At 36.2% G+C, this 103,011-nt stretch overlaps 9 protein-coding genes across 14 annotated transcripts; 2 read left to right on the top strand and 7 right to left on the bottom strand.

Annotated features, from left to right (window-relative positions):
* Positions 1–4,047: 4,047 nt before the first annotated feature.
* On the bottom strand, positions 4,048–5,352 carry LOC140763621 (peroxidase 44-like). Its single transcript, XM_073101898.1, has 2 exons — positions 5,142–5,352; positions 4,048–5,039 (listed from the first exon to the last, which is right to left on the bottom strand). The coding sequence occupies exons 1-2, from the start codon at positions 5,349–5,351 to the stop codon at positions 4,278–4,280; spliced, it is 972 nt and encodes a 323-aa protein (XP_072957999.1). The 5' UTR covers position 5,352; the 3' UTR covers positions 4,048–4,277.
* A 4,166-nt stretch (positions 5,353–9,518) lies between these two features.
* On the bottom strand, positions 9,519–14,490 carry LOC140763117 (uncharacterized). Its single transcript, XM_073101173.1, has 2 exons — positions 14,162–14,490; positions 9,519–9,962 (listed from the first exon to the last, which is right to left on the bottom strand). The coding sequence occupies exons 1-2, from the start codon at positions 14,387–14,389 to the stop codon at positions 9,705–9,707; spliced, it is 486 nt and encodes a 161-aa protein (XP_072957274.1). The 5' UTR covers positions 14,390–14,490; the 3' UTR covers positions 9,519–9,704.
* Positions 14,491–21,044: 6,554 nt separating this feature from the next.
* On the bottom strand, positions 21,045–23,031 carry LOC140763894 (UNC93-like protein 1). The gene is made up of 2 exons (XM_073102270.1): positions 21,685–23,031; positions 21,045–21,490 (listed from the first exon to the last, which is right to left on the bottom strand). Exons 1-2 carry the CDS (start codon positions 22,869–22,871, stop codon positions 21,253–21,255), a joined length of 1,425 nt encoding a protein of 474 aa, XP_072958371.1. The 5' UTR covers positions 22,872–23,031; the 3' UTR covers positions 21,045–21,252.
* Positions 23,032–28,007: 4,976 nt separating this feature from the next.
* Positions 28,008–28,913, bottom strand: LOC140762999 (pectinesterase inhibitor 9-like). Its single transcript, XM_073101013.1, has one exon. The coding sequence runs from the start codon at positions 28,866–28,868 to the stop codon at positions 28,272–28,274; it is 597 nt and encodes a 198-aa protein (XP_072957114.1). The 5' UTR covers positions 28,869–28,913; the 3' UTR covers positions 28,008–28,271.
* A 4,530-nt stretch (positions 28,914–33,443) lies between these two features.
* On the bottom strand, positions 33,444–41,050 carry LOC140762482 (protein GRAVITROPIC IN THE LIGHT 1-like). Of its 4 annotated transcripts, none has more exons than XM_073100307.1 (4): positions 40,661–41,050; positions 40,132–40,206; positions 37,576–37,642; positions 33,444–35,062 (listed from the first exon to the last, which is right to left on the bottom strand). In XM_073100307.1, the coding sequence occupies exon 4, from the start codon at positions 34,996–34,998 to the stop codon at positions 33,733–33,735; it is 1,266 nt and encodes a 421-aa protein (XP_072956408.1). In that variant the 5' UTR covers positions 34,999–35,062; positions 37,576–37,642; positions 40,132–40,206; positions 40,661–41,050; the 3' UTR covers positions 33,444–33,732. The 4 variants fall into 4 exon arrangements, with proteins under 4 accessions (XP_072956408.1, XP_072956409.1, XP_072956406.1 ...); XM_073100308.1 differs by lacking the exon at positions 37,576–37,642 and adding an exon at positions 39,557–39,597; XM_073100305.1 differs by lacking the exon at positions 37,576–37,642 and having other exon boundaries at positions 40,140–40,206.
* A 1,690-nt stretch (positions 41,051–42,740) lies between these two features.
* LOC140762537 (pentatricopeptide repeat-containing protein At4g25270, chloroplastic) lies at positions 42,741–44,859 on the top strand. Its single transcript, XM_073100409.1, has one exon. The coding sequence runs from the start codon at positions 43,269–43,271 to the stop codon at positions 44,844–44,846; it is 1,578 nt and encodes a 525-aa protein (XP_072956510.1). The 5' UTR covers positions 42,741–43,268; the 3' UTR covers positions 44,847–44,859.
* Positions 44,860–44,991: 132 nt separating this feature from the next.
* On the bottom strand, positions 44,992–58,127 carry LOC140762538 (UMP-CMP kinase 2-like). 3 transcript variants are annotated; one of them, XM_073100412.1, is made up of 12 exons: positions 57,850–58,127; positions 56,371–56,436; positions 53,930–54,010; positions 52,708–52,744; positions 52,514–52,558; positions 52,334–52,385; positions 50,967–51,084; positions 50,098–50,254; positions 49,201–49,281; positions 48,997–49,104; positions 47,024–47,090; positions 44,992–45,223 (listed from the first exon to the last, which is right to left on the bottom strand). In XM_073100412.1, coding segments are annotated over exons 3-12 (687 nt in total). In that variant the 5' UTR covers positions 53,932–54,010; positions 56,371–56,436; positions 57,850–58,127; the 3' UTR covers positions 44,992–45,203. The 3 variants fall into 3 exon arrangements, with proteins under 3 accessions (XP_072956513.1, XP_072956512.1, XP_072956511.1); XM_073100411.1 differs by lacking the exons at positions 52,708–52,744; positions 53,930–54,010 and having other exon boundaries at positions 57,850–58,124; XM_073100410.1 differs by lacking the exons at positions 52,708–52,744; positions 53,930–54,010; positions 56,371–56,436; positions 57,850–58,127 and adding an exon at positions 54,629–56,343.
* Positions 58,128–66,450: 8,323 nt separating this feature from the next.
* On the bottom strand, positions 66,451–73,560 carry LOC140762480 (uncharacterized). The gene is made up of 4 exons (XM_073100302.1): positions 72,267–73,560; positions 70,763–72,181; positions 68,604–68,727; positions 66,451–67,052 (listed from the first exon to the last, which is right to left on the bottom strand). The coding sequence occupies exons 1-4, from the start codon at positions 73,224–73,226 to the stop codon at positions 66,841–66,843; spliced, it is 2,715 nt and encodes a 904-aa protein (XP_072956403.1). The 5' UTR covers positions 73,227–73,560; the 3' UTR covers positions 66,451–66,840.
* A 21,268-nt stretch (positions 73,561–94,828) lies between these two features.
* Positions 94,829–97,688, top strand: LOC140763966 (non-specific lipid transfer protein GPI-anchored 9-like). The gene is made up of 3 exons (XM_073102365.1): positions 94,829–95,227; positions 96,302–96,331; positions 97,396–97,688. Exons 1-3 carry the CDS (start codon positions 94,912–94,914, stop codon positions 97,494–97,496), a joined length of 447 nt encoding a protein of 148 aa, XP_072958466.1. The 5' UTR covers positions 94,829–94,911; the 3' UTR covers positions 97,497–97,688.
* Positions 97,689–103,011: the final 5,323 nt, after the last annotated feature.

Consider the following 103,011-nt stretch of genomic DNA (forward strand, 5'->3'; position numbering starts at 1 on the left):
GACACCTCTTTCTATGCTTTTCTATTCTCGTCTTTCTTCTAAACTAGTCCTCAACTTTATTGTTAATACTAATATAAGAAAAGATTGCAGTAGAAGGGTTAGCTTTTCTGGATGGGCCTTTGGATTAGTTAGGACGGCGGACGCAAAGATTCGTTTAGTCTTAGGAGGGAAAATTTATAATTACATCCAGCGGTTTGGTCTAATGTTAATTTATTAGTTTATATTTTAAACTTAAGCACTAACCTCACTCATGATTTGAACAAAGTTAAAAAAGAAAAGTTATTCTTGTAGAAATATTTTAGTTCGTGCATAATGAATATTTATTGATGAATTATGACTCTTTTAAATATATTTTACAACAAAATATTTATTTATCTATATTTTAGTCGAACTTGGTATAAGATAAATCACTTAATAAGTAATATATAAAATTTTATCACGGTTAGAAGAGTGTGGTAAAGTTACGCACATTTTCTAAGCATAATTTTTAACATAATTAACGTACTAATTTATAATTAGTAATTAAATATAAATTCTTATATAAATTTATTTAAGGTAATTATTATATGTTACAAATAAACAATAAAATTGAGTAAAGTTATATATGTATCTAATTTATATTTAAGCGGTGTGTATAAAGTTATGCTTAAAAGATTTTATCCACAAGGCCAATGAAATATCAATACTTTTGGACAAAATAATCTATCATTTGTAATTTGGTCTGAATAATAAACAATAAAGGGAGTTAAATGATTAAGTTTGAAATATAAGAAGGTTAGTTAGTATTCTTTTTTTTTTATACAAGGAAAGTTCGTAGATTGATTCATATTATTAGTTTCAATCAAATGGTTATAACTCAATACAAGAGAAAGAAAACGGAAATAGGATAAAACCTTAAGAAAGTCATTCACTTAGTTGTATTATAGATCGAACTATAATAAACGCGAAGTATCATATATCCAGAACGATCACTCAAGCATTATAAGAAAAGAGGAGATGTAGCAATGCTTTACAAACAAGCCTCCCACTTGGCCAACTGCGATTTTACTACAAATATAACGATATGAGTTTTGAAAGATTGAGCACTCAGTAAAGGAGCAAGCCCAAGTAGGATTCCAAGCTCACCTGAGCCAAACGGAATCTAGTGATCATAACAAAATCACTTGATGACTCCATGTGATAACTTTACCAAATGCATCCACAAAATTGAGAAACTAATTTCCCAAAGCACAGGATGACGATGACAAAACAAAAAAGTGAGGTAATGCGAGGGTGGTCAAGCAAGGGCGACTACGGCTGAGGGCCGAGACAATGGAAGGCAACATCCATGGCAGCCGTCGCGGACAGCGGCGACGTGGAAGTAGGGCACGTGAGGTCCACTGTAGCTAGTGGCGCTAGCGTCACAGAGGGTCAAGGAGCATATTGAGGCAATATCCATGGCCCCCGAGGAGAGGATAGCAGCGTCAACTATAGTGGAGTTGCTAGGCAAATGGCTGATGATGGACGACATTTTCAAGGGGGAGGAGAGAGACATCAATAGTCAATGCACTATGGTGTCGGGAGGAGGAACACTAGACTTTTAGGGGGAGAGAAGAAGAAAGAGGGGAAAGGAGGAAGAAAAGGTGCTCCCCTCCCCTAGCCACGACTAGGGGAGGAAAGAGGAAAGCCTCACTAGCGATGGAGAGGGAGAAGACCCTACTAGGAGGGAGAGAAAGAGTCTCTGTGCCAACCCTAGACTAGGACTGTCATAGAGAAAGGAAAGCCTCGCCGTCGATGGCGAGGGAGAAACCCCCTCTAGGAGGGAGAAACCCCCTCTAGGAGGGAGAAAACTTGTTTTTGCGCCAAACCCTAAGAAGGTTTGTTAGAGTCGAACTAAACTATAGGTAGCAAATACTTATTCTAGGTGTTTTGAGATTGTGAATAAAATAGGTTGATCTAGAACCTAGAGTGATAATTCTTAAAAGGATTTCTTTTCTGCATAATTCTAATAGGAAAATTTTCAAATAACACAATTAATCATATATTCTTTAAACTATGGCTATTATCATTGAAATTAATCATATATTCTTAAACTAGCCTAAACCTTTTGCTTATCTTTCACTTTTATTGGCAAAAAGAGTCAAATCTAGACACATCTTCTGCCACTAGGTATCACTTGGTGATGAATGTATTTTCCGAACCCATTAAAGTTAATCGGAATATCTAAAATATATGAACAACCCTTCTTTTCGATAGGAGCGAGTAAAGAAGAAGAAGAGGAAAGTTTTTTAATTTATTTTTCCTACAGTAATTGGGACTTCATCTTAGGTTCCGTTGCATTTTGATTTAGATTCTCTTCTAGTATGATATTGGGTGACTTAAAGGATAAAAAATTTCCTTGGTGATTGAATTCTAGAAGTAGATGAATCGAAGCCAATGAAATGACACTTCTATAGCGTCCAATGATTCCAATATCAGTTACATGATATTATGATGCTGTAAGGCTAATTCTAACTACTATTGTTGGATGTGTGATAAATATATAACATTAATACATACAGTTGTAATTAGGGCTGTCAAAATAATCAAGCCGGCTTGAGGTTGGCTTCATATGGCTTGATCAAACTCTACTCGAAAATGAGTTGAGTCGAACTTGAACTTTAAAATAGGCTCCAAAATAATTTCAAACTAAGCTTGATCATGAGCTAGCTTAATCAAATAAGCTCAATGAGATTTAAAAAGACTCAAAATAATTATGATATATATAATGAGTAATATTTTCTGATATATTATAAGATTTATTATGTACTATGATATTACAGAGATTAGTGAAATTTTTATTCTAGTAGTTTATATTTTTGAATTAGCTTTATTTTAAGTTTGATCTAAGCCTAAATCAATCTTCGTTTAATTCGAGCTCGATCAAGTAGCTCAAAATATAGCGATTAAGACTTAAAATTGTTTATCGATCCGCTCATTTAGGCTTGAGTTAAAATTACCTTAAACATTGGCTTAAATTGAAATAAGCTTGATCAGAACTAAGCTCGATCAAGCTAAGTTGGATTACACCCCTAGTTGTACTATAACTTATCAATTGTTTAATATTATATATTATTTTATATTTTCTATAGCTATTCTGATGTCTCCAACTACATCTTTGACATTTCTATGAGGGCATGTGTTTGCATGATAACTTTGAATAATTCTTCTTCTTCTTCTTTTTCTGGTAAGAGTGTAATTAATTCTTAATAAGATGGTATGTGGGTCTTCCCACAATTAAAAATATTTCTAGATCCACAAACCTTCTAATTAATGTATTTAACTCGAGATTCTAGTGTTTAAAATTTTAGAACATTTAAGTCCTAAATCCTCATGTGCCATGCTTAGCTTCATTAAAAATAATCCTTTTATTTAGTGGCAGACTGGCCGAATTGGGTGCAGCACTGCCTATTGGTATGTAAACCTCAAGAGTTAACACTAAGTCAAAACAGACAGCATGAAATTAGAACTCAGATATAGCATATTAATCATTATTGTTACTAATTAATTCTCATTTTCTCTAGTTAATTATTCCTTGTCATATTATATATATATATGGGAAATTGTATTTTATTCCTCCTATGGTTAGGTCTAATTTTGTCTCGCCCCTATATTTTTATATATATTATTTTAGCTTATTATGGATATTTATTCAACGAATTTTTTTTAATTTTTTTCACCATATTTAACTAGATTAATTTGAAAATACTTATTGAAGGTAAAATTATAAAGAATTGAATAACTTTTTAACACATCTAAATACCAATCAAATGAGATAACAAAGATATGATAGAAATATATATCCGTTCAATATTTTATTAATATTTTTGTTACTTAAGATTTAATCATTATTATTTTAGATGTATTGAAAATTTTATTAATCATCTACAACTTTATATGTAATAAGTATCTTCAAATTAGATCCACGATGTATTCAAATATGATGAAAAAATAACTGCTGTAATTTAGTTTAGATCAAAAAAGGTTAAAGAACACAAATAAAACTACTAATGATATGTATTGCAGTAAGCCAGCATTGAGGCCAGTCTGGTGCACCGTGGACATCGTTGTTCTCATGAAGCAGTCGTATACAAAACTCCAAGTCAACGTCGACAGCAACTGGAACAACTAACGAAATATTCATCGAGGAATCCCAAACGCAGTAAACAGAAAGAAGTCAAACTCTTGCCGAAGTTATTGAGCAATGAGATCACGAGAAGAACACTTGATGAACAAATCGTGTAAATTAAACCCTCCATCTATGATTTCAAAGACGGTTTGTTGAACTTGCTACAAATTTTTCTTATCTCTCCTGCACTCCCAACGAGCACTTCCACACTCCCCATCCTCACCAATGCATCTGCAAACTTCTCCATGAATCCACTCGAATCCGAACCCAAGTCCGCGACGATCGCCGACGTCGAATTATCCAACGCCAGCTCCTGATCTATCTGCATCACTCCTCTGTTCATCAAGATCTGGTTATAGTAACTGTTATCCACCACAAACGATGTGTTCTGATCCAAGAAGGCAGTTGGGTCCTTCTTCAGTGGCCTTGGCCTGCGGCCGCATGACTTCCTCAGCTTGGCCGCTAGTGCCGGGTCCAACATCGGGTCGCCGTTGAGCCGGTGCCGGAAGAAGGTGCAGTGCGCGACGCCGACGGTGTGCCCGCCGAGGAGGACCGCCATGTCCTCGAGGGTGAACCCTTTCTTTGTAAAGAATTGGAGGGCTTGGGAGATGGAAAGGGAGGGCCCGGGGAGGTTGACGTCGTTAGGGTTGGAGACAAGTCCGTCGCGCCGCCCTGTGGGGACGTCGTAGCTCGGCCCGCCGGCTAGGGCGACCGCGTCTCGCGTCGCCAGGGTGATGATGTCGGCACATGAGACGGTGGATGGACACAGGGCTTCGATGTTCGACTTTGCCTCGTCGACGATCTCGAATCCGCGGACTGTCAGGTTAGGTCCGGCGGATCTCTCCGACTTCTTCTTCTTCGTTGGTGCTATAAGGATGGAAGCATCGCAACCCTATATACATATATATGGATGTATACAGAGAATTAATAATACCATTATAACTTAGCATATGCATGCATGCTAAAATGTGGTACTTTAGAGAATATCTCTTACCCTAACGAAGCAGTCGTGGAAGTGCATGCGAAGAAAGGCGGCGGCGACCGAGGGATCGACGGCGAAGTACTTCGCCACCACGGCTTGCACAGTAGATTCAGCTTGTGGGCAAGAGGAAGCGTAGAAACCAACTTGGAGATCAGCAAAGGAGAAGCAAAGGGAGGAGAGGAGAGTGACGAAGAAGAGGATGCTCATCTTGAGTTGATGCATGGGTCAATAGCTCTCACTAGTAGTTGGTTTAATGCATTCAAAATATGGCCATATATATATATATATATATATATATAGAGAGAGAGAGAGAGAGAGAGTCTAATGCAATGCATTCAGAATATGCCCAATTTAATAAGATCGATTGCTTAGGGACACCCAAACCGCGTGATTGTTTTTTTACAAGTAGTAGTAGAAAGTCAAGGGAAATAATGTACGTATAGGGTAGTTTGACTTTGGTGCCAATTGCCAGACAAGGGCATGTGAGCAAATCCGGGAAGGCTAATTCTAACTAGTATTGTTAGGATGTGTGGTAAATTTTGTTAGGCTGTTAGGCTAAGATTTAAGCCGTGTGCTTGAAGCCATCGCGTTGGTTATCAAATTATTAAATAATTTTTTTATACTAATTATTTAGAGTTAGAATATTTTTAACCTTCTTAGTTCGAACACCACAGTTGCTAACTATTTGAACACCCAAACCCAAGAGTGTAGCCCATCCAATGATGTTTGAATGGTGAGCCAACGCTATTCAAATACTCGACTTGTGTTAGAGTTAATTTGAATTTTAGTTTATCGCTAAATATGTGGAAGGCAACCATTTGGAATATTAACATTTCTATCTTTTCATACCTCATCTCTCTCAACCTTTTTCTTCGATCTAAGACCGATGCTATTCCCTTCCTTCTCAACTGCCGATCCCTCTTATGCAATAGGGTCGACCATCTTCACCCTTCTCCCTCAAACCCTAACCACCGACTATTTCTTCTCTCTTTATCCGTTGATCCCCCTTCTTCTCTAGAGTCACCAATCTTCTGATCCCCCTTCTTCCTTTCTAAATCACAGATCTCTCACATACTATCATCATCTACATTATCCGTTCCGTTCTCATTATATAATTCTCACAATCTCTATTAATTGTACCACCAAATCGTCCTCTTTATCACATCAAATAAATTACCTTAGCCCGATTCACAACAAAATTCCAACCAAAAAATACTTATACAATACGAGCTTCTCTAACCACCCAAGCTCAACCCCTTAGCTTTTTAGAGTTACTTAGACTAATAAGCTCGAGTGCACCAAATTCACCTTACGGAGCAAAACACAACTTTAATAGCAATATAAGATCGATCTATCTTTAGCCATTAGTTGGAGTCATAACAAAAGGTTGTAGCAAGCTCCTACCTCCTGATCACTTAAGAGGATTCATTGCCCTTCGATGTTGTGGTTAACCAACTAAAACTAGCACAATAAAAAACAATGGCGTTGAATCAAATACAGTATTCAATTCCACGTCCGAGCTTTTTTTAAAAAGAAGAAGAAGAAGAAGAAGAAGAAGAAGAAGAAGAAGAAGAAGAAGAAGAAGAAGAAGAAGAAGAAGAAGAAGAAGAAGATATAAGCTGTAACTCCTGCCATGAACATGGTGGAATTGCTTCGAGAGCAATTAATCTTTGTGTCTGAGCTGTACAGCGTGTTGTGAGGCAAGAAAGGAGGAAATGGAGGAATGCATGGCAAACTATGCATGAAAACTATATATATTATACCACAACTAGTAATACCTTCTGGTGTAGCAGTTTGACTTGGGAGGCTAAGAGCCCAGTTAATAAACTTGAATCACCTCAATATATCTTGCAAAAATTCCATATATACATAGCTACTTAATGTATGTGTTCAGGTATACAATTGTCAACAATTTGTGGGTGATTCCATCAGCACTATATGAATTTATTATAACAAAAAAAAAAATTATAGATGTGAACATATGCAGCAATTAAATTTCCTGATTGTGTTGATAAGTGACAATTTTGAACTTATATAAAAGTCATTTTAGGTTCTAAGCTAAGATGCTATTCCGTAGAGGAAAAATCAAAGAAAGAAAATTTGGGGCACCTTGCTTGGCCATTCTTCTAAGGTGTTGATTATCCAAACTAAAGGGGGACAATAATAGAACATGGTTATGTAAGGGTGAAAATGAATCACATAGTGTTTAATTCATATTTGGATCTATATGTTTTTGTCTGGATACGGATATTAGATGGATAGTAAAATTTAAAATTCCTAATTAGATTAATATGAATAATTTTCGGATACGAACTGGATAATTTTTAGATAAACGATCGGATCTTAAACTAATACATATTAAATTTTAAACGAATTATGACCTTTCTTTTGAATACAATTAACACAAAATATTAAGAGTTAAAAAATATATTTTCTTACATATCAAATATATATAAAATTAGCAAAATCATTCTCTATAAATAATATAGCACACATCATTAGTAACAATATCAATATTCACCATTCAAAAGAGTAAACTAAAAAATCGTAAACTATTCAAACAATATGTGCGTAAATGGGATATCTAATATCCATATTTATACCCAACCCATATTTATATATGTATCTAATTTTCTTTTTTAAAAAAATCTACTTATATCTGAATTAGTATCAAGATATTTTTTAAAAATTTTACCCATATCTGAATCATATCCAGATCGAATCGACCTTTTTCTCCCCTAAGGCTATGCCACGTAGATGCTAGGCTGATAAATAAAGGAGTAGGCCAAGCTTGGCTTGGATTCAGCTCAAATTCATTTTGAATATAAATGAGCTAAGTTTTTTTTTTTCGAAAGAAGGTCCGTGGATCGATTTCATTGATTCAAACGGGGGTACAAATGGCATCCAGTGCCTCACTCATCTATAGGTCCAAGGATCTAGAGCGAATGGTATGATGTGCCACAAGATGGGCCTGATGGTTATTTCTCCTACTTGTGAACCCTAGCCTTATCTAGGGGGCCTTGGCGAGCAGATGCTTACAATCAGGGACAATATGGTGGATTACCCAGTTAGGGTTGGCCACCTAGTCATTGATCCATTTAATCGATAGCTAACTATCACTAAAGAGCCATATGTCGTCTCTTGGAGGGAGCATGGAGAGTTCGGTCAATCCAACCAGAATAGCTCAAGCTTCTCCTATTAATGGACTTGAGCATAGGTTAAGAAAATTAGATTTTGCATAGGGAGGTGAGTGTGGGTTGAAAGGGATGAAGATTCCTAAACCTCCCCGCAGAACAAGTTTTGCCAAGTTGCATCAACCCAGCCGGCACAGCTGACTACATTGTCAAGATCAAGAGGAATAGGAGATTCGTAGCCCTGTTCTCGGAGCTTTCGAGGTTTGCCGAGGGACGTCGGAGCAGCTGACTAGCACTACATACCACTTCTCTGGGGAGCACGTCCTTGCTATTGAACACCTTTTGGCATCAACTTTTCAAATGCTCCAAAGCATAGAGAAGCAAAAGAACAAGTCGTCTGCTGTCAAGCACGCCAAGTGGCAGCAAAACAGAAGTTGGTCTATAGACTTGCTCAAACTAAATTTTTGGCTCGAATAAATTTTTTGAATTGAGTTTGAGCGCAAACTGACTAACTCAAGCTCAAAATTATTTTATATATATATATAATATAATTTATATATCTTCGTAATAAGTTTCGGCTCGTTTAAGGGCTTAAACTAAGATCGGTCTTAACGGAGCTGACTCTTTTAAAACTCAATATCGGCTCGAATGTTGATGAGCCAAGCTTAAACTAAATATTTTAGGCTCAAAATTCATTTCAGGTCACTAAACAAAAGAGAGACTCGCTCAGGCTCGCTTACACCCCTAGTTCATGTAGAAATGACATTCGATCTAAGCAAATATAAGCAAAGCCAATTTACAAATTTTCGTGTTATTTCCTGTGACATGATATATCCAACTCTAAAAAATTAAATCCCAGATCTTTCCTTCTCTATTGCATAGCAACTTTATAGAAAATAAGTCAGATTAGGGACTCCCCTTAAACTGGTCTAAAAACTCCTAAATTGATTTAGTAATCAAATATTTTTTTTATCCTTTTTTATATCTAATCAAATTTACTCTTCAAAAAATCTTGACTAAAAAATAAGACCAAGGAGCCTAGTCTCAAGGCCAGAGTTTTGCATACAATAATAAACTTAGACAATTAGATGGAAGAACATCAACAGAAGAATTTGTGTACAAATATGTGCTATAGGTTCAGAAAGTTCTGCGACCATTTCTAATAAAGAAATCACGCAATTGCAGGGGATGTATAAAGATAACAAGAAAGATGAAAAAGAGCATTAGGCATATGACTGGAAATCTCAAAGAAGTAGATTTTAAGAAGCATATCACTGATCCATATGGAAATGCGACATCTATCTTTGCTATTCTTGAGAAAGCACCAAAATGTTCAAGATAAGATTCCTCAGGGAAAGACCATCAGAAAGATGACAATGTTATGGTCAGGATAAACATATTCAAGATAAAATAAACAGTTCCCATCGTTCTAAAGAGTCATTCAACTTAAAGTTGCACTCTTTCTCTTGGATGATTTTTTTGTCTTATTTTTCGCATGTACCAAAGAGTTTGTGGTCTCAGGCACCGATGAAGGATTGCTAGCTTGCTTAGCACACTTGGAATCTTCAGGAGTTGAGTAAAAGAATTTCTTTGCAGAACCAATGTGAGAGCAGGACAACTTTAGCATCTGACGGCCTGTCATCCATTTTAGCATGATCTTCATATGGGTTTTGCTATTTAAGCCATCAATACCAGCATCCTGTTCAGTATTTTGATACAAGCCAGAACTATAAGTTAGGTCTTCTACAAAACTTATGTTCCTAAATTCAACAAATAAAAAGAGAATAGATCTTAAATGCAAATAATCCTAATAGATAGGAACTCAAAACACTATAGGTGTATTAAAAGGCGGTCACAGATGGCGTGAAATCATCCCACCTCCTTTCACCTAGCGCCTAGGTGGAAGATAGTCAAACATATTTAATATGCAAAAATAAAAATAATCATATATGCTTATATACTATATTCTAAATAACATGAACAATTAACAACCATAATAATAAGTTCATAATCATAATAAATAATAGGATCAAAATTATCAAAATCATAACAAGCTCAGAATCATAATAAATAACATGATCATTATCATAACCATAACATTAAAAGAAAAAAGTTAAGAAAAATAGTCTGTCAGTGGGAAGAAGTTGGTCAGAGTGAGAGAGAGCGGGAGAGTTATTTGAGAGAGGGAGAGCGGAGAAAGATCAATGTCGTCCAATGTCATCTGCCACCTGCTGCTGTCCACAATCATTTGTCATCGTCTACTGCTGTTCACTACTGTCGATCATGGAAGGGAGAGGGTGACCGAGAGAGGAGATAGGTTTAGGGTTCAGGAGATCGCCCGAGAGCAACAGTGGAGAGTCAAAATGTTTTTAGATATAATGGTTAATAATCAAACCCGATCTCCTAATCTAACACAATAAGACGATCCAACCAGCTTCATTAAGTTGGTGGGCCGAGCTGCCAACCCTCCAGAGCAAGCTGACTGACCCTCCTAGCAATTTTCAGTGCTTAGGTGACCCAACAAGGCACCCACCCGCCTTCCTTCGGCGCCATTCGGCTTAGCAGGGCAGCTGTCATTGTGGCTGCCAAAAAGGCCATTGAACACTATTCCTGATTTCCTTCCAAAATAAAATGGGATATCATTTTGTGGGCTGACTCAAACTTCATGTAGTAGTATGCTCCTAACAACTAATGGTGGTCATGCTCCCCACAAATATTTCAACAAGCAGGTTAATACATTTGTATCACTAAGCATAGACTCAGAAAAATAAAGAAAGATTTCTCGTATGGCTATATTTCTAAAACAGTTGGTTACCTTTTCAAAAAGATGATAACCAACTGCGGCAACCAATTAGAATCATGGACTAGATATATTCTAACAACTACAAGTAGCCATGCAGAAGCTCCTCCACAAAGCATTAATTAGGGCATGCTATTTCAAACTAGCTATAGAATATAGATACACAAATAAGTATTACTTTGGAATTTTTACCTTATACCCAACATGTTCACTAAATTATTTTAGCCTCCAACTATATCGTAAAACTACCATTGCAAATTGATATATATTAATGAAAGAAATAACTCAAAATTCCTGAGGAGAAACATATGGAAACATATTACGAATTTATGATAAATACTTAATAATCTCATAGTAAAGGTTCTATAATTAAATCTAAAAACACATGGGTTTGGTAAACAAGTTGACAGTTAAGAGTAACATGGAAAATGACATCTACAGTTTAAGTTAAAGAATACTGTGATCAAAGTTTCGATCAATTGAACTCTCTTCACAAGTCAAGGTGGGATAGCTCATGGACCATCAGTAAAAGATAAAAGAGACTAACAAAGGTTTCGCATGCTCATTTGAGTGTTTCTCCAATGGATGTAAAAAGAAGTGGGGTGACTTACAAACAAACTGTGCTTTCACAATTGCAGCATAACTTTTAGTGTAGGAGCAGGACTAAATAAGAATGAAGCAGCACATTCGACCAGATGTGTATAAAGGGAAAGCAGAAATTGTTTCAAAAAATAGAGTTTAATAACTTCCTGCATGATATTGTTTAACAAGTTTCACTACAAATTGATACAGGAACTATGGAACAATAGAGAACATCATAGACTGTAAAGAGACATGCATCTTCTAAACATGGCAAAAGCTGACCAGAATCATAGATACTATATATGAGAGGCTCCTATGGGTACTTCATATGGTCTGACATTACATGCTGATATATAATATAAAGTAATAGACTGATGTTGAAGGATTACATAAGCAATTAATAGAAAATCAATGCTCTGATTATTTATCTTGTGGATGTTAAAAAGTTTGCATGTTTATTGGTTCTTTATTTAGTTGTTCCTCTTCCCACTTCTGATGTACTAAAGTCCTCTACTTATCTAGCTATTCCCGGTGCCCTAGATTTCTAGAAAAAATGAGAAAAAATATATATGGAGAAAGGCAAGCCTCGAACCAGGATAAACGAAGATTAAGTTATATTTAAATTTTAGGGTTAATTACATCTTGACCCCTCAACTATAGTTCGGTATTAGTTCCACCCTCGTAAGAAAAAAGGTGGACATATACACCTCTTGAATTACCTAAGCATATCACTAAGGCTTTCATTAGAAACTCTAATAAAATTAATATTAAAAATTGACTAACTAAATAGATGGATGAAAATGCCCTCATCTTCCTTCCATTTCCTTTGTTAGTGGCTTTTTTGGTAACTTCTCTAAATATCAAACCATAAGCCAATCTTCTCTAATTCTTTTAAAATCCACTTCTAATCGCATTCTGCATCTCATTCCCCAATTCTCCTCTTCGATAAGAGAAGAGATGATATAAGGAAGGGGAAAGAGAAGAAGGGAGAAAAGGGGAGAGAGAAAAAAAAAAGGAGAGGGAAAAAATAGTATGGGCATTTTTATCTATCTAACTAGTTAGTCAATTTTTTAACGTTATTTCTAACAAATTTCTAGTATAGGGGCTTAGTTATATAATTAGGTAATTATGGGGGTTATTTATCAAAAAAAATTTCTTGATGGGATGATAGTGATAAATTGTGATAGTTGAGAGGATCAAAATATAATTAACCCTAAACTTTAAACTATGAGGTCTTACAAGATAAATAAAAAATATTGCCAATAACTGTATTAAGAGATCTATTTAGTTAACGACATATAAATTCTATTCACAATCTCATGCTCCATAATTTAGTAACTAAAACGATCATTAGTGTCCTGAGAAATACAAGAATCCATGTGAAAGTACACTCCCTTTTCCTCTTCTTATGGAATGGTAGTTAATCCACGTGCTACAAAGACATACAATAAAATATTCACAATATAATGGAGTGCAAGAATATTCCAATCGCTGAAGGACTGTTTACTAGTCATATCTAACAATTGATGCTAATTAATAGCTCAATATTCCTACTTCAGTGTCTATTTGGATGGTAAAAGAAACTACCTAGAAATATTTAAGGGACTGGCTTGGCTGATCAAGGAAATTGAGAAGGAATAAAGAGGAGAAAGAGGGAGAATATGTGAGTAGCAGGAAATATCACTTGTTACAAGCTATCCATTGGGCTCGATTATATAGAAAGCTGCCTGAGCTGTGATCTCTTCTCTCTTAAAAACTTGCTAAAGAAGTTGGTCGATTCCTCCTGATCTTTTCTTGTTTTCCTTTTCTATTTCATGCATCTTGAAAATGTACTAAAACTCAATGGATGTATAATATGAACATCGGAACAGCTCATACAGAACTATGCATATCCTACAGATATCTGCAAAACTGATGATTGGGAGAGACTTTACTAACGGTGAACTCTAACAATTAATCCTCAAGAGAAAAGGACTTTAAACCCAACAAGGTTTAGAGAGATCCATTTTTAGTGAAAACAAATATATAGAAGGCAACAAAGCAGTAGAAATGAAATTGTCACACAAGATGACACTGGATACAGTGATTGAAGTAGTATTAATAAACCAATACAATCACCGTAACAAATGAATGTATTGACACAAATACATGTGCCTGTAATAAGGTAATCAGAAATCTTCTCCTTTAAATGATCAACCTGTTATTATCAAAGTTAATACTGAAAACATTCACCATTTGGTGGTAAATTAGCATAGATATAGGGTGAAAGATATATGTCAAAACAAAATGGCGATATCTAGCTTGTCAGACAATTCATCAAACAGCTTAGCGTCACCACGCCAACTAACAAATAAAGCGCAAACTAGAAGGACCCACTTCCTCTTTCGCACAGAAACATCCATTTTTCGATTCCAGTCAAGGGCATTCATCCATTCAAACCATTCCCAACCCAAACACCACACAGTACCAATTGAAACAGAGAGAAAAGAAGAGTGCCCACATGAGCTATTTCATACCTTAGCGTAGTTCCAAGTATTGGAGACGGAGAGGGGACCGTGGTCTTTAAATATCTGGTGGAGTCCTTTCGCAATGGTAGTGGCCTCCTCCTTCGGCACCTTGGGGTTTATCCTGCGGAGGTCCGGGCTCCGCTTCCTCGAGAAGGACCGCACCAGCATCAGCATCCTCCCGGCCGCCGTTGCAGCGCCGCCGCCGCCGCCGTTGCTGCCGAGTCCGCGGAATAGCATATCCACCGGCTGAATATGTTATTCGCTCCTTAATCCTAGAGAACCTTCCCCCTCTGATGGAATCGAGTATCAGAGTTGATTGTTTGGTTACTTCCAGGGTGCAGTATTTTGGCGAGCTCGGAAGGGTGGCGACAGTAATCGGGTCGGATCTTGACCCGTTTAACTTTGTCTTATTGCGGATTCATATTGGATCTTAATCACCACTCCAATTTCGAATCCGCAACCAGAAACCCTTTAAAAGTACAAAACAAAAATAATTTTCCATAGATTTGCTTTCAGAGTACAAAATGCTCCGCTCGAATCGAAGATAAAATATTAAACAAATCCAGCATAAATCTTCATCTCAAGTACAACCATAATCTAAGAACTAAAGTTTTACCTAGTTTGTAAGCGAATTGATACTTTAATTGACTCTTTTTTTTTAAATATGAGTAAATTTAATAATGTGATTGTTCATCGCTAAAAAAGACTTGATCGACTCCATTGAGAATATTGACCAGCAATAGCGAGTCAATCCAATCCAATGATTGGGAATGCTTTTGTCACACAAAAAAAGGAGAGCTTTACAAATACTCATTGCTTTAGCGTAAATGATAGAGCTAAAGTAACCATAACAAACCAGTGTGATAATTGGAGTGTATTTAGCTTGTCGAACTACGAAATCTACCTCACCTAACTTATATTGACTCACAAATGAGCCATCTGTTTTAACTTCCAACCACCTAAGGGGTGGTGGTTCTAATGGACGAGATGAGAGGAGGTGATAGGTATCATGCGTCCGACAAAATATTTCTCAACATATTCAGAGGTAAATTTAGTGATTGGATCCAAATCTTTTCAATATCCTCATGTTGGTTATTGTAGCTGACGTTGTTTTATAATTTTCAAATTTGCTGAAGAATAACAATAATCAGAGCATGTAGCCAAGCTCTAGGTTTTTTTGGCAATCCGTCACTATTCTGAAGCCAATGTCCATCTTCTTATGTGTTCGAAAACATAAGAAACACTGACAAGTAGTTCCTCACAAACTCTTACAGAGTGGAAGCTACCTAATAATGGGAAAAAAATGTGAGAAATAGGCTTTGCCTCAAGATTGAATAGAGAACAGCTAGTATTACTAATTAGACTAATATTAACTATGTGTTGCTTAGACAGTAGTTAGCATAACTTCGAGTAGAAAATCTTTATTTTTGAAGAAATCTCAAGGGCCCAATATTTTCTTCCACCTATCCTAATCCGAGTGGGGCCCAGTAGGATTGTGCAAATAGTTATAACTGGTTTTAGAGGTAGTGATCCTAGAGGGGTGAAGTTTCAAAATCTAGATTTTTCCTCGTATCCCTCAAAGAGATGAAGGTATTAAGAACACCATCAATTAGCCTAAGGCCAAAACATTACATGATGAGCTCAACATCCCATTGGTACCCAAATGAGATCGTGAAACATTTCTAACCCGCCATGTGCCTCCTACGTGAGGTTGCCCTCATATGACATTCACATAAAGGCCAAAAGGGCTAGCAACATATATAATCAATATCGAATAAAACCACAAATAATAGAAAGGAAAGAGAAGGGTTGACGAGTCACAACAAATTCATACATAATACAATAATACAAATAGGTTTCCCAAAAAAGAGTACATACTAAAAAGATTATACAATAAGAGGGAAAACATAAGCCCCTCACAAAGTAGTACAACATAAGAAAATAAGATAGGTCTAACACCTTACTAAATGAAACTACTACAGTGTTCTCATTATGATGATAGTCAATCTGTAACATATGTCAACTATAAATAAGTCTATCCCTTAGTAAGTAATATTATCACTAGAAGAATACTATGAATATAAATACACCAAATAGAAAAGGTGCATGAATATCTAAATAATTGATTATCATGATAGAAAAATAAGTCATGCATATACATATATTGGTTAGCATGATCTGGCCCAACACATGCGAACTCTATTTACTACCATTATGACTACTCAACACGCTTAACACTAGGTCTACTGACCATTACCCATACTTGTTCGACATAAACACCCCAAGGGTGGGTAGATCATAGCCATAGAATTGTCTACCCATTATCTGATGAACAGTTGACCAATTGTTCATCACCATAGATTAAGGACCTAAGTTGTATGTCCTTTAGCATGAGTCAGTATTATGTCTTAATATTACTCATCAAAGCTTTTAACTCAATATCATTGTACAACATGTGTCAAAATCATGAGTTGCTACTCAAGGACTTTCTTACCCTATGTTTTTGGATACCACTAGGTCTATGTCATCCTATATTTTAATCTCTAACTTAAATATTCTAAAAAAATTAGTCCTCATTAATGGACAATATAATCACTCATCACCCGGCAAATAGCATACTTGATTGTTTGAGATCCATAGATTGAAACATCAAGCATAGCCTTACTATATAATATATAATATAATTTCTCTATCTCTTACCCTGACTAAGGAGATGTCAAATACTATTGAGACATAAATGTTACACCTTAATGGTAGTGCGTATGTACTAGTGGCATAGTATTATACAACACAAGTAAGCATAATAAAAAATATCATCATTATGAAGCAATATGTGCTACTATACATAAGAGTGCTAAGGGATATGCTAGCAATCATGATAAAAAGTAATTTATCAACCAGCAAGTTAAATCAACATATACAACTATAATGTTTAGGTTATAATGTCATGTGGAACTATTTTAGATATAGATTAACACATCACATCAAGCAATAGTAGCAAAAATAAGATAGTTCACTTGCTTGGAAATGCTAAACCTTCCCTAATAGCGAGTTGTTTCACTCTAATCCCAGTATATAATGGAATGAGCGTTGGTCCTGCAAAGCTCTGCGATAAAATACCAAGTCAAAACCCGCATTCTAATATTTAAAAAAAAGAATAAAAAAAAGACCCAGCTCAACCTTCGGATTGGTTGTGCCCACTTTGTTTTTGAGATTACTTTGACCCTAGTCCTTAGAAGTAATTGAGGATGATTTGAATAAACGAGGAGCTCTTGCTTGGGCCTAGCCAAGCTAGCCCAACCACATGAGCTCGGGCTAGGCCAAGCTTGACTAGCCCAAAATAGGGCTCGGTCTCGACAGCCTAGCACATACACTAGCCTAGCTTGATCAAGCTCGCATTTAGTTAGAATGGAGGAGGTCAATCCCTCTTCCCTCTATTGCGCACACCACCGCAAGGGAAAAGAACTCATCGATGGCCAAACATCGTCAGACCACCACATAGGAGAGAAGAAATGTCAAGATTGTCGCCATGAAGACCCCCAAACAGGCTCCAACGAGCAGCAACTAATGAACAACGAGATAAGAAAAGAGAAGGGCTTGATTAAGATGGCCTTAATGTTAGGAAGGGTTTAAATGTTGCAATAACGCGCAGTGGGTTGCCGTGATTGGCTAAGGCTCACAACGAGATCTCGGGCGCTTAGTAGGGCACCCACCATTGAGGCCACCTAAGTCTTGCCAAAGAAGGGGGAGGGTTCTTATCGTAGGCTGTTACCTTAAAACACTCGCCAACCTCAAGGATCATTAATCCTTGTCACTACTAGTTGATTAAAAAAAAAAAGCTCTCACAACACTGACGATGGGATGACCCTTCGCGTTGAGGCTATGACAATAGAAAGAGAGAAGAAGGAAGGGAAAACCTCATCACAAGGTGTGGCGAAATCACTAGCAAGGGTGGAGGGGATGAGGAGAAAAGTAACGTTGGCTCCAGCCATGGCAGCAAAGGCTCTAATCGATGAAATAGGGATGCTCGAGTAAAACAAATGCCATTGCTGACATACATGTAGGGAGGAAAAAAAAAATTGGGAAAAGAGAATTGGGCAAAAAAAAGTTACTGGGTATATAGATGGAAAACTTTAGTAAGAGTGTCCCTATAATACATATTCACAAAGATAAACCATTTGTCAATAGGAATAGAGGAGATCCACAAATATCTCTAAATATTAGTCGTCCTACTATTCAAATGAATATTATAATAAAGTTTGCAATCAAGCTCTCACAAACATTTTATTTTCTAACTAGATTTGGTATTAGACCCTAATGGGTCATAGATACTGAGCATGGCCCCACAAGGTTGCAAAATTAGGGATTGGTCTACGCTTTGTCCAAGTCTAAACCTAAATATTCTTTAGGCCGAGCTTGGGTCCAAAGGGCTTGGCTTGTGCTCTAGCTCTCTGACCCACCACCCATTAGAGATTGATCGAAGTTTGTTTGTATATATTGATTTGTTTGCTCATAGTAGAGAAATACATTTCTATTTAAATTTTAAATTTCTAAAAGTTTTTTGTTTTGAAAGAAAGTCCGTAGACTAGTGATGCATTCCATTTAGCAAATATAATTCGATCCAACGAAAGAAAAGAAAAGTAAGATGACAACCCTTTTACAAATCCTTCACTTGCCTTACAAACAGCCTAAACCACAAAAAAGCACAGTATTAAGTTTAGCATAATACAAGCTATCTTGCAAATAAATAGAGATAATAGGACAATAATCCTAGAAACAAGCCTCCTACTTAATTAATAGCACCACAAAGAGAAGCATCAAGAAGCTTAAAAGGGTAGCGCATGCAAAATTAATTCAACGTCCTATGGCTTTATCAACACCATAGTAAACCTGAAATGAAAACCAGCAACACTAGCAATAAGAACTACAATAGAAAAATAATAAAGAGATGATACTGGCTAAGCCAAAACATCAAACAGTGCAAAGACAACCTCTCACCAAGAGAGAACCCACAATGAGCAAGCTTTACAAAAATAAAGAACAACAACCCCTAACAGACAAAGCAATGCTTGACAAAAGGGAGACCATCCCAACCACCAAGCGTTAGGAAAACCACATCAAGGTTGGTGGCTTCAATAAGCGTAGGGAAGGAGGAGTGAAGGCGACAGTGACAGAGGTTGTGGCATCTATTGGTGGAGAGAGGAGAGTAGTGGTGGTGTCGACGATGACAATAGTGAAGGTTGAGTCTAGTGAGGCGGGAAAAGGTTGGCCACCATGGGCTCCGTCGGCTGAAGGAGGGAGGTGATCTTGCACACGGGCTTTGGCTCTAGGGGAGGGCAGCACTAATGATGCCGACGACGAAGGCCAACCGAGAGCAAAAGAGGGAGGAAAAGAGGAGAGCAAGGACGGGAGGGGGAGGAGGGAAACATTGGCTACCAGCTGAGGGCATGTATGAGTAAAAAAAGAGGGAGGAGGAAGAAGAAAATGAAGAAAACGACTCCCTTCCTCCTAGTTGAATGGCCATGGGAGGAGAGGACGGAGATCTAAAGAAGGTCGGCGGAGGAGACACACACGAAAGGAAAAGGGAAGGAGAAAAATGTCTGACTTTTCAAGTGCTGACAGAGGAAAGAGTCGCCTAGTCAAAATGCTAAAGGAGGGGAGAGAAAGAAAATGCCAGTGATAGCCGGTGGAGAAAAGGTTGAGGAAGAAGACTTCGATAACATTCGACGAAGGAAAAACTCCTCCCCTCTGCCTAACCTTAAGGTTAGGCGAGGGGGGAGGGAGAAAACGTCAGTGACGACCGACCGGAAAAGATTTTGGTAAAGAAGAAAAAGAGGGGAGGAGATCGCCAAACCCTAGCAGATAACTGCTAGGGCCGACGCTCTCTCACATGGCCAAATTTCTAAAAGTATATATCAGTGAAAAGTGTCAATTCATGAGAAGAAAGAAAGTACTGGGAAGAATACCTAAAAATTAGATCATCATTAAATCACTTTGAGATGTTGATAACAAGGTCAAAATTTTAACAAAATTTGCAATCTGAGGCTGACAGTATGCTCCATCAGCCCGCCAAAATTATGGACATGATCTGAACTGGGTCAGATCCAAAAATAGTCCACAATTGGATTGAGTTGGCTTTGCCAAGGCCAAGCCCAAACCCAAATATTCTTTAGGCCGAGCTTGGCCCCAAGTCCATTAGCAACCTTAATTGACCCTAGACCAGACCCAAATACCAAATTTACGATAATACATAAGCCGAATAAATGATAAAGATAGAAAATCAACTCAAATAAATTTAACCGTAACTAGATTTAGACTCATTAGCACCTAAAGACCAACGACTCTCTGATCTGAACTGTCATTAGCTGTTTATTTCCTGCATCAGTTCGGAAATGGCATCCAAAAAATCAAATGAAATAGGTCCAGTTTATCCTTTCACGTATCTCTAAATTTAGATGTTCCGTAAACCATACACTTGTAAGTTTCTACCCTCTGAACTTTATCCATCTTTATTCACCTTTATTCTTTTGTATTTAGATGACAATTAGCTCACTCCATTGAAGTCTCTGGTCTTATTTTTCGTTGTCTATTAAAGGACCAGAGATCTGAAAGAGATTTCATTTCCTACTATTAGTAGTTTTTCACTTCCTATACCCTACAATGGGCATTTTCTTCTTCTACGTGCCTTTGTGCTTTGCAGTTGTAGAACTCTGTATGCTTTCCATGTACTTGTGGGGGGGATCAATTTAAGGTACAACACAGATCGATTTTTTTTTTGGTTCGATCTGACACAAATTATGGAGGCACAAAATAGTACCCAGATGTCCTAGTAGGTGTTTCTTAATGCTTTGGAGTAATTAACAACATGAACAATGCATAGTTGCAAATCCAATTTGGAAACAGAAGTTGTACGTAGTTCACTTTTTATAATAGAACAGAAGAATTACAAGGCTTGGCAGATGAAACCAACAAGTTAAACAGTACATTATTAACACCCAAAAGACCAAAAATCCTGCTATACCAATCATCCAAGAGTATTGTCTCCTAGATTTAATATTTTGACAGGAGAAGAAGGGATGAGAAAAGTACAATGGCAGCTTTCATCCGGTCTTTCCTACCCCATTACCTTGCTCATCCATGGCAACCTTGCTCTCTCCATCCTCAGACGAATCCTCATCCCTCACAGCCAACACCACCAACACCACTAGCAATGGATAGCTTATGGTAGTAAGAGACCAGTTCACAATCAACTGTGATAACAGAGGAGTTCCTCGGGTGTCGACTTGCCATGCCACCGCTGCGCCGGCACTCTGCACACCCTTGTAGAATCCACTATACCTGTCATAAAAGTACTACAAAAGTTTAGCATAAATCCAATTATATGAGAAGAGTTACAGATTAGTTTTACATACTGTATGTTAAATACCCATATGACATTTGATACAAAGATTTGCAGAGGAAGCATCTGATGTGGTAATGGTACTAACTAGAATTCAATTGAAACTTAACAAGAATTTCTAAGGTTATATTACCGGCTGAGCGTCTCAGAATCGTCGGCTAACGCACCGATGACCCAGTAGCACAAACTTTGGAACATGGCATCAAGCAATCCATAGCTGAAGTAGAGAACAAATGGCCCTGCATACTCTCTCCCATCCTTGAAATCTAATTCATTCAATGACTTCCCGCCGGTGTACCGCAACTGGTTCGCGAGCCCGCCGGCCCAAATTGCCGTTCCGAGCACCGCCACCACTCCGATCCCGAAGTAACCCCTCCTCCTCCTACTCTTGAAGCTAAAATCTAGCAAGTATCCAATCCCCATAGACCCTAACATTTGTGCTCCCCAGTAGAAGACATTGTTCAATCCTTTTGTTCTTAGATTGAAGAGCAAACCGTTCACATTGTTGAATTGGTAGCTGTAGAAGAAGTTGCTCGCCCACGCCGCCGGCACGATGAGCAGCATCTTCCAGTTTGCGAAGAGCTTCAGGATTTCGACGGCCTCGGTACGGGGGTTGGAGTAGGCGACGGCGGTGGCGCGGGTGCCGTCGTCGCGGACGACGCGGGACGGGGGAAGGATGGCGAGGGAGAGGAGGGCGCCGGCGCCCATGAAGCACATGAAGGCGATGTAGGTGCCGTCGTTGACGGACACGGCGTCGGTGCGGTGGTAATTGAGGATGAAGGGGATGAGGCCGCCGACGACGCCGCCCATGTTGAAGATGGTCCAGAAGAGGGAGATGTAGGAGCCCTTGCGGCGGGGCGGGGGGTAGGAGGTCATGATGGCGCCCTGGCCGGCCCAGAGGAGGCCAGCGCCGACTCCGAGGACGGCCCCGGAGAAGACGACGAATGGCTGATGGGGGTAGTGATTGTAGTAGAGGAAGGAGCCAGCATAGAGTGCATAGGTGGAGCAGCCGGCGAGGAGGGTGAGGCGGGGGCCGAGGAGGTTGTAGATGCCACCACCAAGTATGCCGAAGACGGCGAAGGTGGTGTAGAGGGCCGTGTTGGCGTTGTTGGCTGCGGCGTGGTCAACCTGGCCACCACCACCCATGCCGGAGAGGGCGTTGAACATGCCAGGGCAGCAGAAGCAGACCAAACCAATGAGACAAACTTGGACGAACGGAGAATTATAGCGAAGAGAAGAAGGAGGAGAAGGTGTTTGATTCGGGTCTCGATTGCCAATAGCAACATCTCTACCCGCGTCTCCTTCGGATCCCAAACCCATTTTCTGCAGTTGGGTTTTGCGGCTTGGGGGAGAAGAGACGAAGGAAAGAGATTGGGAGATGGAATTCTACCGAGGATTCTGAGTGGGGGATGGGATTTGTGAGCTGGAAGCAGGGGGTTGCCAGGGAGCCCTTTTAATCGATCAATCTTCCTATGATTAGAGGATGCATTTATTAGTCTGAAACCGTAGTTAAAAACAGAGAACGCACGTGTCTTTATATTCGGAGCACAAGAGCTAATTATAGGTTAAGAAAGTTATATAGATTAGTGCAACTGAGTCAATTATTTAATAAAGAACAGATCATAACAAATTCAAATTATATATATATATATATATAGAGTACTCTAAACCTTCATCCAATATTGACTCTAACGATCTTAGTGATGAATGAGTGTGCATAGTGTAGTGATAGGGATTTCATATTTAAGGATCTTATACTTTAAAATTGTTTATAGATAAATTAAACTATTAGTGATCTCCTAAATTATCACTATTTTTTATATAATTAAGAGAGTGTATGTGAAAATTAATAATAGTTTAGGAATCTGAATAAAATGATTTGCTATAGTAGTTCAGATTTTTTCAATAAACATGCTACAACCAAACAGCATCAAGAAACACTGAGAGAAAATTGTTGAGATAGTTTCCAAACTCACTTATTCATCCAATAAATTTAATTAAAGAAATAGAATTCAGTCACAAAATAAGTCTGCAGGGCACTTATTAGAGAGTATATATTCCTCAATAGAGGGGTTAGAATGAGAAGGGTTCTCATAGTCCTGGGAGTATCTTTTGCTGAGGGAATCTCAGAAAGACTCACAAGAAAAGGGAAACAATCAAGCAAGTAGAGACAAGATGGAAAGATATAGTAGAGAATCGTCCTCCAAAGTCATTGCTTTCTGTGGCCCATCATCCGCAGTGCTTGACTTTGAAACCTATCAAATTTTAGGATTAACACCCCCAAGCCTTCTATATTTTCCATCAAAGCAACTCATGGGTGGAGTGGGGATTGGAAGATTGGTAGATCTCAAATGACCCCCTTTTGTGTCCTTCTTGAAAGCTTTCTCCAATTTTGGATTCCTCTTTCATCATTTATTAATTGCTTAATTGGATATTTTTTCAAATAGTAATCTATACTACGCAACCTAACCAAAATTTTAAAGTATAAAATCTAGAATTTAATGTTTCCTTAGTTACTGAGGTTATCACTATAGCCGAGTAATTGAATCCTATTAATCTAATACACAGATCTTAGTTTAGTATTATTATTATTTTTTCTTTGTAAGTTGGCTTTCAAATTAAATAAGCTCTTCTGATGCATTATTTGTGATCCAATTGGCATCACAAACTGGTCTAAGTTGTTCCTTTCCAGGGACAGTTTCAAAGAACGAAAAGGATGCCATTTGTTGGTTTCAGGCTAACTGACACAATGCATCTTGTCCTTCTCTTCGTTGCCTTTAGTTTCCACAAGAATAGGATCTGCTATCCTGCTTGGGATTTTAAGAAAAGGATTTTAAGGAATAAAAGATTAATGATGCATATTTAACGAATTTAATACTATCTATTATGATCCTACAGTCTTACTATTTTAACTTTTGGGATGATTTGGCCAACATATACACAAAATTGATGCATTGAAGGCTAAATGAATATCTGATCTACAGACTTTCTTTCAATTAAATATGGTTAATTCTTATGCAATTTTCATTTATTAGCTATCTAATTGGCCGACTGATTTCTTTCTCAAACTAAGTAATTAATGTCAATATTATGTATATAAGAAAAGGGAATAAAGGTAAAGTTATCATCTAGGTTCTTGTGTCTTCTGGTGTCCAATAAACCTCATTAAATTCTTATTTTTCTTAACAAAGAAAGAAGATCCGTTCAATCATCGACAGCTAGGGGTATAAACTGAGCCGAGCTTCTCTAATCAAATTTGAATTGAAATTAATTTTAAATTTAATTATAAAATTTTCGATCCAATTTTAATCTTAAGCCAAGCTCAAACGTATAGAAGCGGATGAATAATATAGTAATATTATGAGTCTTTAGATATTGTGAGCATATTGTAACTCTATTTGTTTTGCTTAGTTGTTCATTTAGACTTTTGTTACTACTATGTTATTGCCCTTATCTCTTAACTCGATACTCTCAACTCTCAATAAAAGAAATCCTTAGCTCTTAGAAAGAATCCTTTTAGAAGGCTATCAACTAAGCAGTCGTTATCTAAAGATATCGTTGTCTTGATTTGTTTCTAAGACTTGCTTGCCACGGCCGGCAAACTACATATAAATTAACTTTGGAGGTTCGCTTTCTCAATGATGAATGAAGACTTTTAGTAATTAGTGGGATTAGCCTAAATGTGTGATTTGATCATTAGATTCCTCTTGTTTTTTTTTTCTAAGATTCTATTGGAAATAAATCTGTCTCATTTGCGGGCGACCGAGATGCATAAATAAAAGGTTTTTGTTACATAATTGCTGCTGAAAACTTTGAAAATATCATAGTGTTTTTTTAAATTTAAGTTTGATTTTAATTATGATTAATTAGATTTAACTAATATTTTGAATAATTTTTTAAGAGTAATTATAATATTTTAAAAGTTTTCTATGATAATTATGTAAAAATAACCCCAGCAAGCTCACTTCGATAGAATTCAAATCGAGCCTAATTAAGCCTAATTCAAGCTTGAGCTTTAAATGAGCCAAATTCAAACGTTTTCGGAGTCGAGCTTAAATTCAAGTCTACTTGGATGGAACCAATCAGATCAATCCTTAAGAGATAAGAAATGATTTGAACCATTAAATTAAAGTTCCTATGATCCCATACTATACATGATATATAAATTAATTCAAGCCAAATGTAGCCAATAGGATAGTGCACATAAGGTTAATGGAGCTAATAGTATATGACTGTACTCAGGTTGAATCAAGAAAGAACAAATCTAAGTGAGTTAGCTTGTGTTTAAGTTCAACTAAAATATTTTAATGAGGCTTGACTCCTTACTTTCAAGCCATGTTTTCAGCTGGCACTATTACTCATATTTATAAAAAAAAAACGTACTTAAGGGAATTGTGAATTTAATGATATCCTACTTAAATCGATGTCGCTAGATTTTGAACCTATAAATACTCATACAATATACAATATAAACCTTTTTAACTATTTGAGCACTATTCCTTCGACGTAAAAACCCATATACTCAACGACGCTTTGAAATCATGAATGGCCAATGCCCGGCCCGGCCCGGGAGTTCTTTCATGGAGGAGACTGGCCCAGGAGCCCACCTTAGGGACTACAATCAATCGTAAAATCTGGGATGAGAGGAGTAGGAATATGCTTCACCCTCTCTCTCAAAGATGTTATTCTTTTTTGGCATATCCTGGAAATAAATAGCATCTTGTGTTTTATTAAAATCAAGTTTGCTAATAAGAAAACCGACCAAGTAAAAAAAATCATATGGTAAGGTGATGTACAACAGTGTATGTACTACTTACTGCATGGGGATCACTTACGTAGCACTCCATTAGAAGACTAGAGAAGAGTGCAGGTTTGGCATGCACTCGGTTGTTAATTACAGCCACTGCAAGCGGCCTGGGGGACCTTCCATTCCTCTCTCTGTGGCCACGGACCAATATGATAAACTTCACGTCCCTTTCTTTATCACTTCTTTATTTCTATATCAATAGCATCAGATTCGGAGATGAGATCGAGACGATAAGGGCGAACAGAAGTGCGAAAGTTGGGCGAAAAGATGGACAGCTCTCTCCGTTTTAATTAGTTCGATACTTTCTCATCGTCTCTTCGTTCGTTTGAAATATGAACAAATATTGTATATATTATATATATACAAGCCGTGGATTGCGGTGGATTTGTCGAGAAGTGGACCCGCCCCACCCCCTCCCCCCCTTTGGCAATGGTAAGTGTGAATGCTACGCAAAGGTGTAAACTATTATGGCAATGAATGAGATCGATCAACGAAGACAAAGTTGCACGGAGTCCAGAGTAGGAAAATATAATTAATGTGCTCGGCCATCTGGTATCGCTTCTTTCGGCTCTATTTATTATTATTAGATAAATTTGCATATAACACCTTACTTTTCTTTTAATAAAATTATGAATTATACTTCACACTTTTACTATTTGCAAATCAAACCCTGTAATTTAGTAAATTTGTGTAAAAAATATTTTAGGTTAAATTTAAACTAATACTGTAAGAATATTCTATTAAGTAAAAAAAAATATTTTTAAAATAACTAAATACCTTTATTTATACAATAACTAAAATGCTTCTGGACTTAGTTGAGAGTGTTTCTATAATTTTTTTTAGTATAGTTAACTTGACCTAGAGGTTTGATTGAGTTTAACTAATCGTTGTAAAAATATAAATATAAATTATAATTTTGCTTAAAAACATCAGACGACTCTGTATCAAAATAAATGATATTTTATTTTTTAGAAATTTTTATATTTGCCATTTTAGTAAGTAAAATTTAACTAATTATAATTAAAATATAATTTAGATCCAAAAAAAAAAACTATTTTACTATTATATAAATTATGAAAAATATACCTAGTATGACAATACAACAAACTATATCTTATTTTATGTGAGGTAAAAATTATTGGTAAATATTTTACAGCATAAATTTAAAAATAAAAGAAGGGGATATTTCAGTTATTTATATGTATTTATTAATTTTAATAATTAAATGATAATTTTAAAAGAATAAATTTTTTTAATAACAATTGTGATATTTTATAGAATATGATGATAATTATGATATTTTAAAAGTAAAAGTAAGTTATTTTTATCATCGTTTACAACTTATTATACAATTTATTATGTTGTATATGAAATATCATAAAAAATATGCTACCCTTTAAATTGTATTGACATTTAGTTACTATTTAAGATGAATTAAAGTAGCTATAAATGCTAATAAATTGTTTAGATTAAAACAAAAATAAATAAATAAAAGGTTTTGGAGTCAGATGAGAAGTATGTAAATAATTTTCATTTCTAAAAATAACAAAATATTTGTTATTCTATTAACTCAAAATATTTTCAAGGTGTTAAAATAAAATTCATATGCGGAATAATAAACATTCAGGTATTAAAAGTGTAAATAATAATAATAATAATAAACAAGAGAAGGATAGTATTACAGTCCAAAATTTCTTGGTAAACTTAACACACAGCATAATCTACAATCTAAGACGACGACTCTACTCATTACTCAGATAAACAAGTTTAGAACGAGGGATTAAGTACATATTTTGTACTGATGGCCTATTTTTTAATAAAAACAAGGAAAAAAAATAGTTCGCATCAAAACTTGACCTAAGATTAAATATACAAAACATACATAACCACACCGTGGCCGGGCCGGCCGTTCATTAGTAGCGCTGGCCGATCCGGTTAACGAGAGCCAAGGCATTACTGGTGACCTGGGCCACCTCCACCACCTTCCCCCTGATCGCCGACCGCACCGCCGGGCTGACGCCCCGCGAGAGGCCGTCGAGGCACGTGGTCTCGTCGGTGAGGGCCCCGCTGACCCACGTCTGGACGTTGCTGAGGGCCCACTGGAACCTCGGGCTCCTCGCCCGCCCCATCCGCCCCATCTCCCGGATGGAGCTCCTCAGACGGTCCACGCTGTCGCGCATCGTCTCGACGCAGTCCCGGACCGCCCCGACCTCCCTGGACCGGACGGGCTTCGGACCCGGACCAGGGGCGGCGGCCATCCGACCCACGAAGGCGGAGGCCGACCGGGCGCGGTCGGCGCTGACGGTGAGGGCGAGGTGGGCGAGCTGCCGCGGGCTGCTGCGCCGGAGGGAGGGGGCGTAGCCCATGAGGCAACGCTCGCAGAGGTTGGGGTACCGGGTGGCGCCGCAGGAGATGTGGATGAAGGCGGCGCGGGAGGCGGAGGCGGCGGTGGAGCAGAGCAAAAAGGAGAGAATGAGGAGTGGGAGTGAAAGAGGAGGACAGGCTGCCATTTGGTAATTTCCTTTACCTTCAGTAGTGGTGATTAGTGAAGTGGGTTTAGGGGAATTGGGGGGATTTTTATAAAGGGGATGAGGAGGAGTGGGGTCACGTGGGTTTGGCATGGGCAGCAAGTATGTGTAATTGATCAATGGTGGGGCCAATCATTGATGACTTGCTTGCTTGAATAATGATATTTTGGGTCACTCTAGCTCACTGCTTATGTTTAGGGCTTAGGGTTTAAGCATAAAGACACATTAATATCTGCGGTAATTTCTTAGGCTATGAAATTACTAGTTATATATTGTTTTATTTGATTTATTTTTTGTTACTTGTCATATCCACTTCTATTAAAAAGAAATTGTTTATTTAAGTCACCATTGTAGCACAATGCTAATCCGTTTCTTGAGGGAACTGACTTAGTTGTTTAACCAATATATCAGGAATAGTTAGCTTCTTTGTTCAGTCGGATGGCATAAGATTTCATGATTAATAAAAAAAATACTATTAAAATTTATTTTTATAATTTTAAATATAATATGAGTAGTTGTTATAGTTAACAAATGCATCTAAGTTCTTTTCAAAATTCTGAGTGTGAAATATTTATTGGTTATTATTTTTCTCATAAAAGAAAGAATTTTCTTACTCTACTGTAATATTAAGTCACATTATATAAAATTTAAAAAGGTTTAAAATATATAATTGTGATTCAAAAGGCAATTCATTATTATAAAAATAAAAAAAATTAAATTTTTATTAATGATTTAATTAATTTTAACTAATAAAATGATTAGAAGATTCCAATGGCCAATGAGCCACTCTGGTGAGTAATGTAGTAATTAATAATAAAAATATTCTCTGTTTTTATTTTGATACATTGTGATTTTGACTCATTCGAAGCTTTCAATCTCTCCTACGTGACTGCCGAAGAGACGCCACCGTTCATAAGCAGCGGTTGAGCACTGCAAATGTAACTAATAATTAATTTGCATGGGTTGCTTCGTACCATTCACGTTATACGTCTCAAATCATCATCATTAGCTTTATGGCCAAGAGCTCTCTCTCTCTCTCTCTCTCTCAATAGTAATTTTTCTACTTAGTGTAATTGCATGGTTGATGAGATAATTAAAGAACACGAAATTAAAAATGGTCTTAAGTTGGTGAAGTGCTCTTAATTGACTATTTCTGTTGCGAAAAGTAGGTGGGCCTTTTAAATACGACGACTTAATCGTGTCAACTATATAGTCGGCAACTATTTCGTCTACTGCTACCGACACCGGAAGCGGGAAAAAAAAAATTGTAGGATTTTTTTTTGAGAAATTTGCGTATAATATCCTAATTTATTTTATTAAAATTGTATTAAACTCATAAGGCAAGACGCCCTAAAATGATTACACTTTGCTTCCTCGCTGAAGCAAGCTGTCAGCATCGTCAAGACATAATATGGATGTAAACTCAAACACACCTGAGCCATCCCACAAAAAAGATAATACAGTTATCCTAGAATACTTAGTGAGCCAGTTAGCAGTAAAATTAGCTTCTCTAAAAATGTGATTAATCTTCACTCTTTTGAAATAGCTAATAAGGTGGTGTTGAATATCCTAATTTTTTTAACAAAATTATACCTTACATTCTATTTTTTTATTATTTACAAATTAAACTCTATAAACTAGTAAATAGGTTGGGTTATATTTAAATTAACACCGTGAAAATATTCCGTTAAATATAGATATTTTATTTTTAAATAACTAAAATATTTTTATTATAAAATAACTAAAATACTCTTAATATAACTTGGTTGAGAATATTTTCGTAATTTTCTTAGTATAGTTAATTTAACTCGGATGTTTAATTAAATTTAACTAATAAAATTAATAGCATGATATTTTTTTTTACATATTAGTTAAATTGTAAGGCTCTATTTATAAATAGCATACGTTATAATATATAATTTCGTTAAAAGATAGTTACTTATATACAAATTTCCCCTCTTTTTTAAAGCGCACACATTATGCTGGCGTTTCTTGATTGGCTGTCAGATCGACCGACTAAGGTACTAATTGTAGTGATTTGTTTTTTCAAATAGCACCCTCTCTTTCAGCTATTTGCAATACAACTTCTCCTTTTTGTCAATCAATTTCGTATCACATCCTACATTAGCCTAAGCTAACTACTATTTAACAAAACGGTATCTAAACGCTAATAAAAGGGAAGTACAAGGTTTAAATAAAATGATTAAAATGTAGGGTGTTATTTAAAAAAGAAGAATACTCTAGAAGACTCGCTAAGGTTAAAAATAATGGAGAATAATCTGAGGAGGAGTGGAGCCAGAGGTAGCCCTTGGGTTGGGCATGATCACATGGAGTTGCATGTCGTTTTGCTGGCAAATTATTGGCCGTCACTTGGTTGAGGTTTTAGGGGGATGCCAATTTTTCTAGTTTAAGAGCCAACAACCCAAATTTATGCCTGAATTCTGGAAGCCTAACCTACAAATGAAAGGCCAAGATCGATGTACAAAACTATTTATATCTTTTGTCCCCCACCGGTAATGCAGCTAGAGGCAAGTCTTGGAAGTATTCTTCATCAACTTGTTCATTCTAGTTAGGGGGTGTAATCGTGCTTCGCTTGATCAAGATTAATTTTAACCCTAGTTTTAGAATCAAACTTGAGTTTAAGTCGATCTCAAGTGTAGATCGAACTTGAATTGAATCAAGCTTGTTAATTTAGGCTTGATTGAAATTTGAATTAAGTTTGATTCAACAATTTATAAGCTGAAACAGAAGTTTCATGATTTCAGCTTTCCTTTGTGGGGCTAGCCTTAGCTCTACTAGGGTTTCAACCGCATTTTTCTTCTCTCTTCTAGAGAGTATGTTTTTCTTATCACCGCTATTTTTTTTTTGCTCATCTCCCTCCCTTCTTATCTCTTTCCTCCTCTTCTCCCTCCCTTCTTTTCTTCTTTTTCTTCTTCTTCTTCTTCGCTCTTTTCTAGTTGTTCTACTTTTTCACCTCCTCTCATTCTCCATAGTCATCCAATTCATCCTCTACCCTCCTCCCCTCTTTATCTTCGTAGCTACCCACATCGTTGGTGGACTTAGCCCTGATTATTGTTGTCGCTTTCTTTGCCACTATCTTCAAGGAGTTTGTCGACTCTAGCAAAACATCTAGTAGTTCCCTATCCACAATGTTACCCTTCTCTCTTGAAGTTTTGATGTTTTTGTTGGTCTCCGTTAGATCTTCTCCTATCGGCGGCCTATCAAGCCCCTTTTAGACCATCGTGTGCCTTGGTGTATGGTCAGAGTTTTGCCTTAGGCTTGTACTTTAGTTATGCCGAGATTCATGGTGATAATGACTTGGGGGTAGTTTGTCTTGCTCTAATCTTGGGGTCGATTTGGTTTATTTTGGGCTTCCCCTCATTCCTTGCTTATCCGTGGATAATTATAGCTTATGTTTGTTAGTGTCTTGTTGCTTCCCCTTCTCATCTTTGTCGCGCCATGCTCTGTCTCTCACTTATCCTTCGCTATTATTACGATTGAGGCATTGTGCCTTTTGTGGGAGCTTTATTCTGTAGGGCTCTCTATGTTGTTGTAGGTTGGTGATCCTCAATCATCTAGCTTTTAATATTTCACAAGGTCTTTTTTGGATTGCTTGATCGCAATGAAATCTCAGGTTGACTTGAGGCTCTTTACTCTTGTGAATCTATTAGAATCATATTTCATATTATTATTTTCTTATGTTTTCGGGTTTGACGTTTTATTCTATCTGTAATATTGTCTATTGTAAGTCAAGTGTGGGACTTGTGTTTAAGTGTTATCGTTCAGTCTTCTTTTTTTTATATCAGACTGCATTTGTAATCCCTGGATATTGATAAACTATTCTTTCCTATGAACTTTCCTTTACAAAATTAGAGATTACAAATCTTAGAGACTAATATTATGGGCAATTAGATTTTGGTCTAAAGATTCCCAATATATATATATATATAATATTAAATATATTAATTGAGCTGACCTTGATCGAGCTAACTCAACTCAAAGTCAAATTCTAGAGAATCTAGACTAGCTAAGCTGATCGAGCCTTGGCAGGCCGAACTCGAGCCAGCTCGAATAAAATTGGTAGCCCTAATTCTAGTTGCTTTGAGATGGGTAGTATTATATAATCAGAGTAATACTTGAAATAATCACCTGCGTATGACTGGAAGCATCAATTTCTTTTCCCCATCTACCATAATTTAAACATGAAAAATAATTGAAGTCTAGATCTCTTTGAGCAATCTATGATCAACACATGGCAATATGGCATAGATGTCTTCCATCGATAGATGGGATCTCTATTTAATTTGTTCAGTCAAACAAGAATGGAAGCTCATTTATAGCAGCCTACCTGCACAGCTTGCTCTTTAACGTTTCACAGGCCTGGAAGCAATCTAATCAGATCAAGTACAAAACGATCTTTGACAGAGTAAAATCAAGTATTCACCCAAAAAGACAAACGGGTGACAAAGAACGAAACTGTCCACGAGAAATATTCAAGTACTGCTGAGTGCTGGGCATTCCAGAGTAACAACCACAGTAAGAGTGGCAGAGTAATGCTCATCCAAATCATAGGTAAATTTTACTCATCAAACAGATTCACTGTCCTGATACATAACAAGAAACTAATACAGCAATTTACTCATATCTACAACAACAATATTGTGTTTGTTTTCATCATAACATACGTTTTACTAATGCAAGGTCTCTCAGCTTCCAAATTCAACCCCACAACTTACACCATGCCTTATATATGCAAATGGTCCTCATCAAATGATTAGATTCTTAATCTCCACAAAAGATAGGAAGCCTCCCATCTCAAAAGATCTCTCTTATAAGATTTTGACCTTTATCCAGCAGATTTCACACCTGAAAGGTACACCTGGGACTGAATAACACTGCTACCGATCATAAATCCTGGCATCACCATAAACCCAACTGTAGGTCTCTGAGCCCCCTCGCCTGGAATGATATCTTTAACAACACTTTCCATATAAACCTCAGAGTATTCGCTCCCTTTTCTCACCTGAAAAACCTTAACTTTTGGGTCAAAGGAAAATGCGAGTCTGTGTAGCAGCCATATTGATTTGGCCAATTTAAGGAATGCCTGGTAGAAAGGCGTCCTTGGATGTCCTCCACTCATAACATAATTCCTTTGATCCATATTACCAAAAAAAGACACCTCCATCTTTGGGTGCACAACAGATAAATATTTGCTTCTGCAAAATTTTCCAAAAATGGAATCTGGATTTTGGCTCAATACGTCCAATGGGTCCATGGCTCTTACTGCAAGAAATTGATGGAAGGAACCCTCCTTCGAAACAGAAACATTGCCTGCCTTAACAGAGAAACTTTCTTCCTGGAACCCAATGAACATTTTCTGGCAAATGTGAGACTCAAAAGCATATTTTTTGTGAGCCCTTCTTGCATAAACTACTGTTGGTTCAATTGCATTAGCAGCAGCATCAAGATCCCACCTTGCTGCTTTCATCATGTTAATCAATGGCTTGGAGAAATCATGTATTGACTTATATGCTATATCTACAGTAGAAGTGAATAAATTTGGGGTCAACTCAATTGAGAAAAAGTTTTCTTCTTCAAAGCCCTCTGATTCCTTGGAAAGCAGACCCCTCTGCTTCAGTTTCTTCTCGAGCTTCAACTTTCTCTGGTTAGATTCTTGAATTTGCTGCTGCAACTGGGTAATCTCAGAGTCCCTAGTCTGAATCTGGGATTGGAACTTATTTACCATGACCTCATATGTTCTTAACAAACTTTGCTGCTCTTGGATTTCCACAACTAGGCGTGAATCCTGAGGTGATGCTGATATGGACTTGGGGTTTTTGTCCCTATAGGAATGCTTGAGTTCAGAAAGCCTCATGAGCTCCTCTATAACAAGCTTATCAGCAGCTTGAATCTTTTCTGGGTCGTATGGAGTGTGAGCATCCTGGAGCTGAACATATGCTGCTTTCAGAGAAGAGATGTTGTTGAATATCTTTGATACCAGATCCTCCATAGAATCTTTATTCTGGTTTACATTCTCATCCATTGGTTGAGGATAAACTTTTTGATTATTATTATCATAGTTTTGTGTCTCCTTAGGTCCTGTTCCTAGCATAGCTTACTATGCTGAAGTAGCAGCTGTGCCAGCTTTCTTCAGACAAAGACTAACCAACATTAACCTGTATAATTTTTCATTAGTCAAACAGTGCAATAACAATTACAAATGAATAGTGCCAGCACAAAAGCATCACAACATAGGAGCTGTAAAAATCATGATTTTTTCAACCTTTCAAAGGTACACCCAGACAATTGCCTTTCCAATTTATTTAGGTATTCTAGAATTAATCAAATTGTACAGAACATAGAAATATAACCCTTAATTAATGTAGGTCTATATATATATGTATATAGCTTCTCAAATGTTTCACTTTGTTGCTAATCTTCTGAAGTGTCTCTCTACTCATTTAAATTCTAAAATCTAAAGAATGAAAAGGTTCTGTCCTTGACTACAGTATAATTAGATTGTCAACCCATCTAGTATCTTCTCCTTCCCCAACAAAGTTGCCTTCTATTAACAAGTTTCAAGATATGTCAAGGGTATTTAGTGGACTCAAAGATACGCAGCAGATTTGCTTAATTTCATTCTTACTCATAGAATGTTGAGAGTTCAAGGATATTCAATCTTCCAACCACCTGACTAAAAGTTCAGTCTTTCAAACACCCGAAGTTCTTTCTGTTCATAGACAGAAAGGTACAGGAGAGTATTATATGTGAAGTCGAAGGCTTTATAAAGTACTAGAGAGAGAGACTTAGGGCATGTTTGGTTGTTGGTAAGAAATGGAAGTTTCTAGAAAACTTACTTTCTAACAAACACTTATTACTTCCTAATGTTTGGTAAGAGAGAGCACAAGATTGGAACTATGGATCTTTTACTTCCTATTGTTTGGTTGAGAAAGATTAAAAAAAATAGAACTTTAAATAGAAAAAAAATTGTTTGCAATATGCATCTATACCCCTCTAAAGTTTTTTACCTATATGCATACCCTTTTAAATTTTGCATTTGTGTGTATATCCTTTAAAAGTCATGGTTTTCTACATACATACCCTTTAGGCTAATTATTAACAAATATAAGTTAAAATCTTTAGTAATTAAAATATAAAAAATATAAATACCATTAATTAAAATGAATTTGTAAAAATAAGAGTAAGAGTATTTAAGTCCTTTTCAGTCAAATTGATGAATTTCTAATGATTAGTTAGGTTTGAAGGGTATTTAGGGGGAAAAAATAAAAGAAAACCATGTGAAAAACCAAGGGTTTAAAAAATATTAATTTTAGAGAGATACATGTAAATAATAGATTTTAGAAGGTATACATGTAGGAAAAAAATGAAATAAAATATATCTTAGAAACTTATTGGTCACATGCTTTACATGTAAATGGAAACTAAAGTTGGGAAATCGGCTCTCCCTTATCCGGAGAGAAAATGGATTTGGTAAAAAAAAAATAGAAATATCATATGATTTAGAGGAAGTTAGACAAGTTAGTTCCAACTCCTTTCTACAAGCAAATGATAAAATGTGAGGCAATTCCTAAAACTATCATAAATTATATATACTCTAAGACCTTATTTACTTTAGGAATAAGATCAATTCTAGAATAGGTATTCCTCTTTGTTATTTTCAAATGAAATCTTTATTTTATTAAGTTTACTTGTATTCTAAAATAACTGAAATAAGAGTGTAATAATTATATTTGATGTGATATAAAATAAAGAAAAAGATGAAAACAATATGTCTTATTTTTTATGACATTACCATGAATACCCTTTGATTTGATATAAAATAAATTGATAGGATAGATATTAAAGGTAAATTAGCAATTGAGTTAGTGTGTAGTGTAAAATATAATTTTGATGAATAGTGTTTGTATTCTAGAGTGAGATGTTCAGTTGTTATTTTAGAATAAGAAGTTATATTCTAAAATTAAAAAAAAAACTTATTTCTGTAGTGAACGGGGGCTAAAAGGTGTGCCTATGCACAACAATGGTTGATACTTAAGTTTATCATATATGTTCACATGCAACCCTTATAGAAGATAACTATTCACAGCATTTGATGGACTTTAAACTAGAAAACTTAAATAGTTTTGAAAGAAATTAAAATGGAGATCATAGGAAAAGGAGACAGAATAAGGATTATGTTTACAATATACTAAACCTTCATTTTCTTATATTAATAGTTCAGTTATGAGTCATAACTAATTTGCAAGTAATATGAGTTCACAATGTTATAAAAGGCTCACTATGGATGTCGACTACAAGATACCATATATGTATGTGTCCTTGTAATGGGTAAAAAAAATATCTAGAATTTTATCTATCTATATATATATATATAGAGTTTTGTGAGTATATGTGAATATGTAAGAAAATTACAAAAGCTACTACGATAAAGAATAAGTTACATAAAGAGAGCCTATTTTAAGTTTATAATATGACTTTTAACTTCTCAAAGATCATTTAAGTTTTAAGTAAGCTAATGCAAGAAATCTGTACATCAACCATTATATGATGAATAATCAAAATAAAAGTTATAGCAATGCAAAAGCAAAAGGAAAAAAAAATTATCAAAGTGAATAATTAGCCTCTCTTCCTTCCATGCACAATAATTCATGCCTAACTTCATAATTACCTATATTGTGCTCGGTCGCAAGCAGGTTCCCTAAGTGCTACAACACCCAACTGCATGGTAGGTGCACCTAAAAGGCTAAAACCTATCAGTATGGACAAAGAAACCCACAAGACATAATGAACCATATGAAGCAAAAATGGAACAAAAGACTTGCATCATGGCCGCCTTTAAAAACACTGAAAGTAACCCACCTAAAACCGCCATCTGAAGCATAGACAAAGTAACCCACCTAAAACCGCCATATGAAGCATAGACAAACAAACCCACCTATAACCACCATGGCCACCTTTAAAAACACTAAAAGTGATAATTGTTACATTACAAAATGCTAATGGTTGCACAATTTTTTATATGGATATTAACCATGTCCAACAAGAGACTAGCAAGGCTAACTGCATAAAAGTAAAATGATAGTTCTGATGCTAAAGATAAATGAATGTAAGCTTTAATAATCAACTCCCAAGAAAGGATGCAAATACTCTGATCAGCAGGGCTACGCTAGTCTAATCCAATTTTGATTCCAGTGGGGACAGCTATGATCATGGTAGCTGCGGTGAAGTAGGCACGCGTATCAACGTCTGAGCCCACAGTAAACATATGATGAGCCCGAACAAGAGATCCAGGAACACCTATACTGATCATGGCATAAACCATGCCGTTATACCCGAAGACCGGTTTTCCCGAAAAGGTCGATACGATATGACTAATAATACCGGATCCAGGCAGATTCTTTCCTTTCTTTGTCCTGACGACGCGTCCCTACTATGACAGGGCATAAGCTAATTGGGAAACTGAGTAAGTCTATTTTCAAAATTCACTGAAGGAATAGGTGAGTTTTCAAACTTTTTAAAGGAATATGTTAAACTGTTGGGTGAAAGCAAATTGCCATCAAAGTCAACGTTTTTTTATGCATAGGTTACAACTTGAGAACTACACTAATAATGCCCACGTGAAGAATCGCTAACCTTGAAAGCAATTAGCTTTCAACAAAGGCAGTTCAACCGCTTCTTCTAGAAATTTGGAGACACTATTCCTCCAGTAAGTTTGAAAAATAGATTTAGTTTGCAGAAAAAGTCTAGCAAGTACGATCCAGATTTGTTTTATTAGTATTAGCTACTTATTAAGAGCTTCTTTACAAGTAATGAATTGTAAAGAGAAAGAGTATATGAACCAACAGTTGATATTTGCTAGTGTCCAACAGATCAAGTTTAATTCACAAGAAAAATAAATACCCTCGAGTTTTGGGCAATATGCAAAATCTGCAAAGCAAAAGAAATATAAGAAAGAAGAAAAGGAAAGGCCTACAAGAAAATTCAAGAAAAGTTTACACATACAGAATAAGAGTATAAGATGACATATTTGGGAAAAAGAAAAGTAAACAAATACCAGCTATGAATGAGATCCAATGGCCAAGTTAGTGAAACATATGCATAAACACCAGATGTACAGAGTCCTTATAATTTCCTGACCGGTTTATTAGAAAGCAGTCCTATTGCACTGTAAGCTATTCTTATTAACTGATATCCAGAATAAGTTATAGTTGTGTGAACCTAAAGTTTACCTCAACTCCCTTGTAGTACTCTAGTTGGGATCAACATTGACCCATGACCAGTTTGGAGGCAATTGACTTCAGCGCACAGATTATGATCCCTAATATACTAAAATTAACTGCAAAATATTCATCACTTATAGGTAAAATTAAAGAAATATAATGTCTTACCTAATGAAGGTTTATCCTTTGTAAAGTAACCTAATTGATAATTAGAAAACTACTACCACGGTGAAAACAGATCGGATACAGTCTGGGTAGTGGTCAATCCACATCCAGATCCATATTTTTACTCCGGATATAGATTTGAATATAGACCGGATTTTAAATAGATACGGTATAGATCGGATATTTCAATATAAATTAGATATTGATTGAAACAAAAGGGACATGACATAATCTAAAAAATAAAAATAATAGTCAATCAAATACCTTGTTAACATGCATGAAACACTTCTTAACATTTTGCTTCCCTATCAAAAAAGCATGCTAATTAACTAAATTTGCAGGTTAAAAATGATATGATATACTAAAAGTAATACAATAAATACAAGAGGATTATCCAAGTGTGCTGTTAAAAGAAAAATAAGATTAATTGCAATTAAACAGAACTATGAAATAGAACAAAACACTAGAAAAATTGCAATACCAACTCCTCTCAGTTCTATAAATCCGAACCAAAACGAGAAGAAATCATTTAGTATGCACTAATTGATGTTAGCTCTCTACTAATTGATGTTTTATTAATTACAGGGATGACGAAGGCATCATGGAAGCTCTCTTTCACACCTTACTAGCTTAGATACAAGAGAATAAATGTTAGGATCTATTTTAACAAATTATGTACTAAGTATATATATATATATATTTGTACCAAAAATAAGAGATTTGCATTAACTTGAATACAAAGAAACATGATATCTATCATTTTGCCACTGTTTTATGTCCATTCCACAAATAAATAACAAACTTCTCACAGAAAATATAGCAGAAGAGGAAAAAAAAACCTGCATACTTAGAGATGGGCTTCACACAACCATGATAACCATAGCAAATGAATCCCGCAGTTGCTCTTGTGACACCTGAAAATATATAAAAAGATAAAACCAGAGTTCAGTATATATTTTGCTATAGAAAAGGATAATTTTATCCTAGTTAGCAAAGGTCGCAGATACTATAATAGAAGAGTACAATATCAACAACTCATGGCCCAGTTCATTATTTGGCCAAGAAGATGCATTATATTATCCTTTTCAAACCAAATGCAGTCCATTTCGGACCGTTTATGGAGCATTAGTCAATGTTGAAAACGATCCACAAAATAAATGAGCAAACCTTAAACCTGCAGTGATCTCTGAAGTCAATAATTCAGAAATCAAATTAGGCAAGATTAACCACTCACTCAAATGAAGAGTAAACTAGATCATAACAAAAGAAACACCAACAAGACCACATTGATGTTAACCCTAGAACTCAGAGGACCACTTCAACAGTAACTAGGAGAGGAGGGGCAGATCAAAGTAAGCGAATTAGTACCTGGAAATACGCGTCGGTGGAGCCGGAAAGGCGATCGACTTCCGCGATCTGGCTGTGGGAGAAGAAGAGGAGGACAGCGGGGAAGCTAGGTAGAGATTAACGCCGGAGGAAGGCTTCGAAAGCGAAGAGTAGCGCCGACGTTGAAGATGCTGGAGCTCGGCGTCGCGGCTGCGGTGGGCAGAAGGGGAGGAGATGGGTGGTTCGTGGAGGTGACGAAGGCAGCGGGCGATGGAGGGGACGAAGATGGAACGCTGGCGGTGCTAGTGGGCGGCGGCGATGGGAGAGGAAGAGGTGGTGTGGTAGAGGGGAGCGGCAAGGAAAGGGAGAAAGCGAAGAGGGAATTGGGAGGCGACGGCTGGGGTTAGGTTTTGTGAAATGGTGAAATGAGAGTAGGTAGTGGTTTACTTGTTTATATATAAGCGGGTTAATGGATATTTGACATCCAGATCCGACTAATTTACACTAAATCGTACTTGAATATGGGTCTGAATGGATAGTAAATTTGTACTTATATTCGGTCTTGATTCGAGTAGCAGGTTGGGTCAAAGAATCAGATCTATTATCTTTCCTACCTAAAATGTTAATATATAGCGAGTTGAGAGTTCTAACACCTTAACCAACTACCAATCACGAAACATTTAAATAATATTGATCCATTCTTATTGTTCATAGAAATAAGTGTCTCGTATATAAAATTAAGTTTGCTTGTTGAAGTCTAGTTTTTTTTTTCAATTTATTATAATACAAATTGCCCAGAATTTGAATTCGAAATGAGTAGCAAATAAATTTGCACTCATATTCGATCAAATCTAGATGAGTAGTAAGTTGGATCAGAGTTAATCCAACACGTTTTCACTTTTAACTCTTAGCAAGTTAGCGAGTTGAGAGTTCAACATAATCATGAAACCTTAATATTTGTTGATTCATTCTTATTGTTTATAGGAATAAGTGTCTCATATATAAAATTGAGTTTCCAAACTGAAATCTAATTCTTTCAATACATTACAGTGCAAACCGCACAGCACTCCTAACCTATGGACTTAGCCAAATCTTTAACAATACTTATACATTTACCTCCTTATAAATAGAGTAGAAATTAAGATTCACTGCTTTTTAGCTTTCCGGCCAACTCTATTTATGGATAAATCATGAGGGTCAAATTCTTTAAGCTCACTGTGGGTACTCTCAAATATAAATACAACATAAGAATTAGAAAAAATATATATATATCATTACGAAGTTTAGTTATCGTAATATGATTAGGTCGAGTTTAATGGGCTTATATGAACACTGTTGGTACTCTCAAATCTAAAAACAGCATACGAATGGAAAAAAAAAATCATTATAAAGTTTAGTTATCATAATATAATGGGTAAAATATAAAAATATTATATCTTTTGGGCCGAGTTTAATGGGTTTATATGATGACGTTTTAGTTATCATTAATAAAAACATACTTATATATTGATATATAATTTACTAAATATTCAATGTGAGAATAAAAATATTATAGGAATATGCATGTATTATAAGTTGGGCCATAAATGAGAGTAGTAGATCGAGTTTTCGGGCTCGGCGGACAAAGGCTTAGCCTATGCCGTCCACTACCATCTCGGGCTCAAGTTAAGTCGGGCTTATTTCGATTAAAACTGGATAGGTTCAAGCCAGGTTTAGGCAGGTTAAGCCTAATGTTTCTTGTTTTATTTGAGAAAATTAGTTAATATATATATAAACCTCTAATTAGTAGCATAAATGTTAGGTTGTTGCATAATCCTATAAATGGGGCCGTAGAGAATCCTCTCTTTTCCGCGATGTACTAGTAGAGAAGATATTCCACATCCCATTTCTAGATGTTTGATCACCGTGACAATTTGGAGCATTTGGAAATATAGGAATAACAAGGTGTTCAAAGGTGAGTGTGTGGGACCCAAGGTGATAGCTGCAAGGCAGTTTAGCTTGCTAAAGAGTATGCTAAACCGAACCAGGAGGTTTATAGCAAGTCCAACAACAACAGAAAATAGGAACCTTCGGACAAAGATTGACTAAAGATCAACATGGATGGTGCCTACACAATGGGAGAGTGTCAAGGAGGGGCTGGTGTGGTAATCCATGATAACGGAGGAAGAGTTAGCTCCATAGCTTGGGAGCCCTGCCCTAATAAGTCAGCTCTGTTTGTGGAGTGTTGGGCAATCAGATTGGGTCTCTCGACTAACACGGAGATGGTCCAAAGTTATGCTAGAAACCGACTCAATGGAGGCGGTCAAGATCTTCGAAAAAGAGCTGAACATCCCATGGAGGGTGAGGAATCTGGTAGAGGAATGCGGACTCTTGATGAATGCTCTCTGTAGTTTTTAAAATCCAGTATATCACAAGGGATTGTAAGATGGCTGCAGACTGGGCTGCACGCTAGGGCAAACAATGGTCGACGCTTTGCCGGATTGGGCCGCAAGGGCTTTTCCCCCATGAGTTATGTAATATTTTGTCTTCAATTTTGTCTTCTGATTATGGCGTCAGCTTAGCTGGTGCTACATCAAACCATAGCTAATACAAGCTCTGTTCTCTTGGGGGAAAAAATTAAAAAATACCATCTCCAGACTCTTAGCCAAGCATGGGGCTTCCCGCAGGCTCGCTGTCCGCATCCTTCCTCCAACCCCTCCTAACGTGCAGCCTCCCGCGCAAGAAGAAGCTCTCTCGAACCAACGAGCGAAGGAATCGTCGCCGACTTGTCGAACCCAAAACCCTCTCCTACCCCAAGTCGTCCCCGACTCCTCTCTTAACCCCTCGAGAACCCCTCACTCGCGACGAAGCCCTCGACCACATCATATCCAACCTCGAGTCCTCTTCCCCCTCCTCCCTCGACCTCTCTCTCCTCTCCTCCCTCCTCGAGATCTCCTTTCGCTCTCGGTCACTTACTGTCGTCTCCCGCCTCCGCCGCCTAATCCCCGCCTGGCTCCTGCGTCGCAATGCCGCCCTCTCCGCGAAGCTCCTCCGCCTCTACGCGTCCCTCGGGCTCATCGATGACGCCCACCGCCTGTTCGACCAAATGCCGCAACGAAACAAGACCAGCGCCTTCGTCTGGAACTCGCTCATTTCCGGGTACGCGGAGTTGGGTTTCTTCGAGGACGCCATGGCGCTCTATTTCCAAATGGAGGAGGAGGGCGTGGCGCCTGACAGGTTCACCTTTCCGCGGGTTCTCAAATCCTGCTCCGGAATTGGGTCGGTGTGCATAGGTTACGCGATCCACCGGCATGTCGTCCGCTTGGGTTTCGGCTCTGACGTCTTCATACTCAATGCACTTGTCGATATGTATGCCAAGTGTGGAGACATACAGCAGGCTCGACGGGTGTTTGATATAATTCCTCAGAGGGACGAGGTCTCGTGGAATTCGATGCTCACTGGGTACCTGCGTCATGGGCTTTTGATTGATGCATTGGAGGTTTGTAGAGGAATGATTCGCTGTAAATTTGAGCCCGACTCTGTTACTCTGTCGGCGATGCTATCTGGGTTCTCATCTGATACGTGTTATAAGTTTGGATGTGAGATTCACGGCTGGGCTATCCGTCGTGGGCTTGATTTTGATCTATCGGTTGGGAACTCGTTGATCAGGATGTACTCTGAGCATGATCAACTGCACCGTGCTCGGTTCGTATTCGAATCTATGCCGCAGAAGGATTTGGTGTCTTGGAATTCTATAATCTCTGCTCACCGGAGAGACCACCGCGTGCTACTTATGTTTCAGCAAATGGTGGATTCTGGCGTGCTGCCAGACCAAGTCACCTTCATATCGTTGCTTGCAGCATGCGCTAATTTAAGGATGGTGGAGGACGGCAAGAGGTTGTTCTCTGAGATGGAGGAGGTGTACAAGATAAGGCCAAGGATGGAACACTACGGCTGCTTGGCCAACATGTTAGGAAGAGCAGGGCTAGTAGAGGAGGCTCATGAGTTCGTGTCAAAGCAAATGCCCTTTGATGGTGGACCAACAGTTTGGGGTGCATTGCTCTTTGCTTCCTCAGTGCACGGCAACGTCGAGATAGGAGAGATAGCAGCAGAGAGATTGTTTGATCTGGAGCCTGACAATGAGCATAACTTTGTGTTGCTGATGAGGATATATAGAGATGCAGGAAAGTTTGAGGAGGTAGAGAAGGTGAGGAAGTTGATGAAGGACAGAGGGTTAGAGCCATTTTGAGTCTGGTGATCAGGAATTTGGATTCATATAGTCTAAAACCATTCTACTCTCTTTTGTGCAGTAATTTTTGTTTTTTTAATGTCTAATTGGTTAATTCAAGCACCATGTAAAAAATTATGAGATGTACAACGCAATCTACTCACGATCAGCAGAATGGACACTATTTCTTCTTGACTACATTTTAATTTACAAATGAATCCTAGCTCCATCATATAACCTTGTAATAAATACAAAATCAAACATAGAATTCTTTATGATTTAAACTTAAATAGAATCCAACTCTTACATAACTCACTGAAGGAAAGTTTAATCTAAGGAACTCTAATATGATTTTGTGACCTCCTGATCTCACCTCGCTTATGCAAAACCATTAGCCTCTGAAAATATTGGCATATAAAATGTCTGATGAGCTCATAGCCCAGTTAAAAAATTAACTTCTCAACATAGGACAAGCAAAAATTCTTAATAAAAAAAATCAAAGCAAAGGAAGCACGTATACATGACAATGCATGAATAAGAACAGAGAGATTTAGCAATTAGATCCCCAATATCAACTTTTTGAAGCAGAATGACCTGGTATGATCTATTGGCTGCTATATCTGATCAAATTTATTGGATATATGTGCTCAAATCTACAAGATTAAAACGTGCCTGAAATTTTCATAAGCAAAATTTTGTACAATCCTTGAGAGGAAAGCAGAATGGTTGGTGAAAGTTAAGACTGCAGTCCATCTAATGACAGAACTGGTAAGTGTCTCATAATAATAACTTAATTAACAGAGGGTTTCTTCACAGAGGGGTAGACAAAGAGGGTTTCTCCACAGAGGAGTTGACAAAGAGGGTTTCTCCACAGAGGGTAGTCAAAGAACAAGCCAATCTCTTGTCATATCAGAAAACTGTGTCCAAGTTGTTCCTTGGCATATTAGAAAATTGCTGAAGTTTATCAAAATCAGGGAAACTACTAGTTTTCAATCCTTTCTACCCATTAGAGGACATCTTTGTATGCTTAGTTTTATTATGTTATATAGACAACAGGTGTGCATATAAGCTCCCACAAATGCAAGTCTAGGGAAGGAATATATAAAGAACTTTATCCTAATTACTAAAGAAACTATTGTCATGACTTGAGCATATGACCCCTTAGATAAAATGGATAAGTATTAAGGTCACGCCAAGTTTTCTTATCTTACATCAAATATAGAATAATGGATAAGTCAAGGAGAGCTACCACACCCATGGTAAAAGTATCTGTACTAGTCAAATAAAATAAATAGAATATTCTATTTTTAAACTTTATCCCGTTTAAAGTATCTGTTTTTGTCAAATAAAATAAATGGAATATTCTACTTTAATCTTTATCCCAATAAGTTAGTCAATTTTAGGTTAAAACTTAAACTCAGGATGTTTTATAAGCAATAAAAGCACAAAAAGTGGGGCTCAGACAATGGAACTCCAAAAGACACGGTGTAGACAATGATATAATAAAAAATATGGAGCGTTGTTATGAACTCCCCTAGCATTGGAAGGAGGTTGTTTCTAAACAATTGAAGTTAGGATTGAAGATTTCTTTTGTTTGGTCAAAACTTTAGGATTTTTATTTTAGAAATAATTATTTCTATGTTCACTTGTATTCTAGATTAAAGATGTCATAATTATTTTTTATATGATATAAGTGAACAAAAAGATGAAAAAACTATTTTGCTTTTTATGAAATTATTATAAATATTCTTTCATTTGATATGAAGTAGGTTGATGAGATATATACCAAAAAGTAAATTAGTAATTGAATTAGTACGTGATATAAGATATTATTTTGATGAATAATATTTTTATTCTAGAATCTGATTATTATAATATTTAGCAGTTATTTTAGAATAAAGAGTTATATTGTAGAATAAAATAAAATTATTTCTAAAATGAATGAGAGCTTAGGGAGAGAATGGAGGAAAAAGGGAGGATTAAAAAACCCTCCCGAATTCTTTCTTTCCCTCTCCAAAAGTAGAGAGATAGGAAAAGGAAAAGGAAAAATTTACCACTCTTCCTTACTCTTCTCTCCTATTTTCTGCTATAATTATAGGGACCTAAATATAGAACTCTACATTGCATCTCCGTAACTGTAAATGATCAGACATATACCGGTAATCTAATGATTATGAGTAAGACACAGACTCCCATACCTTTTAAGGAAGAAAACAGCTGATGAACCTTTTCAAAAATCTCATCCACACTTCCTTTTGCACTAATCTGCAACCAACGAACATTGTATATTTTACATTCTCACAAAAAAAAAAAAACTAAAAAACAAAAACTGGATGAAAATAACAAAACCATCATGGAAGATTATAAACCAAATATTGAGTAACAGATTACACAGGCCAACAACTTGTGAACCATGAGACCAACAGACAACAGTACTGCAGTCAGTATAAAACAATAGCAAGCAGGTAGGCTCAACAGGCCAAGCAGATAAAAGAACCTATATTAAATTCTTAGAGCAAGTTTAGAGATGCCTGTTATATTGTTAGCAATACATAAAAAGAGAGTTTTCAATAATTAAAGACATGGAAGTGTTCACAGGCCATAAATAGATTAACTAAAGAGGACAACATTTTAAGCACAATAGGTGGCATAATAAACTCACGATTAAATTGCAATGATCCAAATCACATAGGTCTTAAAACCAAGAATTAGTTTTTTAACAACCTCAAGAGAAGTTTGACAAAACTAATCGTCAGAAGACAAGAAGTGCTTCCCTATCCAAAAGCCTAATGTGATATGTATCTTGAGTAAAAGAAATCCCATATCACTTTATGACCATTTGAAACAGACATTATAGAATGAGAGAAAAACCAAGTTACCAGATTGTGCAGTGACATTAGTATAAATAACCATAATAAGAAGAGCATTCAAAATATCACATCATTGACCTGGGTTAAAAGATTATAAAATAAAGAATTTCACATATCACACCCTATAATTTCTCTATTTTGTTATTCATACCCTATCTTTAAGGATCTTATAATCCAATCATTCTTTTTCCTATAATTTTTATTTAATATCCTATTAACATGAATGCTACCAGCAAAAAAATATTTCGTTGGATATATTAAATTATTTAATAAAATATTCAAATTACCCTTGTTTCCTTCATTCTCTCATTTTCTCTCATCTTTCTTATGAGATTAGTAGAAGAGGAGGAGGAGGAGGAGAAGAAAAGATGATGGAAGGTGGTGGCGGCAGCGACCACGGGTGGAGGTGGTTGGGGGAAAGATGAAGGAGGGGTAGAGAAGTGCAGGTATTTTAGTAATTTGGTTAATATCAGTTAGTCAAAATAACATTAAGTTGCTAAATAGAAATTATAGAGAAAAAAATAAAAAGTCGAGTTACAAAATCTTCAAAGATGAGTGTGAATCATAAAATACATAAAATATAGGGTATAATTTGTAAAATTCCCTATAAAATATTACTGATAGACGAAGCACAAAAATGGGGATTTTTTAGCAACAATAACAACAACCAAACTCTTAGTCACAAATATTTTCCTCTATATAAATCCTTTACCTCCATTCATCTCTACTTAGTACAATGGTTTGCATCAAATCAAGCACTACCATATCTTTCTTACTAATTCCTTCAAGTCAGTTTTGGTCTTCCCTTCCCTTGTATAGAACAATTACTTGAATGAAATCAATCATCTGTATTGGTGCATTACATGGTTTCTGCTGGAGATATCTGGATCATCTAAATATATTATCGTGTAGATTATCCTCTATAGGTGCCACCACTATAATATAACTACCATTTTCTAGTGACTTCGCAGTATGTTGATTTTTAATCCTTATCACCAATCAGGTTTTTTTTCACATATAATAAACGAGAGACGATAAATAGCAGCAATCTCATGAATAGTTGACATAGAATCTCTGAAACTACCATTTTCTAGTGACTTCGCAGTATGTTGATTTTTAGTCCTTATCACCAATCAGGTTTTTTTTCACATATAATAAACGAGAGACGATAAATAGCAGCAATCTCATGAATAGTTGACATAGAATCTCTGAAACTTGATATAAATATATAATCAGAGAACAGATCTAACGCAGATCATATTAAATTGTCTCATAACGATCAACAGGAAGTTCCATATTACCTTGTGGACTTTACCCTTTGCAGAGTAATAGCTGATGACAGGAAGATTTAACTTCTCAAAAACTTTGAGGCGCTTCTTTATTGTCTCAATATTATCATCAATTCGCCCCTGGTATAATTCATAAACTAACAAATTACCAATCTTAAACAAGAAAATAAGGAGATCATGAAAGCCTTTACATTTCCTAGAGTTATCCAGTTCAACCTGATTACGGCCTAGTACACGTTTCACCATCTCCTCCTCTGGACAGTCAAAGAAAAGTACAAGGTCTGGTTCTACCCCAATCTACAATTCATATCACACCTTAGTACCATATATTATATACAGGGTAGACAAGTAAATTTGAGATTCTGCAAGAATAACAACAATATCGGAAAATAGAGGATGCAATTACCATAGAAAAATAACAATCAGAATGCATATCCCCAAAGAAAGATAGCAGAACAAGTACATCATGAGAATGCATAAGAGATGGCAGTTCTTTAGCCCTTTAAACGTGCCATCAAGTGTGAAAACAACTCCCCATTGAAAAAGTGCTATTTTGCATACCTTTCTGGACTTTCCAATTCATAATAAAGTTAAAAATTCACCTTCAAACAGAACCATGGAATAAAAATTCAACTGATACAAATCAGCATCTGCTAAAGTTTAGTTGACAACTGGGATAGGGCATTATAGCTGCAGCCATATTGGCCATGTTTTGGGCAATACTATCCTCATATTGGCTGAAACAACATGATTTGAAGTATTTTTTTTCCAACTTATATGGGTTGGGTTTCGAGTCTGTTACTGACTCAATTCCAGCTCATCAAAGAACCCACCACGCTAACAATAGAAAGTATATGGTGTGTAGAAAAATAATGACTACTCAAAGAACTTCTGCAATTCCTTCAGCATTCAACTCAGACATATAAGTTACTTCTTATTTATGTGATTATCTGCTGCAGTTTGTATTATAATTTACCATATCAACAATAACTAAGTTTACAGTAGGCTCAAGTGTATAGCATAAGTATCAATGTGCTTGGACCTTGCAGCAGCAATTGACTATTCTATCACAATGATCTATATTTTGTGAATAGTATTAACCAGAAGACTCACTATCCTCTCAAAAGCAATGCGGTTTTCTTCACTTCGAGGGAAGCCATCAATGAGGAATTTGTCAGCTGTGCTTGACTTAATTGCTTTGTGGATCAGGTTGACTGTTATTTCTGATGGAACAATCTTTCCTTCCTTAATTATGCTGCGGATTAGTTCCCTGAAAAAGCACCACAAAAACAGCTAGTTATGCAACTTTGGGTACTTCAACATGATAAAACCAGTAATCATAGGCAGTGATGGTCGTGCCGAAGATACCGTGTCGATTCTTAGTCCGCATGGCACATGCCCTCTGTATGCCCTTGCATGCCACTAGCATGCATTGGTACGCTTTTGGCACATTTTTAATAAAATTTTAAAATATCTAAAGATACTTTTGGATCTTTGGCACGTCAATTTTAGTTGTTGGTTTGAATATATCTATTAAAGCCTACACTAGAATCTTCTATTTTCATATTATTTTTGTAAATGACCTATTTTATAAAAGATATAACAATAGTCAAATAAAAATACTATTCAACACATAATATAATCAAATATATTCGTTAAAACTAATATTAATGATTGAACATTCTATAATATAATTGAACTAGAAAAAAGTTTTAAAAAATGAGCTCCAAGTGACATATAATGTTTGTCACATGATTAAAAAATAATCCTATTAGAATTTTAGATTTACCACTCTAATGGATTCACTTCCGATCAATAAAATCTGTTTCGAACATCACGTGACTCGTACCAATATGCACACCCGACTGGCATGAATCGGCACTCACTCATGCCGGCCAACAATGGAGTGTGTCACTGGCATATCGCGAAAAGGGTGTCATGCCACCATTGGCACGACCATCATTAATCTTGTAAATTCTTACCCATTTGTACTTTTAGAGGAAATTTCTTCTCTCAAAAGATCACCGGCACTAAGATGAGCAACTCCAAAGGCTGAAGCAATTCTTGCACATTGTGTGCCTTTACCACTCCCAGGACCACCTAAACAGAAGTGAATTTAAGCATATTACACATGCAATAGAATGTTCCAATAAAATCATGTATGGAATAAAAGCACATCATTCAAGCTGGATTCATATTTCAACATACAGTGTATACAGAATGGAGAAAATGAAGTAGTGTTATATTATCATACCAATACCATCCATGGCAGAAGGGTTTCATAAATACTGACTAAATATGACTACTTAGAAAAGTAAAGAAAACTTGGGTGAATGAAAATCAATAATAAATAAAACCTCCATATCATAAAGTACATAGCACATTAATTATACTAAAGGATTCATTAATTATACAACGGAATGCAATCTGCCAAAATGTCCCCAAAGAACTCAAATTTAGATACCACCATCATGAAGAGACATAAATCTTTTTTAACCTATGCATCTAATTATTTTTCATTGGGTGTTTCTCTTACAAAAATTGCAAAAAGAAAACCAACTGTATTGTAACAACAATACTTATAGGACATTTGTCCTGACTGAGATACAATGTTGTCAAAAAAAAAGAGATAGGATGTTGTGAAAATGTTCTCATACAGTAACATTGCAAAAGTATTATTGAAGTTGAAGTAGTAAACAACCATCACCTATCCATTGGCTACTTATCCTCCTTCCTTTCATCATTTTCAAAATTTTATTCTAAATTACTAATGCTTACTCTCCAAGTATGGTCTAAGCTAGATAAGAGTCACGAGATGATTTACTCTATTTAAAGCATTTTAAGGAAGAAAAAGGTGAACATAGTGATAAATAGCTTAAGGCTAACAAATTTCTGACTACTTTTTTATCTAATATTGATGGTCTATGCAAACAGTCATAAGTCATGAGCAAGCATACTGAACAGTGCAGATATACCACCAATCACAACTATCAACTAATAAAAGTGCCTTAGTTCAAGTGTTATTGATATAGTTATGATGTTTCCCTTTTCTTTTATTTATTTATTTCTAATTATCTTTTTGAGAAAAGACCAGCATAGCTATCGTGTTGTTTTGCAGATTTTATTAATTGAAATATATTTCTTTTTCAGATCTCAATATGGCCAAGAAGTGTTAGAATTGGATAATTCTTCTAAGATTTAACCATCAATGAAGATAATCTTAGGGCATTTGAAGAACTTTTCAATAAAAGGTTTACCAATGAAGATAATCTTAGGGCATAATTGCACAGGTTATGTGCACAATCCTTTAACAATATGATATTTAAATAATGATGAAAAAAAAATTTACCCAAGACAAAAGTTATGAATGGCCTTCTTATGGAAGTAACAGCATCTTTCACCTACAACAGAAGAAATGGAGAAAATTCTTGTTCACATGGTAACATACAAAGTTACATTAAATGCCGACCCAGAACTAAGCAATCATAAATCTGAGAACAAGCAAATATGCCCATATGTATAAACTTACAGTCTCTGTCGTGAAGAGTGCCGATAAATTCAGAGCATGTTGTATCTGCTTAGAAACAAAGAGCTAGAAATGTAAAGAGAATGAAAACAAAAATTGCGGAAAAGAAAAGATAAATGACAGGACATCGAGGATGTCCTATTGAGAGAAGAAACAAGAAAAAAATTTCACAGTAGACTTAAAGCAAAATAACTTACATCCTTCACTAAAAGGATAAGGTAAATAAACTTCCTCCTGTTCAGATGAAATGTTGAAAAATATTAGGGGGACTAGCTGATATATGATAGTTTGTGAAACTAGTCTATCCAGATAAAAACTTAAGCACTCTATGAAAAAGAGGTTTTTACTTAAGATGATTTTAGTTCAAACTTAGTTAAAATATGCAGACAGTCATACTCTAAAGTCTAAAGTGCTCCATTTTTCTTCTTTCTCAATATCTCAGGGGCTTCATTTTAAGTGTCTAGAATTCAAGATAAATAATACAATCCATTCCAACTGCCAACACCAAGTAAATTATGCCAATCTGCAACAACTACGCCAATTCCATGCTACAACATACCTTGCCATCAAGTAAACCAAAAACCAAGGTAAGGGTGTGAAATACCTTATAACAGTATTCCATTGCCGTAGGAAGCCCCTCAAACTCTCCCACGGCGGCCAGAGAAGGTTAGGGCATCCATTTGCCCTAACCATCGTCAAAGAAGAAAATGGAGAAGATGATTTGTTTGAAATGAATCATGATTTACTCACGATCAGCTTCAAGCGGATCATTATAAATGCTTAGGCCTTAGATCCTTTTAGGCAGATCCTCCTATAAGTTGTTTGAAAATTCAAATTAGTATGACCCACTCAATGGTCTTATCTGTTCGACCTAGTGCACGCCACAAGGAGTGTAGTCATCTACTTCAACAAAGGAGTCATCATCTCTCAATATCTCTTCCCGCCCTATTTTCTGGCAAGTTTTGCGTTGGGCATGGTTTGTGCCACATCGATCAGTGGCTAGCACAATACATACCAACGGCAAGGAAATCATCCTATGGAAAAACATTACATGGAAAACTTTCTTATGAAGAGAATGAGAACATGGAATACCAAGCTATCAATCCTATGGAAACGTCAAATGTGCCACTAATATAACTGATATAACTGAGTAACATAAAATTGCATGTACTCCGGAATAAAGAAAGAATAGATGAATGAACCAAATTATAGTAGTGTATTTGTTGCACATTCAGCATTTCAAGACACCTTCTTTCCCTATGTCATACTCAATGTGGTTACATGTAACTAAGAAAACAACTGCTCTTTGTCATCAAAAGTCGAAATACTTAGCATATCAGATATAATTATGCTCTATAATGTGCTCATGTTGTTAGATGCACTGTAAGTACTCTACTTATCTAGCCTACTAAGGCTTACATGTCTGCCAAAAAAATGATCCCGTACTTCAAAAGACCAGGCAAAGTTGTCTTATCACAGACTACAAATAGTTGGTCTGACCTGAAATTAGGAAGAAGAAGAGGAAAAAAAAAGAATCAAATATTACGGAAAATACATGGGCTAGATACACTTCATATATTCAAATTCTAGAAAATTATATAACAATAACCCATTCAGAGGACATTTATCATAATCTCGATTCGGCAGGCCACTAGATAGTATTTCACCTATTACATGGTTAGTTATTTTTGAGTTCCTTTTGGTGCCAGCAATCTATTAATGCTTATGCAAGAAGCCACTAACAAAACTCGATATATTAACCACCGCAAGTTCTACACATGGAAGATCATGTGTTTGAGGTGGCATCTTTTCCCAATTAAGCAATCCAACACTGCGATGCACTTCTTGATGAGCTAAATTACTAAAATAAATGGACTGGACATCATTTTTTTTTCCTTTAATTTTCCTGTCACAAATACATTATAATTAGCTCAATAACCCACAATTCTGAAGATGATTGACAAGCTCGACACTAACTTACATAGATATGTGGCACAATTCATTGTCAAATATCAAAAAAGAAAAGAAATTAAAGCACAAGTAACAAAAAAGAAAAGAAATTAAAGCATAGGAAGAAAGAATCAAACAGAGGCAAAAGGAGGTGAAAAGAGTTACTACCAAAGGTGCTTGCTCGAGGATTAGGAGATTGTCGGAGAAGGAAACGCCAATCGCCTCCGCATCCCAAGCCAATGAGGAAGGAAACAAATTTGATGGTTCTGTCCCAAATCGATCTACTAATAATATCACCGCCAACTCTCTTTCTCTCACACACATATCAAACATACTAACAGTTAGAAATTTTTTCTCATTTTTGTTGTATTTCCTTTTTAAATATTTTCTTGATCTAACCCTCTCTCTCCACAAAGCTAGGGCACATGGCACCTAAAAAGTAGTACTCGAGGTCCTCCTTTTCAATTGGTCAAAGGATAAAAGTTCAATATGTTAATAAGAAAATCCCTTTCTAGTTACAAGGCTTTCATAACTTAAATACATTTGATTTTTTAATTTAGCACATAAAACTGAGTACATATATTTTATATAGTCGATGTACATTTTATTATGATAGAGTACACACAATTTACATATGCAGTTGCTTAGTAGGTCAATTTCCAATCCAATACTTTGGCCTTCCCCTCAAGCTGGCCTTTCGGACTAGCAGCCCATCATTGATAAATATGAAAAATAACTAGCAACGGTCCTCTTATTCCTCCTCTTCTACCTCCTCCGTATCTTCTGAGCCCCAGCAAAAGTAACCTACAATTATTCTATTAGGAGGGCCTTACTATGGAAGGAGGAAGCCTCAGTCTCGGGCTTCCACTATAAGCTGGTGTGGCCTAAGATTTACTTGCCTAAGTGATTTAGGAGTTCAGGATCTGAGAGCCGCCAACCTCTTCCTCCTTGGAAAATGGTGGTAGAAGCTACTAGGCCAGACAACTCACGCTGGAAAGACATTATGAGGTGCCTCTACTACAGGAGAATCCTACTCAAGGAACACACCTTAAGATGTTCGATCATCTGGAGCAATGTTCTCAAGGGCGATGAGGCCATCTTAGTAGGGGTTCCCTTTGACCCAAGTCTCGGAAGTTGGATCAGCTTTTGGATGGATAGTTGGTCCCTAGAAGCTGCCTTGAGTAGTCGATTTCCCTTAGCCTTCCTCTCTTCTCCACAACAAAGTCTCTGCAACTGTGGAGTAGGACTCACTTTTCAGATTTCTCGGCTTTTCTAGTTTGATCGAATGCCCTATGCAATGAGGAGCTCGAATTTAGCAACCACCTACTGCTCTAATAATCCATCGTCTTCCAATTTTGGAACTCCTTTCTTTCGGCTATCAGGGTCTAAAATCCTCAAATTCTGTAAGGGATTTCTAGTTAGATTGGAAGAGGAATATTGTTAAGGAAAAATGGCACAAAGCGTTTGATCATCTTATTGGTATTCTTTGGTGGTTGCTATAGACGGAGCAAAACTTTTGGGCATTCTGTGAAAAGGCAAGAATCTTCACGAGCCTCCAAATTTCCCTCTCTTAGATCTGGTCGATATAAATTTACGTACCACATACACCTACCCTCTTACTCTGAACTGAGCAAGTAAATGGGAACTATAGAGACAAAATTTAACTACATAGTAATATGTGCAAGTGATGCAGTGATCAATATTATCACTTATATGACATGCACATTAAAATTATCATACTCAGTATTACACCAATAATCCATGCATAACTATGACGCAGTAAAATAAATATAATTATGTTGACCAGTAAACAAATATTTGCATATGTATGATATGAATGCGCTGAAATCATAAACATAAAACATCACTTTAGGACTATATTATTCCTAGACTACGGAGGATTTACTAACCTGACATTGCTTTCCAGTTAACCAACTCCAACTACGCCATGGGATCATCCTCGCACAGTATGGAATCTACCTCGATAATAAAAGTAATAAACATAAGCACCAACTTACCTAAAATTAATTAATTAAATCATCCTAGAGACAATTGTTATAATTTTGGATAGGTCCACCTAAGAATCTAAAGTTTAGTAAATCAAGCAGAGCTGGTATATTAATTATGATAGTCTGATGCATTATTAGGATTATTAATATAATTATCATTATATTTACTATTTCACTAATTATTATCAATTTAAAGTAAATAAAATAGATAATATTTAATAACTTACTTTGTTAACGAAAGTATGCTTAATATGATTACCAATCTAATTAGAGCTAATTTTCCGTTCAGAGCAATTAGTAGTAGTATGTCTAATTTATTAATATGGGTTTATAACAATTATTATAACTAACAAAACTACTGTGTAACGATTAATAATAATTAAAGCTCAAGCTTGACAACAATAAACAAATAAAAGACTAAATCAAATTAACACAATTAAATAACAATTAAACCACTTGGGCCAACCTAAAGTCCAAAGCAATGGGCTGCAACTAAACCCACCAAAATTGAGCCCAAAGCCCCAAATAGCTGTGGCCTAGGCTAATCAATATGGGCTGAACCGTACCCAACTCACCCCACCTTAGGCTGAACTGCCTACAGCCCAACCCAAGCCCAAACTGGGTTGGGCCGCACCCAACCCAGCCCACCTCAAGCTGGGATAGGCTGGCAGCCTATCCGAGCCTCACCTCCTTCCCTCCTCTCCCACAAGACAATACAACCAAGGGGGAGGAGGTGGCTGCCGACGGTGATCACCGGCAGCCAAGGCCAGCCAAGCTGGGACCCGACCGGAACTAGCGAAGAAGGCACGAGGTGGGTCTCCGGCCAGAGGTGAAGCAATGAGGCGTTCACCTCGACGGGAGAAGCCCGACCGCGAAGAGGAGCAACCCGGCGAAATGCCGGAGGTAACAACGGCGGAAGAACGAAGCCAGAAGAACGGGGAGGTCGAGGGGGGTGCGCGCAATCCACGGGTTAGCCGGCCAGGGTAGCAGGCGGCGACAAGACACCCTCTCCATGGCCGGCGGACATGGAGGTTGCCAAAATCCACAACCAGGACACAAGAGCCCCAAAGACGACACCTAAGACTTCTATCGCGAAGGGCAACGCTCCAGGCAGGATGGAGAGCGGAGACAATAACGGTGGCCGCCGGAATCGCGCCGAGAAGCCGGCGATGCGAGGCTACGGGGTATAGCCTCCACCGAGAGCTTAGAGTACCCATGAGGGGTACAAGGAGAGATCACATCGAAGAGAAGCTCCCCGGACCGGCACGGCATCGACACGAGGACCCGGCCGGCCGATTTCCCAACGAGGCCGAAAAAGAAGAGAAGCACTAACGAAGTAATTAAACTAAAATTAACTCCTCTGGGTGGTGGAGGAATCACCGGTTGTTAGAATCACGATGTCGGAGGGCTCCGGCGGCGCTCCGGCGCGGCGAGAAGGAAAAGGGGGAAGACGGCGGCTACGGGAGAGAAAAGAGAGGAAAGGAAAGAAACGAAGTCGGGGAAGAAGGCAACTCACGTGTCTCGCACGTGCGCTCAATTCTTTCTCTCTCTCTCTCTCTCTCTTTTTCTTTTCTTCTTTAACGGTACCGTTTTCAAATTGAATTTGATAAAACTTACCGGGATATTATTGTTGATGATGTTGCTGCTTCTCCTCTTACTTCCTAAACACAGCTTTGCATTGTACTTATCTTTCTTTTATTTCTAAGAAGAATAACTTAAAGATCGTGGACTTTATGCCTATCTCTCTCTCTCTCTCTCTCTGCAATGTAATTTATAAAATTTTAGTAAAATTATTGGCTAATTATTTAAAGCCTTATTTGCCTCAGTTGATCAGTTTCGAGTAAATAACTTTCATAACTGTATTCATGATAAAAATTTCTAGGATTTTTATTGCTTCTCTTATTAATTTCAAAACTTCTTTCACTACTTATCTTTCTTCTATTCTTAAGAAGAATAATCTGTTTAAGGTTGTGGACTTATTATAGGGACATTGGACTGTATAGATTGAGTCTACTTATTTTTTTATTCTGCTTATATAATTAAGTTAGAGTCTAAGTAGATTAGAATTTATTTAATCACCTAACTTCAGTTCAATTAACTCTTATGCAGTTTTAGAAAAATATTCTGTAGATATTCATCAATAAAGTGAATATTACGAAATCACTTGGACGAGATCGAAGATTTATATTCAAGACTTCTCCGGATTAGGACTTTATTTGTGACAGAATGAAGAAACATTACAAGAAGGATAAGAAAGACTGATTTAGCTAAGTTATGTTTATCTCTAGGTTATGTTTATTTTTAATGTAAGTCCTTAAAACAAATCCTAGTTTGAGTCAATTTATGACTAGCTTCTATAAATATATGGAGTGCAATCCTAATTGTTTATGCAATGAGTTTAGCCAAATATTTTTTATTGTCTTTATATTTTATTATAGTTATCAGATAGTCTTTATCTTCATAAAAGTAAATCATAACCGTAGAACCCTTTTAAGCATCTAAACCCTAGTCACCACCTTCTTCCAACAGCCACCCTGCTATATGGTCGTCCATCACCACATTGGCCGTCCGCCACCCTTCGACGACCGCTGCAACGTCGATTATTTACCGTTTTACCTTATCTGACCTTGCTCCACTATTTTAACCATAACTTTCCATCCAGATTTTCGATTGACTTCATTCCAGAGCCATTAGATGCGAGACTTCCGAGATTACTACCCATCAAAATCTCAAGATCATCCTATGACGGATCATTCTAGATTGGATTCATAACATAGAAGTATAAATATTAAAAATAAACAAGTATAAAGTTATTAGTTATACCTCAGTACAAGTTACTCTATAAAAGTAATAAAATTTAGCAATAGGTTTGATTGCAAAATCAATGAAGAAATGGTTTCTTTTTGTTCTTATATCAATTGTGCTCCCCTCAACGGTGCCCCAATGTTTGGAAAAATATGATTCCATAAATTATTATAAAAGTGTCTATACATGAAAATTTGGTTCACATCAGTAAATTTAGACACTATACAGTGATAGATGAAGCTCACAAAACCAAAGAAAAATGATCTATGATTCAAGTTAAAAGCTTGTGGAACCTGATAGTATGGCAAAATCAATTGCTATCAAAATTCCAAACATATTAAATGTCATGTAACAAAGGCCGATTCAGACAACATTTATCATAATAATTTGGCAAGTATTTCACCTATTGTATGGTTAGAGTTATTTCTTGAGTTCCTTTTAGTACCATCAATCTATTAGTAGAATCCACAAAGAAAACTTGATATATTAATCACTAGAAGTTCTACACATGTTGCCAATTGAGCAATCCTGTTAGGAGAAGGTGATGGTAAACTTAAGAGAAGAAGATTGTTCTCTTAACACAAGATGAAGTAGATAAAAAACTTTAAACTTTTTTCATATATTTGCACAAGATAAGACCACATATATATAGTGGTTTACATGACTCTTAGATATACTATATGACTCTTAGTTATCATATATAACTCTTTGATTTCCATCATCTAGAGAATCCAAAGATTACTATCATTTAAAGGTATACAAACACTAAGAGTCACCTCAAAACCAAAGCATTTTTTTTTGAATTCTATACTAGCCAATTAATCTAATTGACTAGTCAAATGGGCTAGCTTAATATTCTAACATTTTCCTCTTAAGCTAGACCATTTCCACACCGAGTTTCTTCTTCAATTTGGTGAAGGTATCCATCTTGAGAGCTTTGGTGAATATGTCTGCTAATTGATCTTGAGTCTTGCAATACTTGACCTCGATCTCACCATCTTTGACCAAATCTCGAATGAAATGATACCTAACTCGAATATGCTTGCTTCTACTATGGAAGACCGGGTTCTTTGTGAGTGCAATTGCTGATTTGTTATCACAAAATAAATTTGTGCCTTTTCCTTGTGGATGCTTGAGTTCTTCCAAAATCCACCTCAGCCATAATGCTTGACAACTTGCTAACGACAAAGCAATATACTCTGCTTCTGCAGTAGAAAGAGCGACAACATCTTGCTTCTTTGAAGACCATGAGATTGCACCAGAGCCGACATTGAAAACATAGCCGGAAGTACTCTTGCTATCGTCGGTGCTTCCACCCCAATCACTATCACAATAACCAACTAAACATGAATTGTTAGTACTTTTATAAGTAATACCTTCATCCAAGGTACCACTAATATATCTCAAAATTCTTTTCCCAGCATTCCAATGACATCTTCTTGGTGTTTCCATGAATCTGCTTAAAAGACTAACAGAGTACAAAATATCTGGTCTTGTACCTGTTAAGTACATGAGACTACCAACAAGACTTCTATAAAGAGTAGCATCTACAGATTTATCATCACCTTGCTTGCTTAATTTTAAGCCAACCTCCATTGGTGTGCTTATAGGTGAAGCGCTTTCCATTCGGAATCTCTTCAAGAGATCCGCTGCATACTTCTTTTGTGAGATGGAAATTTTGTCTCCACTTTGTTTAACTTCAATGCCAAGAAAGAAATGTAGAAGTCCCATGTCTGTCATCTCAAATTCATGCATCATACTTTTCTTGAAAGCTTCACAATAATTTGGACTATTGCCAGTGAAGATCAAATCATCAACATAAATGCATGTAATTAAAAACTCACCATGTGTACCTTCTTTGATGTAAAGAGTATGCTCAAATGGACACCTCTTGAATCCATTTTTCAAAAAATATCCATCTATGCGACTATACCATGCCCTTGGTGCTTGCTTTAAGCCATACAAGGCTTTCTTCAACTTGCATACTTTATGCTCTTCACCTTTCTTCACATAGCCTGGAGGTTGATCAATATAAACCTCCTCTTCAAGAACACCATTCAGGAATGCCGATTTGACATCCATTTGATGCACCTTCCATTTATTTTGAGCCGCCAAAGCCAAGACCATGCGAATAGTCTCAAGTCGAACAACAGGGGCAAAAACTTCGTCGTAGTCAACGCCATACTTTTGATTGTAGCCTTTTGCTACCAATCGAGCCTTGTGCTTCTCAACTTCACTTTTTTCATTCAACTTGGTCTTGTAGATCCATTTAACACCAATTGGTTTGTGCCCAGTAGGAAGATCTACAAGATCCCAAGTATCATTTTTTGTAATTGAATCAATTTCTTGATCCATAGCATGCCTCCATTTTTGTTGGTCTGAAGCCTCCTCAAAAGTGATAGGATCTGCATCAATAAATAGTGCAAAGTTGCTCATATCATCATATGATACTTCTCTTGCAGCTTCATAGATATTTCTAATGCTCCTTGTCTTCCTTGGTAGAGACTCCGATGATGAAGACGTTGAAGATGACGTAGAAGAAGAAGACGGGGAAGTAGGCGGAGTCCTTTCTTCTTCTCCAAGATCACCATCTTGACTTTCTTCTTCACCTGCAAGAATAGAATATTTTCTTTTCTCTTTCCCATCCCACCCCCAAGATTCTCCTTCATTAAATTTCACATCTCTACTTACAATAACCTTCTTGGTAATGGGATTAAAGAGTTTATAGGCTTTGGACATTTCACTATAGCCTATAAGAATACATTTTTCAGATTTGTCATCCAATTTCTTCCTTTTTTCATCAGGCACATGCACATAGGCAATGCTTCCAAAAACCCTCAAGTGAGCAACACAAGGCTTGTGTCCACTCCAAGCTTCTTGAGGTGTCATGTCATGCACACTTTTAGAAGTTGCACGATTCAAAAGATAGACTGCACATGCAACGGCTTCGGCCCAAAATGTATTAGGCATCCCTTTTGCCTTTAACATGCTTCTAGCAAGTTCCATAATAGTTCGATTCTTCCTTTCTGCCACTCCATTTTGTTGTGGTGTATAGCGAGTGGTAACTTGATGTTTTATGCCATGCTCTTTGGAAAAAGAGATAAAATCTTGTGAATTATATTCACCTCCTTGGTCGGAACGCAAAGTTTTTAAGATATATCCACTTTGCTTTTCGACTAAGGCCTTGAATTCTTTAAACTTGTTCAATACATCTCTCTTTTCTTTAAGAAAATAAATCCATGTCTTTCTACTATAATCATCAATGAAGGTAAGGAAATAACGATTACCTCCAATAGATGTTGTGTGCATAGGGCCACATAGATCGGTATGAATAAGCTCAAGAGGTTTGGATGCTCTCCAAGCTTTTCCACTTGAAAAAGATTCTCGGTGATGTTTTCCAAGAGCACACCCTTCACACACTTGATCATGTTGATGAATATTTGGCATGCCTCGTACCATATGTTTCTTGCACATGTGAGAAAGAGAGCTAAAACTCAAATGACCATACCGGAGATGCCAAAGCCATGACTCATCCTTTATGATGGTGTTGAAGCATGGAAGAGCTTCACTTTGTATCTTCAAGGGAAACATCTTGTTTGGTGTCATCTTCACTTTGGCTATAAGAATATTATTTTTGTCTTTGATTTCGCATGAGTCTTCTTTGAAGAGAACATCATGGCCCTTAGAAAGAAGCTGTCCAACACTCAAAAGATTTTGCTTAAGATCTGGAACATAGAAGACATTAGTAATGCATTTGACACCTTTATTTGTTTTAACAAGAATGTCACCACTCCCTTTGACCGGTAGCTTGTTGTTATCGCCAATGCGAACCTCACTTTGGATAGATTCATCCAAAGTGACAAAAACACATTTGTTTCCTGTCATATGGTTACTACAACCACTATCAACGTACCAAATATCATTAATAACATCTTCTTGTACATTACAAACAAGAAAGAGAGAACCATCATCCTTTTTTTGATCATTTTCTTGAGCATAGTTCACATCTTTATTTTCCTCTTCGGCAATTCTTTTTCTACACATTCTTTTTATGTGGCCATATTTGCCACAATGATGACATTGGACGTCTGTATATCGTCCTCGTCCTCTACCTCTATCTCTATTTGAAGTAGATGAGAATGTATTATCATTTTCATTTTCTTGGCCTCTTCCTCCATTGTTTCTACCTCTCCCACGGCCAAAATGCCGTCCTCCTCTCCCTCTAGAACCTCCTCTCAATGAAACTTGAGATTGAAAGGCCTGCTCTAAGAAAGGGGAATCAAATTGATTCATGCGATGTTCATGGGATTGGAGTGATCCCAATAAACTTTCAATAGAGATAGTAGATAAATCTTTAGATTCTTCAATAGCAACAACAATATGCTCATACTTTTTAGTTAAACTTCTAAGAATTTTTTCAACTACTCTTTGGTCTAAAATTTTCTCACCATTAGTCCTCAATTGATTAACAATAGAGATTACCCGATTGAAGTAGTCTTCAACTACTTCGGAGTCCTTCATATGTAGCGTGTCAAATTCGGCTCGAAGAGTTTGAAGCCGCACCATCTTCACCTTCTCCTCTCCTTTGTAGGACACATTGAGTATATCCCACGCTTCTTTCGCCGTCGACACAGTAGAGATTCGTTCAAAGATTGCCTCATCCACCGCTTGATAAATGAAGAACAATGCCTTCTTGTCCTTCTTGCGAGTCTCCTTTAACTCATTGAGTTGTTGTGGGGTGAGTGTTGTCACGTTCTCTGGCTCAACATAGCCTTTCTCTACGATATCCCATAGATCTTGGGATCCATAGAGAACCTTCATTTGGATACTCCATTGGTTGAAATTCTTTCCGGTGAAGCGAGGAAGTTGGGGTTGCAACAAACTATTGGAAGCCATTGTATTGTAAGGAAAGCTAGCTCTGATACCACTATGTTAGGAGAAGGTGATGGTAAACTTAAGAGAAGAAGATTGTTCTCTTAACACAAGATGAAGTAGATAAAAAACTTTAAACTTTTTTCATATATTTGCACAAGATAAGACCACATATATATAGTGGTTTACATGACTCTTAGATATACTATATGACTCTTAGTTATCATATATAACTCTTTGATTTCCATCATCTAGAGAATCCAAAGATTACTATCATTTAAAGGTATACAAACACTAAGAGTCACCTCAAAACCAAAGCATTTTTTTTTGAATTCTATACTAGCCAATTAATCTAATTGACTAGTCAAATGGGCTAGCTTAATATTCTAACAAATCCAACACTGCGACACACTTCTTGATGAGTTAAATTACTAAAATAAATGGGCCAAACATTATTTCGTATCTTTATTTTTTTTCCAATTAGCTTAATAACCCACAAATCTGAAAATGCCCTCAGAGCATAAAACCTAATGGATTTGTCAAATAACAAAGCAGAAAGAATAAATTAACACATAGGAAGAAAGAATCAAGCAGAGACAAAGGGAGGTGGTTACTATCCAATGGTGCTTGATCGAGGATGAGGAGATCGTCGGAGAAAGGAAAGCCTATCGTCTCCACATCACAAGCGAATGAGGAAGGAAAAACAATCTTAATGGTTTCATCCCACCGTCTCTCTCTCTCTCTCTCTCTCTCTCTCTCTCTCTCTCTCTCTCTCTCTCTCTCATAGTAATAATAGTTAGAATATTTTTTCTCTTTTTTTGTTGTGGTTCCTTTTGTATATCTTTTTGATCTCTCTCTCTCTCTCTCTCTCTCTCTCTCCATGAAGCTAAAGGCACGTGGCACGTAAAAAGTAAACTCGGGGCTTTGAAGAAAATTTCATAGGTCCTCCTTTTTAGTTGGTCAAAGATTTAATATGTTAATGAGATAATCCTTTTCTAGTTACAATGGTTCTTGCAATTTAATTATATATATATATATATATATAATTTATTATATAAAACTGAGTGTATAAATATTTTGTTATAATAGAGTGCACATAGTTTATATATATATATATATATATATTACATACTAGAGTGCATTATTACAAATTAAGAAATTTTAATGACATTAAATTGCAAAAGACCCTCACTTATCCCCTTCTACGGCCCTATCGTTGTAACTCCTGCTAACCCAGCCCTCGATCCTCTTGTACAGCCCTATCATTGTAACTCCCTCTTGTTATCTATCCCCTTGTACGGCTAGGGGTGTAAACGAGTCGAGCCTAAGTGAGTCGGCTTCGGCTCAAGCTCGGCTCAGCTCAACTCGAGCTGAGCTTGAGTTGAGCCTAACTAAGCCCGAGCCGAGCTCAAGTAGAGCTTAGGCTTGATTAGAGGATGAGGTAGTGGCGACGTGGACGGCGGCTTGCCGAAGGAGTAAGAGACGAAAGGAGATGGTGAATGAAGGAAGAGGAAGCCGACGAAGTGGACAAAGAAGAGGAGTCTGACGTCGAGGAGATGTCAACGGAGGAGTAGACTGACGAAGAGGAGGAGGTGACATCGTGGCGGTGGCTTGCCGATGGAGGCAAACAGAGAGGGAGGAGGTGGCAGCGCATGGGGGTGAAGTTATGGGTGGTGACCTAGTGGATGAGAGTGAGGGTAGGGTAGATGAGGATGGGAAGGGTGATGGTGATGGGTGAGGTGGGGTAGGTGAGGATGGGAAGGGTGATGGTGATGGGTGAGGTGGGGTGGGTGAGGGTGATGGATGGGTGAGAGTGGGGTGGGTGAGGGACGCGTGACAGTATTTTTGTATGCCACATGGTTTTAGTTGTCCGAGCACAAGCTACTGGTCAAGTTTGACAACCATATGTACAATTCTCTATTTGTAACCTTTTCTTGCCCTCTGTCCCCTTGTAACACTCGTGTCAATGGGAAGGCGGCAAATAAAGTTCTTCCAAAAATTTAAGGTTTAAGAGTTTTCAAGACAGTAAGTAAAGAGTTTTCAAGATAAAGTTACTTCTTATTCAAGGTTGGGCCTAAAATGACTGCATGGATCTTTTTCGTAAACAAAGCATGATAGAGCTGAAATTGAGTGGCAATTAATTTGAGCAGCTTCAATTGCACAGTCAGATGCAGCTTCAACCACAATATATCATGCAAATGAAGGTCAAAGATGTGCATTGCAAAGAACTTCTGGACGACAGGAAGAGTAACCATTACAATGTGAAAAACGAGATAATATTGCCTGGTAATTGGATTTCCAGTAAAGTCAAGAAAAGGATAGAAAAATCAAATAATAGTTAGCTCAGAGCAACACAATGAATATCCAATTTTTAGAGAGGGATTTTGAACATCTGAACAAGGCAAAATCTAATGGAAGAATTATCATTACTCGAGCAGCTCGAGCTGTATTCGGATTTTCTCCCTTGTCAGTGTTACAATTATGATGGGATATGATACACATACGAAATCTACCAGGAACCATGATTTACACAAAATTACAATTTATCTTGCCATATTTCATTGTACCCGCCTCAGTATTGGCTCAAAAACTACCGCCACAGCTTTAAATCAGCAGCAAGGGTTACCTTAGCGATACAGGAAAGCACCGGTTGCTTTCAACCAATAAATTGACAGATATCCAGGCTTCCAGCATTCAGTCAAGAACATAAGACCCAATATCAGGGGCTTCTGATACCTGTAGAGCCTCTGCAATCCTAAGTGCCATGAGAGACCTGTATGCTGCAAGCTCAGCTTTTGCCATAAGCATCTGTGCTCTATTGCGTAAATGAATGGCTGACTCTACAGCTCTGTTTGCTGCATTCTCAGCTTCTTGCACCCTCCGAAGAGACTCCTCTTTTGCTCCATCTGCATAGGTTTAGGAGGAAAAGAGTAACTGTAAGTACCTAATAATATGGTAATTACCAAAAGATTCCTCCTATGCTGACACGACAGAAAAAAGAATAAACAGAAATACATCGCCTGAGGAAAATATTGTATTCCTGTCAGATGGAAAACACAGGCTACAAAATTTCTCTAACAATACTTCAGTCATCATATTCTTGTGAGCATATATATCCAGTACGTATACATCACATATCAGTCCACATGCAGTATATACCAAAAATATTTTAAGAATTTTAAATAATTGCCACTGAAAACTTTCAAAATATTATATTTGCCGCAACATTTTTTAAAATATCATAATTTTCATTGAAATCATTATGCTCTTTCAAAACTATCATTCCATTAGTTAAATATAACTAATCATAATTAAAACATAGCAAAGATCTAAAAAAACTATTTTGCTCTTGCATAAATTATTAAAAATAGTTTAAAATATGGTTCCCAAAATCGGTCATCTCAAGTTGTATTATGATCCTGATTTGGACCCAAAATAAGTCTGATGATTGGTTTCAATCTTGGGATTGACTAATTTCAGCCATATCGACAAGATCAACCAATTAGCCTCGGCTGAAACTAAATTGTTTTCAAGATTTAGTTCGAATCTTAAAGATATCTAACTATAATTGATGCTCTCAACTATCTTTTTTTAATTATCAGATTTTACCCTCTATCTAACACATACACTCTTCTCCTACTCCTTATACTTTACTGACCTCATCCGGCGACCAATCTGATGAACCTTTCTGGTTACTCTATAATTTGATGAACTCGGATGAGTGTTTTTTTTTTAAATATCTTTTTCCTCTTTCTCATTCACTCTTTCTTTAACTCTCTTTTTCTTCACTGTTGTTCTGCACTGACAATTTATAAGTATACAAATTTACCAAATTCAAGTCAAAATTTATCATAGTTTCTTAGTGAGTTTTTTCTTTGATTTTTAGGCTTCATATGTAACTAATTTTTATTTTCTTATTTTTCTGTTATTTTTTCTAAATCTTTTAAAAAAAACTATGCAAATTTAAAAAAAAAGATAATATTTTATGTAGTGACAATTATGATATTTTGAAAGTTTTCAGCGACAATTATGTAAAAGTCCCAGAAATATCAAGTGGAATCTTAGAAAACCCATAGCTCAATGTTGTTTATCAATGACAAAATAAAACCCTAATAATCTTTAAAAAGACAATCAACTACCTCTCAATAGGCAATTTGGATGTGGAGCCTTTGAAAATTAGACTACAAGGTAAGAGAAGAAATATGAGGGCTGAAGAACGTTCGAGTGAGAAAGAAAAACAAAAGCTACAGGGATGGCATTGTTAAATTGAGTTCTACAACACTAGCCCTAGTTAACAGCTGAACACCTTTTGTGGATTTGAAGTATCAACATTGTACATGCAAAGCAACTAGTTGTAAGTTATTAGTTATCAACTTGGTACAAGTTGCTTTATAAAGCTAATAAAATTTAGCAACATATTTGATTGCAAAATCAATGCCTATAGAGAACAAATGTACCTTGCAACAAAATTTCAGATTTCACTCTTCCAGCTTGGCTCCGTTGTCTCTTAAAAGATCTCTTTTTCCTAAGAAATGGCCTTTCTAGTTCTTGTATCAATTGTGCTCCCCTCAACGGCGCCCCCTGCTTGGAAAAATATGGTTTCCATAAAATATTATCAAGGTATATGTATATATAATATATACATATGAAAGTTGTTTCACATCAACAAATCAGACACTAAATAGTGTCAGATGAAATTGAAAAAAAACCAAAGAAGAATGATCCATGATTCAAGGGAAAAGTTTGTGGAACATGACAATATGTCACAGTCCATTGCTATCAAAAATCAACAAACATTTAAATCAAAAGCAAACCCACATAACCAACATATAATATAGGGTTATTGACAGCGAACATTCTATGAGGCTGCAGAGACTAAGTTTAAGTAGCCTGTTGGATTTTCAGAGAAAAAAAGGGCATAGATCCAACCTGACCTTGTGCAAACTTTACCAACTTTGAAAAAGACAGCCAAGGCATAAGTACAGCGGATTAAAAGGCTAAAACCACAATATTACGGCCACTGCAACTGCTAACCATTTCCCTTAAAATAATACCATGCCTATGCTTAAATCCAACTGAACCCTGTGTAAAATTAGGTTACATGTGCCACTAGAACGATCTATACCTAAAAGAAAACTTAAAAACAAAAATAGAATAAGAAAGATAACACATGCTCCTGTACAAGTCAAGTTTGGAGTTTCAGCAAGCTCTTATCCACTTCAGTCTACAAAATGAATTTAGAAGCCCTCATAATCATCAATCATAGCATTTCCATATGGTATTACTCTTTTTTTTAATGGTACTACTGTTATCTTGTGGATAGAGCCCTTGAATTTGAACTTCTTAAAGATTGCAATTGTTGGTCTGGAATGGCTTGTTATGCATTTAGTATAAATAATTAAATAAAATGCTTCCGTTTTGCAGGTTTCATTACTAGTTTATACTTTATTATTTTTGTATTTAGTTTAAGCCACTTTGCTTCTAGACTCCTGTTTAGGGCCTATAGGTGCCCACTGATTCTTAGAAAGGTATTCCAATGGGCTTCATGGAACCAATTTAGCCTCATTTATGTTTAAAATATCATATTCATCCTTATTTATGTGAACCACTTATGCTTCTAAACTTCAGATTACACACAGGAGAGAGAGTTAGCACTAGGAAATCCTATTTCTGCTTTCATACTGCCTACATTTTTATAAAACTTAATTTTAGCTATGAACTAATTGTTTTCAACCCAAAACTAGTTCTTCATGTTATTTATTTAAATATTTACTTATTTACCAAGTTTTTATCTTGTCTCAAGACTTTTCTTCAGCTAAAGTATGATTTTACTTGAAAAAAAGAAGAAGAAAAGAAATCAAGCTAGTGGCTTTTTCCCTAGCACATCACAACATTTCACACTCATGCCATATTGCAAAATGCAAACTTTGGAATGACCTAACATACATTCACTTTATTGGATACACACAGAGAAAACACTTGTTCCTTCTTTCAGGGCTACAAAGGGAATAAGTCACATTAATTTTTCTTAAATTAAGCATATCGTTCCCAGATTGCTTTCAAGACCTTTCATTATTCTACAACTTTCAATTCAAAAAATAATCCATGTTATGTTGGTCCTTTGCCATAGTAATTAATTCAGAACTTCATTTTAAGCATTAAATTCCAGAACTGACGTTGGATTTATGTTTAAAACTTAAAGTGAGACGCATATTTTTCTTTTTTGCATCATATCTTCTGCTGATCTTACATGATTAGCATACTTCAAAGGAAAGATCATACACAAACAAAAGTACAGGTCAACGACAATAATCACTGATAGGGCAAATACAAAAATACTACTACAAAGATAACAGTGAAGACAAAATGCAAGCAATACAACATCATCTCCTATAACTGTGAATAGTTATTATTAGAAATAGCATGAACCATATACATGCAGATGTTCACATGATCCAATATATTGAGAAACTTCAGCTGGTAGATAACCATGTCTTGAACCAAAAAACAACCAATTGAATAAGTAGCAACGCTATGATGATAGGGCATGAGGAAGAAAAGAACAAGAGATTGCAGTATGAAGGTACAAGAGAAAAACTAAAAGTCTATTACATACCTGAAAGAACCTAACCAAAGGTGCACCTTTCTTTTTCCTCTTCTTTAACCAATAATCATACACAGCAATTAGCATATCTTCCCTCAATAAATTCTGACACTGGTCCAACACCCTCTGGACGCTCGGAAGTTCATTGAGACTATTATAAGCATCCTTCTCCAAAGTAGATATTACTTTCTCAAGGTCATCTTTTAAAATACGTCTTGAGTTGCTATTCTTGATATCAAGAGAGTTAGAATTCAATTGTTCAAGCCATTTCTCATCTCCTGAGTCCACCTCATAAAGGGACTCGGTTTCCCTTGCTAGAGCTCGTTCAACCTCATCATCTTTCATTTTGATATATGCATCAGGCTGCAAGAAAGGAACCACAACATTGCCCACGTAATCAGAAACCTCCCGAACCCCTGGCACTGGAATCAGCTTCACAGAAACATCCTGAGAGCTGCGCAACCGGCATTCCATATATAACTCCTTAAACAAAAGCCAATCCCACTTGTTCAAGAACTCAAGTTTCCATCCTTCTTCAACTCCCCACATATAAGCATGTGTGAAACGGTTCACAATGCAGGGCTTCATATCTAGTGGCTTGTGCAAGATCCTTGTTGTCTGTTGCAGCTTCACAGCTATACACCACTTATTTGAAACTGACATTTCCAGCATAACCTGAGCACCTTCTTCCCTCCAACATCTATCAGTATCAATAACCAGGATGTTTGCCTTGCAATGCACAGAATCTATATTCTGCTTCACCTCAGCCAATGCCAATTTTTCCTTGATTCGCTCGACAGGGCTCTTTGTAGCAGACCTCTTTTGTTTCCCATGTGATCTAAGAGGAGTCAGACAATCATTCTCATCAATACTGCTAAAGAGGTTACCACTGGAAGCATCAAGTGCATTGACTTGAATAGGCTCAGGTAAAGAAGATGCCTTTGCTTCTGAGTGGCACCAATTACTTTTCCGATTTGAGCGTACTACACCAGTACGCAATCTCATAAAAGAAGGTTGACAACTTCGAGAATGCCTCAAGGAACTCCTCTTCCTTTGGAACTTCTGTAGCTTTGAACTATGCACAATGCCTAAATTTTGTGGGAGAGCTCCCTTAATACTGTGAGATCTGCTGCCCTGCACAGGAGGAATTACAGAACCTGCATCCAGAGCTCCCAAAAGTCCTCTATCCGCATAAAAAAGAGAATCTTTTTCTTCAACCCCATTGGCCATTGACACATTTGTGCACAAACCCATTAAATACCGCATAAGAACAGCTGGTAAATATAGCGCCCCAAGCATGATAGCAACATGCAAGCTCTTAAAATAGGACGGAAGAGCACAGAAATCAAGTGATAATATAGGAACAAAATTCCTGGCTCCATAAATCATGCAAGACCCACAATAAGCCATAGCATTTCCCAACATGACATTCTGAACATAAAGAGCAAAGAGCACAAATTGAAAAGAGTAAGCACAAAACAGGAAGAGAAATAAATTCGAACAAAAGAAAGCTTACATTATCCCTGTGCAGGACAGGTAAGAAATGAACGCCCTGCAGAGAGAACACACTGGCCATCGATCCCGAAAGTAAAAGTGCAGCCAATTCTCGAATTCCCAACCTAGAAATCCTCATCCATCTCAATATAGAGATAAGAAGTCGGGAGAACCGGTATGAGCTACTGCTGCAACAGGAATCTATAAGCACAGCCAAGACGACAGGTCCACCCACATTGGTCAAGAAATCAACTTCCAAAGTTCCAGACTTCCTCTCCAAATCTGTCAGAGAGTCCAAAATGCTGAGCTCCCATTCTTTTATCTCTGTGGCCGTTGAGTTTACTTGATGCTCCTCAGACACCACTGCAGTCTCTCCTGATACTTCTTGGACCGAAGGGTCCACTTTTATCCTCTTCCTGCGCTGCTTCCTTACAAATACAATCCCATACTTCTTATCCTCCTTCAATTCACTATCCGCAGTTGAAGAAGACATAGAAACCACACCATTCGCCTCCGGCCTTGCCCTCTTCCTGCTGTAGACGAACCCAAACGACTTCCCGTCCGAAGAATCCAAGGACTGAGACGTCTCCTGCTGCAGCGTTGGCTTATGCCATCCATCAGCAAGACCAAGAATTCCCTTCTTGTCATCCTCCTTCCACCACAGCAGCCGGAGCCACTCATTGCCATCTCTCTCTTCACCATTAGCACGATTCCTGAGGGGTTTCGATGAAACGAGGCGTTTCCCAGATCGCAGAACCCTCGCCGACGCCTCAAGATCTACGCCTCGAGGCGCTTCCTTGGACCTGGAGACGAATACTCTAGTGGAACGCCGGGTTGCGACCGACGGCATAGACGCCGCCGGCGGCGCCCGGAGGGGGAAGACTCTCGAACCAATCTCCGCCGCCGCCGTCGCGGACGACACTCTTCCGCCCAGCTTCCGCACGATTCTTCGCCGGTTCTCAGAACTCGCATAGCGTCTCATCGCTTCTCGACGGCATCATCGCCTTGTTCGCGCAGCTTTCAACGATCCGATTCCTATGCCCCCTTTCCGTTCTCCCTAGAATCGAGACGCTGATCGCTTTAAATTAGACTGAAATTAGAATCAAGATCTTCTTTCTGGTTCGAAAAAATTTCAACGCGGTGGCGATCTCGTAGTTATTGCGTTTCAAGATTTTGGCAAGAGATAGAGAGGAAGACGGCAGGAACGAAGGATCTAGGGTTTCCGGTCTTGAGGAAACGACGAGGATAACGTACACCGACTTAATCGAGCCGTGGGATGGGAGATCGGAGGGTAGAGATTAAATAGGAGTCCTTGAAGTTAGTAGGTGGGATGGGTGGAAATCTTTTGAGCGGGGCTGACGGGGGATTCTAGTTTGTATATATTTCTTTTTAGTTAAGAATATTTTTATTTTTATTAGATAATTTATAAATTATATCTTATATTTTAATTATTTTATAATTCATACGTTTATCTTTAAAAATTTTATAACTCGACCCCTCTTTTTTTTTATAATTTTTATTTAATACGTAACGGTAATTTAGATAGTACTAACAAACAAAATATTTTATTATAATATAATTTATAAAATATTTAAATTATCTATATTTTCTTCGGCATTTTTATTCTCCCATTTTTTCATCGTTCTCGCCTTAAATCAATGTTAGTCGAGATGGCAGCTTGCTTCGTATTCTAGTCAGATAAACCTTTGATTGAAACAAGGATAAATAGAAGAAGATTAAAAAAGAAAATAAAGATGAATGAAAAAAAAATAGAGAACGGAGAAGAGGGAACAGACAAGACAAGGAAAGGTGTTGGTAGCGGCGACAACGACGAGAGGAGTTGGTTGTGGGATGATAATAGAGGAGTATAGAGGAGGGGAAAGAGTGGTGGCGAAATTTTAGTAATTTGTTCAACATTAACACAACTGTACTATTGGGAAATTATTGTATTTTGCACAAATATCCTCTACCTTAATACATACACTCCTAGAATTATTATTTATATCACCAAATCTATGCCGTTAGAAATTTTATTAGAAAAATAGTAACAATTAGAATAACTAATTAGATGAGAAAATGTCCTAAGTTTCTCTTCCCTCCTCTCCTAAGAAGATCAACATAAAATTTAATATTCAAAGGAATTGTCAAGGAGTCCCCTCTCATGGAAAAGAGAAAGATATAAGGCAAATACTTCAATGCACCTTTAAAAATTATAATCTTAATCCAACGGCTATACCCTGATACCGGTTTCAAAACCACATTACATTACGTAAGAAAAAGAATTTATTAGTTAAGAAAATTTAATTACGTGTGCCTAACTTTATAATTTTTTATTATACCCTTAAAAATCTTAACCCTTAGATCTTTATCAAGATAAACAATTAATTTTACGGTACGGAAGAAGCGCTCTATATATTTTTTTTTCTTCGTTAAGATTTATCTCTTAAATATAGTTATGCCTTAATTATAGGAGATATCATTTAATATGAAATAATTTAAATTTGATTATTTGGGGATAAACTTCAATTTAAATATAATTCTCTATCTTTATCTATTAAAATTTAATCTGAATCAATCTTAAACCAATGGGAGATATATGTAAATAATCAAAAAAATCAAAAAAACAAAATGTAATTAAATTTTAATCAAGTTAATTATAAAAGACATCAATACCCTTATTTTGATATATATATACATTACTCTCAGTTAATAATATATATATCTTTTACTTAATAAAATACTAAGATAATATAATTGTTAAAAAATAATGTACAAGATTATATATCTAAAAAAAACTACCTATTGAACCGTTAATATCTTTCATTCCTATTATACCTTTAAAGATCTTAACCATTAGATCTTCATCAAATTAATTAATAAAGAGTTAACTCTATTACACGGAAGAAACCCTTAAGATATAATAGAAATATGGCATTTCTATCTATAAAATTATTTTATATTTTTAATAAATTATTGATAGAGAGACTTAATAATTTTTTTCTTGAGGGAGTGAAAATGATACATAAAATATAAATGAATGGTGAAGATGTATAATATAAATGCATATTTTTAACTGATGGATATTAGGTAAAAACCAGAAAAAGAAAGATTTTTCATATTTTTATTATAAATTGTTAGTACTTTTACATAATAATTAGCAATACATAATTAAATAGGTACTTTATACCGAATGGAATAATGGACTTAGAAATTTGGAGCACCACGAGAAATAAGATCCAGATGGGTGTATTCGCAAATGAGGAAAATAGAAAAGGGATTGTATGTAAATAGCTCTATTATGTACAGTGGGATCGTTTGTGTAGATTTAATTACATGTATATCTAGGGGTGAAAACGTATCGGATATAGTGTTCAACCCATATTCGGATTCGTATTTTTAGTTCGGATACGGATTCGGATATGGATATTAAACGGATAGCAAAATTTAAAACAATATCCTAACTAAACGGATACGGATAATTTTCGGATAAAAGATCGGATCTTAAACAATGAATTTAAAATAATTATAATATTTTATTTAAATATAATTAATATAAAATTATTAAGAGTTTTACAACAAATAATTTTTTTGTATGTCAAATATATAAAATTAGAGAAATTAATCTCTAAAAATAATATATAACGTATTATTAGTAATAATATTAATATTTACTATTTAAATAAGCAAACTAAAAAACTGTAAATCATTTAAAAAAATGCGGGTAAACGGATATCTGATATCTGCATCCGAATCCGAAAAATATATCCGACCCGTATCCGAATCCGTATCCGATTTTTTTTCAACAATTCTATCCGTATCCGAATCCGAATCCGAATCGGATAGAAAATTTTTATCCGAATCCGATCCGAGTTGGGTCAGATAGCGGGTCGGGTCGGAGTTAATCCGACCCGTTTTCACCCCTATGTATATCCCTTGAATTATGGGGAAGTGGCGCTCTCAAAGAATAAAAAATAATAAACCAAATTTCCTAAATTAATCGAGCATAATATTTTGGCCCTTATGTTATAAATATATATAGCCTTGTTTGTTTTAGGCTAAACTGTGAACTTTATTAGTTAGTTCTATTTTTTAGTCTTAATTTTTTGAAAGTAAACATAGTTAAATATAAAAAAGATAAAAAATATTTAATTAGTAAACCAAATTAAGGGTCTCTGAACTAGTTCACGGGGTCTCTTAAACTCAAAACAAACAAGGCTTATATATTTTTTTAAATAGTCCATAAACTAATTCATTCCTTAGAAGTAAGATTACAATGAAAGTTGGTAGGAGGGTTTATCCTGTCCTTGCTTGCAACTTTTGGAAAGATAAGCAAATCTAGCTAGACTATGAGCCACAACATTGTTGTTTTGGCTGGTGTAGCAAATCCTCAGAGAGGGAGCCTTTGAAGTCAAGAGACAAATCTTCGATATGAGAGGAGAGAGCTTCCAATCCCGTTTTGCCCTTGAGAACTAGCTAACCATAGTGACTAAATTTTGGTTGTCACTGAATATCCAGATTCTTCTACCATCAACTAGTTTGAGGGCTTCTTCAGCGATAAGGAGAAGAGCAATCGCTTCCCCATGAAGCGCGTTCTGACAATAGTTGATGAAGATTGCTTTCCCTAAGCAAATGGGTGAAGAATATACTACTAGAGCTATCCCTGCTTCACCTAACTAGGAGTCATTCCAAGCTTCGTCAGACCACTTGATAGTGTCACCATCGCCCGAGGAAGGATTTTCTAGAGGCAAGGGTGGGCAATGGTAGGGGAGGCAAGGAAGCTTTGAACAGGTGGTGCAAGATGCTTTCCTCATAGATGGACCATATAATGATAAAGCAGTAGTTGAGGAGCTCTCGATCTAGGAGGATAGATAGGAGGAAGATAAGCCATTCATCCAACCGAAGAGACTGAGAGTCCATTTTCATCCTGAGTTTACTTTGGAACCAAATGGTCTTAGCAAAGCTACAATGGAGCAAGACATGCTCAACAAATTCTTTCTCGGTGTGGCAGAAGATGCAGGTTGGATTTATATGGATAATCCTTATGTGGAGCACTGATCTTGTGGGGGCAGGCACCAATTAAACATTTCCAAATGAACAGATTGAATTTGGGAGGAGAACCCTTGTTTTGCCAAATTGTCTTTCATTAGGTTTTGCTTGAGTCTGATGAGGAAGAGCTTAACTAATTCCTATTAGAGAGTGAAACATAGGTAGACTTGTGGAGAATAAGTCATTAATGTTAGGTTTCTAGAGTAACCTGTCCAGATTTCCATTAAGAGGCAAGGGGGGGTTAGTTCTTCTGATAAGTGTGATCGCTTCCGAGGGAAGAGGGAGGGGAGGTGATGAGCTTGATGTTTTGGTGAGCCAAGTGGAGCTAAGCCTAGCTTAAACTCAAATATTTCTCCTCGTAGCTTTTTCCTCCTACACGTAAGATTGCTTCTAGTGACAATAGCATCAATAGCTTTAGACTTATCTTACATTAGATATTAGATGTCATTATGGAATCAAAGTTGTTTTCAAAACTTTATTTATAGAGAGTAATCTTAAAAGGAGATTCTTGAGCTGTATAAATTTCAAAAGTTAACATGACTTAAGATTTTTCATAACTCTATTTATATTTTTATTGTCTTTATGTTCATCTTAATTTGTTAAATGATAGCACTGAATAAGACTACTAAGAATTTATTATAGAGAAATGTTCGCCACTTGATTCATATATCTCATTATCTTCTTTTATAATGAAGCAAAGATTTGAAAACTTGCCCATACTGCTTTGATGGCCTTCTTTTTGTTATTTTTGCTTAACTTCTTTAATTGAGGATAATCCTATTTGATGTGGTTCGGCTTATCTAACATCTCGCTTTTGTGATCTACTTACACTTTATTTTTTGAGTTAGAAATCTTTTAAATTACATTGTAAGTAAAACAAGATTTCATCTTCTTCACTTGATTTTTCATTGATTGATGATTAAAAAGCTAAACCTTTCATCCAAATTAAGCTTTGTTAGATTTTTTTGTCCTTTCTATTATGGTGATATTTGGTTTCCAATTTTTTTGATAAAAGTCTAAGAATATTTCTCACCATTTTAATTACCAAGAAATTTTAAGAAATTAATAATATTAATAAATCTAGTAAACATATCAGACATAGATTCTTCGAGATCTATACTAAAGAGTTCATAACTATGCATAAGCATGCTAACTTTTAAAACTTTAATTTGATTAGTACATTCATGCGTAACCTTTAACCTACTCTAAATTCCTTTATCCGACCCACATGTAGAAATTCAATTAAATTCATTAAGATATGATGCATAATATAATAAGTTCATGATATTTAGCATTCATTTGAATATTTTTCACATCTATTGTAAAACAATTATTTTTAAACTTTGTTATAACTTTTCCATCTATAACCATAGTTAATATTTTATGACTATTTATAATGACTTTTCGTAACTCATAATTTATAACCTAGATATATATTCTCATTCTAGCTTTTCAATAATTATAATTAGAACGGTTAAACAAGAGTGCTATATAATCTATTTGAAGTCGATTAAGCCTAAAAATTGAGATCTTGCACTAAAACCAACTGTTGACCCGGTTAGATAACCCAAGAGGAGGGTTGAATTGGGTTTACAAACTAAAATAAAAGATACAAAACTAAGTATATAAATGTATGCATAAATTGCAAAAATAATAGATGAATTAAAATTTTATATAAATTGAGAAGTAGAGTGATAAATTTTATGCTTACGAGATTAGTATGCTATGAAAATATAAATAAGATAAGAAAAACTGAGTGGAAATAATACATTAGAATTTATAGTGTGGTTCGGCCAATATCTACATATACTTCTTAAAAATTCTTCCTAACACTCAAAAGCATACACCACTAACTTCTCAAGATTCTAGTAATCTTTACAATAGATTTACCTCCCAAAATCCAGTATTAGAGCATGATTACTAGAGGACAAATTTAAAGTGCAAAATGGTGGGGCATGAATCTATGCAGATCATTTTATGATAGTCCTAAGTAAATCCAGATGGGCCACAAACAAAAGGGAGATCATGAGAAGAGAGAAATCCAATCACATTGGCCCAAATTGCATACAATATACTATAAACAAATGGAAAGATTAGAGAAACTAAAGCTATGAGAAAGGAAAAGCAACATTCGCATTATAAAAATATTCAACTTTTATACACTAAAGGGGAAGATAACTGTCTCCAAGCTAGGATAAAACAACCATAGTAGAAGAAGACCTTTGCACCAAAAGAATTCTAAGTTTATAACTTATCAAAAGATCATAGAACACCACTCAAGATAAAAATATTGGCTAGTGTTGTCATCAAATAAGAGGTGTCCAACTTTTGTTTGATACTATAAGGCTATAAGGTAGATAATATGTGAGGGAGAGGAGATTGAAATGGAGAGAGATGTAAGATTAGAGAAGACTAAATGGAGAAATAGGAGATGAGATTAGGGTAAACTGAAATGGTATGAGAGAGAGAGGAGATGAGATAGAGGCAGATGGAAAGTTGTCTTAGATTTGAATCCGTAAGAAAATTATGATATTTTTATATATGGTAGCTTTATGAGTTAGAAATTTTTTGGCTCAAATTCTAAGAAGCGGTGAAAAGTTAAAATTAAAATAGTGAAGGAAGGATAAAACTAGACAGATTCGTAATAATCTAATATTACGACCATCGTTGGAGGGTGACAGAGGTGAGAAAGGTTTCAAAGCTTGAACGTTAAAATATATTTCTTTAAAAATAAAAATAATTTAACGGCTATGGTAAAAATATAAGGACAAAATAATAAATTAACTAAACTTAATATTCATTCCTTACCCCTAAATCACCTTGACCTCGTATTTATATGAATAGAATCATAGTAAATCGAATCTCATATTTCTGTATTAGGTTTACATCTGCTTTATTTAAAATTAAAAGTAATAAGTAAATTCCACTATTTAACTAGATTCGACTCGCCGGACTCAACTAATGTGCGTGGAATCATATCACCGATCAAATAACATCTCATCTCATTAGTGGTGAGGGATAAAATGGATACTTCACATCTATTTCAAATCTCATAGGCATCAGCTAATAGAACTTAGTATTATGCCACATGAATAAGGTCAAAAGAGTTATCGCACATAGTCTGTTAATGTCACACACTTTGTTCACCCTTATTAGTTTAGGAGGGTTAGTTATTGCATTGTTTTTTCTTCATGGATCACCTTCATATTAATCCATACTTTAGAAGGTATAAGTGTAAATGAACCTTCGTTTATATAGAAAAATAATATAGGGGTAAAATGTATAGCAAAATAGAAGGCAATGTTGTGCCTTAGAATAGAAGATAACAATCAAGCAGCTCGAGTTCATCTTCAATTGATTCGACTCAGGCTTCGTTCAAATTTAAGTGGGTTGAGCATAAGTAAAATTTTAGGCTCAAAATTAATTTTAAGCTGACCGTGATTAGATCTATGCTCAGCTCATTGACACTAAACTTAATATTATTGTATAATTTGTGATCATTTGATCTAGATCTAATGGCTCATTTCTATATCTAATCATAAACAGTGAAACACAAACCCTATATATCGAATCTCATCTCTATATTTAATGAAACATTACTTTATTCTTGCTGAAATCAAACTTGATCCCACTGGTTTTAAATAAGGCTTGAATTGGACTTGTTTTAAAGCTTGATCTTGAATATTTTAAGCTCAAAATTAATTTCGAATTAAGCCTAAGCAGCTCCGGCTTACTCAAGCTCGACTTGTTTACACATCTAAATCTAATCATCTTGGTTAAGATGGTCACTATTCGGCTGATAACTCTTAAGCTAGGGTTCTTCCTACCTTTGGTCACTATTTGGCTGATATCTCAAGATCTAGCCATCCAAACTTGATGATCTTTGATTCATTGGAAAGCTCTTTTTAAGAGCGACAACATATTCAAAATTTAGCAAGATCTAATAGCTAAATCCTCCAAAAGTCCATTCGAAAGTCACGTTCTTAAATCGGTTCAAAACCGTTACGAATCGGATCAAGTTGGTTTGTAATATTAGGCTGCATAATCTCTACCTAACAAAATAGGTTTCATATGTCACGTTTTGATATACAAATAAAAGGGAGCATTTAAAATACATCATCTAAAGATGATCTCAAACATAATTAGAAACACGACTAATTTAATCCATTGTCATACTCCCAAATAATTTGTATGCTATTTTAAGCGAGAGTGTAGAACTAATTACTACGAGTGCCGATATTAGAACTTAGGGGATACAAAAGTTGAGTTCTGGATTATCTATTAGCTTATGTTTTTATAAATCCTGTAACTGAACTCTAACATTAAAAAATGTTTTTTTTATAATATTGTCTATGATTAAGATATCTTATATAACTATATAAATATTACTATCACCATTGGAATTAATTTTGTTATTTAAATTGTTGTAATGGTTACTTATAGTAATTAATATATGAATTTAGCGGGTATAATTTGTGCCCCAAATAATATATTAATTATTATTTTATCTTTCTGGATCCCTCTAGTAGGTAAGAACAAATAATATTATATTTATAACAATATTAGATTATCGCAAAAAGAAATTGTCATAAGCTAAATAATATTTTTATTGATGTCTTTACGTTGTCAAAAGGTAGTTTCCATTAAAAAAACTATTTATACAACTGCCTTCTCTAATACAAATATATAATTTAGTACTATTTTAGATATTCTATATAACAAAGGACAACTTATCAATGACAACAATGACTGTAATATAATAACAAAGTATTAATCAATAATTGCACTAACAAAACAAGACTAACTTTAAAAACATGCAAACATGTTTTTAAAACACATGATGAAGTAAAGCAACATCTTTCTTATTACTTAAATATAATTTAAGATAACAAAATTCATTGTTCAAGTACTAGTATTTGAGAAAAATAATATTAGGATGAATATGACCAGGTTTATTACGACCTATGACATTAGTGAAGATATTTATGGATATAGATTCTTTGATCTTAGTAGCTTTTAAGTAGTAAATTAAACTTTTGATATATATATTATCCTAGATTCATGAAAATAGAACCCGATAGTTCATGCATTTTAATTTTTATATTTATATTCAACTATTAATCAAGAAGTTTACCCATCTCTTTTTGGTGTATTAACCCATTTTTCATCTTTCTTATTTCGAATCATTTAAAATATTTTAAGTTGATCAAGTTCATAATATAGTTTTTCTCCTATATGTAATAATAATAATAATAATAATAATAATAATAATATAAGCATGAACTTTCTATTACATAAATGAAGCTAATGAAATCAATTATTATGAAAAAGTTAGCAAACTAAGTGAAGCTACTACATCCTGTCACATGTGATGTACCACTCGTCACTAAATATACGTGCTTCTCATGTGGGTAAAACCTACGTGGTTTTTATATAGCATTTCGGTCAATATTTTAATACAATATACAATAGAAAAGCTCAATATTTTAAAAAATAATACAAGAAAAAAGAAGCCCAATATACCATAGACAGATACAAATGCTCACATAGAGGCCAAAAACTATCTAGTTTAATTTACATGAATAAAATAGATAAAGCAAATTATAAAATAAATTTTTGCAAGCTCCTCCACAAACTCGAACTCATATATTAGTCTAAAATATATTTCCACCAAAAGTTGGTGAACTTTAAAACACAGCAAGTATCAACTTCTACAATGTAAAAATAGTGTAAAATAAAGATGCAACCACACAGTAAACATAAATATGCTCATCATGCTCACAATTAAGGCATCAGTATTACATACACATCATGCTCATCTAATGCGCACATGAATTAGTAATCTATAACATGATATGCATCAATCCAATCTACCATGTCCTCAAACTCGAGCTCACACTGAGCTCCGCCCATAGGCTATGTCAACACTATACAACAGAATGTGCATCACTTCAGACTATCAAGTCTTTCACTTAGGTTTATGCAGAGCCATATTTAAAGACCATATCAATACTCACACTCGACCACACAAACACTTCCAAGGGATGGTAGACCCTAACGGTAGAATTGCCTACCTATTACCGACGAACAACATGATCGATTGTTTACCATCGCAGACTAAGGACCTCAGTTATCACCCGATATCACTCTCTAAGCCCTCAACTCTACATCATCACATCACCATGGCAAAAAATTATGAGGTATTGTTAGGTCTACATCATTCTACACTTTTCTTTCTAACTTAAATACATTAAAGGGTTTGACTCTCGTCGATTAACAATAAATTGTTTATGACTCGGCAAAATGGTTGCATGATGTTAAGCATTATCGAGACGTAGAAGCCACTCCTTTTATGGTCATGCACGTGCTGGTAACATGATATTATATATCATAACCAAGCATAATGGACACACCTCATTATCATATATTGCGTGCTATTACACATAATTATGCCAATAGATATGCATAGAAATTATGATAAGTGAAACTATGTCAAACAGTAAATAAAGTTAATATGGACTCATTGCATTGATAATAGTAAATATATGCACATACATTATATGAATGTGATGATGTCATAAGATAAAATATTACATTCTCTACACTACTCTTAAATTATAAAAATTTCACTTGCTTAACATCTCTTTCCTAATAGTAATTGCAACTGTACCATATAATCATCCTCTCATGGTACAAAGTCCACATTAATAATGATAGTAATAAAAATATAAGCACAATATTCCTATTACTAATTAATTAAATAATTATATTGATATTAACTATAGGCTTGGGTAGGTCCTACTACGAATTTCTATATTTATTAATCATGTAGAGCTGATATAGTTATACCAAGGCCTGAGACGTTATTAAAAGTAATTAAAATAATTTACCTGAATTATCATTCTAGTAATTATTATCAATTTAAAATAAATCACATACTCACGACATTTAATTAATCTGCTTTGTTAAATAAGACAATCTACTTAATATAATTTCTCCACAATAACATGTATTAATTCTTTAACATGAGCAATTAATTTAGATTCACCTAGATCACCGACTCATTTGCTAAAATTAATTTAACCAATATTATAATCAACCACTATAATATTCAATTAGAACTAATTCTTCATTAGGAACAATTAGTAATGGCACTATGAGGCCATATCTAGTTATTACGAACTAGATCTAGAACGATGCGTTCGTAATAAAATTATAAAAATTTATGTGGATTTAGCCTCATGAATTAGGGTTCTAATAGCTCTAGTTTCACCTAACAGAAGGTTCGAATGAAAAGTTAAAAATAAAAAGGTGGAGATAGGTCAGAGAGGGTAAAATGGTAAATATCCGACGTTGTGGCGGTTGTCAGAGAGTGGTGGACGACCAAGGGTGGTAGTGGACGGCCGTGTAGTAGGGTGGCTACTAGAGGTAGGAGGTGGCTAGGGTTTGGATGCTTGAAAGAGATCTACGGTTATGATCTACTTCTAAAAAGATAAAGATAATCTAACGGCTAAGGTAAAATGATAAGGACGAAAATAATAATTGGCTAAACTCAGATTTCTCTCAATGATCATTATCAACACATATCCACCCTTATTTATAGGAGTAAAATCCCTAGCGAGTCGGATCATATGCAGATTATCTGATTTATTTGAAATTTATAATAGAAAGATAAAGTTAAGTAACTAATTTGACTCGACTTAACTTGACTCGACTTAACCTATATGGTCGGATCGTAATAATCTACCACGCTTCTGACACTTTATTGACTAGTCTCTCACGCCCTTGTACTCATACAATTTGTCGTGCTAATAAGATGATTTGGGTTCGTCTTCCTCGAGTCCACGTAGGAACATGATGTGGGCTAGCTGGTGCTTGCATTTATGAGTGGAGGTAAATCGATCATCACAATAGAAAACAAGCCTTTTCTTCAGCGCTCTTTCGAGTCATTGAGTACAAAGCAGTGCGTGATCATCTGGCCGTTAGGCTAAGCCATTAGTGCGGGTTGAGTCGGGGCAGATGCCATCTCTAGTGGGCTGTGGGCTTGGGCCACCTTTCTTCTCTTCTCCTTGCAGATCTGGTTCAGTTGATCTAACTTGGACTCCATCGGGATAACTAAGGAGAGGGCCGCGTCAGAAGTAGTGGGCCTCAAAACCTTAACTTCAGCCTGAATGTCAGGCCTAAGCCTGCTAATAAAGGTACTCTTTAGAGCCGAGTCAGACCAATTAGTGATTCGGTGCATATCCGCTCGAACTCCTCCTGGTAAGCTCGAACTGTTGTTAAATGAGTCAACTTAGTCAACATGGCATGAAAGTCCTCGTACTGGGCTGCACCGAACCGAGCACAAATCTTATCCGCAAAGTCCTGCCAAGATTGGAATGGTTGAGTCTGCTCAGCCGACTGGTACCACCTAATCGCCACGCCCTCGAAGTGGAATGAGGCTATATAGACCTTTCTAGTGGTTGGGCGTGCCATAGTACGTAAACACTATTCTGCTAGATAAGTCCAATCTAGATAGTCTTTTGCAGAAAATTTTAGAAAATCAAGCTTGATAGTCCGAGCTTGGATCCCAAAATATGGTCTGTCATCATGGGCAAAGTGACCTCGGGGTCGAGGCTGGTCTTGTGGGTCATAGGCCCATGGTTTTGGCTCATGTCGCCCTTGGGCTGCACGCGGGTTCGGCTCAGTCTGACGATGCAGGCCCACCGGTTCATTCCACCATTAATCCTCGGGCTCGTACTCATGCTCGGGGTTTTGTTTATGAGTTCTAAACTGGTTCGCGAGATGGTCAAATCGGTTCGCGAAAATTTGGCCTGCCTTGAAAATTGGGCATTTCATCTCCTTCATTCCAATAACCAAACCCTAAGGCTGAATTTGGAATTCGGCCTAGGGGCATCGCCACAAGGTGCATGGGGGGCGGCAATGGCGGATGGGTTCAGCAGTCGACCCTTGTTTGGTCCTCGCGGCGGTGGAACGACGGTGAGCGATAGTGAAGGGCCAAACTTGAGCTCAGGCTTGAACTGGTGTAGCGGTAGCCCTAGTGCGTCGCTGGGCAGTACAATGGCCCCCGGTAGCTGTAGAATGGACCAGTGTTCCTACTGCAGAGAAGCAGTGGCAACAGGAAGCCGCGGTGGAGCCACCCTAACATTGGGGTAGCTTCTCGTGGTTGTGGCTATCGAGTTCGGCACTTGACGGTCGCCTACAGCTGAGGCGACCACCACTGGCCAGCACAATTCAGGAGGATCCATCGGTTAGATTATTCGTAGATCTCTTCGAAAGTTATAAGCTTCATCGAGTCCAAAACCATTGTGGATCAGATTAGGCCGGTTCGTAACATGGCCGGTCAGTCGTGCCATGCAAAATGTTTTATTTTCAGGGATAGGTTATTCCGATTCTATTCTATTAGAATAATAAAATAATTTTTAAAATACCAAAATTACCTTTTGTTGTGGTAGAGTAGGATTGTGTAACTATATTTTTTTTATGAGGGTCATTAGACCAAGGAAGATATTTTTGATTTAGTGGGATGGGTTAGGGTGGGAGAATATTTAAAAATAGTTTGATTAGTGTATCTAGATTAGAAATTTTTTAAGGATATTTAATAATCAAGATAATCTTGTCAATTAGCAAAGAATCCTAGCAGCTCAATAGACAACGATGCCTATCAATATTTATATGCTTGAACATCTAATTTCAATATAATTCCGATCTCTTGAATTATTACTGTGTTCACATACATTCTCTGAATTTTTTTATTATTTTAAATTAAAATAAATAAATAAATAGATAGATTTCTAAACCAAAAATAAATTTAGCTCAGGAGTGTATGCTGTAAAAAAAAAGTTTATAGAGTGAATGCGGAAATGGTGATATTTAGGAGGGTCTAAGTAGAATTATTCTATTAATTTTCTAAGCACTTCTTTAATAATTGGTACACTGTGATTGATTATGTTATTTTTCCTTTAATTATATAGTTCTTTACAGAGAAATTCTATGCTCTATTACTCCTTTTTACCTCTTTAGTTATATGACAGAGATGCTGATGGATGCAGATAGTGATATTGTTTGGTGTTCAATTTTGTCCAGGGCGACCTTGTGAAGATCAGGTAGGGTGACCATCGAATACACTCCAATATATGAGTCACACGCATTCGACAATTTTGATCATACCCAAATACAAATACTAGCAGATATCCGATGGTGCGCCCAGATTGACCCGCATGAGGTTGGCCCAAACAAAATCCTAATCTTGTAGTTTGTGTTTGAAATACATTAGGAATTAGTAATATAATATATATGTTGAAGTTTAAGTTTTTTCATTCTTTGCCATACATAATTCAGTAAGCCTTTGGCATAATTAATTATATGTCAATCTAAAATCAGATTTGTAGTTGGTTCATATTTATATCTACTCATAGGGACAAGTATCGAGCAGGTTGAGCCAGGTTTGAGTCGAACCTGTCGAGCCAATTGGGCTGAGCAATATGTTCGTTGTCCGCCCACGAGTGAGTTAGGCCGGGCTGAATTCGCGTCGGGCTAAAATAGTCTAGCCTACTATTACTCATCGGCCCGTGAGAGAGCAGCTAATGGGTGGAGCTGGCTTTTATATCTGGTCCACCAAAGCCACCTTTATATCTCATCTGTTCACGGAACAAGAAAGACTCGGTTAGTTCATATCAAAGATATAATTGCAAAATTCCCAGATAAAAATAATATGGACATGATCATAAATGTGTATCAAAGATCAGACTACCCGTCTCTCCCGGCGAACGGTAGAATCGACTCCGGCGGAGCTCTCGGAGACATGATTAACGATTGCCGCAGCTGTCAAACACTGCATGATAAGCCAAAATGACTAGCAACATCTGCTTCCAATGAGAAAGTGACAGCCCTCGATCCATTTGTCACTCACTGAGTGTAGAAGTGTGATTAAATTTTGGTAATCCGTACTTAGAACTTTGGACCTTTTCAGGAACGCCATGGACATCGCACCACCAACGCAAATAATAGTCCCAACTATCTTGGCCATGCTTCTCAAGCTTCTAACTTTCACTTTCTCTAATCTGCCAGTAATTAGATGAAGTTTATCCATTTTTAAAATTTTGTATAACTTCAAACTACGACATTTTTAGTGGCCACAAGAAGTCCCATGATCCAATACTAAAGTATCAATCATCAAGAACTGGCAAGAAGAGAAAAAAAAGTCGACGAGTGATGTCAAAACCATCGGAAGCTTGTCTCCTACCGAGTAGCTCGGAGAGGAGGGACCCACTCATAAGAACCAAACCCACATTCGCAAACCCTAGGATGAGAGACAACCATCTCACCGTCCACAGGTTCAGGAGCAATGTCGCCCTCTCCACCACCACCGCAAAATCCCTTATGATTGCTTCCGAGCAATTAGAGAATGCTAGAAAATTAGAGGGATTCAGCGATGGATTGCATTAAATGGAGACCTCTGAGCTGGGCTATGGATCATTAGAGGGATTGCATTGTATAGATCATTATGGGCAGGTTTTCGGCTGAACTTTCGAGTCGAGCTGAGGGGCGGGCATAGGCACATTGGCAATTTAGGCTCAAGTAAGGCCAGACCCAGACCAGGTCCATGTCCAAGCTGGATGGATTGGGCTATATGATCAGCTCTATCTACTTGTCTCCGTACTTATAGTGCAATTTTAATTTATACAATACTTCATAATTTAGCTATATGATTAGGTGAATTAATATAGAAATTACATCAATCAACTTATATATGTACCAATAGTAGATATATTAGTTATCTAGGCAACTAAATATTGGTAAAATTTATATTATAAACTTATGAACAATTTCAAAGAAGCAATTATATATTTCATAAATACATTGACATTTGATGTTGACATAAAAATTATATTATGTATCTGTTAGTATGATTGAGACAAGAAATGATAATTATTTGGTGCACGAGTAAAAATGATCGACAATTCTATAACAACTATGGGATGGTTTGTGAAATTATCATTAAAGTAATATTTATTATGGCACTCAAATTTGTACCATCAGTAAACAATAATTATTTAAGTCCGTCATAAAATATAAAGTATTTATGATAAAAATTATGTAATCATCATAACTAAGTTTTATTTCTATGTCAACCTAGCAAAATGTTTGTTCATTAATTTCTTGTCTATAATATCTTCCGTTTTCCAGTTCTCCAATATGAAATTGTTCTACATTTTGACTGCTGATAGAAGCTCGCTGGAGAGTTCTTAGTAACTATCACTAAACAACTACCCAAGATGAGAAATTAATTCTCTCTGGTTCTTCTTAATTTGTTATAAAAGATATCACTTTCCCTCCTCTCTCTCCAAAATATTCCATTTACATACCCACCTAGAATAAAACTATTTATCTTAAGTGTATTGTCGGGGCTCTCACCAACAAGGTCTACACTTCAATCTCCCTGGAAAGAAGTTATTCCCCTATAGCTTTGTCATTCTCTAGTCCATCTGAAGGTGCAAAAAATAAGTTTTTCTTTGAGGGAGAGAAACCTTGGCATCTTAGTGTGCTTTGCATGGCGGACACGTTTCAAGGGCTTCAAGGTACACCCAGTAACTAAAGTCACCAAGCCCCTTGCCTTAGGCAGTTGCGCCTCTCTTTTAGAAATTCCTATCCTGAGTGATGGAGGCATTGTTGGCTGCTCTGATACATTGGTGGGGCGGCTTTAATACAGGCGAAATTGGTTTCGTCCTAGCCGAGCACCCTTCTCCCATCTACATGGGAAAAGCCATCTTCCTTTAGTAGTGCTGGAACACTATCCACGGGAAAACTTTAGGTCTCCTCATAGTGATCAAAGAGGCCATCAGGCTGGCAAACAACAAGAGCGTATGGATCTTTAGTGACCATCAAAGCTCTCATCAGCTATCAACAACCCTTCACCAGATAGATTGGACTGGACAATTGCCCCTATAATTTCAGAATGTCTCTAATGGATATCTAAAGCTCCTTTTTTAAAAATATATTACACCAATAGAAGCAACAACTAGACTGCCAATAATCTGGCAAAGTTTGCTTTCATAAACTAGTATTGCAAGAGATGGTAAATCCATCGACTAACTTTTATTGTAACCCGACATCTATAGAATGAATTCGTTTATAGACTAATTTTCAACCAAAAAACCATTAATATAGTGGTGATATATAAATGGCCAATAAAGAAGACCTCTAAAGAGATATGTTGATTTAATTCCAATTATAGTATCTTTCAATAATTGTTTCTTATGTTTTTATGTAAGGTTGCAATGGATCGATCATGACATGAAGTGGCAAAAATTGACCCGACTTAATAACCCAACTCTTAATTGGTTTGGTTTAATGTAATCAAGTTCGGATCATAAATGGGTCAACCCGCTTAACTCGTTTAATAATTGAGTTATGTTTTGGTTTATATCACTGAGTCATTTTGAGTCGTTTAAGTATATGGGTTGAGTCAACCCGCTAACCTGATAAGTCAGGTCAACCTGCTAACCCGATATATATAAAAACTAATATCAGACTCTAAACCTAACCTCACTCACTCACTCACCTACTCTCTTTTTCTCCTAGCAACCGTCTCATCCCACTCTTCGTGTCTTTCTCACACATCAGCCTTCCACTCCCACTCTTCCTCGCATCGCCGCCCTCGTGGCATCTCCTCTTTGCCCCTCTCCTTCCCTATTATTCCTCCCCAACGATAAAGCCCTTCTCACCATCGAGACCAACGTCCCCTTCACCGGCCCTTCATCGACCTAAAGGTTCTTGTCTTTATACATAAGAGGATGGAGGGGAGATGGAGATGGCCAAGAGAATGAGGCTTTGAGATCAAGGAAGCAAGAAAGAGAGAGATTGGGATCGAGATCGAGAGAATGAGATAAAGAGATCAAGTCGGAGCAAGAGGATAGGGGAGGAGAGATGATGATGCTTCACGGAGGCAAGGGGAATAGAGATAAGGGAGACCATAGCATGGAGGAGAGCACTAAAGAAGACGATGACAATGATGTGTCGGTGGTTGTCCGGCTTCCTCCACCTCTCTTGTCACCTCGATGCCAATCTTGACATCTCCATCTCCCCTCTCTCTCTCTCTCTCTCTCTCTCTCTCTCTCTCTCTCTCTCTCTCTCTCTCTCTCTCTCTCCCGAAATCAAATTTGATGTTGATTTCGAGTTCATTTGAGGTCTATTAATGATCATTTAGGGGAATTCCTTTGCTTTGGGAGATTCCAACGAAAAGTTATTTTTTGATTGGAAGATGGGAGTCTTATGCTAATATTTGTGATTCTGATGAATTTTTTTTATAATTTTTTATACTAGAAAATTTTATGTAATGCAACGAGGATCAAGATTTTTCGTGCGGAAAATTAAAGAAGATGGAGATGTCCACTCAGATTGAAAAATTTCCATACTTCTTTCTATGTTAAGTTAGTTTTGTTATCTCTCTAATTGTTAATAATCTGGTTCCGGGGAATCACTGAATAGTGGACATCTTTCATTTCTTCTCTTTTTGTTTATCTTATCATAGTTGTTATCTCCGCCTAGTTCAAATATTAGTACCCAATTCTCTATTTTGATTATCTGATTCTAAGCTTTGTTTTGAATTAGCTGGTAGGGGTGGCAAATATTGACCTGAGTCTATAACCTATCTCTTAATTGAGTTTGAGTTTAGTCTAATCAAGTTTGGGTTGTAAACTGATCAACCCTCCTAACTTGATTAATAATTAAATCGTGTTCGTGTTTATACAAGTGACATGTTTGATCTATTTAAGTATACCGGTCAGGTCGGGTCAACTCACCAACTCGCAACCCCTTAATATATATAAACAAAATTTCTAACAAAACCTACCCTACATCACATTCTCACCATCTCACCCAACCGTCTCCACCAAAACCCAAATTCATATCTTTTCCTCTCCATCCTTGCCCTCTCCTCTTCTTTTCCTCTCACTCCCCACAACCGGCAACTGTCCTCCGCTCCACTACCTCTCACTACCCTCCTCTCCCCTCCACTACCTCTCACTCTCCTCTCATGCGATTTATCAAGAGCAACCTCCACTCCAACAACATCCTGGCTCTACCTTTCTCCCTTTGCTACCTTTAACTCTCTTCCAACCGCCTGTCCAGCCACACCGACCAAGTCCTTCAACGTTGCCGCCTCCACCTACACTCGATTCCTTTCCTTCTATGGTGATGAGGCTAGAGTCATCCTCAAGACCATGCTTTCACTCTCTCCTACTAGTTTCACCAGATCAATATCTCCCCCACACCATTTTTGCCAATTATGAGAAAGCTGATGTCGTGCGCTTGTACGCTCTTGATGCGAATTAGGTCAAATCAGATTATATCATGAAGACATTGGGCTCGATGGATTGAGCTTATTTATCTTTTAATTAATTTATTATGTAAGCCCTTAATGCAAGTCTAGTTAAATCATCCAAGCCACTAAGGCAACTTCAATTAAGTCATGTAAGTTACTAAGAAAAGTTTAATTAAGTCATATAAGCTTCTAAGGCAAGTCTTAGTTTAAGTCGTATAAATCTTTAGGGTTAAGTCCGAGTAAGACTCATTGTATCCGACCTCTATATATAAAGGGGCTGGGTTTTAAGTATCCAAGCATTAAGAATTAATTAAGTTTAATTATTTTCTTATTATTGTATTTATATTTTTATTGTAGCCGTTAGATCATCTTTATCTTTATAGGACTAGATCGTAACCGTAAAATCCTCTAAGCACCCAAACTCTAGCTACCACCTTCGTCTAGCAGCCACCCTACTATACGACCATTCACCCTTGGCCGTCCGCCACCCTCCGACGACTACCGCAACGTTAATATATTTATTTGTTCTACCCTGTTTTGACCTTACTCCACTATTTTAATTATATTTTTTTATTTAGATATTCAATTGATGTGAAATTAGAGTCATTAAAACTCTATCTCGTGAGACTACCCATATTTAAAATTTTATAATATTTTATATTTAAATCATTCTAAATCTGATTTGTAACACATCTCCTTACACCAGCTCCACTACCTTTGCTGACGAGGAGGAAGCCACCACTGGTGTGCCCATGCCCTCTCCCCCCACCAGTTCTGCCATATTGACTTTCCTAGACAAGGTGAAGGACTTCTTTTTGTCATGCTACTAGTGGAGCCAAAGAATTATTCGGAAAGCTTACTGTCTTAGGTTCTAGAAAGAGAAGAGTTAGAACAAGAAGGATTAGTTAGCACTACCCCAGATCCATATGCATAGTAAAATAAGAGGGTAGAGAGAGGTGCAACCTTATAGGCTTAAGCATCCGTTTTTGTCCATGAGGAGGAAGAATACCGGGTTAGGAATGAATCAGAATCAAATGCTGAGTGAATAATACAAAATCTACCCCTTGCGTTCTATTAGCAATGAAACAAAATCTTTATATTAATGGATGCTTTGATGTGGAAATATCAATACACCATGTAGGTGATCTCACCGTTGAACATCACAATATTTTTATCATCTCACTATTTTGTATTTCATATTATCTTAAAATTATTTATTTAATATTAATTATTGGAAGTTGAATTCGTGTATGTATTTGTGTTGAATTAACTTTATGATGATTTTTTTTATTGTATAAGTTCTGAGTTGAAAAGAGATTGTTATATAAGATAAAATTGATAAATATTAATTATTATTTTTAAAATAGTACTGTATTATTTTTGTCATGCTAAATGTGTTATCATGTCGAGTTGACATATTATATCTATACAATCCATTTATTATCTTTCGTTTAATAAACGAATTATGTTCATATCTATTAAAGACAATTCATTTAATTATCGAATCATGTTCGTATTTAAGGCAAAGTTAACTCGATCCGAATCCACCGCTTGAACAGCTCATGGAGACTTAATTGTCACCCTAATCATGACTATTCTTAATTTCCACACAAAACCAACTTACATGGTTAGCCGGTCAACTACGTCTGTTTATTTTATTATCATATTTTCATTCGGCATTACATCAAAGAAGCTTTCCAAGAAACGTGAGCAATTTTAGTATCATATATATAGTTCATTCAATGTTTGACCATGACTTACTGTATTCAGGGAATAGATGCTACTTGGACTAAAATTTCTTGCATATTACCATCAAAATAATTATGATATACACTGAGAATATATTTTTCTATATCCCATTACTTCCTTCCTTAGGCGGTGATAGCCCTACCTACAAATAACCATTAAATGTTTCTTTCGTTAGACAAAAGGAGTTAGTCATGACTGTTGACCAGGACAAAATCAAAGTAATCAAGTAAATCACATGGTAAGTCAAATTATCGTATAGATTATAACATTACGTAAACATGATATAATCACATTACGATCGTAACTAAGAATTAATCCATTTTAACGACCATCTTAACTATTCAATGTCCAAGTGTCACACTGGCATCCATAGTCAAAGCTTCTTTTGGACAAGGTAAGCCGACGGCAATTTGCCCACCAAACTAGAACACGACCATATATATCGATAAAGAGAGAGAGAGAGAGAGAGAGAGAGAGAGAGAGAGAGAGAGAGAGAAGCAAAAGCCCTTGTAGACTTCCAGAAGAGAGAAAGAAAAGAGAGACGAAGATGGGTTGCTTCAAGCTGCTGCTCCTATTGGCGGTGGCCGTGGCGGCGATGGGGGTGAGGAGAAGCGTGGCGCAGACGACGCCGTCGTGCGGCTCAAAGTTGATACCGTGCGGGAACTACATAAACTCGACGAATCCGCCGGACAGCTGCTGCAATCCGCTGAAGGAGGCCGTGAAGGACGACCTGCCATGCCTCTGCGCCATCTTCAACAGCCCCGAGATCTTGAAGGCCTTCAACATCGACCGCGAGAAGGGGCTGCAGCTCGCCGCCAACTGCGGCGTCAACTCCACCAACAATCTCTGCGGCTCTGCCGGAGGTATTTTTTTCCACCGTAACTTCGCGATTTTCTTTTCTCTTGCATAAATATTTTCATTTTGGCCCTTGTGTAAATATTAATTAGGCAAAATTTTATTTTCCCCCTTTTATTTTTGATAAATTATGAGTATTTGAGTTAATCATAGACCAAAGAGCTTAGCTATGAAAATATTCATGATAAAAGAAAGTATTTCCTGTCTGATAGATTAATGGTAGCGATAATATTAGACACTTTTAAATAATTTTAAATAATTTATACAAGAGGAAAATAATTTTTTACTCAATCTAAACGCAGTTTTAAAGGTAGGAATAGTATTTTGGAAAGAGTTTAATGATTTTCCATGATAATTGTGATATTTTCAATGATGTAATAGTAATTATGATATTTATAATTTTTTTAATAATAATTATATAAAAAAACTCTTTTCTATTTATATATTATAAATTTATAAGTTTTCTAGGCTAATCCTATGTTAGATGAAGAAATTAGCTTTCCCTAATATAGATTGGATAATTTGATCAAGTGTCATATAATATCTTGTTTTTTTCAGTAAAATTATAATTTATATCTTATATTTTTATTATTTATAAATTAAATTTTATAATTTAATAAATATGTGTAAAAAATATCCTGCTGATAGATTAAATTAACTATTCTAAAAGAAATATAGAATACAAATCGTAATTTCATTAAATTATAGGGTGCTATATGCAAATTTATATATATATATATATATATATATGAATGACTTTCATTAAAACCTTTGCTTTCACATGTATATGAATACCTCTTAAATCGTACCTAACTGTTAAAAGTTCATTAAGTTCTATTCTTATTTGAATATGTTCTTCTCAATTAAGATTTTAATTTAGAACAGTATAAAAACACACAGGCCATTCATAAAAAGACAATGAGTTTTTAAAGGGTATACACTTAAATAGAAGATTTAGAAGGGTAGTAAATAAGAAACTTTGGAGGGATATATATGCTAAAAATTCTTATTTTTTTATACTTTTTTTGCACCCAAACTGTTCACTAACTGTTCCTTTTCTTTTGAATTGCTCTGTTTTACAGCTCCTAGTGCTTCTACAAATCCTCCTCCTCGTAAGTCTCTGATCAATTTCTTTTCTTTCTTCTTTCTCTTAATTCATTTTAGTTCATAAAGTAAAATTACACTCAATATTATCACAAATAATGTGTACTCTGTACATAAATGGATCCACTTATCACCTGCTAATATATCATATGAAATGATCCATTGCAAACTTTAGATAATGTAAGTGTTAAATCTTTTGATCATGTACCTCGATGCAATATTATCACAAAGTAAAATTACGGTCAATATTATCACAAATAATGTGTTTTAGATTAACCCAACATTAGCCTCATTATTTATATGCTAATAGATCTTATGCAATCCATTAAAAGAATAACATGAAGTAGCTAGATTATATATCTAAAAAATTCGAAACCGAAACAACGAAACTAGAATCGAAATCAAAATATTTTACCTTTTTAACAGAGCCGAAATCAAAACTGAGACTTCAAACCATGGGTAAAAAGATTTCTCATTGGACCTGCGTGTTTCTTTCTCTCTAGTGACAAGTATTTAAGAAAAGTGCATCGTGTTTTCTTCTTTCTGCTAGCAAAAGAGGTAATTAGAAGCGATCGCACTTGCCGGCCGTGCCGTAAGAAGAGAAGAAAAAAAATGAGATACTCACCTTCGTCGTCGTCGACCGCTTCTCGCCGCTCGCCGATCGCCGTCACCCGAGCGTGTCGGATTTCCTAGCCGGAGGGAAAAGATGAGATCGAGAAAAGGAGAGAGAGATAAGGTTATCGGTTAAAACTTAAGTTGCGGATCTGATCTCTCTCGATCTCATCTTCTCCCTCGAGCTAGGGCACCCGACGCGAGCGATAGTGATCGACAACGAGTAGCTCGACGGTGAGCGACAGAATTATTAGGAGGGGTGCCGTGCAGCACCCCTCATGCCATGTGCTGGTACGCCGCCGGCACGGTAAGTGCCGACCGGCATGGGGGCGTGTCATGTGCCGGTACGCCACCCGTACGCCCCATGCCGGTCGGCACGCCCATCCATGATTAGAAGTACTCTGTGAACCATTTTAAGGCTTTAATATCTTATTCTTTTTTATCTTTCGTAATATTGCAGCCACTCCTGGAGGTTCCAGTAATGCTATGCATGGGACTGCACGCATGGGAATGACAGGCTTGATCAGCTTATTCTTATTCTGGTGGTGCACTTTACCATAAGGAATTCTACAGATTATGTTTGCTTCTAGTTGGAGTTGTATTTAGAGGACTTGTCCCATTGAGTCATTATTTTGTGACCATATCGTTGTTACTTTCTTAGTCACTCCATTTATTTGTACTCCAATAAAGGGCTTATTTGATAATACTATGTTTCCATGTTCAATAAATATTTTAGTACATGTGATTTGATGTGGTAATATGTTCTATCGACAGTTTCAGAGTCATCTAACCCCATTAGAAGGTAATTCTTGCCATTATAGCTTTAATGCTCTTGTATGAATGTTGCTTTGAAGTCAGGCAAATAGATCAATCCAATTCAACTTCTATGTTTCAATTAATAGGTTGATGCCAGAGTCTATGCTTGGAAAGCAGAAGTGAGATGAGCAGTAGTTGTGGAAATCTTTCATAGTCATAATTGTCGGCATAGGAATTACATGTCAAATGGAGTGACTTTGAGCGGTAGTTTCTAACACCATTCATACCACATCCAACTACAATGTGACCACCTTCACTTTTCCGAGTATTGCCCAACTTTTCTTTGTTCGCTTAGATGGTGCCAAGGATATCTCAATCATGATCACGATCTTCTTGGGATCATAAACGACATGAATCCTACCCAAATATCTTGGTGGAGATGGGACTACTTCAAGAACAATTAACCCAGCTTTTGTAATTTGGACAAACAAAGATCAGAATTTGTTAAGCTGGATAAATCTTTCCTTAAATCTTTTAATTATACTAGAATATAATTTTTTTCCTTTGTATTTTCTACTTGAATTACTCATCACAATAATTTAAGATTTTTCTTGAATGCTTATGTCAAGATAACTTTCACCCATTTCCTCTGAGGTAATCATTTGCAAGATATGTTTAATAATTTTCACTAACATGCAAATGCACTTAGGCTATTGGTCAACCAAAACTAATCATAACATATGCAATCATCTAGACATAGACAATCAAAATATTAAATTTAGACTTATCATGCATGCATAATATGCTTTATACTTTCAATTTTGCATGCAAGATCAAAATATGATATACTTCACTTGAAAGTAATATGTGACATACATATGTCAATCAAAGTATCAAATATATGCAATCTGACTCAAAATCCATGTTCCTCTTTAGATAATTTTGGTATGTTCAATGAAAAGTAAGAATAACAACAAAGCAAAAATAAAGAAGAAAAAAAATAAAAAACTTAAAATTTTAAAAATTATAAAAAATATATAAAGTACAACTCTAATTGAAACTAACACCAAGGGACAAAAGATAATACATTTAAATCCGCGCAAAATCTTTAGCTATCTAGGGATTAAAAATATTTCCAAAAAGCTTCCCAAGCCCGCTTACCTCATGCATCAATCATCCGGGTGCAAACAAGCTTCATTTTCTAACCCATATCGTTTTGATATTGGAACTTGATAATCTGTTCTCTGTAGCTCTAACATGCTGATAAATAACATTTTTGCATTCTTTATAATATTTTACCCTTCTTATACTTTCTCATATTTAGTCATTTCAATCAAACACAATCATCATGCATATGCATATGAAATTTATCAACTCCAACAAATAAAAAATTAGGGTATACATCACTACGGTAGTGTACCTATGTCATTCTTTCTTTATATTTTTTTTAGCTTCAAAAAGATAATGCAATTTAATTGCTTGAGCCTACATGAAATTTTTCAAAACACAAATTAGACCCATAGTTTAAATTCGTAACTTTTTATTCTCTTCAGCAATCCATCTCTATATTTCGATGTTTCATAGATGTTGATATCCGGAGATAGAATTTTGGTTCTGAGAAATATATTTTCAAATTTTTGAGAAGAAGAAAGATAATTAGAAGTCTCCAATTTTTAATAAAATTTGCTTCTCTTCTTGAATCGTTTTAAGCTCTGATTTGAGATCTCCTATTTGATTAGTAAGATATATCTTTTGGTCATTTGCCATTTTGAATATCTCTGTCAATCTCATAGTATACTTTTCTTAATTTTGAATGATTCATGCAATAAATTATCTTACGGTTTGAACATCTGATCCAGTGCCCTCATCAGCCTTGCTCTCTAATGTTTCGCCTATTAAAAGAGGCTCAAAAGTATTAAAAAATAAAAAAAATAGTAAATGCATTATACTTTTTCTAATCTGATTTAGATTCATCTAAATCATCCAAGTTGCTTTTAAAGTCATTGCTCCTCTCTTTCAAATTTGCACAATCTTTTGTAATATGTTTGAATCGTGACATTCATATAATTGTTTCATATCTTTCCTTTTTCCTTTTATTTCATATTATTTTGGTTAGAATTCTTAATTTTTAAATTTTTTTTAAAATAAGATACTAAATTATTTAGGATCAAATTCATCATTAAGGTCTATGCTATCCTCTTTGAGATAAGAGAGCTATATGTTTTGCCATTTTAGGGGTTGCATAGTAAATTCAAAAATTTCTAAGTCACCTACCAATAGTTCTATTTGTATAGAATTGACATCCTTATTCTCTTGAATAGCCACTACCTTCAGTGAAATGTTCCTGCTTCTTAACAATTTGGCATTTAGGGATCCACTGTAAAGTAGGGGTGGCAAAATTTGACCCGACCTGATAACTCAACATGATAACCCGGCTCTTAATTAGGATTGAGTTTAATATGATTTGAGTTCGGGTTGTAAATGAGTTAACTCGTCTAACCCATTTAATAAACGGGTCATGCTCAAGTTTACACAACTGACCCGTTTAAGTATATGGGTCGGGTCAACCCGCCCCGCCAACCCACCCGTTTATATATATATATAAACCCTAACCTAACCCTCTCTCTCAAATCTCAATCTCTCCACTTCCTCTTCTCCAACTGCCTCAGCATTTTAAAAGAAAAAATCTCCCCGTCTCTCTCTCTAGTGCGATCGTCTGCCGCCGCGCCTACTGACTCCCTCCCGTGTCTTCGCTTGCCACCATGCCTTTTTGATTGTCCTTTTCACCGGATAATCATTTTCTCATGGCTTTATGTGGAACTTGATCTCTTTTTCTTGAACTATGATGTTGATCTATTAACTATATAGTTCTAAAGCTTAGTCACGTGCTTTGATTGCAACCATGATCGCCGGTTCCTACTTGCAGCTGAGTGAGAAGCTATCAACACAGTTGAAAGAGTAGAAAGAAAAAAGATAAAGTAAGTCCTTGAACAATATTAAAGTATGAAACAAGATAAGTACATTTTGAAGTATGAACAAGATTGAAGAGAGCTTTTCCTTGGCAGAAACAGAGAGAAGAAATGGAGAGGCTTGAGAAAGAGAGGCAGATAGAGATTAGGAGCTATAAGGGTCTAATAGTCTCAAAGAAAATCACCTCCAACAAACAAGACTTCATGTGAAGCACATATATTACTCATGGATTCATTGTGGAAAGTTCAAAATTCAGAAGCTCCATTGCCTCTGCAATAGAGGTGATAATTTGATCCAAGAGTGATAGAGGAGCAACCATTTCCCTATCGCCTCCTGCATCTCCGTCTCCACCTGCTGTGACCATCTGTTGCTTGCTATGGTGCCTCCATCTTCGTCTCTGCCTGCCATTGCCTCTCTATCTCCGGTTGCATCGACTGCCTCTGACCTCTCTCGTCTCGTCTTCCTCTGCAAATCTGGAGCTCGTCGCCATGGGAGCCAGCTATTAGAGCTTTGCCTCCGCCGCCACCGTCACTTTGTTGACTTCGGTGATGCTTCCCCCGCCGGAAGTTGCTGAGCCAATTTGAGTTTATTTTTACTAAATATTCCTATAATATTGTAAATATAATGGATTTGTGTAAATGTGTTATATTTTTTGTTAAATAGGTGTTATGTTAAATGGATGTAAACCAATTAAAGGGGTTATACGGATTAAATGGGTTGAATAAAAAATATAACATATTTATTACACTAGTTAAACATGTCATATTGAGTTAAAAGGGTTGTGTAAAAAATATAATTCATTTATTAAACAAGTTAAACAAGTCGTGTTGTGTTACCCTTTTGATAAACGGGTTGTATTCGAGTTTAGAAAAAATAACCCATTTATTGAATGGGTCGTGTTCGTGTTAGTACTATTTTGACTCGAACCGATCCAAATCTGGCTGAGAAAAAAAAATGAAAAGTTAAAAGCCAAGTCAAACTAGAAATGTCAAAAATAAAATTCTACTATGTTTAAAAATTCAATCAAGAATTAGACTCTACAAATTGAAACCAAGTAACATATAGAAATCCAAATATTACTATAACTATAAAAACTAAACTTGAGTCGGAATGTTAAAACTAAGTAAGCGTAGTGATTCTTTTAATGTGAAAAAATCTCTTTCAATAAAGAGAGAAAAATATTATGAATCTGGTCAACCTCTCGGATCAATCTGTCACACTTAAAGCATAGAAATAAGATTCACTCATAATCACTCTCATCATTCTCTAGACGGTCTCACGGATTGAGGTCATTCTCATGTTCAAACTTCACGAGTCGATAAATTATTTGGTGAAATAGATCCTTCATCGTTGATTGTACTGAATACTATGTAAATCAAACTCAAAAGATGATAGACAAAATTACAATGCTTTAAGCTCATTCAGTGCTTCAAAACATGGTAGATAAACCCCAAGCACCGAATATATAAAAGTTCTCCTAACCTAGGTAGAAAATAAATTTCTTAAGAAAAATATTACTCTAAATCAATTTTTGATCTCCCATGAGTTCTCTCGCTTAATATGACATCAGACATCTGTATTAGAATGTCATTGATTTGTTTTAGGATAATCCTAAAAGAAAATAACAAATTTGAAGCAGTTTCAGACTTTCCATTTTTGACTAAACTGTCAAGGTGCACTCCTAACTTACTTGTGCTCAAGAAGCCCCGAATTACATGGTGGATCTTATGCCAAAGGCTTGCAAAAATTACCTATGATTTTATCTTGATTTCACTTCCCTTTATCCAATTTTTCTTCGCTCGAACATTTTTCACAAATCATATATTTTGACCTATTATTAGAACTAGATTGTACATTATATTTTAAAGTGTTTCACATTGTCATCACATAATTTTACACTTACATATCGGGATGTTGAATCTTTTCTTTTTTCAATTTTCGATCTTCGATTTCTTTGCACGTACAAATTTTCCAAAAATCATATGACTTATACATTAAACTCTAGATTATACCACATTAGAACTAGGATTTTGCTATTATAAAATATTGCACTTATAATTTTGAAAGGTATTTCTTTCCGAACTTGTTGATAATGTTCCTTGTCAGATGAATTGGTCCACCATATATTCAGTGGGTGTGAGTTCACCAAAGAAGGTCATCACTCATTTGGCAATTCTACTCAACACACTCCTTTCTTGCCAACATCTTCAGCAGATTATTGGTCAGACTGGAAAAAGCTGCGTGCGTGTTCCCTCGCATCTACGGCTAGCGTGGAATGCAATCAAAGGAATTTTTTGTCGTTGGGAGGCTATAGAGATTAGGTTTATTCAAGTAATTAAACATTCTAGAG

The sequence above is a fragment of the Typha angustifolia genome, chromosome 7 (assembly GCF_048772165.1).
Source record: "Typha angustifolia cultivar Huaian chromosome 7, ASM4877216v1, whole genome shotgun sequence".
Lineage (NCBI taxonomy): Eukaryota > Viridiplantae > Streptophyta > Magnoliopsida > Poales > Typhaceae > Typha > Typha angustifolia.

What these genes read in the sequence shown, in the direction of transcription:
- LOC140763966 (XM_073102365.1), top strand. Translation starts at nt 94,912, where the DNA reads ATGGGTTGCTTCAAGCTGCTGCTCCTATTGGCGGTGGCCGTGGCGGCG. An exon ending in TCTCTGCGGCTCTGCCGGAG is followed by an intron (nt 95,228 to 96,301) that starts GTATTTTTTTCC and finishes TCTGTTTTACAG; the next exon opens with CTCCTAGTGCTTCTACAAAT. An exon ending in TTCTACAAATCCTCCTCCTC is followed by an intron (nt 96,332 to 97,395) that starts GTAAGTCTCTGA and finishes GTAATATTGCAG; the next exon opens with CCACTCCTGGAGGTTCCAGT.
- LOC140763894 (XM_073102270.1), bottom strand. Translation starts at nt 22,871, where the DNA reads ATGGGTTTGGGATCCGAAGGAGACGCGGGTAGAGATGTTGCTATTGGC. An exon ending in GATTCTGAGACGCTCAGCCG is followed by an intron (nt 21,491 to 21,684) that starts GTAATATAACCT and finishes CTTTTATGACAG; the next exon opens with GTATAGTGGATTCTACAAGG.
- LOC140762537 (XM_073100409.1), top strand. Translation starts at nt 43,269, where the DNA reads ATGGGGCTTCCCGCAGGCTCGCTGTCCGCATCCTTCCTCCAACCCCTC.
- LOC140762999 (XM_073101013.1), bottom strand. Translation starts at nt 28,868, where the DNA reads ATGGCAGCCTGTCCTCCTCTTTCACTCCCACTCCTCATTCTCTCCTTT.
- LOC140763117 (XM_073101173.1), bottom strand. Translation starts at nt 14,389, where the DNA reads ATGCTATTCCGCGGACTCGGCAGCAACGGCGGCGGCGGCGGCGCTGCA. An exon ending in ATACTTGGAACTACGCTAAG is followed by an intron (nt 9,963 to 14,161) that starts GTATGAAATAGC and finishes AATACTGAACAG; the next exon opens with GATGCTGGTATTGATGGCTT.
- LOC140763621 (XM_073101898.1), bottom strand. Translation starts at nt 5,351, where the DNA reads ATGCATCAACTCAAGATGAGCATCCTCTTCTTCGTCACTCTCCTCTCC. An exon ending in TCCACGACTGCTTCGTTAGG is followed by an intron (nt 5,040 to 5,141) that starts GTAAGAGATATT and finishes ATATGTATATAG; the next exon opens with GGTTGCGATGCTTCCATCCT.
- LOC140762480 (XM_073100302.1), bottom strand. Translation starts at nt 73,226, where the DNA reads ATGAGACGCTATGCGAGTTCTGAGAACCGGCGAAGAATCGTGCGGAAG. An exon ending in CTGTCCTGCACAGGGATAAT is followed by an intron (nt 72,182 to 72,266) that starts GTAAGCTTTCTT and finishes CTTTATGTTCAG; the next exon opens with AATGTCATGTTGGGAAATGC. An exon ending in ATCTGAAATTTTGTTGCAAG is followed by an intron (nt 67,053 to 68,603) that starts GTACATTTGTTC and finishes AAACCTATGCAG; the next exon opens with ATGGAGCAAAAGAGGAGTCT.
- LOC140762538 (XM_073100410.1), bottom strand. Translation starts at nt 54,793, where the DNA reads ATGTTTGATATGTGTGTGAGAGAAAGAGAGTTGGCGGTGATATTATTA. An exon ending in TCCTCTAAAAGTACAAATGG is followed by an intron (nt 50,255 to 50,966) that starts GTAAGAATTTAC and finishes GTGCTTTTTCAG; the next exon opens with GGAACTAATCCGCAGCATAA. An exon ending in GCTGTTTTCTTCCTTAAAAG is followed by an intron (nt 45,224 to 47,023) that starts GTATGGGAGTCT and finishes CAATATTTTCAG; the next exon opens with AGGCTAATGGTTTTGCATAA.
- LOC140762482 (XM_073100305.1), bottom strand. Translation starts at nt 34,998, where the DNA reads ATGCTAGGAACAGGACCTAAGGAGACACAAAACTATGATAATAATAAT.